Here is a 114,772-nt window from a genome sequence, read left to right as displayed (position 1 = left end):
CACAATCTGACTGCCCCGAGCGTGCCCGATTCCAAGTTGTATAGAGAGTTAGCGGACCCAGTGAAAGCACACTTCCAGCCAGAGCCGTCCGTGATAATGCAGTGCTTTAAATTCAAGAGTTTGTGCCCCCGGGAGAGTCCATCGCAATCTATCAGTTAATGGAATACTGCAACTTTGGGGATGCACTAAATGATAGGCTGCAGGACCGACTGGGGTGTGGAGTCAAGGACAGTGCCAGACAGCGCTGCTTGCTTGCCAAAATCGATATCAATTTGAAGCGTACCTTAGAAATCTCCCTCGCCTTGGAAAGTGCTGTGAGAGACTCGCAGGCTTTGCGCCACATGGATAATGGCGCCGTACTTCATGTGGGGCGGGAACCTGCCGCCGAGCATGGCGTGAAAACCAGGCCTGCAGAATTAAAGCACAATTCAATGTCTACTGTGAGAAGCATTAAGAAGCCTAACAGAAATGCTTCATCAATGACTTCAAGACCAAAATTGCTATAGATGTGGAGGGGACCACAGAACAGATACCTGTATATTCAGAGAGGCAGAATGTCATTACTGTCATAAGAAGGGACACATAGTTAGGCAATGCTGGACAAAGATGAGGCAGTCTGCAAAACAGCAAATAAACATGATAGAATTAACATGTTCAACAATGGCTGAAGCTGCTGATACTGATGTGTACTCCCTGTATAATGGAACTGTTGTGAAGACTGAGCCTATTGCTGTGACAGTACAAGTGAATGAGAAGCCAAAGTGTGTGGAAGTGGATACTGGTGCCTCAGCAACAGTGATTGGAGAGCACATTTTCAGGTACATTAACGAAGGAAGACAACCAATAAACGTGGAGCGGAGATCCGCTAAGTTAGGAACTTACACGGGAGAATCTATTCAAGTCAAGGGCGTGGCCACTATCCCAGACTGCGACAAGCAACAGGATAATCATAAAAGGGAAGGGACCCAGTCTTTTAGGTCGAGATTGGCTACAGAAGATAAAACTCAGCTGGTCTGAGATATTTCACTTCAAATCAGATGGAATTCCAGAATTCTAAAGAAACACAACATGGTTTCCCTGGGATGAATTCAGAAAGTTGAAAGGCATGCATACCAAGATGCACGCTGATCCCCAAGCAACACCACATTTCTTCAAGGGCAGACCCATGCCTTATACACTGCAGAGCTGTGCAGTTTGGAAAGCTTGGGAATAATTCAGCCTGCCCAATTCTCTGGGTGGGCCTCAACCATAGCTCCAATGGTCAAGCTCGACCAGACCATACGTGTATGCGGAGACTACAAATTGACAGTAAACCAAGCAACGAAACTAGACAAGTACCTCATTCCAAGGATAGATTACTTATATGCCAAGCTGGCAGGGAACATGTCATACACAAAATTAGATATGAGCCACGCCGATCAACAATTAGAATTGGATAGCACGTCGAGAAAATCTGTGACTTAACACACAAGGGTCTCTATCAATACACCCGTCTACCCTTTGGAGTCTCGTCAGCATGTGTTATTTTCCAGGAACAATGGAGACTCTCTTGCAAGGACTCCCACGAGTGGTAGTATATTTGGGTGATGTTCTCATCACTGCATCAACTGAGACCGAACACTTGGTCAACATGGAGGAGGTGCTAAGAAGGCTCATGGAAGCCAGCGTACAGTTAAAGAGGGAAAAGTGCACATTTCAGGCATCAGACGTGACACTTGTAGGTCACAGGGCGGGCACCAGGGGTTTGCATCCTGTGGAAGATAAAGTTCAGGAAATAAAAGATGCACCATTACCATCCAATGTAACAGCACTCAAGTCCTTCCTGGGTATGGTCAACTACTGTAGCCGCTTCTTAACCAACCTGTCAACTATTTCGGCTCCATTACACTTGCTGCTTAAAAAAAGAACCACCATTGGTCATGGGGGTCACAACAGGAGGAAACAAGAAATTGCTGCATTTGTTGTGTTTATTGGCACACTACAACCCATCAAAAGAGCTGGTATTAACATGTGATACCACTCCTTATGGTGTAGGAGTTGTGTTAAAATGGAAAGTGGATCAGAAAGGCCCATTGGCTGTGTCTCAAGAACCCTTTCCCGAGACAAAAAGGGCTATTCTCAATTAGAAAAAGGATTACCAGTCATATTCAGTGTAAAAAAGCTTCACCAGGACCTGCATGGATGACATTTTGCCATTGTGTCTGACCATAAATCATTAACGGGATTATTCAGTGAGGACAAGGCCATTCTACCAATAGGATCAGCAAGAAAGGCTCTGACATTATCTGTGGACAAGTATACTTTTATATACTGCCCTGGCCTAAACATTGCAAATGCAGATACATTCAGTCACATCCTGTTACCAGATAGTATTGTAAATACTCTTGTTCCACAAGATTTAGTGTTATTATTGAATTTCTTAGATTCTTTGCCTGTGTGTGTGAAATAAATTAGAAATTGGATGAACAGTGATCCAATATTCTTGAAAGTCAGAGATTTTATTTTGCAAGGACAGCCAAACTCACCCGTATCCGAAGAATTGAGACCTTTCCACGTCAGGAACATGGAATTAAGCTGTCAAGAGGGAATCGTGTTGTGGAGTTCAAGAGCTGTAGTCCCATCACTAGATGGAGAGCCACTCTTGACAGAGCTTCACAGTGCACATCCAGGCATATCAAAGATGAAAATGCTTGCATGAAACTATGACTAGGGGCCAGCATTGACAGTGACATTGAAAGCACGTGTCAAGCACTGTCTCCAGTGTCAGCAACAACAGAAGTTGCCTGTTTCAGCTCCCCTGTGTCTGTGGGAGTGGCCTGGTCAATCCTGGGTTTGACCATATATTGATTATGTAGGACCATTCTTAAGTCCATGTTCTTGATAATTGTAGATGCACATTTAAAATGGATGGATGTGTACAAAGTCAAATCGCCAACATCGAACACAACTAGCAAGAAACTACGTCACTGTTTCAGCATACATGGCCTACCTGAAATTGTCATTTCTGGTAGTGGTATAGCCTTTACCAGCACTGAGTTTCAGAAATTTATGGTTTTGAATTGAATCTGTCATACAAAAACAGCCCCTTGGTATTCCCCATCGAATGGTGCAGCCGAGAGGGCTGTACAAACTTTTAAGTCTGGTATGAAAAGGTAATCGGAAGGCACTCTGGAATCTCGGCTTTCCCGGTTTCTGTTAACATACAGCACCACATTCGACTACAGGTTCAACACCGTTGAAACGCCATCTTTGTACACATTTACACCTGGTGTTTTCAAATTTAGAGGGGAACTTGGCGCGTAAGGAGAATAATCAGAATTTTAACCATGACATACACAGTAAAGCTCATACATTCAGTATAGATGGCATGGCATACGTGCAAAATGTTGGCAGTGGACCCTGCTGGGCTCCAGGAGCCATTGTTTCAAAGACTGGCCCATTATCTTTCCAAGTACAAGTGGGAGATAGAATCATCCGTGAGCACGCAGATCACATTCATGCCAGAGAGACATTCCAACAATTAACTGATCAACTTGTGATTAACGTTGAACTGTCAACTTCTGAGGTATGTGATCGACCTAGAACAGACATTCCAGATGTTTGAGAAGAGTTGCTAAATCCCGAACTGCCCAGTTCTGATGATGTGTCTCATTAATGCAGTGCCAGATCCTGTCGATCCTATTCAGAAACCTCCAGTGGTAGAGCTATGCCACTCTAGCTGTATACGAAGAGCACCTCAGAGGCTTGATTTATAATCACTGGAAATTGTATGTATATGTTTGTTGGATGTTCAAATGTCTTTTTCAAAGAGGAATTGTAAAAAAAAAACTAAAGGGGTAGGAAATGTGGTAACTGCATGGATTGTTCCTTCCTCCTGTCAATCACTGCAACATGTGATGCACTGTGGGGGCTTTGACCAGTGAGCTCTTAGTACGGGCAGTCCAGGGGGTGCAGTTCTCCAACAAGAGATTGGGGCTAGCATGCAGGCCATAATACATCTCCATCTCCATATCTCTGTAAGCAAGTTTTACGTTTCTTTATGAACCTGTCTGCTCCATCGAGTCATCATCACACTTTGCCTCAGTGTTTCTTTTTGTGACCATACACCACACCCTCCCCCCGCAGTCTTCGGGACTGATATAAACAGAAAGGAGTTGTGTGTGCAGGTCAGAGGCATTTATGATCTAACCAGCCTGTAAGCCTAGGACTGTGTTGGCAAAGGAAACAAATTGCAAGGAACCTCATTTTGAATTTGTAAGGTCAAATGCACTTTGCCTGGTGTCTGTTTAAAGTCTACGGGTTATTGTTGCCTTGGTGAAGATTTACCTGGGAGTGATTAAATTGAGGATTTGTTTAAAAGTTATTATGGTAGCAATTTGGAGGCATGTGTATGTGTTTAATCTGTTGTTAAATTAATAAACGTTTAATTTAGTTTTACACAAAAAAACCTTTCAAGGCTCGATGGTCTTATTCCTGAATTCGGAGCTGCATCTCAGACATACCAATTGAAAATATAGGTTATGACAGTTGTTCAAGTTTCGCTTTGGGATTTAAACAGCTCAGCCTTTACCCACTGCTGTGTCATAAGACCTGCACGCGCCACCCTTCCCCCAACCCCTGACTCTCCCCCGCTCAAAGTGGCTCTTATTTTATTTCATACGAGTTAGTCACCCTGAAGAGAAAGCAGCATCATAGTGTTTGCAGAAGATACAAAACCTGGTTAGTAGTGATGAGGAAAGTTGCTGATTTCAGGATGACAGCAGCCAGGACAGTGAAATGGGCTGAAGCTCAGTTGGATGGCATTTAAAATGAAGTTAAAAATTCTGTCCAGGCCAATCAGCTGAAGCCTGTGCCTCAGTGGTTGCTTTATTGCTTCCCTGTGTGTTTGCAGTTCATCACGTGGTGTCCAATAAACCCTTATTGTATCCGCTGGAGTTTAGAAGAGTAAGAGGTGACTTGATCGAAACCTTTAAGATCCTGAGGAGTCTTGAAAGGGCGGATGTGGAGAGGAAGTTACCTCTTGTGGGAGAATCTAGAACTAGGGGGTCACTGTTTAAAAATTAGGGGTCGCTCATTTAAGACAGAGATGAGGAGAATTTTTTTCTCTCGGGGGTTGTGAATCTTTGGGACTCTCTTCCTCAAAAGGTGGTGGAAGCAGAGTCTTTGAATATTTTTAAGGCAAAGCTAGATAGATTCTTGATTAACAAGGGGGTGAAAGGTTATCGGGGGTAGGCAGGAATGTGTGGCTGAGGTTACAGTCAGATCAGCCATGATCTTACTGAATAGAGGAGCAGGTTTGATGGGCTGAGTGGCCTACGGTCTACTCCAGCTCCTAATTTATAAGTTCGTAGCAAGCCTATAATGTGGTTAAAAAAGGATTTGGGTTTATCTTGGATATATGAATAGGATAAGAGCATATAAAAGCAGAGGGAACATTCTAGAAATTTATAAATCACTAGTTAGGCCTCAGCTGGAGGATTGTAGACAATTCTGGGCAACATGCTTCAGGAAAGATATAAAGGCCTTGGAAAGGGGATGGGGAAGTTCATCAGGATGTTACCAGGGATCAGGGACCTCAACTATGGGCTGAGGTTGGAAAAGTTCAGATTGTTCTCCATGGAACAGAGAAGATTAGGAGGTGACCTAGTAGAGGACTGAAAGATGATGAGTGGTTTCAATAGAGAACAACTAGTCCCTCTGGTGAGTACCTGAGGTGATAGATTTGAAATCTACAGGGAAGACCAGAGAATATTTTTCAGACCGAGAATTGTTGGGATCTGGAATTCTTATTCGGTCATGGGGTTTGAGTATCGCTGGCTAGACCAGCATTTATTGCCCATCCCTAATTGCCCCTTCAGAAGGTGGTGGTGAGCTGCCTTCTTGAACCGCTGTAGTCCATATGGTGTAGGTACACCCACAGTTAGGGAGGGAGATCCAGGATTTTGACCCAGCAACAGTGAAGGAACAGTAATATATTTCCAAGTCAGGATGGTGAGTGACTTGGATGGGAACTTCCAGGTGATGGTGTTCCCATCTATCTGCTGCCCATGTCCTTCTAGATGGTAGTGGTTGTGGGTTTGGAAGGTGCTGTCGAAGGAGCCTTGGTGAATTCCTGCAGTGCATCTTGTAGACGATACACACTGCTGCTACTGTGTGTCGGTGGTGGAGGGAGTGAATGTTTGTGGATGGGGTGCCAATCAAGTGGGCTGCTTTGTCCTGGATGGTGGCGAGCTTCTTGAGTGTTATGGGAACTGCACTCATCCATGCACATGGGGAGTATTCCATCACACTCCTGACTTGTGCCTTGTAGATGATGGACAGGCTTTGGGGAGTCAGGAGGTGAGTTACTCGTCGCACGATTCCTAGTCTCTGACCTGCTCTTGTAGCCACAGTGTTTATATGGCTGGTCCAGTTCAGTTTCTGGTCCCCCAGGGATGTCGAGATTGCTCTGAAAAGGTATTGGAAGCTGATTTCAGAAATAATTTTTAAAGGGACTTGGCCAGGTATTTGAGTATGAGGAACTTAGAAGGTTACGGAGAAAAGTCAGGGGGCCGTGGGACTAAACATGTCTAGGATAGGCACACCATCCATGCTGCAAGTTTTCACAATCCTACGAGCTATGGACTGCTGGCTGGTTTGGAGGGGAGGTGGCAGCTCAACCCTGGACCCTAGTCTTACAGCAGCAGACCCCTCACCAGCTGTCTTACTCGGCCCCCTCACCCGGCTGCACGCATCCACGCAGGGTCGCAATGCTGGGATCCAAGTGGCAGCTTCCCTTGCTCCAAATGCAGACAGCAGCAAGAGTCAGCCGGGCTCAGGCCCTCGGCCTATCGGAGCTCCATTCCTCCACCACACAGTTGGTAGACAGTGCAGGGAGTAGCGGGGGGTGGGTGGGTGGGTGAAGATGAGGGTGGCGAGGGAGGCAGTAAGTAGCAGAGCTGGTTTGGGGAAGGGTGGAAGTGTGTGAATGAGGTGCCCTGAGAGAGAGATGGAGAACTTACTTCCTCTCACTCCCATCCTCCTCCTCATCACCCTTTGGGTCAGTTAGCAAAGGCCCATTTGCATTTTCACTTAATTTTTTTTGCACTTATCCCACCCCTTTTAGTCTTTGAACATTTGTTGAAGGTTTACTTCAGCGCTTTTTAAAGTTGAATCCCTTTTCAACATTGTTCCACTTCTCCACCTCCAACTCTGAATAAATCTTCCCATTCTTGTTTGTAAAACTTTTATTACTGTAGCTTGCAGCGGTAGCATGTGGGAATAAGCGACAAACGGAGCGATACGAGCAAACTGTAAAATCTCCACGCTGCTCAAGATTCACAGTTAACAACCGAAGATTGTAAATGCGTTTTCTTTGATTTTTTTTTTATTTGGGAATGATTTTTGTTCGGGGTTTTCCCGGCTGGAGGGAGGGCAATCTTGGATTGGAGCTGGAGATCCGGCCTAGGAAGGCTTCAATTGACAGCCTGGCACTGTCACGCGGCTGCCTCCCCTGCACACCCGCAACAGGCCTCAGCTTCGGCCTCCTGCTTTATCTTGGAGCACAACGGCTCAGGGCACACAGCACGTGAGGATGATCCTGGCCGCTTTCTCTCTCTCACACACACATACACGGGGGAATACGCAGTGGACCCTCAGACCTGTCCAGCCACCTGAAGCAGATCCTGCAGCAGGTCGACAGCTTTTACAGCCCCCCCAACACTCCCCCCCCCCACGCCCTGACCCTGGAGTCGGTGGGCCTCTTTGTGAATCCTGCCTCCAGCCCGGGTGCGCGGCGCCACAAAGTTATAAGACCCTCAATCATCGTTTCCAAATGCCTCCGTGACCTCGTGCCCCCCCCTCCCTTTACCTCATGGCCTCCCCATGTAACCCTCCCAGATATCTGCGTCCTCCAACTCTGGCCTCTCACGCGTTGCCCTATTCCAATCGTACCCCCCACCCCCTACTTGGTGGCCGTGCCTTCAGCTGCAGAGGCCCTAATTCTGGAATTCGCTCCCTAAACCTCTCTGCCTCTCTTTAAGAGACACTCCTGTAAAATCCTACCTCTGTGACTATGTCTTTTGGGCCTTCATGTCAGATTTTCGGTGAAGCACCTTGAGGTACTTTGCTATGGTAAAGGTGCTATATCATTTTATTAAAAAATTCTTTCATGGGATGTGGGTGTCACTGGCAAGGCCAGCATTTGCTGCCCATCCCTAATTGCCCTTGAGCTGAGCGACTTGCTAGGCCAGAGGGCCGTTAAGAGTCAATCACATTGCAGTGGGTCTGGAGTCACACGTAGGTCAGACCAGGTAAGGATGACAGATTTCCTTCCCTAAAGGGACATTAGTGAACCAGATAGGTTTTTACAAAGGTAGGGAGGTCATATTGGAGTTGTATAGAACCTTGGTGAGGCCACAGCTGGAGTACTGTGTGCAGTTCTGGTCGCCACATTATAGGAAGGATGTGATTGCACTGGAAGAGGTGCAGAGGAGGTTCACCAGGATGTTGCCTGGGATGAAACACTTAAGTTATGAAGAGAGGTTGGATAGACTTGGGTTGTTTTCGTTGGAGCAGAGAAGACTGAGGGGCGACTTGATCGAGGTGTAAAAGATTATGAGGGGCATGGACAGGGTAGATAAGGAGCAGCTGTTCCCCTTAGTTGAAGGGTCAGTCACGAGGGGACATAAGTTCAAGGTGAGGGGCAGGAGGTTTAGGGGGGATGTGAGGAAAAACTTTTTTACCCAGAAGGTGGTGACGGTCTGGAATGCGCTGCCTGGGAGGGTGGTGGAGGCGGGTTCCTCACATCCTTTAAAAAGTATCTGGTTGAGCACTTGGCACATCATAACATTCAAGGCTATGGGCCAAGTGCTGGTAAATGGGATTAGGTAGGTAGGTCAGGCGTTTCTCATGTGTCGGTGCAGACTCAATGGGCTGAAGGGCCTCTTCTGTACTGAGATTCTTTGAATCGATGATAGTTTCATGCTCACCATGACTGAGACCAGCTTTATAATTCCAAATTTTTTAATTGAATTTATATTCCTCCAGCTGTTGTGGTGGGATTTGAACACACATCCCCAGGGCATTACCCTGGGCCCCTGGATTGCTAGTCCAGTGATATTACACTACACTATGTAGTGGTAGTGTCACTGGGTTAGTAATCTTGTGTGCAGTTTTGGTCTGCTTATTTAAGGAAGGATGTAAATGCATTGGAGGTGGTTCAGAGGAGGTTTACTAGATTGATACCTGGAATGAGTGGGTAGTCTTATGAGGAAAGGTTGGACAGACTGGGCTTGTTTCCACTGGAGTTTAAAAGAGTGAGGGGTGATTTGATTGAGTGAATAAGATCCTCAAGGGTCTTGATAAGGTGAACATGGAAAGGGTGATTCCTCTTGTGGGTGAGACCAGAACTAGGTGGCACTATTTTAAAATTAGGGGTCGCCCTTTTAGGATGGAGATGAGGAGAAATGTTTTCTCTCAGAGTGTTGTGCGACTTTGGAACTCTCTGCCTCAGAAGGCATTGGAAGGGAGGAGTTGCTGAATACTTTTAAGGTGGAGGTTGTTAGGCAACAGAATCAAAGGTTACCGGGGGTAGGTGGGAATATAGAACTCGAAACCATGATCTTATTAAATGGCTCAGCATGCTTGAGGGGCCGAATGGCCCACTTCTGCTCCTATTTCACATGTTCGTGCATGCATAAGCCCAGGCTAATGCTCTGGGGACCTGGGTACAAATCCCACCATGGCAGCTTTTGAAACTTAAATTCAGTTAATAAACCTGGAATATAAAGCTGGTCTCAGTCATGGTGACCGTGGAGCTATCATCAACTGTTGTAAAAACCCATCTGGTTCACCAATGCCCTTTAGGGAAGGAAATCTACATGTGACTCCAGACCTACAGCGATGTGGTTGACTCTTAACTGCCCCTGTGAAACGGTATGGTAAGTCAGTCAGTTCAAGAGGCATTTAGGGATGGGCAACAAATGCTGGCCTTGCCAGCGACACCCACGTAGAGGGAAACAAAATGAATGCGGGACATTGTTGTTGAAATGGTGTCATCAGCCTTTCCTGAATGTGCGAACTCGGCCGGAGCTCCTTGTAGTAAAAGCGTCATGAGCTGATGCAGCCTGTGCGGGGTCGCACTACTTGGACATTAGGGCCGGTGGAACCCCTTCCTGTTTGTGCTGCTCCGTCAGTCTTCCCGGCTGAGCTTCCGCACCACGTCGGGTGGCAGCATTCCCTCCAAGCCCCTTGGGGTAGCCAGCCACACGCTAAAAACCCAGCGACTTCCCACCCCTGCTTCACAATCGTAAGAAAGTCATCCGCTCTTCACAACAGGGCGGCTTGCCACCTGGAGGACTCTGTTGGCCTTCCCTGTCCCTTGACTGATTGGGCGCAGGTTCACCCTCCCCAACCCCCTTCTCCCCCCCCCCATCCCCAGCCCCATTCAGGCCTGGAAATCTAAAGCCGTTGTGAGCTTCACCTCCACAGAGATGGCCAGGTCCTTCCACAGTAAATCCCGGAGCTGCAGGCTCGGTGGAGGAAATGACAGGCAGTGACCCAAAGCTGGGCCTGAGTGCAGTAGCGGCAAGCAGGATGAACACTCTACTTGTGTAATCTCTCCTGCAGTGCTCTTGAGTCTGGGGGCTTCCCATCTCCTGGGTGCGCGCTCTCTCTCACTCTCTCTCTCTCTCCCCCTCCTGTTTTCCTTCCCCTCTTCCACTCCTCGGTGTCCAGCAAGGACTCAATGGGCTGAATGGCCTCCTTCTGTGCCATGACGACTCTATAACTCCTCAATGTAGGGGCGGGAACAGCAAGACAGTGCGCCATTTTAAATGTGTTATGATGGGCAAAAAGAGGGGACACCTAGATAGTTAAAATAGATTCCTCTTGATGGTGCTGTAGAAGGAATAGTGAGACAGGGTGCCACTTTAAATTCAATTATGGTTGATCTCCTGGCATTGTGGTAAGATTAGAATGCAGATAATCTCTTTCACTGTTTCTCTCACGCACGGAGCTCAATTAAACTAACGCGTTAGCTGAAAGCTGGTAAGCTGCTGAAGCGATCGCTGCTCACCCCCCCAGGAATCAAATGGCCACGGGCGCTGGCGCAGTTTGGGCACCCCTCCTCCAACGGGCACAGTGAACAGAAGCTCGCCACCCTCGTTGCTTTAATCCCGGGGCGGGGCCGAGCGTCGTGGATCCTTAAAGCTGCGCTGGAGGTCGGCGAGGCTCGGGTTGAAAGGCAGCTCCGAGCCTCAGCGAGCTCCGAGCACCAGTCGCTCATGCCCGGCTTTCTGCCATCTTTCTGGGCGGGCTCGGTCCGCTCTGGGAAGAAGCGAGGAAACTTTCGGCCGGTAAGCTTATCAATCGGGGTCGAATTCAACGGCAGGGCGGACATACAAGAAGAAACCCAGCCTAGTGAGGGTAATAGGACCAGCACGACCATGATAAGCCAGCGACGCCCAGCGTGACGGCGGACAGCTCAGCGTCACCCACCCAGGCGCACCACATGCCACTGTAGCCCAGCAAGCCAGCCATGATCCAACAGCTCCTCAGGCGACCCACCACGGACAGGCAGAGCCCCAAGAGGCCCAGCGCAATCCAGCACAGGCCAGCGAGCTGGTGAAGGCTCACCAGCAGAATGCACAATCCGACATAGCCCTTTATGCTCCCGCACCACCAGCAGGCCTTGGCCACGTTGTAGTGCCCCAACAAATACAGGCAGAGGCCTGTGTGTGCCAGCAAGCCGCAGCAGACCCACCACACCCACACCTCGTAATCCGACAGCCACACCAGCCCGACGAGGGCTGCCAGACTGGGCATGACCCAGAAGGGCCAGGCGTAACCTTTGGAGGCAAGAAGCAGACCGACCAAGCTCAGCACCAGCAAGCAAGCTCCTAGATGTCTAGCGTATGCCAGCAGCAGGCAGCACAATCCAGCATAGCCCAGGAGGCCGCTGGACACCCAGGTGACCTCTGCAAGGCTCCCCTTGTCCAGCAGGGCCCAGCACAAGCCGGCGAACCCCAGCATGCTGCAGCACACCAGGTACGTCTCAGCAAAATCGGCCCGGCCTGGGGAGGACACCCCCAGGGCGACCAGGAATCCGAAGCAGAGCCAGGCCCGCTTCCAAGTGCTCCAGTCCCAGTGGGAGCTCCTGGCGTACCCGGAGGGACTGGAGATGGTCGCACCCTCCCTCCCGCAATCCGAGCACGGACTGATTCCCTCCTCCTCCTCCTCCTCCTCCGCCTCCTTGTTGGAGCTCGAGGTGGCCGAGGGAGGCAGCTGAAGAGGCTCCGCATTCCCGCCCCTGTGGTTCAGTCCGGGGCTGAAGAAAGGGTAGAGTTTCTCGGTGAAGCTGCCTCTGAAAGTGTGAAGGTGGGTCATGCCATCGGCGTTGTAAAAGGACACTTGCCCTCCCTCATAGTCCAGGTAGACGCCAATCGCCCTGGGCTTCACATCCAAGTGGAGGTCCCTCAATGTTAAGGTAAAGGCCTTGTACCTATTCCCATTCCTCAGTCCCAGGACCCAATATCCATTGGGAGGCGACAGGAGGACGTCCCCTTTCCTGCTGACTGACTCCCTGGCCACACCCACGGTCCAGCTGCTCTTGTTGCCCACCTTCACTTCCCAGTAGTGCCTCCCCGACGTGAATCCGACCGAGCCGAGGACGCAGGGGCAGGGGTCAAACCTCTGGGGGTCGTCGGACAGCCGCTGTTTCTGAGCGCTGTGTGTCGCGCTGGTCAGGTCTTCGGACAGAATGAGCCAGGGGCTTGCCGTGGCAGGGTTCAGAGTCAGCGAGGTTGGCCCTATAACAGAAAACAGATCGAGGAGCTATTAAAGGCAAGTCCGTCAAGGATCGGCCGATACGTTGGGACCGATGACCACTGAACACCAGAAATAGGAGCAGGAGTAGACCATATGGCCTATCGAGTCTGCTCCAGGCATTCAACACAATCACGGCTGACCATGGGCTTCAACTCCATTTTCCTGCGCGCTCCCCATATCCCTTCACTCCCTGAGAGACCAAAGATCTGTCTATCCCAGCCTCAGATGTGTTCAACAATGGAGCATCTACAAACACCTGGGGCAGAGAATTCCAAGAATTCACACCAGAATCACAGAATCACACGGTGCAGAAGAGGCCATTTGGCCCATCGATACTGCACCGACACGTGAGGAACACCTGGCCTACCTACCTGATCCCATTTACTAGCACTTGGCCCATAGCCTTGAATGTTATGACGTGCCAAGTGCTCATCAAGGTACTTTTTAAAGGATGTGAGGCAACCCACCTCCACCACCCTCCCAGGCAATGAATTCCAGACTGTCACCACCATCTGGGTAAAAAAGTTTTTCCTCACATCCCCTCTAACCTCCTGCCCCTCACCTTGAACTTATGTCCCCTTGTGACTGACCCTTCAACTAAGGGGAACAGCTGCTCCTTATCTACCCTGTCCATGCCCCTCATAATCTTGTACACCTCGATCAGGTCGCCCCTCAGTCTTCTCTGCTCCAACGAAAACAACCCAAGTCTATCCAACCTCTCTTCATAACTTAAATGTTTCATCCCAGGCAACATCCTGGTGAATCTCCTCTGCACCCCCTCCAGTGCTATCACATCCTTCCTATAATGTGGCAACCAGAACTGCACACAGTACTCCAGCTGTGGCCCAAGATGCTCAACCTCACTGTTAACCACCCGGCCAATCTTTGTGTCATCCACAACCTTTTGGAACTTAGGACTTGAGAGCAGGAGGAGGCCACTTCGAGCCCGCTCTGCCACTCGATAATGTCTTGGCTGACCCGACTGCAATCTCAGCTCCCCTTTCCTGCCCACCCCACTATAACCCTCGACTCCCTTGTCTATCAAAAAGCTGTCTAACTCCGCCTTGAGTATATTCAATGGCACAGCCTTCACTGCTTACGGGGGAAGAGAATTCCACGGTCTGGCAGGCCGGGATTTTCTAGCCCAGTCGTGGGTGGAACCTACCGCAAGAGAGGTGGCGCCCCAGCCAGAAGCCCATTGGCCGGAAGATTCCGGAGGTGGGCGGGTGCGGAAAATCCCACCCATGACCTCCTGAGAGAAAAACGTTCTCCTCAGCCCAGTCTTAAAACGGAGACCTCTTATTCTTAAACTGTGTCCCCTGGTTCTGGTTCCCCCACTCTCCCCCACACAAGAAGAAACATTCTCCCGGTATCCACCCTATCGTGTCCCCTCGGGATCTTACATGTTTCAATAAGATCACCTCTCGTTCTTCTAAACTCCAGGGGGTGTGGGCCCCAACCTGCTCAACCTTTCTTCAGAGGGTAAGCCCTTCGAGTAAAGAAGTGTCTCCACGCCTCAGCCCTAAATGACCGGCCCCTTATCCTGCGTCCCCGTGTTTTAGACTCCCCGACCAGTTGAAACAATCTCAGCGTTCGCCCTGTCAAACCCCTCCAGACTCTCGGATGTTTCAATGAGATCGCCTCTCGGCCTCCTAAACTCCATCGAGTTCAGGCCCTTTTCACTCAGCCTCTCATCCCTCACGCTCCAGCTCGCAAAGCACTTCCATCTCCTAACTCTCAGATTTCAGAGGCAGATGAATAATCTAATAGGAGTGTTGGGGGAGGGTGGGGGTGGTCGGCAGCCGGGGTCTGGGGGGGAAGCAGGAGGGTTTCACCATCTTTCGGCTTCGGAGCTTCCTCCCCAAACCCCGTGTTAAAAAATGTCTGCAACCTCCATGGCAACACAATGCAAGTGTGTTATTTGAGCTACTTCAATTGAATAACAATTAGTCATACAATTAAACATTTCTACCCATTATTTCTGATTTAGTCAGTTAAGTCGACTCCAAGATTGATTTTGTGATGCCTGGTGTAGCACTGAGGGAGTGGCTGCATCGAGGGAGGTTGGGAACTAGAATTAGGAAGTGAGTGACAAGCTTTGGTTTCTTAATAACAACATGAAGCAGGTCTTAAGCGCGCATTCCCCAATGTGCACCTTTGAGCTCGCCAGTGTTAGAGAATTATGAGATGTTCCTGTTACAGATAATAGTCGTTTGATATTACAGAACTTGAGTATTGCTGAAAAAAAGAGACATACTGTCGAAGCTTTTCATCTTGCACTCTTCAGGACAGGGTCGCAAGAGCACCAGTAGTAAAGGGAACAACAATTTATACTGTGTGAGAAGAGAGTGCTGTTTGGTTGGCAAGTGGACTCTGACTGGTAGAGGTGTTGCCATGGAGAATGCAGCAGGGAATAGTTAACTGCCAAGCTTTTAATCAAGTTCAAACCAGGCAGGGCGACTCTGATTGGTCAAGGCCTTGTCATTGGGGAATGAACCAGGGGATGGCTGACCCCCAAGTTTTTGTTTAGCTGAAAAACGCATAATGTGGGGACATGCCCATTGTGTGTGTGAACATGTGTGGCTGCTAGCATGCATAAGTGAACTACGCTGAACACAGTTTGGTGGATTTCAATGCTTTGCGGCTTAGGGCCTGATTAACATAAGGGAGCAGGAATTCATGGGGAAAACTATCTTGGAATAATGCACCAGCGTTGGGGCATTCAACAAATTATTTCACGAATGTGTAAAGAATCCCACCATTTTGAGTTACATTTCTCAATGAGCCTTCGATCTGCGTACAGCCATGAAATCTATTCAACAGAGATGATTTAAAAACAAAAAACTGCGGATGCTGGAAATCCAAAACAAAAAAAGAAATACCTGGAAAAACTCAGCAGGTCTGGCAGCATCGGCAGAGAAGAACAAAGTTGTCGTTTCGAGTTCTGTTGAAGGGTCATGAGGACTCGAAACGTCAACTTTGGTCTTCTCCGCCGATGCTGCCAGACCTGCTGAGTTTTTCCTGGTATTTCTCTTTTTGTGTTAGAGATGATTTAAAACCCAGTCATATATTAAACCCACTCCCATTAATCGATAACTGGTAATTAGATGCAATTTTATTTTTCCAGTACCATCAAGTCAGACATACGCTGGATACAAAGGATATGGCCTGAGCTAGGCCCTAAACACCAGCATTACCAGAATAAGTGGGTGTAAAGTGGAAGCTCTCTCTCAGTGTCTCTATTCTTAGCACTGCTTCTGCACTATTCACCAGCCACTGCTCTTTACCGAATGAATTGGGGAAAGCTGCTATCTTTTTTGATGCTACTGCAAGGTGATAACCTCAGTGAACTTCCTGCTGTACCACTTGTGCTGTCTCTGTCTCTTCCTGTACTGGATCGCTCTGCCCCACCATCACTGAAGCACACAACAATGTCCTCCCCACCAACACATCCCGCCAACAACCCCCCACCACAGCCCCCCCACCCGACTACGTCCCCAACCCCTGAACCGACCCAACCTGCAATCACTGCGCTGATTGTCTTCCCATCGCCCTTTCAAGTGCCAAATAAACCAAGCAACCAGATTGGCCAGAAGTGCAAGTTAGGCCGAGGTTATTGGGCAGGAGGGAAGCGGATTCAAACGACAGGTGAAACGGAGTTTCCACTGGTCATTTTGGTCAGACCCCCCTGAAACCACCCTGTGGACCCACACAGGGTCACAGGGTCCCACTTGAGAAGCCCTGACATGGAATATTGGTGGGAGTACCACAAGGAGATGAGGAGTTTCTTTTTGGAAAATGGCCAGTATGTGATGCCCACACCTAGTTGCCCTTGAGAAGGTGGTGGTGAACTGCCTTCTTAAACCACTGCAGGCCATGTGGTGTCGGTGCACCCACAGTGCTGTTAGGGAGGGAGTTCCAGGATTTTGACCCAGCGACAGTGAAGGAACGGCGACGTATTTCCAGGTCAGGATGGTGAGTGACTTGTAGGGGGCCCTTCCAGGTGGTGGTGTTCCCATCTATCTGCTGCCCTAGTCCTTCTAGATGGTGGTGGTCGTGAGTTTGGAAGGTGCTGTCTAAGGAGCCTTGGTGAATTCCTGCAGTGCATCTTCTAGATGGTACACACTGCTGCCACTGTGCGTCGGTGATGGACAGAGTGAATGTCGAAGGTGGTGGATGGGGTGCCAATCAAGTGGGCTGCTTAGTCCTGGGTGGTGTCAAGCTTCTTGAGTTTCACTGGTAATGTTATTTTCTTTAAGCAGAAGGCTAGAACCAAAAGCAAAGCTTTGCTTCAGTTATATAAAGCCCTGGTTAGACCACATGTTGAATATTGTGTGGGAGTTCTGAGCACTGCACCTTAGGTAGTGTATATTGGCCTTAGAGGGCGTGCAGTGCAGATTCACCCAGAATGTTACCAAGGGTTAGAATGCTGCAGTACAGAGGGATCTGGGTGTCCTTGTACATGAGTCACAAAAAGTTAGCATGCAGGTACAGCAAGTAACTAGGAAGGCAAATGGAACATTGGCCTTTATTGCAAGGGGATGGAATAAAAAAGTAGGGAGGTCTTGGTTCATCTGTACAGTGCATTGGTGAGACCAAACCTGGAGTACTGTGTACAGTTTTGGTCTCCTTCAGGAGGGATATACTTGCATTGGAAGCAGTTCAGAGAAGGTTCGCTAGGCTGATTCCTGGGATGAAGGGTTTGTCTCATGAGGAAAGGTTGAGCAGGTTGGGCCTATACTTACTGGAGTTTAGAAGAATTGAGAGATGATCTTATTGAAATGCATAAGATTCCAAGGGGGCTCGACAGAGTGGATGCTGAGAGGATATTTCCTCTTGAGCAGGAATCTAAAACTACAGGTCACAGATCAAAAATAAGAGGTCTCCATTTAAGATGGAGATGAGTAGAAATTTCTTCTCTCAGAGGGTGGTTAGTATTCTAAATACTGTTTTACCCAACAGAGAAGCGGAAAGGCTGGGGTCATTGAATATATTCAAGGCTGATTTTTGATTGACAAGAGAGGATTACAGGGGAGTTGGTGTGGGGTGGGGTGGGGGGAGGGGGTTTGTCCGACAGGAAAGAGAAGTTGAGGCCATGATCAAATCAGCTATGATCTTATTGAAACAGGCTCAAGGGGCCGAATGGCCTCCTGATGCTCCTATTTCTTACATTCTCCAGATACTTGAGTGCGAAGTCCAGATTGATATTCCAGAGTAGTGCCGTGGGAATGCTGCACTGTCAGAGGTGCAGCGGATGAGCTGTTAAAGCCAGTCAGCCCCCCTAGTGCGGGAGGTAGAAATGATCACATGGCACTATTTTGCAGAAGAGCAGGGGAGTTCTGCCCGGTGAGTCCTGGCCAATATTCATCCCTCAGCCAACATCGCTGAAGTAGATTACCCGGTTATTATCATCCCGCTTTTTTCTGGGACTTTTCTGTGAGCATATTGAGTGTCGCGCTCCCTACAGAACAATGGTAGCTATGCTTCTAAAGCACTTTGGGATGTCCTGAGGTCATTAGGGGTGCAGTATAAGTGTCAGTATTTCGAAGAGTTCACCTGGTCTGATGACATCCCTCAATTCCTTCCACACACTGTACTGTAAAGGGCCTTTCAACACTTCCAACGAGAGATCCTCAGAGATATCTTCCAGCGTCTTAAAGTCTTCCAGAGGCCTGCACACGTGAAAACATGTCAACATCCCTGCAGTGAAAAATCTATCCCAATAATTAATCTCTTTGGGTGTTTTTTTCCATGACTAAAGCACATACCTCTGCTTGAGAAGACTCAATCCCTTCAAAACAAAAAAGAAAAAAATTATTTTAACCCCACCTTAAGTTACTATTTTTTTGTCCTGTCTAGACACATCAGACAGTTCCCTTGCTAGATTGCTAAATGGGATGTAGGTGGATCAAATTATACGTTGGCAAGCAATTAATCTGAGTTTTAACCAAATACTTGACACATACGCACACATCCAGTCTGCAAAGTTGACACATGCACACACAGGCACACACCCTTGGGTGGAATCTTGCCAGCAGTGTGAAGCTTGGTGGCCGGGTGGGGGTTGGGGGGGACTTAATTTGGCTTGAGGCCAAAGATGACTTTCCTGATGGCGAGACGTATTTTAGGAATTATGTTCTCGGGCATTGAAGGCGGGTTAAAAGCCAATTGAGCTTCCTGACAGACAATGTCAGGAAGCCCTTCTTCATGCATTGGCATGCTGTGCATGCTCGTTTAAAAGGCCACCTTCCTGGAATTAAACTCCCCTCCAAATTAAGCTCCCCCGCCAGCGAGAAATCAGTTCGTTCACATTTACAACTGCGCAGAAGCGACACGCGCCTGGCAAGGCAGACTTCTTCCAAGGTTACCGGTGAGTTGCCGCTGCATTGTCCTCATTGGGGGGTGTCTGCCGACGCTGGCCTATGCTTGAGACTGGACGGTGGCAGTGCAGGGTGGGCGGAGGATGACCGAGGAAGGGAGGAAGGGTTAGCGGGGAATGGCGGAGCAGTGGGCGGGCAAAGGTGGAAGGGGTCGCGCAGGCTGGCTGGGTGCCTTTTAAATAAAGCACCTCGACCTTCGTCCCCGTGACGTGAAGCTATCCCCTGCCGTGAGAATCAGCAAGCTCCTTGTGGGTGCATATTTAATCAGCTGACCAAAGCAAGGCCGCATGTGGTCAGCCAGTGGGAATCACTCCCGCTTCTGCTCCTGCCACTGCACTTAGGCCAGGATATTACAGATGGAGGGCTCGGCGACTCTGCTCGAATGAGCATCAATTGGCTGGAGCTGGGATTTCCGGCCCCTCACTGGGGAGGACGTCCCACCTTAGAAATAGATTGACAGGTCTCTGGTCCCTGCAGTGGACAGAAGGGGAAGTGCATGAAGATGATTGGGCCCAAGTCCCAGGACTGAACGGATAGGTTAATTTTTGAAGTCCTGGGTTGGGGAGGGTAAGAGAGGGCTAGGGGCGAGGGAGGTGCATAGTGGGCTATTGACGTGTCAGGGGAGAAGCCAGAGGGAGGGGGTGTTCCAGTGGCCACTCGGGAGAGATGCCAGAAGTTAGAAGGGAGCTTCTGATGGAACCAACCCCCCATCACCCACCGCCCCCACCCCTCTTCCCACCTGAGGCCTAAACCTGTCCTTTTCTGGGCTTCCCCTACACCTGGGAAATCCTCCTGCCAACCTAAAAATTGAGGCTGGGAAGGAAGGTGGTCAATAATTGGTCACTCGAAGGCCTCCACTAGGATAAGGGTGGGCTGCCCATTCAAGGCCTTGTCCAGCCCAGTGTGAAATCGTTGAGAGGTCGGGGTGGGTGGGAACCCAGCAGCAGGAAGCCCATTTGTCCTCCCTCACCCTCCTCCCACCTGGAAACCTGTCGGCAGGGGAGTGTGATATTCAGGCCTTAGGCTCCAGCCACTGAGTTCCATTCTCACCACCTCTACTGCTACAGGAATACAAAGTTGTGTCTGGAGAAAGTCTACAGACTGAATCCCATTCCCTCCGCCCTTTACCATCAGGAATCTTAAGTCGTCTTGGTCCTCTATCTGTTCTTTTCTCTTCATGATTTCCACCCCAGCAGATGTCAGGCCCTCCTGGATGTCCCCCAGCCTCGCTTCCATCCTTTTCAAAATGGTCTCCACCCTTTCCTCCAGTTTTTCCACCAAACTTTGCTCTTTTTTCTGGATGAACCGGCCCATTTCAGCGAAGCACTGCTTGACGTGGTTCAACTCAGTCACAAAAGCCTCCTGCAAAGGGGAGAGAAGGCCCAGTGTTTACAACAGATGGCACGGAGACAAGTCGCCCGGTGACAAGCGAGAGAAAATGTCTGCTGGACTTACTCCCACTGCTGAGATGTTGCGTTTTTCTTTCAGTCGGAGTTCGGCGAGCGTTTTCTCCTCCTCCTTCAGCTTGTCCAAGGATTCCTTCAGTGCGCCCTGCAATCAAACAGGACACGATCAGATAAAAACCACGTGGTGGATTCGGACGGAGAAGGGGAGCAACCTAACTGACCACCCCCAGAGCACCAACATCACTTATGGCCAACTCCATACCCCAGGGCTGTACAACGTCCCCTCCTGGCCTCACACTCCCCAGTTCTCCATTCTGCTGACTCCAACCTCTGGTGCAATCCCTTCCTTCTATTGACCTTTGTTGCAAGGGGGATTGGAGTACAAGAATAAAGAAGCCTTGCTCAGATTGTACAGGGTTTCACTGAGACCACATCTGGAAAACTGCGTGCAGTTTTGGTCTCCATATTCAAGGAAGGGTACACTTGCATTGGAGGCAGTACAGCGCAGGTTCACTAGGTTGGTCCCTAGAGTGAGGGTTTGTCCTATGATGAGAGACTGGGTGAATTGGGCCTCTATTCTCTGGAGTTTAGAAGAATGGTGAGCTGCCTTCTTGAGCCACTGCAGTCCATGTGGTGTAGGTACACCCACTGTGCTGTTAGGGAGGGAGTTGCAGGATTTTGACCCAGCGACAGTGAAGGAACGGTGATATATTTCTAAGTCAGATTGGTGAGTGGCTTGGAGGGAAGCTTCCAAGTGATATTGTTCCCATGCATCTGCAGGGAACAAGGGATATGGAGAGCAGGTGGGCAAGTGGAGTTGAGGCAGGTATTAAATGGTGGAGCAGGCTCAAATGGCTGTATTTTCTACCCCTGCTCTTATATCTTACGTTCTTAGATCAGATACCGATCCACTCAGCACTACCCCCTCCCCCCAACTCCCCAGCCTCCTATATGTGCAGAACAGATATTGTACCACAAGTAACCAGACACCATATTATTTCCCCCAATCAAAAAACAGGATGCTGCAGATGTTGGAAATCTGAAATATAGACAGAAAATGCTGGAAATACTCAGCAGATTTTTTTTTTAATGGGATGTGGACATCGCTGGCTAGGCCAGCATTTATTGCCCATCCTTAAGAAGGTGGTGGTGAGCTGCCTTCTTGAACCACTGCAGTCCATGTGATGTAGGTACATTCGCAATACTGTTAGGGAGGGAGTTCCAGGATTTTGACCCAGCGACAGTGAAGGAATGGGTATATATTTCCAAGTCAGGATGGTGCGTGGCTTGGAGGGGAACTTCCAAGTGATGTTGTTCCCATGTATCTGCTGCTCTTGTCCTTCTATGTGGTAGTGGTCATGGGTTTGGAAGGTGCTGTATAAGGAGCCTTGGTGAGTTCCTGCAGTGCATCTTGAAGGTAGTACACACTGCTGCTACTGTACGTTGGTGGTGGGTTAGGCAACATGTGTGGAGGCAGAGTTCTGAATACTCATATCTGACTCAAATGTCAACTTTGTTTCTCCACAGATGCTGCCTGTCCTATTTCCGCTTTTTATTTCTGTATTCCCCATTGTAAATACAAAACATAAATAGTGTACAGTATCACACATTCCCATTTATACTTAGAGCAGATATTGCATACACCCTCTGAATATATACAGAACAGATACTGTTTCACACAGTCTCATATATACACAAAACAGATACTCTATTGCCCCTCTGAATATACACAGAACAAATACTGTATCACACAGCCCCATATATACACAAAAAATATACTGTATTCCCCCTCTGAATATACACAGAAGAGATACTGTATCGCACAGTCCCATATATACATAGAACAGGTACTGTATCGCATGTCTCATATATGCATAGAACAGATGCTGTATCCCCCCTCTGAATATACACAGAACAAATACTGTATTGCACAGCCCAATATATACACAGAACAGATACTGTAATCCCCCTCTAAATAGACACAGAACAGATACTCTATTGCACAGTCCCATATATACAGAGAACAGATACAGTATTGCACAGTCCCATATATACACATAACAGATACTGTTTTCCCCCTCTAAATAGACACAGAACAGCTACTGTATCACACAGTCCCATATATACACAGAACAGTTATTTTATTCTCCCTCTGAATATCACACAGTCCTGTGTATATATACAAAACACATACTGTATTACCCGAATATACACAGAATGCATGCTGTATCACACACACATATGTACAGAATAAACAGATACTGAATCAAACACACAGATATGTATAGAACACACAGATATTGTACACTGTATCATGCACAGAGATATGCACAGAATAGACACAGATACTGAATCACTCACACATATATGTACAGAATACATAAGACATAAGAAATAGGAACTGGAATGGGCCATTCAGCCCTTCAAGCCTGTTCCCTCCACCATTCAATGCGATCATGGCTGACCTTTTACTTCAACCCAATTTTCCTGCACGATCCCTGTATCCCTTGATGTTTTTAATATGTAGAAATCCATCGATCTCAGTCCTGAACATACTCAATGACTGAGCCTCCACATCCCTCTGGGGCAGAGAATTCCAAATATTCACTGCCTTCCGAGTGAAGAAATTCCTCCTCATCTCAGTCCTAAATGGCCTGCTGCTTATTCTGAGACTTTGTCCCCTGGTTCTAGACCACCCAATAAGGGTAACTTTCCTTCCTGCATCTACCCTGCCAAGCCCTGTAAGAATTTTATATGTTTGAATGAGATCACCTCTCATTTTTCCAAACTCCAGAGAATAAAGATCCAGTCTATTCAATCGTTCCTCAAAGGATAATCCCTCCATCCCAGGAATTAGTTTGGTGAACCTTCATTGCACCATCTCTATGGCAAGTATATATTTCCTTAGGTAAGGAGACCAAAACTGCACACGGCACTCCAGATGTGGTCTTACCAAGGCTCTATCTAATTGCAGTAAGACATCTTTACTCCTATACTCAAATCCTGTAATAATGGCCAACATGCCATTTGTCAATTTAATTGCTTGCTGTGCCTGCATGTTAGCTTTCAGAGACTCATGAACAAGGACACCCAAGTCCTTTTGAAGTTCAACACTTCCCAGCCTCTCACCATTTAAGGAATACTCTGTATTTCTGTTTTTTCTTCCAAAGTGGATAACCTCACATTTCTCCACATTGTATTTCGTCTGCCGAATTTTTGCCCCCTCGCTTAGCCTCTCCAAATGCTCTGGAAGTGTCTTTGCATCCTCCTCACAACTCACACTTCCACCTAGTTTTGTATCATCTGCAAACTTGGTAATATTACATTTAATCCCCACATCCAAATCATTACACAGTACACAATACACAGATACACTGTACCAAATACAGAGATATGTACAGAATATACACAGATACTGAATGACACACAGATATGTGCAGAGAGATACTGAATCACATACACAGATATGTACAGAATACACAGATACTGTACACTGTACCAAACACAGATATATGTACAGAATATACACAGATACTGAATGTCACACAGATATGTGCAGAATACACAGATACTGAATCACACACACAGATATATACAGAATATACAGATACTGTACACTGTATCATACACACAGATATGTACTTAATATACATAGATACTGAATCACATGCGTTTGGATACTGTACACTGTATCATACACACAGATATGTACTTAATATACATAGATACTGAATCACATGTATATGGATACTGTACACTGTATCATACACAGAGATATGTACTTAATATACATAGATACTGAATCACATGTATATGGATACTGTACACTGTATCATACACAGAGATATGTACTTAATATACATAGATACTGAATCACATGTATATGGATACTGTACACTGTATCATACACAGAGATATGTACTTAATATACATAGATACTGAATCACATGTATATGGATACTGTACACTGTATCACACACAGAGATATATACAGAATACTATCATACACAGAAGTATGCTCAGAATATACACATACTGTATCACACACACAACGTGCATAATAAATAAATACAATATTACATACACGGATAGGTACAGAACAAATACAGGTACCGTGTCACACGCACAGAACACACATCTAGTGAATGTGAGCACCTTCACATAACTAACTGCAACACAGACTCCAACTGTACACACTTTAAACGCAGTTCACCAAGTGTTTCCTACGTTGCAACAGTGACTATGTTACAATAGCGACTACACTTCAGAGGTACTTCATTGATTGTACAAGCACTTTTGGACCATTTGGACATCATGAAAGGTGCCAGACAAGAAAAAAAAATCACACCCCCGTGTTGTAATGTAACCCTCACCTTGTGAAGAGCAACAGAGTCTGCGATGGGCTTGAGTACGTGTTGTTGGTGAGCGGCCCCCTGCTGGCACTGGGCACAGAGCAGTTTCTGCTCAGTCTCGCACATGTGGCTGAACGGGTCGCCGTGCTGGGGGCACCGCTCCGGCTCCCCCCTCGGAGCCTGGACCTGCCGCACTTGGTCCGCCGCGTTCCTCAGAGCGTGGACCACCTTCGTCCTCCTGTCCGGGAACTCGGCCCGGCACTCGGGGCACGAGACGTGAGACTGCCGGCTGTCCCAGAACTGGGTGATGCAGGGCTGGCAGTAGCTGTGCCCGCAGTCCAGGGTGATAGCATCGGCGAGGAGCTCGATGCAGATGGGGCACAGTAAGTTCTCGCTGAAATTCACAGCCGGCTCGCTGCCTGCCATCTCTCTGCTGCAATATTCACTTTCACTTTCACACTCATGGAGACATTTATCTCCCCCATCCCACCCCTTCTCCATATAAATAATATATCTGTACTTAACCCGGGGCGGTTACCAAGACACTTCGACAAACGGAAGACAACAAATCAGAAGTTTTTGGGAACCAGCAAGCGTGCAGCCCCAGACACATTCAATCTTAAGACGCTCCACTCCCCACAACCCTTTTGCCCCGCCTCAATATATAATATATTTTGTCTATGACATCTTTGGCAGTCTCTTCTTGGCCTCCACCTATCACTGGCCCTCTATCCAGCTCTACCTGTCCCACCCCCCTCTACCAGCCTATATTTCATCTCATTTCTATGTTTCCTTAGTTCTGATGAAGAGTCGTACGGACTCAAAAAGTCAACAGATGCTGTCAGACTTGCTGAGTTTTTCCAGGTATTTTTGTTTTTGTTCTAGAGTTCCAGCATCCGCAGTATTTTGCTTTTATCAATATATAAGGGTTTGGGTGAACGGTTTAGTCACAACGCCACCCCAGTGCCACATAAATCTCCTTCCTGCCTGGCAACTGGATAATGATCAGCTCAGAGGTGGTTTATTTAAACAAAAAAATCACATTTATCCGTTCTGTGGGGTGTGGGCATCACTGGCAAGGCCAGCGTTTGTTGCCCATCCCCTGTTGCCCAATTTAAGAAGGTGGTGGTGTTGGTGGTGGTGGTGGTGGTGAGCCGCCTTCTTGAACCGCTGTGGTCCATGTATTGTTCTATTCTACAGAGGTTTGATATGACTGAGTGGCTTACCAAGCCACATCGGAGAGCACTTAAGAGTCAACCACGTTGCTGTGGGGCCTGGAGCCACACGTAGGCCAGACCAGGTAAGGACGGCAGATTCCCTTCCCCAGATGGACCAGTAGGATTGCCAACTGTGATTATAGGAACACAGGAGCAGGAATAGGCTATTCAGCCTTTCGAGCCTGCTCCACCATTCAGTAAGACCATGGCTGATTGATTGTGGTCTCAGCTCCACTTTCCTGTCTGTCCCCCATAACCCTTGACCCCCTCACCCAACAAAAATCAGTCTAACTCAGCCTTGAGTATATTCAATGACCCAGCCTCTATTGTTTCCTGGGGAAGAGAATCCCATACACCAACAGCCCCTTGAGAGAAAAAGTTTCTCCTCACCTGTGTCTTAAAAGGGAGACCCCTTCTTATTAAACTATGTCCCCTAGTTTTAGTCTCCCCCACAAGAGGGAACATTATACCCTCTCAAGCCCCGCAGGATCTTCAATGTTTCGATGAGATCACCACTCATTCTTCTAAACTCCAATGGGTACAGGCCCAACCTGTCCAACCTTTCCTCCTAAGAAAAGCCTTCATCCCAGCAATGAGCCCAGTGAACCTTCTCTGAACTGCTTCTAAGACGATTATATCCTTTCCTAACTATATTCCTGGAGGTTTCATCGCATGACTTGCCCCCATGCTCCAGTCCTTATTCGGCCAACACATCCATGCTTGTGACTGCCTCCTTAAGCCAATTGGAAAGCAAAAAGATGCATGGCCCAATTCATTGGTGCTTGACTGTCAGCCAAACAGACTTTTTCCAATTTTCAATATTTTTTTATCTCTGGTAAAGGGAAATGTTCAAAAAAAATGTAAAGAAAAAACAACTCTTTTTAAAGTCCCACTGATCTTTTTCTAAGGTTGCACACAGCAGTGTCTTGGAGATTGACCTTCAATTCCTGGAGACTCCAGGGCCAATCCTGAACAATTAGCCACCCTAAAGGGCTGAAGAACCAGAGGGGGGTTTTTTAACAAAATTTTAATGGCAATTTCAAATTCATTATTGGTGAGGCTAGCATTTTATTCCAAATGTATTAATCAAATTCAAATTCCCCCCGATAGGATTTGAGCTTACATATACAAAGCATCAGTTCAGGTCTAAGGATTACTAGTCTAATAATGTTACCCCTATTCTACCACCCCAAACTAATATTGCAAGTGTGACTATGCCTTAAATACTGGTGTCAAAGTTCAGTTGGTAATAAGTCTGGACAGGAAAGTTAAAACTGTTTACAATGACAGAAGGATGGCAAACCAAGGACGCAGATTTAAGGCGATTGGTAAAGGGACTAGAGGCAACATTGAGGGAACTTTGTTTTTAACATGTGACTTGTTGTGATCTGGAATGCATTGCCAGAAAGGGCCATGGAGTGAGATTCAGCTGTAACTCACAAAAGAGATTTGGATTGATACTTGAAGAAGGGGAATCACAAGGCTACAGGGAAAGAGACAAGCATGATGGATGGAAGGGCCTCCCTCTGAGCTCCATGACTCAATGCTGAGAATAGCAGTCCGAGCGCAGCCAACATCAGACGTTAATATTTGCAAAGATCCATCACAGTTACATCACATCTAGACATTATTCCAACCAGAGCAACATTCAGAGTAACAGGCACCTCACATCTCAGGTGACATAGTGTTTACAGTACAGAAACAGGCCATTTGGCCCAAAAGTTCCTGATGGTGTTCCTGCTCCACAAAAGCTTCCTCCCACCTCTACTTCATCTCAGCATGTCCTATTGCTTTCACCCTCATGTACTTACCCAACTCTCTGTTAAAGGCATCTATGCTATTTGCCTCTACTAGTACCGGTCCCTCAAACTGTAACTGAGTGACACTCATCCATGCCTTTGTTACCTCTGGTCTTGACAATACTGATGAAATAAAATGTCCCAAGGTGCTTCATAGGAATATTATAAAACAAAATTTGACACTGAGCCACATAAGGAAATATTTGGTTAGATGACCAAAAGCTTAGTGGCAGGTTTTGGTTGAGGAGGGGGCAGCTTAAGGGAGGAAAGTGGGGTAGAAGAGATGGAGAGGTTTTAGGGAGGGAATTCCAAAGCTTAGGCCCCAGGCAGCTGAAGGCAATGGTGAAACAATTAAAATCAGGGATGCTCAAGAAGTCAGAATTAGAGGACTTCAGGGATCTCAGAGGGTTGTGGGGCTGGAAGAGATAACCGATAGCTAGAGATGAGGCAATGGAGGGATTTGAAAACAAGGATGAGAATTTTAAAATCAAGACGTTCCTGGTCGAGGAGCCAATGTAGGTCAGTGAGCACAGGGGAGTGGGACATGGTGCGCATTAAGCTACAGGTAGCAGAGTTTTGGATAACCTCAAGTTAACAGAAAGTAGAATGTGATAGACCAGCCAGGAGTGCGTTGGAATAGTTGAGTCTCAAGGCAATGAAGGCATGAATGAGGGTTTCAGTACAAATGAGCTGAGGGAGGGGCAAAATTGGGTGATGTTTCAGGGGTGGAAATGGGAGGCCTTAATGACAAGAGTGTGAAAATGAGGTCGGAAACTCATTTCGGGGCCAAATATGACAGCAAGGTTGCGAACAGACTGGTTTAATCTCAGACTCTTGCCAGGGATTGGGATGGAGTCGGTATCTATGGAATAGAGTTTGGAGTGGGGACCGAAAATTATGGCTTCAATCTTCCCAATATTCAGGGAAGAGATTGTTTCTGAATTTTCGGGAGCTTAAGGATCTGGTAGTTCCCCAATGTTTCCAGAAAGGCCAATGAGAGTCAACTTGCCAAACAATCCCAGCATCTTTTTCTCCTATAGTCTAAGTTATTGTGATTGCTTGAAATTTGGGATTCTTGCATTTGTCCTGATGAGTACAAGATGAAAATCTTCGACAATGTGTCTCTCTTTTCAACAAAATCCTAGTCCTATATTACCAAATGACAGTTTGAGGAGACTTTCTGCTCATCCAGTCCTGGATGTCAGGCAAGCAGTCTGACAATACTGGAGGAGTTGAGAGAGGTAGTGCTGAGGTAGATTTGATTTGCAGAGGTGTTAAAATTGGAAGGAGAAGGCTAGACCATACTCAAAATGCTGATTTTTGGTTAAAACCCATTTTCTGTTGCATTTATAAAACTGCACAAGTTACTTAAATATATCAAGGAGCACTTTTTAATTAAAAAAAAAACATTCGATATACAGGTACCAGAAGCTTGGGACCAGATGTGTGCCGGATTTGGAGATTTTTACGTATTTTGGGTCTGAGGCCTAGCCTGTTCTTATAATACAGAAAATAAAGTATGAAAGGTAAAGAATAAAAGGGCTTTATTCAAGTTGCTCCCCAGGGCGTCAGCTTTGAATGTAGCTGGTTTTCGGGTCCTACCTGATTTTGGGACGTCGAATAAGAGGCCCAGTGCCTGCCTCAATTGCATTTTATTAGGCTGCCCCCAGTGCACTGGCTCATGGCTGATTTTACTTGATGTCAGAATGAACTGTAACCTAACCAGCACAATTTCAAGAGTGTTGTGGGCCCAATTTCTCCCAATTGTGCCCAAAGTAAGTCTTCGCGCGCTACCAACTCATGTCTTACTATATGGTCAGTTCAAGTAAGCAGGAAGACAGCCCAGTGAGGAATGCCACATCTCTAGCTTCCCAAAAGGAGGAAGAAAAAAAACTTTTAGAAATTGTCAAATCCCAATTTTTTAAAAAAACAGTAATACTGGAGTTCCATTTTGAAGTGCATAAGTTCATACTTTTTTTTGAAAAATATACTTTATTCATAAAATATCTGGAAGAACATTCCAAACCATTTCAAAAATCACCATCACATAAGTACAATCAGATTCAACTTTTACACATGTATCACAAGGTGTATCAATACAATCAATGAATATTACAATCATTTCAATATGGTCAATGCAGACAATCAGACAAAGGTATTGGAGTTATCAACTTCAGACATGTGTTACTGCTGCCCTTCATTGACAAGTTCCAGTGTTTCCCCCTCCCCCAGTTCTGATGAAAAGAGGCCGAACGTTAACTTTCTTTCTCTCTCCATACAGATGTTTTTTTTCTCTCTCTCCAGAATTCTCTGTTTGGATATCAATGCTGGATGCACTTGTGACCCTGAAGGAAAGACAGAGAGATTTGAAAAGCCATTTGGAGTGGCTGAAAGATCCAGAGCAACACATGCACAGATAAAGTCGTCCATAATTCTTACTCCCTAATAATTGGTTACGCGTTGGGGTGTTTTATTGTGATTGGTTTGGAAGGAGTTAGGGGGTGGGGTTTGTACAGATCAGGAAGTTTGTGAAGTTTGAAAAGTTCTTAGTTCCCGGAAATGTTGTTCACTATGACCGCTGTGGGATTCGTCACTCCACCCTCGGGTAAGTGTAAAAACAGAAACTGCTGAAAAAGCGCAGCAGGTCTGACAGTGTCTGTGGAGAGAGAAACAGAGCTAAAGTTTCGAGTCCGTATGACTCTCCTTCAGAATGCACCGGGGGTTTGCCTTCAATCCCAACGTGTTCTTTTTTGTTTTTTGGAAGGGTGGGGTGGTGATTTGGAACGTATTCCCTGCTGTTATAATAAAACAATTAACAGCCCGCATGGAGCAACAGTGAGAGGCAGAGAGATTGAAGAACAGATAAGCTCCAGCCAGCCTGGACCATTTTATCAATGACAGGAAACTAGCCAAGGCACGGTACAACCCGGGATGAGTGCAAGTAAATAGCAATAGCCCGGGACGAGTGCAAATAACTAGCGCGGTACAAACCGGGATGAGGCAGATAACTATCATGGTACAACCTGGGATAAATGCAACTAACTGCAAGGTGCAACTGGGGACGAGTAAATAACTGCATACTGTTTCAGCCAATATTTACTGCGTTGGGAGTATGGACACTTCTTTAATACTTGCTGGGATAACAGGATTTTCTTAAAGTTTTTTTAAAAAATAAAGTATTTTCAGATGCAGTTTAGTTTTTGTAAAGAGGTCTGATCTGTTAAGAATACACGAATTAGGTGGGGGTAGACCATTTAGCCCGTAGAGCCTGTTCCGCCATTCAATAAATTCATGGCTGATCTGTTTGTGGCCTCAACTCCACTTTCCTGCCTGACCCCACCCTCTCCTGATGACCCCTGCCTCCCTTATCAATCAAAAATCTGCCCAACTTGGCCTTGAATATGTTCGATGACAGCCTCCACTGCTCTCTGCGGAAGAGAATTCCAAAGACAAACAACCCTGAGAGAAGAAATTCCTCTTCATCTCAGTCTTAAATGGGAAGCCCCTTATTTTTAAGCTCTGCCCCCTAGTTCTAGATTCCTCCACAAAGGGAAACATCCTCTCAGCCTCTACTCTGTCAAGCCCCCTTGGAATCTCACATGTTTCAATAAGATCGCCTCTCGTTCTTCCAAACTCCAATGAGTATAGGCTCAACCTGCTCAATCTTTCCTCATAAGACAAGCCCTTCATCCCAGGAATCAGCCTAGTGAACCTTCTATGAACTGCTTTCAAAAGTATAACCTTCTTTAAATAAGAAGACCAAAATTGTACACAGTATTCCAGGTGTAGTCTCACCAATGCCCTGTACAGTTGTAACAAGACTTCCCTTTTATACTCCATCCCCCTTGCAATAAAGGCCAACAATATATTCACCTTTCTAATCACTTGCTGTACTGCATGCTTTTTGTAACTCCTTTACAAGGACACCCAGATCCCTCTGCACCACAGCATTCTGCAGTCTCCATTTAAATAATATTCTGCCTTTTACTTTTCCTGCCAAAGTGGACAGCCTCACTGTTATAATCCCCAGAGAGAACGATAGCTTTTAAGAAAGATAAGAATTCCTGTGACCAACTTAAACAATCGCATGTCAAGATTTTATGGTTTAAGACTTTTACTGTAACATACACGTTAAAATCAGCATAGACTAAACAGTAACAAAAACAGAAAATACTGGAAAAACTCAGATCTAGCAGAATCTGTGGAGAGAGAAACAGAGTTAACATTTCGAGTCCGTATGAAGAGTCGGTTAGATTTGAACTCAAAACCATCTGGTGAAGTGGCTCAAAGGGCCCTTGGCAATCTGAGACCACAGAAGGTTAAACGTATATATTTTCCTTGTTCTTTCATGGGTTGTGGGTGTCACTGGCAAGACCAGCATTTGTTGCCCATCCCTAATTGCCCTTGAACTGAGTGGCTTGCTCGGCCATTTCCGAGGGTAGTTACGAGTCAACCACATTGCTGTGGGTCTGGAGTCACATGTAGGCCAGACTGGGTAAAGACGGCAGATTTCCTTCCCTCGTGGGGCATTAGTGAACCAGGTTGTCTTTTACAGCAATTGATGATGGTTTTCATGGTCACCGTCACTGAGACTAGCTAGCTTTATATTCCAGATTTTATTAATTGAGTTTAAATTCCACCTGTGACCCCAGAGAATTAGCCTGGAGCTTTGAATAACTAGTCCAGTATTCTCAGTATTTTGTGTATGCGAGCTCTGATTCTGTGTGTCACGTAGCAGCTATTATCAGTTGGATAGTGTCAGCCCCCTGTCGATCTCAATGTTTTACAGGGCGATTATATCCCTCCGGAATCTCGGGTTGGTCCAGCCACGTGTGGGAAGCCTTGGCCGTGGGGATAATAGCTGTCAGCGTGACCTCTTGGATAGCTTATCGGAAAGGTAAGTACAGAAGCCAGGACAGGCGGCATTAAAGGGGGAAGTGTAGAGAATTGCATCGAGAGTTAAAATTGACCTGTATTCCCACTCCCGTAGCTGGGTGGGTACGCTGGAAAAAGAGGAAAGACTCACATTTATACAGCACTTTCCTCAACACCTCCCAAAGCATGCCACAGTCAATGAGGCATATTTGAGGCACTGTTGTAACATAGGAGACACAGCAACCCATTTGCGCACAGCAAGCTCCCACGAGCAGCAAGTCATTGTCTGATTCTGTCTCCTTCTCACCCCTGGTTTGGGGGGGTATGGGTGGGGGGAGGGAAATGAGGCCAAGTGTCATGGTCCGGTGGGTAGCAGCCACTTATGGGCTCAAGTCCCACTCCCAGTGGCTTGAGCACCTAGTCTAAGCTGACATTGCCAGTGCAGTACTGAGGGAATGCTGCACTGTTTGTTGGTGCTGGCACACAGATGGCATGTTAAACCCTCTTAAAGTAAAAGTTCCTGCAGCCGCTATTTGAGGAAGAGCAGGGGAGTTCTCTTTGATAACCTGGCCAACGTTCATCCCTCAGCCAACAGCTAAAACGGATGTGGTGACTTGTGTCATTACTGTTTATGGAAGCTTGCTGTGCACAAATTGGCAACTGTGTTTCCTACATTCGAATGGTGATCACACTTCAAAAGTACTTTCGTGAAAGGCTGGAGGATGTTCTGAAGGGTGTTTTGGAAATACAAGCCCATCTTTAACTGTAGGACTCACACTCTCTTTCTCCACAAGCTCTCCCGCCTCAAGATTTCCTTGAGGGAAGGTCACCTGGTCTGGCCTACGTGTGACTCCAAGCCCCACAACAACATGGTTGACTATTAACTGCCCTCTGAAATGGCCGAGTAGCCACTCAGTTCAAGGGATGGGAACAAATGCTGGTCTCGCCAGCGACTCCCACACTTCACGTGAGGACAAATTGAGCTGTTGAGGCTGGGGGTGGGGAGGGAATCAACTGCGAATTTGAAAACTTGAGATTGATAGATTATTTTAAAGCAATTGGTATTAAGGGTTACAGAACCAAGGCAGGTGGGTGGAGTTAAAATACAGGTCAGCCAAGCAGATCTCATTTAGCGGTGGGATAGGCTCGAGGGGCTGAATGGCCTCCTCCTGTTCCTGTGTTCCATCCCAAAAGTGATCACCAACTCAGCAAAGACAGGCAATCAAACTTCATTTAAAAAAAATAAATAAAATCTAAAACGTGGGTGACACCAGTAAAGCAGTGTCTACCGTCCACTTCCTCAGTGCCAGCTCTCAGACTGGTCTCATGTGTAGGTCAGGCTAGACAGAGATGGTAGGTTCACTTTCCATGAATCAGACAGATTCTTGGCAATGCTCCAGCAGACCTCAATCCTCTCCTGGTGTCAGATTTTTCATGAATGCTGTTTCCCAACCTGTCATGGAAGGGATTTGAACTCCCAACCCCTGGGGTGATAGCCCAGTGCAGTTGTCACTAAGCTACTGTGGCCCAATACTAGCTGCAGCAGCATGCCAAACTGCATTCAGTCAGTGACTTCAGCAGAGGGAGTGTCTCCAATGTCTAAGTCTTTGTTTGCCTTTGATGAGCTGCACTGACTCACTGTTTCCTGCTCTTTTGCTGAACAAGCATCACCATACCTGGAGTGCTGTGTGCAGTTTTGGCCTCCTTACTGAAGGAAAGATATACTTGCCATAGAGGGAGTGCAACCAAGATTCACCAAACCAATTCCTGGGATGGAGGGATTGTCGTATGAAGAACGATTGAATAGACTGGGCCTTTATTCTCTGGGGTTTAGAAGAATGAGAGGTGATCTCATTCAAACATACAAAATTCTTACAGGGTTCGACAGGGTAGATGCAGGAAGGATGTTTCCCCCTGGCTGGGGGAGGTTGTCGAGAACCAGGGGACACAGTCTCAGAATAAGGGGCAGGTCATTTAAGACTGAGATGAGGAGGAATTTCTTCACTCAGAAGGTGGTGAATCTTTGGAATTCTCTGCCCCAAAGGGCTGCAGAGGCTCAGTCGTTCAGTATGTTTGAGGCTGAGATTGATGGATTCCTACACAGTTAAAAACATCAAGGGACATGGGAATAGTGCGGGAAAATGGGGTTGAAATGGAAAGTCAGCCATGATCTCACTGAATGGTGGAGAGAATGGGCTTGAAGGTCTGAATGGCCTATGCCTCCTATTCCTTATGTCCATCCAGTGGATTTACGCCCCAAAAAAAAGCAGTTTTACAAAAGTAAAATATTGTGGGTGCTGGGATAGTGATACTGTCACTGGACTAATATTCCAGAGACCCAGGGTTTGAATCCCATCATGGTGACATTTGAATTCAATAAAAATCTAGAATTAAAAGTGCAATGATGACCATGAAGACATTGTCGATTGTCATAAAAACCCATCTGGTTCACTAATGTCCTTTAGGGAAGGAAATCTGTTTCCTTACCCGGTCTGGCCTACACGTGACTCCAGACCCACAGCAATGTGATTGATTCTTAAAATGCCCTCTGAATGAGGGCAGTTAAGGGATGAGCAATAAATACTGGCCTAGCCAGCAAGGCCCACGTTCCATGAACGAATATATAAAAGAAAACTGATGTACCAGGTAGATGATCTTTCCTCAAAACTGGGAAAATTTGAGACGTAATTGGTTTTAAGGAAGTCAGGTGGGAGGGAGGGTGGAAAAAGGACAAAAGGGAAGAGAGGGGGGAAGAGGGGAGACATTGAACGACAAAAGAGTTGGCGGGGCAGAGCCAAAGGGGACAAGTAAAGGAACAAAAGACGAATGAATGGCAGGATAAAGGACAGCTGTCACCCTGAAGCAAAAAAAAACAAGCGGAAATTGTGAGTGGAACCGAAACCCCTGAAAAGAGAAGAGTGACAAAATGGCGGGGTGGGGTGGGCAGAGTTTATGGCCTGAAGTTGTTGAACTCAGTACTGAGTCTGGCAAGGCTGTAATCGAACGATGAGGTGCAGTTCCTCAAGCTGACCTTGAGCTTCATTGGAACGCTGCAGGAGGCCAAGGATAGAGGGCAGAGAGCGAGGGCGACTTAGAGAACTTGAACAGCAACAAGCCATCGGAAATGCCAGGCCCCGTTTGCATACTGAACCGAGGTGGGACCGAATCTGGAGTTTGGGGTTTACATGACGAGGCAGGTTGCTTAGGCATGTATAGCATTCTCTTAAATTTAGAAGGGCGTGGGGTGATCTGATAGAGAAGCTTAAAAATGCTAAGGCCCGTAGAGAGGAACTATTTCCCCTAGTGGGGGGGATTCCAGAACGTGGTGTGGAAACCTAGAACAATCTCCCCAAATGATGTCGGCGTCAATTGAAACTTTCCGACTAGGGATTGATAAGGTTGTTGTTGGGTTGGGATGTTGAGGGATTTGGTGCAAATGGAGTTCAGATACAGACCAGCCACGATCTAATTGATCGGCAGAACAGGTTCGAAGGGCTGAATGTCCCACCCCTGTTCCTGCATGTACAGATTCACCAGTGATTGAACAGTAAGGGCGGGGTTTTCCGGCCCCAACACTGGCAGGCGTCGCCCCGGGAAAATTTGGAGAGCCCTTAAAAATCGACGGCCCTCCAAATGTTTTCGTCCCACCCTCGACGATGCCTGCCGGTGTCGGGGCCGAGAAATCCCGCCCTAGGTGTCCAGAATCGAGCTCGCCTCTGGTTTGCTCATCTCTTGACTGCTGATGGATTCGGCCTGTCCTCTGAAGCAGGGACCCCCATGGTGGAGAAGTGGGCAGCTCGTGCCCTTTCTACTATGAAGCAGAGGGTGAGGAGGGCAGCAGATCCAAGAGAAGCTCTGCCACCACCTGTTCAGGGGCAACTAGAGTTGGGCAACAAATGCCTCCTCTCCAGCGGTGTCCATTTAATGAGAACAACTTTAAAAAAAAAAAGAGATAAACAATTTTCAGTAAATGTCAAAAACTGGGGCAGGAAAAGGAAGAGCATGGAGGTCAATTTCATTAAGCAGATGGGCTGAATGGCCTCCTGTCCACCCTAATGACTCTCTGGCTTGATGACAGGCCACTGAGGATGATTACTATGGACGTTCAGAGCAAGATTGATTCTTTACTGGGCAGGAAGAGGCTACTGACATTGCCCAGTGAGGCGGCCATGTTAAGGAGGGTTCTGGGGAGAGATTGACTCCAGGGTGGGGTTGTCACTAGGGAAAGTTCAACTGCAAGACGGTTAGAGTCAGCACGCGAGAGGAGGTGGAGAGGCAAAAAAATCGAGCCCTGAAGGAGTAACACAGCATTGCTGCTATTTTGTATCTTTTGCAGGGAGGTTTGATGGCCCTAGGTCAGATCGCAGAGGCAGCCTGCCAGTGGAAGTGTTGCTGCAGGTGGTCATTCTTGCAGGAGCCGTGTTTGCCTCGTATTTGAATGGCTCCCAACGAGGTGAGACTGATGCAAGTCATTTGCTGTGAGGCAGGAATCCACAGGTTGAGACCTCCCTGATCAAGAGTAGAGAATGAACCCAGTGTGCGTTTAAAGTTCTCATCCCAATTAACCCATTGACACAGGCCCTTGGGGAAACCACCCCCCCACCACCCAATCTAAAATCACTTAACACCACCCACCCCAATGGAACACACTCCACACTCTTCCGCACCCTGCCAGCTGACGACAGCCCCAACTCTCGATGGCACACCTCCTGGTTGACTGCAAACGTCACCAGCCACAATCTGGTGAACTGACCTGAGTGGATCCGTTTTCAAAGCCCCAGGTTTCAACCTTCCATGGAAAATCTGGACAACTCCAAACCCATTCGAGGACGGGCAGGGGGAGGTATGGCCACTCGCTCCACAGGTGGGACCTGAGGAACAGCTCAAATTGTGACCGAGGCCATCCACACACTGAACTCCTGTCCCGAGAGATCCATTCCTGGTGGCATCACAGCCATTCACACTGCACCAGCTGAAGGCATTGAACGGATTTTTGACCTCGACATTGACCGATAACTGCTTCTCCAGCCATATGAATAAAGAAAAATCTGTTTTCAGATAACTCCACACCCTCGCCCTTCCCTTGCCCTGTGCTCTGCTCCAGCCCTACAACCCTCCGAGACCTTTGTGCTCTTTCACTTCTGGCATCCAGCCTGTTTTCCAATTTTAATCGTCCCAACATTGGAGATTGCCATCCTGTCAGCTTCCTGGGCCTGAATCTCTTGACTTCCCTCATCAAACTTCTCTGTCTCTCTCTCTCTACCCCTCTTGCTTTTTTTAAGTCGTTTCCTTTTTTACATTCACTCTTGGGATGTGGGCATCGCTGGCTAGGCCAGCATTCATTGCCCATCATATATTACCCTTGAGAAGGTGGTGGTGAGCCGCCTTCTTGAACCGCTGAAGTCCATGTGCAGTAGGTACACCCACAGTGCTGTTAGGGAGGGAGTTACAGGATTTTGACCCAGCGACAGTGAAGGAACAGCGATATATTTCCAAGTCAGATGGTGAGTGACTTGGAGGGGAACTTCCAGATGGTGGTGTTCCCATCTATCTGCTGCCCTTATCCTTCTAGTTAGTAGAGGTTGTGGGTTTGGAAGGTGCTGTCTCAGAAGCCTTGATGAGTTCCAGCAGTGCATCTTGTAGATGGTACACAAGGCTGCCACTGTGTGTCGATGATGGAGGGAGTGGGTGTTTAAGTTGGTGAATGAGGTGCCAATCAAGCAGGCTTCTTTGTCCTGGAAGGTGTTGAGCTTCTTGAGTGTTGTGGGAGCTGCACCCATCCGGGCAAGTGGGGAGTATTCCATCACACTTCTGACTTGTGCCTGTCGATGGTGGACAACCTTTGGAGAGTCAGGAGGGAGTTACTCGCCACGGGATTTCCAGCCTCTGACCAGCTCTTGTAGCTGCAGTATTTATATGTCTTATCCAGTTCAGTTTTTGGTCAGTGGTAACTCCCAGGATGTTAATAGTGGGGGATTTAGCAATGTAAATGCCATTGAACATCAAGGGGTGATGGTTAGATTTTCTCTTGTTGGATATGGTCACTGCCTGACATTTGTTGGCGTGAATGTTACTTGTCACTTATCAGCCCAAGGTTTTGCTGCATATGGACACAGATCGATTCAGTATCTGAGGAGTTGTGAATGGTGCTGAACATTGTGCAATCATCAGTGAACATCCCCATTTCTGACCTTATAATGGAAGGAAGGTCATTGATAAAGCAGCTGAAGGTGGTTGGGCAATGTCCCAGGACTGAGATGATTGACCACCAACAACCACAAGCATCACCCCGTATCAGGTATGACTCCAATCAGTCAAGGGTTTCGTCCTGATTCCCATTGACTCCAGTTTTGCTAGGGCTCCTTGATGCCACACTCGGTCAAATGCAGCCTTGATGTCAAGGGCAGTCACTCTCACCTCACTTCAGTTCTTTTGTCCATGTTTGAGCTGAGGCTGTAATGAGGTCAGGAGCTGAGTGATCCTGGCGGAACTGAGCGTCAGTGAGCAGGTTATTGCTGTGTCAGTGTTGCTTGATAGGACTGTCGACAACAGCTTCCATCACTTTGCTGATGCTTGAGAGTACATTAATGGGGTGGATTTGTCCTGCATTTTGGTATACAGGACATACCTGAGCGATTTTCCACATTGCCGGGTAGATGCCAGTGTAGTAGCTGTACTGGAACAGCTTGGCTAGGGGCACAGCTTGTTGTGGAACACAAGTCTTCAGTACTACAGCCTTGGTGTAGTATTCAAGTCATAGAGTTATACAGCACAAAAACAGGCCCTTCGGCCCAACGTTGTCTGTGCTGGCTATCAAGCACCTATCTATTCTAATCCCATTTTCCAGCATTTGGCCTGTAGCCCTGTGTGCCATGGTGTTTCAAGTGCTCATCTAAATACTACATAAATGTTGAGAGGGTTCCTGCCTCTACCACCCCCTCAAGTAGTGTGTTCCAACCACCCTCTGGGTGAAAAACGTTTTCTTCAAATCCTCTCTAAACCTCCTGCCCCTTACCTTAAATTTATGCTCCTTGGTTATTGACACCTCCGCTAAGGCGAAAAGTTTCTTCCTATCTACCCTACCTATGCCCCTTATAATTTTGTATACCTCTATCAGGTCCCTCCTCAGCCTTCTCTGCTGTAAGGAAAACAACCCTAGCCTATCCAGTCTCTTTTCATAGCTGAAATGCTCCAGCCCAGGCAACATCCTGGTGAATCTCCTCTGCATCCTCTCCAGTATAATCACATCCCTCCTATAGTGTGGTGACCAGAACTGCAGCTGTGGCCTAACTAGCGTTTTATCCAGCTCTGACATAGCCTCCCTGCTCTTATATTCTGTGCCTCAGCTAATAAAGGCAAGTATCCCATGTGCCGCCTTAATCATCTTATCTACCTGTGCTGTTTCCTTCAGGGACCTATGGACATGTACACCAAGATCCCCCTGATCCTCTGTATTCCTAGGATCCTACCATTCATTGTGTATCCCCTTGCCATGTTAGTCCTCCCAAAATGCATCACCTCACACTTCTCAGGATTAAATTCCATTTGCCACTGCTCTGCACATCTTACCAGCTCATGTATATCATCCTGTTATCTAAGGCTTTCCTCCTCACTATTTACGACACTACCAATTTTCGTGTCATCTGCAAATTTACTGATCATACCTCGTATATTCTAAATTTTTAATGTACACTACAAACAGCAAAGGTCCCAGCACTGATCCGTGTGGTACACCACTCGTCACAGGCTTCCAATCGCAAAAGCAGCCTTTGATCATCACCCTCTGCCTCCTGCCACTAAGCCAATTTGCCAAATTGCCCTGGATCCCATGGGCTCTTACCTTCTTGGCGATTCTCCCATGGGGGAACCTTGTCAAAAGCCTGACTGAAGCCCATGTAGACGACATCAACTGCTTTACCCTCATCTACACAACTAGTCACCTCCTCGAAAAATTCAATCAAATTTGTTAGACAAGATCTCTCCCTGACAAAGCCATGCTGACTATCCCTGTTAACCCCTGCCTCTCCAAGTGGAGATTAATCCTGTCCCTCAGAATTTTGCCCAATAGTTACCACCGATGTTAGACTCATTGGCCTGTAATTACCTGGATTATCCCTACTACCCTTCTTGAATAATGGTACCACATTCACCATCTTCCAGTCCTCTGACACCTCTCCTGTGGCCAAAGAGGATTTGGAAATTAGTGTCAGAGCCCCTGCAATGTCCTCTCTTGCCTCACATAGTAGCCTGGGATACATCTCATCTGGGCCTGAGAATTTATCCACTTTTAAGCCTGTTAAAACTGCTAACACCTCCTCCCTTTCAATTCCTGACCCTGAGATGATGATCTGATGACATATCCGTGCCATCACTAAGCCTCTGTGACATTGCCTGGCTCAACTCATCTGCTGTTCAAACCCTCATCCATGTCTTCAGCACTTCTAGACTCGACTATCCCAACACTCGCCTGTCTAGTCTCCCACATTCTACCCTCTGTAAACTGGAGGCCATCTAAAACTCTGCTGCCTATGTCCTTTCTCACACCAAGTCTTGTTTCCCTATCCCTGTGCTCCCTGACCTACGTTGGCTTCCACTTAAGCAACATCTTGAGTTTAAAATTCTGGGCTTTGTTTTCTAATCCCTCCATTGCCTCACCCCCTCCCTATCTCTGTGATCTTCTTTAGCCCCATGACCCTCTGAGATATCTGTGCTCCTCCAGTTCAGGCCCCTTCGCCAGCCCTGATTTTGATCCACCTTCAGCTGCTAAAGCCCTAAACCCTGAAAATCCCTCCCTGAACCTCTTTGCCTCTCTTCCTCTCATTTCTTCTTTACCATGCTCTTTAAACCTGCCTCTTTGACCAAACCTTTGGTCCTCCTGCCCTATTATCTCCTTATGTGGCTCAGTGTCAAATTGTGATTTGATGACTTCCCTGTGAAGTGTCTTGGGACATCTCACTGTGTTAAAGTGCGGCATAAATACAAGGTGTTCTGAAAAAGAACCAGCATATTGTCAGGGCCCATAGCTTTCCAATGTCCCGTGCACTTGGCCGTTTCCTGATACCATATGGAGTGAACGGAGATGACTGGAAATTGGCTTTTGTGATGTTGGGAACCTCTGGGGGAAGTTGACCTGGATCATCCACTTGGCACTTGTGGCTGAAGATGATTGCCAGTGCTTCAGCCTTGTCTTTTGCACCGATATGCTGGGCTCCCCCATTGCTGAGGATAAGGGTATTTGTGAAGCCTCCTCCTCCTCCAGATAGCTGTTTAATGGTTCACTAATCGTGACTGGATGTGGCAGGACTGCCGAGTTTAGATCTGGTCCACAGGTGGTAGGATCGCATAGGTCTGTCTATCGCTTGCTGCTTCCACTGTTTGGCACCACAAGTAGTCCTGTGTTGTAGCTTCACCAGGTGGGCACCTTGTTTTCATGCCCTCCTACACTCTTCATTAAATCAGGGTTGATCCCCCGGTTTGGTGGTAACGGTAGAGTGGGGTATTTGCCTGGCCATAAGGTTGCAGATTATGGCCCAAATCGCCATCAATATTATGTGGTTCTGTGTCATATTTGTTTGGTGACACTCAAGTGAAACACCTTGCAATGTTTTACTGTGTTAAAGGTGCTATATAAATGAAAGTGGTAGTTACTGAGTCATAAGGGATCAGCAGGGGACCAAGGGCAAGGGCTTAGGTAAATTCTACATAAGAATATAATTGGATTTAACAAGTTTCGATCTCTGCGAGGCTCCTGGTTTCGTGATTATAATACCTTTACAATGAGGTGTGAGATTGCACAAGGATGAAGCGGGATCTCTTATGTTCCTGTTGGAAGCTTCCATGACAGATGGCCAATTCTGTGGGTCATATGACCTGTAGCAGCCATCTTTTGGTTCAGCAAAAGTTCATTTCAAAAATACCAAAGGAAGTATAAAGCTTGATGTACACTGTTTTGATTTCTTTCACGTCTTATTGACATGTCAGATATATATCGCCATCCGGGTGGCAGGTTTCTGGAACTTTCCACCTAGCAGCACTGTGAGAGCACCTTCACCATACAGATTGGAGCAACCCCTAGAGGCAACTCAATGCCACCTTCACAAGGGCAAACAGGGATGGGGCAATACATTGCCAGCAGCTTGGCTCTCGCATTTCCTGCATCACAGCAGTGACTCTGCTTCAAAAAGGAAAGTGTTTCTTTGAGTGTAAAGTGCACTGGGAGCCCTGAGGTGGTAAAAGACACGGTATAAATGTAAATGTTTTATTTTCTTGCCATTCCAGGCCTGTTTACTGTGAAAGGGCCAGATTACCCCGCTGTGGCCCATGTAGGTGACGACGTGGTACTCAACTGTTTGGTGGTACCCTTCAGACAGGATGAGAAGCTGCAAATAGAATGGAGGAATCTGGACTCTGGAGCTACAGTCCTGAAATGTCTGGATGATCAGAAAGGGCCATGTCCATCCCACAGGGATGGATCCCACCTCTTTGAAGACCAGCTGGCGGCTGGAAACGTGTCGATCAAACTGCTGGAGGTGAAGGGGTCTGACGCTGGGAGGTATCGGTGCACTGTCAGCTCCAACAGCCATTCCAGCCACGTGGAAATGGGGCTCAGCATTATTGGTAAGAAGGGCCCATGCACGACTTAACTGCGGCGTGACCCCCCCCCTCCCCCCACACACACAGCTGGTAATCCAGAAGCCCAGGTTGATACTCTGGGGGGACAGGGGTTTAAATCCCACCCATGCAGCTGGTGGAACTTAAATTCAACTAATTAATAAAACTCAATCAATTAATAATTCTGGAATGGAATCATGACCATGAAAGTATCATTAATTGTTGTAAAAACCCATCTGCTTCACTAATGCCCCTTTAAGGAAGGAAATCTGCCCTCCCTCCCTGGTCTGGCCTATATGTGACTCCTGGCCCACAGCAATGTGGTTGACTCTTAACTGCCCCTCTGAAATGTCCTAGCAAGCCACTCAGTTCAAGGGCAATTAGGGATGGGCAATGAATACCAGCCTTGCTAGGGACGCCCACATCCCATGAAAGAATTTTTAAAGACTTGAGTGCATGATCCAGGCTAACACTCCCAGTGCCATAGTGAGGGAGTGCTGCGCTGTTGGAGGTGCTGTGTCGCGGGTGGGTGGTTAAACTGAGGCCCCATCTTGGACGGACGTGGAAGGTCTCATGGCCCCTCCTCTGAGGAATAGCAAAGGGATTCTCTCCGGGGGGTGTCTTGGCCAATATTTATCCCTTGACCACCATCAACCTCAACCACAAAAAATGTTTTTAAATTTATTCCTTCATGGGATGTGGGCGTCACTGGCAAGGCCAGCGTTTGCTGTCCATCCCCAATTGCCCTTGAACTGAGTGGCCATTGCTGAGGGACAAATTTGAACCTAGCAATTGTCTGCAGGCACAGACGGGGATTGAACCCAAGATTTTTGGCTTATGAGACCAATGTCTTCCTGCTTGGCTACCGAGCCTCATCATCTGCTTAGGTTATCCGCTCAGTTATCACAGGATTGTGGGAGCTTGCTGTGCGCAAATTGGCTGCTGCATTATAATGACTTCACTGGCCACAAAGCACTTTGGAATGCCCTGAAATCGTGAAGGAATGCAGGGGAACCTCAGACTTGATCCAGCGACAGTTTGCGTATGTGTTTGGTACAAAAGCAAAACACTGAGGTTGCTGGAGATCTGAAAGAGAGACAGAAAATGCTGGAAACGCTCAGCGGGTCTGGCACCAGCCGCAGAGAGTGAAAAACAAGAGTTAACATTTCAGGTCAACACCTTTCACTGGGAAAAGGATAGAGAGACGGAAGAGGTTTTAAGGAAGTGAAAGAGGGGAGGGTGGAACAAGAACCAAACAAAAGGGAAGGTCAGTGATACCATGGAAGACAGGGGAGACGAGATGATGAAAAGGCTGGTGGTGGAAGGTCAGGAGGAGTGGGAATGGGACGAGTAAAGAAACAAGAGATGTGTTTAGAGCAGGTATGAAAAGCAGACTGATGAACAACTGTTGCCTGAAGAAAAAGACATGTAAAGGAAACAAAATGGAAGCATTGGCTATGACCTGATATTGTTGAATTCAATCCGTGAGAGTCCAGAAGGCTGGAGGGTGCCGAGTTGAAAGCTGAAGCGCTGTTCCTCGAGATTGTTTTGAACCTCAGCGCAACACTGCAGCAGGCCGAGGATAGGGAGGTCAGGCTGAGAGCTGAGGTGGAGAATTAAAATGACGGGTGGCCGGAAGATCGGGGTCAGGTTTGCGGACTGGACAGAGGTGTTCTGCAAAGCGGTCACTCAGTCCCCGGTCTGTGTTTCGTCTCCAGGTATAGGGTAGCCTGTGCCACGGGCAGCGGATGCGGCACACTAAATCGAAAGGAAACGGGGGGGAAATGCACGTCTTTTCTCTTGACTGAGCAAGTCGTTCTGTTCTTTTCCAGCCTTTGGGATGAAGCCGACTTTGTCGATAATGGAGTTCAACGAGAGCAGTGTCCTTTACGTTTGCCAGTCCAAGGGCTGGTACCCCGAACCCGACGTTACCTGGAAAGACAGCTCAGGGAACAGCCTGGTGCCACTGTCGACAGTAACCAAAACAAGAGATGAGCAGGGACTGTATAACGTGGATATCCAATATCAGGCAACAGATGGCATTTCACCCTCTGTGACCTGCATCATCAGCAACAGACTGCAAAATGTAAAGAAGGTGACGACTGCACGAGTAGTAGGTCAGTCGTTGCAACTTTAAAACTTAACAGTGTTTTTTGTTTAATGATTCTTGCATGTAAATTGCCTGCTCATTAAGTGAGGGGATGTTGCTGCTCTCAATGGTGTCTTTTCCCATTTCAAGTACCCAGCGTCAGCAATGAGCATAAACAGATCGAATACAGTTAGATGCACTGTCCCCATCAAACACTCCCAGGACAGGTACAGCACGGGGTTAGATACAGAGTAAAGCTCCCTCTACACTGTCCCATCAAACACTCCCAGGACAGGTACAGCACGGGGTTAGAGAGTAAAGCTCCCTCTACACTGTCCCCATCAAACACTCGCAGGACAGGTACAACACGGGGTTAGATGCAGAGCAAAGCTCCCTCTGCACTGTCCCATCAAGCACTCCCAGGACAGGTACAGCACGGGGTTAGATACAGAGTAAATCTCCCACTACACTGTCCCATCAAACACTCCCAGGACAGGTACAGCACAGGTTAGATACAGAGTAAAGCTTCCTCTACACTGTCCCATCAAACACTCCCAGGACAGGTACAGCACAGGGTTAGATACAGAGTAAAGCTCCCTCTACACTGTCCCATCAAACACTCCCAGGGCTGGTACAGCACAGGGTTAGATACAGAGTAAAGCTCCCTCTACACTGTCCCATCAAACACTCCCAGGGCTGGTACAGCACAGGGTTAGATACAGAGTAAAGCTCCCTCTACACTGTCCCATCAAACACTCCCAGGACAGGTACAGCACAGGTTAGATACAGAGTAAAACTCCCTCTACACTGTCCCCATCAAACACTCCCAGGACAGGTACAGCACGGGGTTAGATACAGAGTAAAGCTCCCTCTACACTGTCCCATCAAACACTCCCAGGACAGGTACAGCACAGGGTTAGATACAGAGTAAAGCTCCCTCTACACTGTCCCATCAAACACTCCCAGGACAGGTACAGCACGGGGTTAGATACAGAGTAAAGCTCCCACTACACTGTCCCCATCAAACACTCCCAGGGCAGGTACAGCACATGTTAGATACACAGTAAAGGTCCCTCTACACTGTCCCATCAAATATTCCCAGGACAGGTACAGCACGGGTTAGAGAGTAATCCTTCCTCTATGCGGTCTCCAACAAACTCTCCATGAACAGGTACAACACGGGATTAGAGTCAGAGTAAAGCTCCCTCTACACTGTCCCCATCAAACACTGCCACAGCAGCAGTGGTCGCTCTTGCTGTTCATTGCGCTTTTAGCTGTCCACAGACCTTTCTGGGGCTTTTGTGCAGCACCTCACATTTCTAAGGGATTCTTTGCACACTGGTATCCCCTGTAAGGGATCTAGAGGTTGTTGTGTGAGAAGTGCAAGCAACAGTGTCCCTTCAGTCACACAGACAGCCAAATGCTCACTGGGACATGCATAGGGTTTAAACCAGGAGGTTTAAATTATAATATCTAATTAATTAGCAAATCACATACAGGGAGTAAAATAGAGGCAAAGAAAGAAAGGATTGAAAGAGAGAAATAAGAGGCAGAAAGCAAAAGGAAAAAGAAATTACAAGTTTATTTAAACTTTCCAACAATAGTGAGCCATGATGGAATGAGCCTCCACACTTGACAAATTAATTTTTCAGGACCAGATTGGTTACTTAGCAGTAGTTTTCATGGAAAACACTATCAAAAACACACTTAGTCGTGAATGTACCGAACCTACCTGCTTCTGCTATGTTTATGGCTGCCTGGTGGGTAAGTACTTTGACAGCAAGTCCTTCCGTAGATTTCTTTGCTGAGTCTATTTCATTTATACTTTCATGGAATGTGGGTGTCGCTTGGTTGGGCCAAAATTTATTGCCCATCCTTATTTACCCTTGAGAAGGCGGTGATGAGCTGCCTTCTTGAACCGCTGCAATCCATGTGGTGTAGGTACACCCACAGTGCTGTTTGGGAGGGAGTTCCAGGATTTTGACCCAGTGACAGCGAAGGACCGGCGACATAGTTCCAAGTCGGGATGGTGTGTGGCCTGGAGGGGAATTTGCAGCCGGTGATGTCCCCATGCATTTGCTGCTCTTGTCCTTCTTGGTGTTAGAGGTCGTGGGTTTGGAAGGTGTTGTCGAAGGAGCCTTGGTGAGTTGCTGCAGTGCATCTTGTAGGTGGTACACACTGCTGCCGCTGTGAGGAGGGGAGGCAGTGGCATGGTGATAAAGTCACTGGGCTAGTAATGCAGAGTCTTAGGCTAATCTCTGGGGACATGGGTTCAAATCCCACCACAACAGCTGTGGGAATTTAAATTCAATTAATAAATCTGGAACTAAATCTGGCCTCACAAAACTGATGTCAATTGTGGTTTAAAACCCATCTGGCTCACCAATGACTCTTAACTGCCCTCTGAAATGGCCGAGCAAGACACTCAGTTGAATCAAGCTCTACGAAGCCTATTAGGCATGTACCAATGGATCAAAGCTTGTGGAGGAACAGGCAAATTGGACAGCAAATTCCAGATTTCCACATTTAACTGTCCATTTGCCATTAACGGGCATTCGCTCTCTGATTCACTCCTCATCAACAGTGTGCACTGGTCTTCCCACCTTCCTTCATGATGCAAAAGTCCACACCATTCAATTCAATGGGTGGCTAGTAGGTGCTGCAGCACCACTGGTGGTGACTGTAAGAATAGCAGTTGCTTTGGTCCCCAGGGGCTTCAACATATGAACGTCATCGGGAGCTTTCTAAATGAGCTCATTAATTCTTTTTCTCTTTAAACGTTTGCAGATTTTCTTCCGCACTCTCAGTTCCGTGTGAGTGAAGCCGGTAAGATTTTTCACCTTATGATAAAAGTCACCATTCAACTCTCGATTCATTTTGACCAGCCTCAATTGACCCAGGACTATCTCAAATATTTTGTTTTGCAGAATGGAGCAGGATTCACAGTTGCTCAGGTGAGTGAAACATGCTGGAAAGGAGCAAGGTGCAGGGAAGGGTCCTGGTCTGGGTTCACACACCGCCCGTCTAAGATGTTACTGAAATGAGTAATCAAAACTGGTCAGACCTCAAAAGAGAGACACCGTTCTGCACCCGCTTCTCCTTCCCCACTAACACCCCCGCCACCCCCCATTCCGGCCTGGCCATCCCACGAGCCTCAGGGGATTGGTAGTACAATGGTAACGTTACTGGATTAGTATTCCAGAGGCCTGGACTAATAATCTGGAGAGACAAGTTCTAATCCCACCACAGTGGCTGGGTACTGGGGAGGTTGGGGGGGGTGGGGGGGGGGTGTAATTTAAGTTCAATTAATAAATCAGGAATTATAAAGCTAGTCTCAGTAATAGTGACCATGATAACCATCATCGATTGTTGTAAAAAGCCATCTGGTTCACTTTAGGGAAAGAAATCTGCTGTCCTTACCTGGTCTGGCCTACTCATGACTCCAGACCCACAGCAATGTGGTTGACCCTTAACTACCCCCTGATATAGCCTGATAAGACATTGGGCTCAAGTTCAGTTCTGGGCACTGCACCTTAGAAAGGATATATTGATGCAGATTCACCAGAATGACACCGGGACTAAAAGGGTTGAATTATGAGGACAGGCTGCAGGAACTTGGCTTGTATTCCCTTGAGTGTAGAAGGTTGAGGTGTAACCTGAACAAGGCATTGAAAATGTTAAAAGGACTAGAGATAGTTTGAAATGATTTCCTCTGGTGTGCGAGTCAAGAATAAGAGGGTCATAATTTTAAAAATTGATTTGGGGTGTTCAGGAGGGAAATCAGGAAGTGCACCAGCACACAAAAGGAGAGTAGAAATCTAGAACTCTTTCCCCCAAAAGGCTGTGGGTGCTGGGGGTAGGGTGGGGGGAATAGTTGAAGCTTTAAAGACTTGAGATCGATAAGTTAGTTAAGGGGTATCAAGGGATATGGAGCAAAGGTGGGGAAAAGGATTTGAGGTGCGAATCAGCCATGATCTCATTGAAGGGTGGAGTAGACTTAATGGCCTGAATGGCCTCCTCCTGTTCCTAATAAAAGGGCAATTATGGATGGGCAATAAATGCTGGCCTAGCCTGCGACACCCATATCCCATAAATGAATGAAAAAAAAAATCTGGGAATCTATTGACAGGGACCAGGTTGGTTCGCTGGTGAAAGGGGCCCTCCCACTCCTGCTTATCTGCCCTACAGATCCACTCATTGTGCTCGCTTCTTTAATTCCTTCAGGGCACCTGGGGTTAGGCTGCAAATACAGCCTTGCGACCCACATTCCAATAAAATAATATCGTTCTTTTTAAATTAAACATATTTTTGTTAGGTTGGCTTTAGCTACAGTGCGGAAGGGCAGCCAGGTTTCCTGCCCTGATTGCTGCTCCGTAAACCCTTTTCGTTTGCTCAGACCTCCACAAGAGGGTCAAATGGACTTCGACGCAGGTAAATGTGCGGCAGTGCACTTTGGTAGGATGAATAAGGAGACCCCATCCTCCTTAGAAAGTACGGTCGAGGAATAGAGGAATCTAGGGATACAGTTGCACCAAGTAGCAGTGCAGGTCAATAAGGCCACATGGAAAACAAACCAAATGCTGAGGTTCCTTTCTGGAGGGATAGAATTTAAAGCAATGAAATTAGGTTAAACCTGTATCAAACCATGCTTGGAGGGCAGTTCAGATCTTCAGCTCATAAAAAGGATCTGGAAACACTTGGGAGAATGAAGAATTAAGAGAATGATACAGAACGAATATCCTTTATCCGAAACCCTCAGATGTCAGATCATTTGGGTTTTTGGATACCGTGTATAAACGCACATTGCAATAGTTTCAGCCTAGGCTAGCCATAGTGTAAAATAAATAATTTTTAAAAATTCATTGGATGTGGGCATCGCTGGCCAGGCCAGCGTGTATTGCCCATCCCTAATTGCCCTTGAGAAGGTGGTGGTGAGCTGCCTTCTTGAACCGTTGCAGCCTGTATGGCGTAGATTCTTGACATTTAAGAGTCAACCACATTGCTGTGTATCTGGAGTCACATGTAGGCCAGACCGGGTAAGGATGGCAGATTTCCTTCTCTAAAAGGACATTAGTGAACCAGATGGGTTTTTACAACAATCGACAATGGTTCCATAGTCAGCGTTGGTCTTAAAATTCCAGATTTTTATTGAATTCAAATTCCACCATCTGCTGTGGCGGGATTCGAACCCCAGTCCTCAGAGCGTTACCCTGGGTCTCTGCATTGCTAGTCCAGTGACAATACCACTAGGCCACTGCCTGGGAAAGTAAGATGCATCACTGAATAATAGTAAATACATGGGTATTTTTTTGACATTTTCACCACAGAGATCGCAAGGTAAACAGTGCAGACAAACAACTAGATTTACCATGCTAAAGGTCAATGAGGTTCAGAAAAAGTGCGGCTTTGGATATTTTCGGTTTTCAGATTTACAGATAAAGGATACTTGACGTGCACCAGAACGAAGAGGGTGCACTTATCAGGAAAGACTGGACAGGCTGAAGCTCTTTTATCTAGGAAAGATAAGACTGAGGGGTGACTATCCTGATAGACACCTTTCAGATGTTGAGGGGGGGTGCGGTTTGATAGGTTAGGATCATTGGGGAGTCTGAAACCGGAGCTCGTAAATAAAAGATAATCATGAGTAAATGCATTGTGGAATTGCAGAGATACTTCTCTACTCGAAGAGCGGTGAGAAAGTGGAACTCGCCACCCCAGGGAATGGCTGAGGCGAATTTCACAGATATATTTAAGAGGAAGCTGGATAAACACACGAGGGAGAAAGGGATAGAAGGATAGGCTGATGGAGAGGGGGTGGGAGGAGGCTCGTGTGCAGCATGATTGTTGACATGGACGTGTTTGTGCTGGGTGGCGTGTTTCAGCGCTGTAGGCCGGAATTTTCAGCCCCGCTGTAGGGGAACCCGCCACAGCAGGAGGGGGGCCGGGGGAGCCATTCAAGTGTCCATTGACTGGAAGATCCTGCCGGCCGGAAAATTCCGGCCATAGGGTCTGTAATTTGGGTGTGGGGGGAGGTATTTGGGAGTGTGTCAGGGGTTGGGAAAGAGGTTCGGGCCTGCCAACCTGTACTATCGCCGTGAAAAGAGAAACGATTAATGGATTGTTCCCCTTAGAACTGGGAAGGTTAAGGCCGGGTTTACTTGAGGTACTCAAAATCATGAGCACCTTTTGACAGAGTAGAAACTGTTTGCAGTGGCAGAGGGGGTCGCTAATCAGAGGGCACAGACTGAGGACAATCGGCAAAGGAAGCAAAGGGGCAGATGCAGAAACGTGTTTTTAAGCAGCCAGGTTGTTATGATCTGGCATGCGCTGCCTGATAGGATGGCGGAAGCAGGTTCAACAATGAGTTTCAAAAAGGGAACTGGATAAACACTCAAATGAACAATTTGCGGGGAAAGAGCAGGCGGGTGGAACTAATCGGAGAGCTCTTTCAAAGAGCCAGCAAAGGCAAAAATGGGCTGAATGGCCTTCTGTGCTGTAGGATTCTGTGATAAATCTCCCATACACACATCATAGGAAATGGCAAAACTACTAAATTCGACAGACCGGACGTCAGTACTGGGATCTTCTTTGTTCTGAGTAGCTCAATCTCTATAATGGATCCTGTGCTCAGCATACCGAGATGTGCAATGTGCCCAATTCACAGAATCACAGAATCACACGGTGCAGAAGAGGCCCTTTGGCCCATCGAGTCTGCACCGACACGTGAGAAACACTTGACCTACCTACCTAATCCCATTTACCAGCACTTGGCCCATAGCCTTGAATGTTATGACATGCCAAGTGTTCATCCAGGTACTTTTTAAAGGGTGTGAGGCAACCTGTCTCCACCACCCTCCCAGGCAGTGCATTCCAGACCGTCACCACCCTCTGGGTAAAAAGTTTTTCCTCACATTCCCCCCTAAACCTCCTGCCCCTCACCTTGAACTTATGCCCCCTTGTGACTGACCCTGCAACTAAGGGGAACAGCTGCTCCCTATCCACCCTGTCTATGCCCCTCATAATCTTGTACACCTCGATCAGGTCGCCCCTCAGTCTTCTCTGCTCCAACGAAAACAACCCAAGTCTATCCAATTGATGGATTTTCTGGGTTTTGAGGTGACTTTGATGTGTAAAATTAATTGTTTGTTTTTCCTCTCTCTCTCCCTCTCTATCTCTCCCCATCTCAGTTTCTTTGACACTGGATCCAGACACAGCGAATCCCTGGCTCGTCCTGTCAGAGGGGGGGGCTAGCGTGTCAGACAGTAACACCCGGCAGCAGCTCCCCGAAAACTCCAAGAGGTTCCTGGTCAGCCACTGCGTCCTGGCCTCACAGGGCTTCACCTCTGGCAAGGGCTACTGGGAGGTGGAGGTGGGCCAGAAGGACACCTGGGACCTGGGCCTGGTCAGCGAGACGGTCAACAGGAAGGGCAAGGTCAAAGGGGTGCCCGGGGCCGGGCACTGGAGCCTGAGCCACCTCGGCGAGACGGAATACCAGGCGGTGGACTCACCGCCCAGGTCCCTGGCACTGCGCCGGAACCCGACTGTGGTGGGGGTGTACCTCAACTACGAGCAGGGGCAGGTGTCCTTCTTCGATGCGGGGAGCCGGCTGCACTTGTACACCTTCACCGTCAGCTTCAGCGGGAGGCTGCACCCCTTCTTCTGCCCGGGGTTACACGACTGGCAGAAGAACTCCGAACCCCTTCGCCTGCGCAATCCCAAGGCATCGAGCTCGGAGCCAGGGTGGAGAGACTGGGATCGAGACACGCGAGGTTGAGGGTCGGTGGGGTGGGGGTGGGGTGATGGGATGATGGGGTTTGCGAGGATGGATACATTTCTCAGCTCTTGCGAAAGGCGAATGCGGCACTGAGCTAGGCAAAGTGAAGAGGCCAGAGGCCCATGATCCCAACCCCAATCTTTATTTTATTCCTTCGTGAGATGTGAGCGTCGCTGGCAAGGCCAGCATTTGTCCCTCATCCCTAATGGCCCTTGAACGGAGTATCTTGCTCGGCCATTTCAGAGGGCAGTTAAGAGTCAACCACGTTGCTGTGGGGTTTGTGGAGTCACACCTAGGCCAGACCGGATAAGGACGGCAGATTTCCTTCCCCTAAAGGACATTAACAAACCCTTTTAGTGGATTTTTACAACATCTGATGATAGTCGTCATGGGGAATGTCACTAACTAGCTTTCAATTCTGGGTTTTACTCATTGAATTTAAATTCCACCAGCTGCCATGCTGGGATTTGAACCCGTGTCACCCACAGCGTTAGCCTGGGCTCCTGGAGGGTCTCTTGTCTCCCTCCATTCATCTGTGCAGGACAGGGAGGTCCCAGGTCCCGGTCCCTTCCACAACTTCATATGCAGTAAGCTACTACAACAACCTGCATTTACATAGCCTCTTTAGTGCAATGAAACATCCCAAGATGCTTCACTGAAGGGTGATCCAATAGCATCTGATCCTGAGCTACTTCTGGACATATGAGGTCAAGTGACCCAAAGCTTGGTCAGGGATAAGTTCTAAGCAGCATCTCAGCCAAGCTGCACCCAAGTATCTCATCCTTGTTTGCAAACTACCTCCCCCCACCACCCCGGCCTCGCTCTGTCACCCTCTGAGATCTCCGCACTCCTCCAATGCCTTGATTTCAATCGCGCCATCATTGGCGGCCGTGCTTTCAGCTGCTTGGATCCTAAGCTCTGGAATTCTCTCCCTAAACTTCCCCGCCTCTCTTTCCCTCCTTTAAGCCCTACCCGAAACCTACCCCTCCGACCAGTCTTTTGAAATCACCTGCCCTGATATCTCCTCACATCACCCCGTGTCAGCTAGCTGCCCGGTTTATACTGTCATGAAGTGCTTCGAGGTATTCTAACTGTGGTAAAGGTATGGCTGAAATTCAAGTTGTTCACTAATGCTGCAGGTATTGTGAAATATGTATTTTGTTTGTGATGAGAGGTCTTGTGGCACAATGGGCAGCCTCCCTACCTCTGAGCCAGAAGCTTCAGGTTCGAGTCCCGCTTGATGGCTGAACAGATTAATTATCAGCCTGTGAATCCTTCCAATACGCCTGATGGCCAGCGGTAAGGGCGGGAGAGTTTCCTGGTCGGCCATACTACAGGAAGTAATGGCCAATGGAAAGTCAATGGTCGCCATTCCCCTCGGGTGGTACCTGGGGGAGGATAGTTTGTGACAGGCTCTTGGCTGATACTTTCACCCCAGCAATGCTGATGCATGATGGGAATCCACATCAGATGTTTCTCCCACATTGCCTGCCTGCTAAATTTAATGCTGGAAGACGGTGGGTCAGGAGGAGAGTTCCTGGCCTGCTCCTGGAGTGTTGGTGCAAACCCCTGGCCTGGGTCTGGGAAGTGGAGCACAGCTGGACCTGTGTCGTTCTGTAACAGGCTGAGAGAGAGAGAGAGAGAGCGAGCCAGTGATTCGAAGCCAGTCATGAGGTTTCACACAATGGACACACGTTCATTCTTGGTGCCCTTCCTAATCCAACTTAGGTGGAAGGCTTCAGAGGCCTACTGAAAACAAGCCCCCACCACCAACACCCACCCCACCCCTCCAACCCCCACTAACAAAAGGAGGATAGAACTGAAGGCATGACCACAGTTTTCTCGATCAAAGATTTCACTCTACACATTTAACCTGAGTGCGTTCTCTGTAAATATTAGCCAATTCAGAACAGGGGCCATTCAGCCCATTATGTTTGTGCTTGCTCCTCCCATTCAAGCTCTCTCTCTGATCCCATTTCCTAATAACCACCAACGCCTCCTTTTCAAGTACTGCTACAGTCCGCAACTAGTGAAGAAGTTGATGGTAATGGTCACTTGTGTTAGCAGAATTAATAGCCTAATGACCCTTTCCAGGCAAGATTCTCTTCAGGACTCCCCCTAGCCACCTGCCACCACCCCCCCAACTCCCCCCCACCCCCCCCCCCACCACCGAGTTTTAAATATGGAGGGTTTCTGCCCCAGCTAAAGGCAGTGCGAAATAATCCTACCTGATTTACCCTCTTCAGCCCTTCTGCAATCTGGAAAACCTCAATTAGACACCAGAATACCCATTACACATCTCCTTCGGTTGACCAGAGTTTATTTAATTGTTTGAAAATGTTCTCAGGAATAAGCTCCTTAAACAGTTCTCCAAAATTACCAGGTTTCCCTCTTTGTTAAAGGGCTCAAACTTCCCTTGTTGGGTTGCGCTGGCTAAAGGAGAGTTTGTTTGTACAGTTTCAGCCTTGTTTTCTGACAGGTGCTGTTTCACATTGGCATGAGCTCAGTGACCTCTTGTAAATAAACAGCCGCTGTGCATAGTTGGCGAGTGAATTTGTTTTTTCTCCTCTTAATGTTCTTCCCTCTTCTCAGAGCACTCACTCTGGCCAGTAACCAACAACTCTACCCCACCTCAAATGGCCACAGTTCATGATTCTTTGAGAGGCAGGTTATTCAACTGCAGCAGGAAGCACAGCAGATATCGTGGACCAGAGAAAGACACACAAACAGGCATCTCAATTAATGTCTTAGTGACCAGAACAGGACAGTGTTCAATGACAGATACCATTACGTGATGGACAATGTAAAGACAAACCACCTCCTCCCAGACCCAAGGAAGCACCAAGCATGGAGTCCAAAACCCCACTCTCATTAAAATCTTTACCATTGACCAAAACCTCAACTGCATCAATTACCTCAACACTATGGCTACAAGAGTGGGTTGAAAGCTGGGAATTCTGACCAGTGGCTCCCCCACACCACACAACCAGCTGCAAGGTACAAGCCAGCGTGTGAGAGGTTGCAGTTACAACACTTGGAGCTCATCGCCAGAGGACAGTGCACACTGCGTGACTATCAGTCTCCACACCGCTCCCCCCTTCCCCCCTCCCAGTACGTATTACCTACCAGAACTGCAGCAACTCCTCAAGGTGACTTCAACTGCTGTCTCCCTCCTGAGACCCGGCCCTCACTGCTCATTGTCACAAAGGTAGCAACAGAACAACTCTCATCCGCTAAGTGTGGTTAAGAGAATGCAATGGACTAACCATGTGACAGTACTGACCACTGTACAGCGCAGGCTACTGGCTAACTGTTAAGTCTGGAGGTGGTTGTGGGAGCACACAAGGATTTAGTGTTCTGCTTTCTGTTGCAATAAATAATCAGTTCTTATATCAGTCTCTCTATTATTGATAGTGAGCATCAATTAACAAGTGTACATGAAGGCGTGCAATTCAAGTTTACTTGACTAGTGAACTCAGACTCAAGACATAAAACTGGCGACGAGGATGAATATAGCAAAGTTGTAACACCCCTAAGTGGTAATCCACAAGGTGGGTGAGCAAAACATTAGGAGAAGCTATTTAAGTTGTAAAATAGGAATCAGAGCAGGAAGTAGCGCTGCAGTTTTAAATTTGAAAATAAAGAAAAAACCCTGCAGAATTACAATCATGGGCATCCTGTCAAAACTTGAAAAGAGCACGAAACACAGAAAAGCCAACAGCTACAGAACCAGAGTTTTAAAAAAGGTGTCTGCTCTTAAGGCAGCAATATATTTAAAGAGGTACATGCAAAAAAAAAATGGCAATGGACAAAAAATTATAAGAGACCCCAGAGAGGGCAACTCCTCAAAATGCAAAACACGAATCGATTGACGGCAGTCAAGAAAGCTGTGGTAAGCAAAATGCCTGAACTTGTCATTAACAGGGAAGCCATTGGAAGCACAGTCCCCTTGCAATCGTCCACAATGCCGCAGTTTGGGCGTGTCGATCCATTCAACCCCATTTCAGATGGCTGGTCTCAGTATGTCAAACACCTGGCATTCCTTTTTTTAACTGCTAATGACATCGCGGGGGAGGAAAAGAAGAGGGTGATTCTCTTACGACAAAAAAAACCAAAATGCTGGAAAAACTCAGCATGTCTGAAAGTATCTATGGATGGAGAAACAGTTGATGTTTGGAGTCCGTATGACTCTTCTTCAGAGCTGATCCTTTTGCCCACATGCAGGAGCAAAATGTACGGACCAGTCCGCAGCCACACGTCACCTAACACCCCCCAGAATCGAAGACTTTTGGCGAGTTAATAAAAATTGCACAAAACTACCTGACAGCAAAGCCCTCAGTTACTATGCAGCGCTTCAAGTTCAATTCAAGTAATAGACTCCCAGGGGAGACAATAGCCAGCTAAGTTGCTGTTTTAAAGGCATTGACTGCACATTGCAAATTCGAAATGTCCAATAATGACATGTTGAGATCCCGACTGATATGCGGGATTGGAGATGATACTATTCAAAGGCACGTGCTAGCCGAAACTAACCTAGATTTCAGAAAAGCATTAGACTTGGCCATGGAGAGTGCTGTTAGAAATTCAGAAGCTATGAGAGATACACAACATGGCGCTGTCCATTCCATAGGGCGGAAAAACATCGGACCCCACAAAGGCGGGAACCCCCCCTCCCATGTACAGATCAGTAAAAAAACAGTGCCACAGTGAAAACCCACAAAATGAATGAGAGAAATGCATCCAGGCATCCAGTGAGCGATCGTCAATTCAAACAAGACAAATGCTTTCTCTGCCACCGCTATGGTCATATAAGGCGGCACTGCAGAGATCGGCTGAGACAGCATTTTAAAGACAAAGGGAGAAATCATGAAATATATCTCATGAAGAACCAGAAGAAATAGAATCAGACATCCATCATTATATAATCTGAAAGTGGGTAGAACCAAGCCAATCCAAGTAGTCATTGTAGTCAATGGACAACTCATTAAGATGGAAGTTGATACTGGAGCGTCGATGTCCATCATTGAAGAATATACATTCAGATACTAGAATAAAGGAATCCATCCTTTAAGATTGGAAGTTTCAGACACTAAACTGAGAACATACATGGGTGAAGAAATAAGACTGAAAGGGTTATGTCAAGTCTTGGTGATGTATGGAGATCAATCTGAAAGGTTGCCCCTGTTAGTGGTTGCTGGAGATGGCCCAGCTTACTGGACCACAACTGGCTCAAAAAGATTAAATTGAAATGGGCTGAAAATTTTTCAAATTACAACAAAGAGCTGACAGGGATTGTTGCTAAAGTGTGCTTCCATTTTCAACCGCGAGTTAGGAAGGATTCGAGGGCTACAGGCCAGAATCCATGTAGACCCAAACGCAACCCCCAGATTTAGAACAGCCAGGCCTGTTCCTTATGCTCTACAGGACAAGGTTGACACTGAACTTGGCAGCCTGGAAAAATTGGGCATCCTCCAACCAGTGCAATTTTGAGTGGGCGGACCAAAGTTTGCATCTATGCAGTGACTATGAGCCAACTGTCAAAAAGGTGGCCAAACTTGATAGACACCCGATACCCAAGATTGAGGAATTGTATTCGAAGTTGGCAGGGGGCACCACATACTCAAAATTAGACATGAGCTATGCCTACCAGCAGGTAGAATTGGAAAAGGACTCTAGGAATTTGTCACCATTAATACACTGAGGATTGTATCAATACATTCGTCTACCCTTTGGGGTCTCCTCGGTGTGTGCTATTTTCCAAAGAATGATGGAAATCCTGCTCCAAGGGTTGCCCCATGTTATCGTTTACTTGGCGTATTGGTCACAGGACTGACTGACAGTGAGCACTTTGCAAATCTAGAAGAGGTGCTCAAGCACTTCGCACAAGCAGGGACATGTTTAAAACGAGAGAGGTGTCTGTTCCAAGCTAAGGAGGTAGTTTACTTGGGCCACAAGGTTGATGCGCAGGGCCTGCATCCTGTGGAAGAAAATGTCCAGGCCATTCGCCAGGCACCTGCCCCGAGAAATACCACAGAGCTTATCAGGCCTGGTAAAGTACTACAGCTGATTCCTCCCAAATCTCTCGACTGTGCTGGCCCCATTGTACGGCCTGCTTAAGAAGAATCAGAAAGGAAGTTGGCAAGCCCCACACCAGGATGCCTTCCTGAAAGTGAAACGATTGTTAAAATCATTGCCCTTGTGATCCACTTTGACACCAAAGAGAAATTATGAATATGTGACATGTCCCCTTACGGAATAGGGGCTGTCCTTCGGTGGATGGCTCCAAACGGTCCGTTGGTTATATATCTGTGTCACAGAGCAACGATATTCCCAAATTGAAAAAGGGGCCTATCATGTTCGGTGTCCAGAAGTTTAATCAATATCTCCATGGTCATCATTTCCATATTATAACCGACCACAAGCCTCTACTGGGATCATTTGGAGAAGATAAAGCGATACCCTCTAGCGCTGCCAGAGCTGGGCACTAACATTAGCCAACTACGAAAATACTTGCTCACTGTTCAGGTAGCCAAATCGCACATGCCAACAGCTAAGCTGCCTTCCTCTGCCAGCTAATAACAGGGAGGCTCCAATTGCCCAGGAACTGGGCTTAGTGCTAAATTTTCTAGATTCTTCCCCTGCTCAGACCAGACAAATCAGGGTTTGGACAAGCCAGGACCCACTATTGTCTAAAGTCTGGGAGCAGGTCTTGAATGGTTGGTCAGGTAGATCTAAATCAGAGGAGATAAAGCCCTATTCTGATTGCAAATATGAGCTCTCCTGCCAAGATGGCATATTACTCTTGAAGGGGGTGGGGTTTGGTATGGTGAAGGCTGTTATTAGCCAAACTACATAATGCTTACTCAGGTATTAGAATGAAGATGCTCGCACACAGTTATCTGTGGTGTTCAGGCATGGAATTGGATATCAAAACCCTGGTCAAAAACTGTCCTCAATGCCAATGGGTGCAAAAGCTCAGCAACCCCCCACCCACCCCTGCCCTTAGCTCCATTGCACCCATGGGAATGGCTGGGGCAGCCCTGGGCATGCCTCCACAGATTACATGAGACCCTTCTTGGGCACGATGTTCCTTTTATTGATGGATGGATGTCTCTGAAGTCCAGTCGCCCACATTGGCTGCCACCATAGACTGTTTGCGGTGGAGTTTTGCAGGGCATGGGTTGCCGCAGGTCCTCGTGTCTGATAACAGGACCCTTTTTACCAGCAGGGAGTTCCACTGGTTCATGACCCTTAACGGCATTACCCATTTCAAAACCTCACCCTACCACCCAGCATCAGATGGCATGGCTGAACGACCAGTCCAAACCTTTAAACCTGGGATGACAAAGAAGGAAGGGAATTCCATTGGCACATGATTGTCCCAGTTCTTGTTTGTTACTGGATCACACCACACAATGACCAGCACTGCCCCTGCAGAGCTACTAAAGGAGGGACCACACCCACCTGACACTTATCCAGCCAAATTTAGATGGGAGGGTGGAGAAAAGCCAGGAGGCGCAAGAGATCAGGCATGATGGTCATGGTCACGAAAGAACTTTCACAATGGGGGATGTGGTTCTTCGAAGAACCTTGGAGATGGGCCCAATTGGCTATTAGGCAAGGGGAGTGCAGTAACTGGACCCCTGTCCTGTAATGTATCGGTCAACGACCGAATAATTAGATGACATGGATCATCTCATCAAAAGAACACCAGTCCCATAAGAAGAAATGCAGTCTTCATCTACACTGAAGTCTGTGCCACATGTAGAGGACAGGCCACACGATTTGGAAGCATCAGTGGGGCCTGTGGGACCTGAGGGAGTTGGGGAGCCAATTTCCACTAAGGGATCTAGTGGACAAGTGACCCTTGAAGAGCTGGTATTGGAAAAACCAGCTGAGGTGGTTGAACTGCAACGCTCAATGCATCTGAGAAAGCCTCCTGACAGACTTGATTTGTAAATAGTGTAAGAAGTTCACATGTCAAGTTTGTCAACTATATTTTGGTTTTTTTTTAAGGGGGGAGGGATGTGGTAAAGGGGAGCACCATGCACCTTTAAGAGAATGCAAGTGGACTAACCATGTGATAGCACTGACCAATGATTGTATAGAGCAGGCTACAGGTTAGATAAATCCTTGCGTGCTCCCACAACTACCTCCAGCTCTAGACTTAGTGCTCTGCCTTCTGTTGCAATAAAAAAAACAGTTAGCTCTTATGTCTGTCTCCGCTACTGATAGCGAGCATCAACTAAGTGTCTATGAAGGCGTGCAATCGAAGTTTACTTGACTAGTGAACTCAGACTCAAGACAACATGGCTAAGTCCAGAATCAGGCCCACTAGCACACATCATTCTCTCATCAACACTGGGTCGAGCCTGGAGGGCTAAATTTGCAGGGGGTCATGAGAGGCCCAAGGAGAGGTGTTTTGGGGGTGGGGGGGGCGCAAACAGAGGGCTAGGCCCAAGTAGGGGCAAGAAGGGTGAGAAGACCGAGGGGAGGGGAGGGGGAAGCGAGGCCAGAGGGGAGGGGAATAGGGGGGGGGGAGAGACGAGGCCAGAGGGGAGCGGGATGGGGGGTGCTGAGACGAGGCCAGAGGGGAGGGGGATGGGGAGGGAGCAGAGGCTGGAAGGGAGGGGGATGGGGGGTAGGCAAGAGAGGAGGGGGGAGATAGTGGAGTGGGGGGGAGGGTGGGGGCGAGGCCAAAGGGGAGGGGAGTGGGGGAAGAGTGAGGCCCAAGGAGGGGGTATCAGAGGGGGCGTTGTGGGGAGGAGGGCAAGGCCCAAGGAGGGCAGTAGGGACAGAGCAGGTTGCAAGACCTGTGGATGTGCAAGAGGGGGTTGTGGTGGAGCAGGGCTGCGGGGAGAGCTGTGTTTCCTTGAACAGGTTAGGTGCGAGTTAACATCAACAGCAGTATCACAGTCACAGTGCTGCGCTCAGCCTCGAATAACCCTGAACAACAAGCTCTGATCACAACGTGTAGAAGCCATGATACATTTAATAATGACACAATGTGGTCCATTACAATGGAGACTTTCAACAAGGCCACAGGTGAGGAGCAGCAGTGAGAGTGAAGGAGGCTAAACAAGCTCATGGGGGAGGGGATAGTGCCCAGCAGGCTTCAGGGGCCTGGAGGGGATATGTCTGGAGGGAGGTTACAGCTTCAGGCTGCACAGCGTTAGGCCGTCAGCATTGCCTGGGCAGCTGGTTAGGTATGGACTGAAATACGGGAAGACTCGCTCGGTGAACGTGTCCTTGAAGGTGTAGAGATGGGACATATCGTCAGCATTATAGAAGGACACTTGACCTCCCTCGAAATCCAGGTAGACTCCCACCTTCCTGGGCTTGGCGCTCAGGGTGAGGGGGACGGCAGGCCAGTCGAGAGCCTTGTACTTGTCCCCGTTCCGCAACCAAATCGTCCAGTAGCCATCCACAGGTGAAAGGGTGATTCGGCCCTTCCTCTGGACGGACTCCCTGGCCAGCCCCAAGTCCCAGGCCGTCTTGCTCCCCACCTCGACCTCCCAGTAGTGTCTGCCGGACGTGAAGCCCTGAGCTGCCAGGATGTTGACGCAGGGGTTGAACCTCTCGGCTGTGTGAAGCTGATGCTGATTGGTGTCGGTCAGCCTCACGTGGGTCAGGTCCTCCGACACCAGGAGCCTCTGGTGCGCTGAACTCGGGTCGAGCGTCAGACGGGCGGGGACTAGAAGAGATAAATTAAGGTTAGACACCAGAACACAGCAATCGGCAACCCTCTTCAGGCAAGGAGGTGACCCTTTTGACACCAGCTCATTCAATGTGACAGCAGAGGTGACCATTCAGCCCATCATGCCTGTGGCAGCTCTGAAAGTGTTATCCAGTTAATCCCCATCTCCCTGCTCTTTTCCGGCAGCGATGGGGGAATTGGGGGGGTGGGGGGGCGGTGTTAGTGACAGGATGGGGGGAGGGGTGTCTTCCTGCCATCCCAGAGCCAAAATACATCCCACAACCCGACATCTGTAAAAGCAGATGATCTGATCATGATCATATTTGTGGGATCTTGCTGTGTTTAAATTGGCTGCTGGGTTTCCTGCATCACAACAGTGACTGCACTTCAACAGTTTACTTTTAGTTGTAGAGGGCTTTGGGAAATCAAGGTTGTGACAGGTGCTATATAAATGCAAGTTCTTTCCTTTTGGGCTGACCGTGACCATGACCATAAAAAGCTATTGGACTGTCGTAGAAGCCCAGGTGACTCAAACATCTCACCTTTTAGAGAGCAGGATCTGCCCAGAGAGTAAGCCTCCTGTGCCTATTTGAATGTAGCTTTGATCCAATCCAAGTTGAATGGATCAACGAAATGTCTAAATTATAACTAAGAAATTTGATTGGACATTTGTTTATCCAATATCAATATCATCCTGCGAGTTGTCATTGACCAGAAACTGAACTGGACTAGCCATATAAATACAAGAGCGGGTTAGAGGCTGGGAATCCTGCAGTGAGTAACTCACCCCCTGACTCCCCAAAACCTGTCCACCGTCTACAAGGCACAAGTCAGGAGTGTGATGGAATATTCTCCACTTGCCTGGATGAGTGCAGCTCCCACATAAGAAGCTCAACCCCATTCAGGACATAGCAGCCGTTTTGATTGACACCCCATCCACAAACATTCACTCTCTGCAGCACAAACTCACTGTAGCAGTGTCTTCTATCCACAAAATACACTGCAACTCACCAAGCCTCCTTTGACAACTCCTTCCAAACCCACAACTGCTACCATCTAGAAGGACAAGGGCAGCAGACACATGGGAACACCACCACTTGGAAGATCCCTCCAAGCCAATCACCATCCTGACTTGGAAATATATTGCTTCATGTCGCTGGGTCAAAATCCTGGAACTCCCTCCCTAACAGCACTGTAGGTGTACCTACATCACATGAACTGCAGCGGTTCAAGAAGGTAGCTCACCATCACCTTCTCAAGGGCAACTTGGGATGGGCATTCGACACTGGTCAAGACAATGACGCCCGCATCCCATGAACAGAAAAAATAGAGAATTCAGGGAAGCCTTCTTCACCCAGAGAGTGGTTAAGAGTCCAGAACTTTCTCCCACAGAGTAGCCCATTTATTTAAAGGGAAGTTTGATAAACACCCCAGAGAGAAAAAGAACAGAAGAATGTTGTTGTTGTTGTTAGGAGAGATGAAGGGTGTGGTTGGGAGGGGAGGGGGTGGGGGGGAGAATTTCATATTAGAGGTCTGTTTCTGATGTAAACCCCTTATAATTTCATGTAAAGTGTTTGAAGATATTAAGCAGATAAATTATATTATAAATGTGTGACAGTCACAAAGACCTTTACAGAAAACCTGTCCAATAAAACATTAAACAATATCTTGCGGAATACAAACATATGAATTAGGAGCAGGGGTAGACCACTCAGCCCCTCAAGTTTGCTCTGCCATTCAGTGAGGTCATGGAGCAGGAAACTGACCTTTCACCTCTGGAATCTGGGGTCAAATATGTTCCAGGTACAAAGGGTTGGATCTTCTGGTCCCACTGAAGTCAATGGGCTTCTGGCTGGCTTGTTGTCTCCCCCACAGCTGGGGTGGGGGGGAGAAAATCCCAGCCCAACTCTTCACTCCCAGACATCTTGCAGTATGGAGTCTCTAAATGGGCATTCTCATTAAGAACAGAAAACCTGGGTGGATCCCGAGTGTGATTAAATTTACCTGAATTTTGTTTTTAAATTTCTTTCACTGGTGTAGGCACTGGCAAGGTCAGCATTTGTTTCCCATCCCTAATTGCCCTTGAACTGAATGGGCTTGCTCAGCCATTTCAAAGGGCAGTTAACCACATTGCTGTGGGGCTGAAATCACCTGTAGGCCAGACTGGGTGAGAACAGCAGATTTCCTTAGTGAACCAGATGGATTTTTACAACAATGATAGTTGTCATGGGCAACATCACTGAGACTAGCTTTATAATTCCAGATTTATTAATTGAATTTAAATTCCACCAGCTGCCATGATGGGACTTGAACCCATGTCCCCAGATCATCAGACTGGGCCTGTGGATTACTAGTCCAGTGACATTATCACTACGCCATCTTTTATTGAAACCCAAATTCCCAGGGTTAAAATTCAATGAGGGATTACACAAACTAATATTGTATTGGCTTGGCATTGAGAAAGATAGGCAGAAATGTGATCAAATTTTGAGATAGGGCATAGATAGAATGCCAGTATTAGTTGGGAACTCTGACTATGGTGCAAAATCTGAAAATTGGAGCCAGGCCATTCAGCAGGGAAATTAGAAAATAATGCTACACAACATGTAGTAACAGTTTGAAACCATCTTCCACAAACTGCAATGGACACTGGCTTACCTGTTAAATTTAATTTGGAGATTGATGGTGTTCGATATCCAGAGGTAAGAAAGGATAGGGGCCAAAAATGGAGTGAGGCAACAGATCAGCCATGATCTCACTGAATAGTGGACAGACTCGAGGGGCTGAATGGCCTCCTTCTTGATTGAGGGGTGGCTCAGGCATTCAAGAGAGACTGCTGTCCCAAGGCACAGGCTCAGGGATATCATTGGCACAATGGAGTTGCAGTTTTACTCTATCTATCTAACCCCATATTGTACCAGCCCTGGGAGTGTTAGATGGGACAGTGTAGAGGGAGATTTACTCTGTACCTAACCCGTGCTGTACCTGCCCTGGGAGTGTTTGATGGGACAGTGTAGAGGGAGCTTTACTCTGTACCTAACCCATGCTGTACCTGCCCTGGGAGTGTTTGATCAGACGATGTAGAGGGAGCTTTACTCTGTATCTAACCCCGTGTTGTACCTGTCCTGGGGGTGTTTGATGGGACAGTGTAGAGGGAGCTTTACTCTGTATCTAACCCCATGCTGTCCCTGCCCTGGGAGTGTTTGATGGGACAATGTAGAGGGAGCTTTACTTCGTATTTAACCCTATGCTGTACCTGCCCTGGGAGTGTTTGATGGAATTACATACAAGTAATTTTACTTGTACTGAACGCAGTCACTGGTGCCTGAAATGAAGAATTCTTCCACTTGCAGCAATACAAACTTGGGCTGTGAAGAGAGACAACATAACATGAAGGGTCACTGTAAGGCTTAATAATGGGAAGCTTGTTAACTAGAGGGCAATAAGGGGGACCAACCTTTGCCTGTGGAAGCAAGATTGAGATAGTAAGTTCTATTGTTTAAACTCTAAAGAGAACAAGACAAAGATTGCACAGCTCGTCCTAATGTAGGAAGCTTCACCCAAGTTGCAGGCTCTCCGGGTGTTTTGGCCTTGTTCTAAATTACAACTCCACACCAAGATCCCTGTACCTGGGCTGATGAAGTCCTTCATCTCTTTCCACACCTTGTACTGCAGAGGTCCCTTGAATAAGCCCAGAGGCAGGTCAGTGGATACTTCACTGGGCAGTTGGATGTCATCAGGCCTGTTGATATGGTCATTGTTGGTCAAGTCTGAGGGCAACTGGAACAAGAACCTGCATCCTAGATCACTGAGAGATGGCCAACAAGATTGGAAACCTACCTTTGCTTGCTTACTTCCTGGAAGTACAAGACAGAGAGAGAGATACACATTACTTTGGCTGTTAATGTTGCATCCAAGCCACCCAATTTGCACCTAGTCAACCCTTTCACCTATACACAGACAAAACAAGTCGACTTACTATGTGGACAAAATATGCAACGGCATCTTTAAGTCCAACCCATCACTTTTGATGCACTAATATGGAGAAATTATATCCAGTGAGAGACGTGTCAGGCTAATGGCTAATGAACCAAAGTTTGGGAAGAATTTTGATGCAGCCAAGTTATGAACCGGAATGCACCACCTGTAAGGGCAGTGGAAGCAGATTGAACAGTGAAGTTTAGAAGGGAATTGGAGACCTACTTGAAGGAAAATCATTTCACACGGCCATGGGAAGGAGCAGGACTGGTCAGATCACACTTTCAAAAAACTGGCACAAGCACGCTGGGCTGAATGGTCTCCTTCTGTGCTGTAACATTCTATTTTGGAGTCAGAGAGCTGCTCAGCACAAAAGACCAATCGGCCCATCACATCCACATCAGCCAAGAAAAGCTATCCAGACTAATGCCATTTTCCAGCTCTTGGGTCTGTAGCCTCAGGGGTTATGGCACTTGAAGGGCACATCTACGTACTTAATTGCAACAAAGGTTTCTGCCTCTACCAGCTTTTCAGGCAGTGAGTTCCAGACCCCCACCACCCTTTGGGGGAAAACATTTCTCAACACCCCTCTCATCCTTTTACCAATTTCTTTAAATCTGTGCCCCTGGTTGTTCCCTCTCTGCCAAGGCAAATAGATTCTCCTTGCCCAGTCGATCAAGGCCACTCAATTTTAGAGACCTCCGTTAAATCTCCCCTCTCCTCCCTCTGTTCCCAATCCAATCTTTCCTGATTATGAAAATCCTCCAGTCCCAGCAGCAATCTCCTCTGTACCCTATCTAGTGTGACCAGGCCCTGTCTGTACTGTGGTGGCTAGATCGGTGTGCAGTATTACACAAGAAATAGGAGTAGGCCATTCAGCCCCTTGAGCCTGCTCTGCTATTCAACATGATTACGGCTGATCTTAGATTTCAACTCCATTTTCCTGCCCAGTCCCCATATCCCTTAATTCCCTGAGTGAGTGACCAAATATCTCTCTCCCAGCCTTAAGTGTATTAAACGATAGAGCATCCACAACCCTGTGGGGTAGAGAATCCCAAAGATTCACAACCCTTTGAGTGAAGTAATTTCTCCTCCTCCTCAGTCCTAAATGATCAGCCCCTTATCTCAAGACTATGTCCCCATGTCTTAGGTTCCCCAACCAATATAAGCCCAATTTACTCAGCCTCTCATCATAGGACCATGCCCTCATTAGCTGACCAATTATTTTTTTTCTAGCATTACCTCCCTGACCTTAATTCTGTACTGCGGCTAAAAAAGACACTTCCTGTGGGCCGTCGTAGCCACTTCAGTATAGTCAGTATAACAGAAGAAATCTTACCAGAGAAATGATCAGGGCTAAGCAAAGACAGATCCCCATGGACACAACCTGCATCCTAGGGGTTTTAAAGGAAGTGGCTGCAGAGCTAGCGGATGCATCACTTTTGATATTCCAGAAATTCCTTAGATTCTAGAACAGTTCCCAAAGCTTGGAAGGCAGCAAACAAAATCCTGCTATTGAAGAATGGAGAAAGGATTTGGGGATCTGTAGGCCAGTTAGCCTAACACCAGTAGTGGGCTATGATCTATGGAATCATGGTACTTAAACCATAATACAATTAAGCAGATTTAACAGATTAATGAAAGGGAAACTGACAAATCTATTAAAGACTTCTTTTCATTCTTTGATGAGACATGGGCTTCGCTGGCAAGGCCAGCATTTGTTGCCCATCCCTTCTTGCTCTTGAACTGAGTGGCTTGTCCAACTGCATTGCTGTAGGTCTGGAGTCAGATGTGGACCAGACCAGGTAAGGACGGCAGATTTCCTTCCCTACAAGGGCCAGATGGGTTTTTACAACAATCGATGATAGTTTCATGATCACCATGACTGAGACTAGCTTTATAATTACAAATTTATGAATTAAATTTAAATTCCGCTCGTTGCCATGGTGGGATTTGAACCCATGTCCCCAGAGCATTAGTCTGGGTCTCTGGATTACTAATTCAATATACCACTGATTCCACTAATTTTGATGGATAAATGGGGGAGAAAAAGGATAGTGATTATGCATTTTCAAAAGGCTTTGGGGCCTATGGAATTGTGGATAATATGTTAGCATGGATTGAGGATTGGTTAATGGACAAAGAAGAGAGACTAGGACATTTTGGAGATGGTGAGATTTGATCAAGGTGTTCAAAAAAAAAGAGTAAAGCTCCCTCCACAGTCTCCCATCAAACACTCCCAGAGCAGATACAGCACAGGGTTAGATACAGAGTAAAGCTCCCTCTACACTGTCCCCATCAAACACTCCCAGGACAGGTACAGCACAGGGTAAGATACAGAGTAAAGCTCCCTCTACACTGTCCCGTCAAACAATCCCAGGGCAGGTACACTATACGTTAGATTCAGAGGGATTGCTGGAGAACCACTGACTGGCATCCTACTTGGTCAAATTATAGCCAATGTTGGGCTGTAGGTTTGTACCCAATTAATAAGTAGGAACTTACAGTCAGAGAGAGCTCATGCAGCTGGATCTCAGTTTCCAACCTTCTACAGCAAGGGCTAAAAGCTTTAAATTATGAGGATATGTTGCATAGACTAAGTGTATATCCCCTGGCACATTGAAGATTAAGGGGGTTCTAATTGGGGTGTTTAACATGTATGGAGAATCAACAGAATGGGGCTTGTGGTTCAGTCTAGAACAATGAGGGAGAACCTTAACATTGGAGTTTTGCCATTCAAGGGGACGTCCAGCAGTTCTTGTCCACACAATGCCTCAGAAATCTGGAACTCAATCCCTAAAATGCATTTGAAGCAGGGGGGTCAATTGAAAGTTTCAGAATGGAGTTAAGGAAGGTGTATGAAACCAAAGCAGGGAAATGGAGCTGAGACACAGATCAGCCATGATATAACAAATGGTGGGTCAGGTTTGAGGGGCTGAATGGTCTTCGCTGTTGCCAATGGTTCTTTTATTGTTCCTACCACAAGGCTTTAGCTCCAACCCAAATTTGGGACAAGAAGTCTTGAACAAATTCATGGCCATTTAAAGGCTGTGGAAGTACAGTAAATGGGCACGTTTCCACTTTGACCCATATGAAATTGGTTAAAACACAACTTTTCTTTTAAAAATGTGGGCACATGGGGTTCACTTGTTGCACATCCATAATTGTCCTTAATTGCAGTTAAGAATCAACCACATTGCTGTGGGTCCAAAGTTGAACATAGGCTAGACCTGTCAAGTACAGTGGATTGTCTTCCCAAAGGGGCATTACCAGATGTGTTTTTATCACAATCGATGTTAGCTGTAGCTTTATAATTCAATTAATAAACCTGAAATTAAAATTCCACCTGCTGCCCTGATGGGATTTGAACCTCTATCCACAAAGTGTAACAGTTCTTGGCTTTGCTAGTCCAGTGATAGCCACTATACCAACACTACATCTCCAATTTTAATCAATCATTCAGAATCAAGCTGAATAGTATTTAAATGGAGAGCTACTGCGTTACAGAGGGATCTGGGTGTCCTTGTACATGAATCTCAAGAAGTGAGCATGCAGGTACAGCAAGTAATTAGGAAGACAAATGAAACGTTAGCCTTTATTGCAAAGGGGGTGGAATATAAAAGTAAGGAGGTCATGCTACAACTGTACAGGGCATTAGTGAGACCACACTTAGAAGACTACACAGAGTTTTGGTCCCCTCATTCAAGGAAGGACATACTCGTCTTTGAGGCTGGACAGAGAAGGCTCACTAGGCTGATTCCTGAGACGAAGGGGCTGTCTTACAAGGAAAGGTTGAGCAGGTTGGGCCTATACTCATTGGAGTTAAGAACGAGAGGTGATCTTATTGAAATATATATGGGGGGGTTTCACAGGGCACCCTGTGAAGATGATGTTTCCTCCCATGGGGGAATCTAGAATGAGGGAACAGGGTTTGAAAATAAGGGGTAGCCCAGTTAAGACAGAGATGAGGTGAAATTTCTTCTGAGAGGGTCATTAGGATTTGGAATTCTCTTCCCCAGAGAGCAGTGGAGGCTGGGTCATTGTGTAGATTTGAGGCTGAGGTAGGCAGATTTTTGATCTACAAGAGAGTCAGGGGTTGAGAGGGGGCAGGTAAGGACAGACAGGAAAGTGGAATTAAGGCCACAATCCGATCAGCCTTGATCTTGTTGAATGGGCATGGAAATAGGCATGAGGGGCCGAAAGGTCTACTCTCGCACCCATTTCTCACACTCATGTCTTATCCCACTATTGATAGATGTGCCTTCAACCACTAAGGCCCCAAGTTCTGGAATTCACTCCGAACCTTTCCACCTCTACCCCCTCATTCCTCCGTTAAGGCACTCCTTGAAAAAAACCTCTGTTGACCAAGCCTTTGATTGCTTGCCCCAATATCTCCTATGCTGCTCGATGTCTAATTTTGTTGATAATTTGCCTGTAAAAGCAGCCAACGGGACATTTTGTGACAGTATGAAGGTGTTTATCAATGCACGGTGCTGTCCCATCCAGTGCGCGCTCACTCCGTTCTCAGGAGCGCCTCACTCTTCCGTAATCCTCCCCGTACTCTACCTTCAGAAACTCAATGTCATCACCCTGAGATTGTTGCGCGCTCAGCTCGGTCAGCCGAGCCTCCAGGGAAAGCCGCCCGTCCTCAGCTTTCTGCAGGTTCTCTCGGATCAGTCCCAGGACGGATTCCTCGTCTTTAGCCAACTCCTGAGTCAAAGCGTTCTCTCTTTCACACAGAAAGCTGTGCATTTCAGCAAACTGCTCCTTCACGTGCGACAGCAGCACCTCAGAACTTTTCTACCAAAGGAAATGAAAAGCATCGTTTTACCAGATAGAATTGTCACGGCATCGGCTCAGCGCAGGGGAAGCCATTCAGCCCATTGTGTCTGCACTGGCTCTCTGAACGAGCAATTCACCAAGTGCCACCCCGCAGCCTTCTCGCCGTAATCTAGAACATTCTTCCTTCTCAGGTGACAAGTGTAATTCTCGTCTGAACGCCTCGATTGAACCGGCCTCCACCACACTACGGCAGAGCATTCCAAACCCTGACCACTCGCTGGGTGAAAAATGTTCCTCCTCTGTCACTTTTGCTTCTTTTACTAATTACTTTAAATCAGTGGCCTCTCATTCTCCAGCCTTTCACAAATGGGAACAGTTTCTCCCTATCTCTCTATCCAGACACCACGATTTTGAATGCATCTGTCAAATCTCTCTTCAGGAAAGCTGGCCTAATTACCCACAAACATAGGAGTAGGCCACTCGGCCCCTCAAGCCTGCTCCTGCATGCAAAAAAATCATGGCTGATCTGATGTAACCTCAACTCCACATTCCTAGCCTGCCCCTGATAACTTTTCACCCCCTTGTTAATCAAGAATCTATCTAGCTCAGCCTTAAAAATATTCAAAGGCTCTGCTTCCACTTCTCCAATCTATCTTTATAAATGAAGTGCTTCATCCCTGGAACCATTCTCGTGAATGTTTTCTGAACTTTAATGCCTTCACATCTTTCCGAAAGTGCAGCACCCAGAATGGGACAATAGTCCAGCTGAGTTCTAACTAGTCTCTTATACAAGTTCAACATGACTTCCTTGTTCTCACTCTCTGCCCCTTTTAATAAAACCCAAGACAGACAGACGCACGCAGAGACGCATTCCCAGGAGGAAAAAAACAATAAAAACATCGAAATAAGAGTACTGGTCTGAACTGGTCTTGTATACTTAAAATGGAACACCAGTGAAAATTGCGGAATAAGAGTACTGGTCTGAACTGGTCTTGTATACCTTAAAATGGAATACCAGTAAACACTGGGAAATAAGTACTGGCCCAAACTGTTTCTTCCTTCTGGGTTGTGTGATATATAAAAATGGCACTTCTGACAGTGCAGCACTAGAGTGTCAGCATAATTTTTCTGCTCAAACCCTTGTGGGACTTAAACCCAGAACCTTACAATTTAGAGGTGAGTGTGAGACCCACTGAACTACGGCTGATGCCAATAATAACATTTATCTTATTAATTTGGTTGTTTATGCTGCTGAAAGTGATTAAAAGTGGCCACATTCATTAAAGCTGCAATTTTCCAAATTGCAATTCATTTCTCCCAAATTAAAATCTCCAGAACTTCTCCCTCCACCCACCAACCCAGCCACCGATGATCAGCTGTGGAGAAAAAAAAAAGATTTTTTCTTCTAAAATGTTCCCAAGCTCACCTTGACTGCTGAAACTTTGTCCTGTTCGGTGCTGAGGAAGCCAGTGAAAGCTGTCAACTGATCGCAGACTGAAGCTATCTCCACCTGCACCTGTTCCTGGAGGTTCACAGGAGAATTGGGAGACTTGGTGAGAGATGGTGCCTCACACACACACAGACACAGCTGGAGATCAGCCTTGTTCAGCAAAAGACAGGATGCACACCCTGTGGAAGGGAGGAAAGTAGGGGATGTGGGGGAGAAGAGGAAGAGACTGGAAGACAGCAAGGAAATCAGGGAGAAAGGGAAAAGTGGGCTGCAGAGAGAAGGAGTGAGCCAAGAGTTGTGGGGCGGTGGTGGTGGTGGTGGAAAAGAGGGTAGGCTGGGGTGGAACAGGATGCACAGGAGGGAAAGGAATGAAAAGTGGAGCAAGGGGGAAGAGGGTTGAAAAGAAAGGGGTGGGGCGGGGAAAGAAGGGAGTGGGTGGGGTGAAAAAAGGGTCTGGGGCGAGGTGAAGGAAGGAAGGGGGGGTGCAGGGTTGGACTGGGGGCATAGATCAGGTAGGGGAAGGAGGGAGTTGAGGGCCAGATTGAGGGGTGGGGTGGGGAGGAAAGAGTTGGAGGTGGGCCGAGAGAAGAGGATGCTCAGGGTAATGTAACTGACAGGTTATTGGAAGTTTAGATGTGGGCTGGCCTGGGGATAACTCCCCTGTCCCTCTTCCAATAGGATCACCATCCATCACAGGCCCCTGAAGGAGGGAGACAGGGGCCTCATTTTCAGGTCATGAGAAACATTGTCCCTCTGCCAGGGCAGCTCCCCCTGGGTACTGCCCCACCCCCCCCACCAGGGCACTCCCCCTGGGTACTGCATTGGAGGCATAAGCCTGAATTATGGCCTCAAAGTTCCCTCAAGTGGGACTCTAACCACAGCCTTCACCACAGGTGACACAAAGAACTGCCCCACCTAGCTGCAACAAATGGCGGTGCAGGGATCGGGAGGACGGGGTCTTCAACAGGCCCAGTGGCTGTCTCCCCCCAACGCGCACAGTGAGCCGGACGGCCCAGCTCCGCGAGGGGAAGGCCCTGGTACCTTGTAGAATTGGGTAGCTTCCCGGACAGGGCTGGCCAGGTGCTGGCAGTGGGCTGGGCTGTCTCGGCAGCTCACGCAGATCAGCTGGAGGTCTGTGTCGCAGAAGAGCTTGAAGCGGAGGCCGTGCTCCTGGCAGTACAGGCCGGCCAGCGAGCGGGCCTCCTCGCTCATGGCCTGCGCCACCCGGTTGGAGCGGAGGGGCCCTGGGCCAGCTACCTCCCGGCACTCCGGGCAGCAGAGGCCCGGGGCTTGCCGCTGCCAGTACTCCTGCACGCACCGGCGGCAGAAGTTGTGGCCGCAGCTGAGGATCACCGGATCGGCAAACACCTCCAGGCAGATGGGGCAGAGCAGCTCCTCGGTGAAGCTGACGTGGGCCCAGGCTAGAGCCATCGTGCCCTTTGCCCCTCCTCTCGCCCAACCCCCCTCCAAGAGCAACGAGGCTAAACAGAAGCAGCACGAAATGGGAGTCTCTAAAAGTCATGGGGGGAGGGGGGGGTCAGTGGTGACTATGTTGATTGGCTCCTAATTTAACCTCTCAGCCAATCCCTGTGTTCGTTCATTAATGACCACCTCCAGGCCCATGTGAGAATTTACTGGCAGTCTGAAGACAGGGGTGGGTCCATCAATTTGGATTGGTCCAGTCGAGGTGACACAGCATTGCCACGGTGACGCTCGTTTACTCCTTTCTCATTCTCAGATCCCTTTCTCCTCCCTCCCCACAACCCCACCCACCACCCCGCCCCCCAAACAAGTATTAAACCCCCCCCCCACCCCCCGCCCCCCAGCCCAGAACTGAAAGGCAAGATCAAAAGGCCCTGGTGATCGTGGCATAGAATCCAGGCTGGTACTCCAGTGGCCACCTTGTCAGAGGTGTTGTCTTCCTGATGAGACGTCATGACCCAAGGCCCTAAGCTGCCCTCTCAGGCGCCACCCACTGCCCCCAGAATAAGATCTGCGGGGTTTTCCCTTCAGAGTCCCGGACCGTACTGATCTCTCGACCAATATCGTGAGAGAAAACAAAACCGCTTACCCAGTCGTTGTCACTTGGCTGTTTGCGGGATCTTGCTGTGCGCAAAATGGGCTGCCACAGTTCTGACGTTACGATGGCGCTGGCGCTTACAGCAGCTGCAAAGCGCTTTGGGATGCCTGAGGTAGTGAAAGTCGGCAGAGCAATGCAAGTCTTCTTTAGACAGAATTTACAGCCTGGAAAACAGGCCCCTAGGCCCAACTGATCCATGTGTTTTTTTTTTATGCGTTCGCAGCAGGTGGGCATGGCTGGCCGGGCCAGCATTTATTGCCCATCCTTAATTGCCCTTGAGAAGGTGGTGGTGAGCTGCCTTCTTGGACCTCTGCAATCCCTGTGGTGTAGGTACACCCCCAGTGCTGTTAGGGAGGGAGTTCCAGGATATTGACCCAGTGACAGTGAAGGAACAGTGATATATTTCCAAGTCAGGGTGGTGTATGACTTGGAGGGGAACTTCCAGGTGGTGGTGTTCCCATGTATCTGCAGCCCTTGTCTTTCTAGGTGATGAAAGTCGTATATTTGGAGGGTGCCTTGGTGGGTTTCTGCAGTGCACCTTGCTGCTACTGTGCGTCAGTGGTGGAGGGAGTGAATGCTTGTGGATGGGGTGCCAATCAAATGGCCTGCTTTGTCCTGGATGGCGTTGAGCTTCTTGAGTGTTGTGGGAGCTGCGCTCATTTGTCCCCCCTCCCCTCACCCCCTCTCTGTTTCTCTTTCTCTACGTCCAAAGCCCATTTTGCTATCATCTCAGAAGTTTGACACATTCTGAGACATAAATCAGCAGGAGATGGATTTTGGATGTCTGATGGGATGTAGCCGGCTGGGGGTGAGGGGTGGGGTGTGAGAGGGGAGGGGTGAGGGGTGGGGGGGACAATTTCCATTGTCTTCACAGAAACAGTGATTTAAGGACCCAGCCTCTTGCATTTTCTGTGCCTTCCTTTTCAAATGTCTCTGTTTGAAGTGGACCTTGACATCTCTTCATGTGCGAAATTCCATCCTCTCTCCGGACAGGTCTGTCAGTATAATCCACGTAGAAATTTTTCAGAAGGGGTCCCTTTACAGTATCAGCCACCTTTTGATCAGTGTCTTTTCTTGTATTTCTTGAAAAAAAGTTTCCTTTAAACAGTTCAACACACTCGTCGTTAGTTGCAGATTGTGGGCGGCCCTCACTCCGACATTGTGTCGGCTGCCATGATAGTGTGGAACTAAAGTGGGTGGAAGGAGTTGAGAGAGAGATCAGCCATTTAATGGTGGGACAAGCTCGAGGGGCTGAACGGCCTCCTGCTGTTCCCACGTCCCATTGGGCCGGTGAATTTTGTCTTTGTGCAGAGGGGATTGTTGCGTGGATGTGTGATTGAACTTGTATCTGTAGGGGAATGTGCATAAAATATTATGGGGGTGAACACTTGGGGGCAAGACATAAAGGGTTAACTTTAATAAAAGCTACTGAGCATGTGCAAAAGGAGTTATGTCACAGTACTGTCAGGGGAGGCAGTGGCCTAGTGGTGATGTCACTGGACTGGTAATGCAGAGGCCCACACTAATGCTCTGGGAATGTGGGTTCAAATCCCACCACAGCAGCTGGTGGAATTTAAATTCAATTAATACAATCTGGAATATAAAGCTGGTCTCACTAATGGTGACCATGAAGCTATCATCAATTGTTGTATAAAGCTCACCTGGTTCACTCATGCCCCTTTAGGGAAGGAAATCTGCCATCCTCACCTGGTTGGGCCTACATATCCCTCCAGGTGCACAGCAGTGTGGCTGACTCTTAACTGCCCTCTGCAATGGCCTAGCAAGACATTTGGTTCAATGGGCAATTAGGATGGACCACAAATGCAGGCCTTGCCAGTAACACCCACATCCTGTAGCTGAGAGGTGATATCTAAGTAGCATCTCAAACCGCAATAACAGAGTAACTGCAATGTGACTGCCTGTTCCAGCCAGGATTATATACACCGTATGTTCATGGCCTACGTGAAAGTGCAAAAAATTAAACAGCGCTGACTAATTCTTCCTTATTACCTCTAGACTTGATTAGCTGATGCTTTTCTGGTCAGCCTCCCATCTTCCAGCCTACATAAGGCTGTGCTGATGTAAGACTCTGCTGCCTGCATCCTAACTCACACCGAGTCCAATTCACCAACACCCCAATGCTCGCTGATTGACTCCCCATTAAGGAACACCTTGATCTTACGATTCTCATCCTTGTTTTCAGGTCCCCCCCTGCCCCCGTGGCCTCACACCACCCCCCTCCCCATCTCTGTAATCTCCTCCAGCCCCCAGAGTCCCTCCGAGATCTCTGCATTTCTAATTTCGGCCGCTTAAGCATCCCCGATTTTAATTGTTCCGCTATTGGAGGCCGTGCCTTCATCTTCCTGGGGCCCAAGGCCTCCCTAAACCTCTTTGCCTCTCACTTTGCACCTTTAAGACTCTCCCTAAAACACAACTTAAGGTCGCCCGCTGGTATATCTCCTTACGTGGCTCACTGTCAAAAATGCTCCTGTGAGCTTGTAAGGATTCGCAACTTTAAAGGCGCCATATAAATAAAACTTCTTATTCCTTCATATCCTCCTCCCGGATTCTCGGCCCCTCATCTCCCACAGATCCCCGACTCACTGCTGATGCATGTTTGACGCGATTCGGTGACTGTCAGCGGGGTATTCAACTGTGGAAAGCCTCACACCTCATGTCGCTAGCCCAACACCCAAGGTGCTTTCCAGTGACGAAGGTTATTGCATAGTGATCGGGAGTGAGGGAAGCTGGCCCATTTGTAGCTTCCCACCTGCCCCTCCCATGCCTTCAACTACCCCCTCTCCCCCCCACGCCCCCCAACCCGCACCCCACCCCCCAGCCCAGTCCAACTGGCCAAACACAGCCTTGTCTCTATGCAAAGCCAGACTGCGACCAACTGGCTCGGCGCAGGCCAAGCAGCAGAACCCGGGGCTTGTCCTGACCCCTTAAGGCATGTGTGACACAAGGGGCCGCATTTCCCACTGAACCATGAGCAGGGGGTTGGGGGGGGGGGGGCGGGTGGGGGATGGGGGGGATGGAATGCAGAGCAGGAGGGATTGGGAGGGCGAAGGTACTCTAGGTGATATCTCTGTTCATCATCGCCCTGGGGGTGTTAATTTTGTCCAGTGCAAAGGTGGGATTTAAGGATTCTCCAACTGTGTTGCAATCCGGCCATTTTAGAGTAAAAACAGATTGCATGTCGAGTACAAAAACATGGATGAAGCACTGGTTAGGCCTCAGCTGGAGTCTTGTGTCCAGTTCTGGGCACCGCACATTAGGAAGGTTGGCAGGGCCTTGGAGAGGGCGCAGAGATTTGCCAGAATTTAAAAAAATGTATTCTTTCATGAGATGTAGGCATTACTGGCTACACCAGCATTTATTGCCCATCCCTAGTTGCCCTTGAGAAGGTGGTGGTGAGTTGCCTTCTTGAACCGCTCCAGTCCATGCGGTGTAGATACACCCAGAGTGCAGTTAGGGAGGGAGTTCCAGGATTTTGACCCAGTGACAGTGAAGGAAAGGTGATATATTTCCAAGTCAGGATGGTGAGTGACTTGGAGGGGAACTTCCAGGTGGTGGTGTTCCAATCTATCTGCTGCTCTTGTCCTTCTCAGTGGTTGAGGGTTTGGAAGGTGCTGTCTAAGGAGCCTTGGTGAGTTCCTGCAGTGCATCTTGTAGATGGTACACACTGCTGCCACTGTGCGCCGGTGGTGGACAGAGTGATTATTTATGGATGGGGTGCCATCCAAGTGGGTTGCTTTGTCCTGGATGGTGTCGAGCTTCTTGAGTGCTGTGGGAGCTGCACTCATACAGGCAAGTGGGGAGTATTCCATCACACTTGACTTGACTTGTGCCTTGTCGATGGTGGACAGGCTTTGGGGAATCAGGAGGTGAGTTATTCACAGCAGGGTTCCCAGCCTCTGACCAGCTCTTGTAACCACAGTGTTTATACGGCTAGCCCAGTTCAGTTTCTGGTCAATGGTAACCCCTAGGGTGTTAATAGTGGGGAATTCAGTGGTGGTAACGCCATTGAACATCAAGGGGTGACGGTTAGATTCTCTCTTTGGAGAATGGTTACATGGATAAGGAACTTCAGTTACTGTGGAGAGACTGCAGGAGCCGGGATTGTTCTTCTTAACGAGGAGGAGGTTAGGAGGAGATTTAACAGAGGAGTTCAAAATGATGAACAATTTTGAGAAAGTAAATATGGAGAAGCTGTTTCCAGTGGCAGGAGGGTTGGTAACCACAGGACACATATTGAAGATAATCGGAAACAGAGACAGAGGGGAAGATGGGGAGAGTTTTTTTTAACGCAGCGTGTTGTTGTGATCTGGAATGTGCTGCCCGAAAGGGCGATGGAAGCAGATTCACTTTCAAAAGGAAACTGGATAAATACTCAAAGTGGAAAAACATGGAGGACTGTGGGGAAAGAGCAGTGGAGTGGGATTAATTGGCTAGCTCGACAGAGGAGCAAACAGGCATAATGGGCTGAGTGGCCTCCTCTTTTGCAGGCTCGGGGACCCAAAGCCTACTCTCGCTCCTAATTCGTATGTTGGTATGTGCTATATCATCTAGGATAGCATGAGTACGGCCATTTACCTGAGTGATGTAAGTGGGAGCTTGCTGTGCACAAAATAGCTGCCACGATTCCGACATTACGACGGGGAAAACAATTCAGCGAATTCTCCATTGGCTGCGAGGGGCCATGGGGCATCTGGAAGTTGTGAAAGGTGCTATGTAAATGCAAATTCTTTCTATCCTTAACTTCATCCAAGGTCAAAGCCAGACACCACAACTCAACAACATTCTCATTTAATTATCAAATTGCCAAAGAAATCACAAACAAAGCAGCAGTGAAACGCAGAGTACAAAATTTCTCAGATATATTGTACAGAACGGATCCGAGCGAGGTACTGTGTGTGAATATCTAAGCTAGATGTGTGACATTTCCTTGTTTACTGCTTAATATAATGGGTAATCCAGCAATGATCATATTGAACAGCAGATCAGACGAGAGGGGCTAAATGGCCTATTCCTACTCCGACATTAATCGATTGAGGTTAAATGGATTAAAGCTTAATGAAAGTGGGTTGAGGATTGTCCCAGGAACGTGTTAAGTGTTGGTCTACAGAAAGTACCAATGCCTTTAATGGGAGGTTGAGAGAAAGGAATAGAGGAATAAGGAGAGGGGAGGGGGGTGAGATGTAGGTGCAAAAAGAGGTTACTAATGATCATGTGGGATATATATACACCAGAAAAGACCAATTGGGCCAGTAGACCAGTTGCTGTATCTAACCCATATTGTACCAACCCTGGGAGTGTTTGTTGGGGACAGTGTAGAGGGAGCTTTACTCTGTATCTAACCTGTGCTGCACCTGTCCTGGGAGCGTGTAACATCCTACCCCATCTATCCTTGTAAATAAATTCTCCAGTTACGGCAACATGCTCTGTGAATCTCCCCTGTACCCATTATATAATGCAATCACATCTTTCCTGTAATACGGGTGACCAGGACTGCAGGGAGTACTATAGTTGTGGTTTAAGTAATGTTTTTTAAAGGTCGCGCTGCTCTCATGTTCTATGTTTTAGATATTCGAGGAAAGTCACCCACATTCCTTCTTAACCAGTAAAATAAAAGCAAAGTACTGCAGATGCTGGCAATCTGGAATAAAAACAGAAAATGCTGGAAAAACTCAGCAGGTCTGGCAGCATCTGTGGAGAGAGTAAAACTGAGTTAGCGTTTCGAGTCCATATGACTCTTCATCAGAGAGCCATATTGGATTTGAAACTTTAACTCTGCTTCTCTCTCCACAGATGCCAGGCCTTTTTCTGTTCTTATTCCTTCTTAAGCATCTTATCTGGCTGTCTAGACCCCTTCAGGGATCTATGGACACGCACTCCATGGTCCCACTGTTCCTCTGCACTTCTCTGTATCCTACCAGCTGTGGTGACTTGTTTGTTTTGGGTAGTGAGAATCCAGGTCAACTGGGCCTAGGTGTCTCCCCGCTGAATCCCCCTGCCCCTCCCTATCCCCAGGCCGATCGATAGATCTGGTCGGAAACACGGGGATCCACTATAACTGCAAATGTGGGAGTCATGTCATGTGTCAGCTGTGGCTCAGTGAGCAGCACTCTCACCTCTGAGGCAGAAGGTTGTGGGTGCAAGTTGGGTTCCAGGCACAAAAGTCAATGCTGACACTCTCAGTGAGGTACTGAGGAAGTGCTACACAGTCATAGGTGCTGTTATCTCAGGTGAGGTGTTGAAATGAGGTCCCATCTCTCAGACGGGCACAAAAAGCACCATGAGCTATTTTGAAGAAGAACAGGGAAGTCCTCTCTGGTGCCCTGGTCAATAGTGTCCCTCAATCAGCATCACAAAAAAAAAGCAGATATCTGGTCATTACTGTGCTGCTGCTCATGGGCTCTTACTGTGCGCAAATTGAAAGTTGGGTTGACGACCTTGCAACAGTGACTACACTTTAAGGGAGGACTTCATTGGCTGTGAAAACACTTTTGACTATCGCAAAAGGCTCTGTATCAATGTCGTTGTTTAATCAACATCACTAAAGCTGAAACAGATGCTCACCATGCTGTTTGTGCGATCTTCCTGTGCACAAATTGGTTGCCCTATTTCCTACTTTGCAACGGTGACACCATTTAAAAAAATTCATTCACAGGATGTGGGCTCACTGGCTGGGCCAGCATTTATTGCTCATCCCTAATTGCCCTTGAGAAGGTGGTGGTGAGCTGCCTTCCTGAACCACTGCAGTCCTTGTGGTGTAGGTACACCCACAGTGCTATTAGAGAGGGAATTCCAGGATTTTGACCCAGCGACAGTGAAGGAACGACGATATATTTCCAGGATGATGAATTAGTTGGGGGCGAACTTCCAGGTGGTGGTGTTCCCATCTATCTGCTGTCCTTGTCCTTCTAGGTTGTAGTGGTCATGGGTTTGGAAGGTGCTGTCTAAGGAGCCTTGGTGAATTCCTGCAGTGCATCTTGTAGATGGTACATACTGCTGCTACTGTGCGTCAGTGGTGGAGGGAGTGAATGTTTGTGGATGGAGTGCCAATCAAGTGGGCTGCTTTGTCCTGGATGGCGTCAAGCTTATTGAGAGTTGTGGGAGCTGCATTCATCCAGGCAAGTGGAGAGTATTCAATCACACTCCTGACTTGTGCATTGTCATTGGTGGACAGGCTTTGGTAAGTCAGGAGGTAAGTTATTCTCCGCACGATCCCTAGCCTTTGACCTGCTCTTGTAGCCATAGTATCTATATGGCTGGTTCAGTTCAGTTTCTGGTAACATCCAGGATGTTCATAGTGGGGGATTCAGCGATGTTAATGCTTTTGAATGTCAAGATGCGATGGTTGGATTCTCTGTTGTTGGGGATGGTCATTGCCTGGCACTTGTGTGGCACGAATGTTACTTGCCACTTGTCAGCCCAAGCCTGGATATTGTCTTGATCTTGCTGCATTTGGACATAGATTGCTTCAGTATCTGAGGAGTCGCAAATGGTGTTGAACATTGTGCAATCATCAGAAAAGATCCCTACTTCTGACCTTATACTGAAAGGAAGGTCATTTATGAAGCAGCTGAAGATGGTTGGGCCGAGGACACTACCCTGAGGAACTCCTGCAGTGATGTCCTGGAGCTGAGATGATTGACCTCCAACAACCACAACCATCTTCCTTTGTGCAATGGAGAGTTTTCCCCCTCATTCCCATTGACTCCAGTTTTGCTAGGGCTCCTTGGTGCCACACTCGGTCAAATGTGGCCATGAGGTCAAGGGCAGTCCCTCTCGCTTCACATTACATTGGCACTTTGGGATGTCTGGAGGTGTTAGAAGATGTGTAAACACAAATCCCTTTCCTTCCCATGGTAGACACCTCAGCAACCCATCATGACCAAACACGCGCCCAGGCCAGCCCTGGCCTATAGCTTGAGCTGATAGACTGTGACTGGGGCCGAATTCCTCCGTCCATCCCTCAGTCCCGGGCTGAAGAATGGATAAAGTTTCTCGGTGAACATGGCAGAGAACGTGTAGAGGTGGGACATCCGGTCGGCGTCGTAGAAAGACACCTGCCCTCCCTCGTAGTCCAGGTAAACTCCGACCTTGCCGGGGTCGGAGGTCGGGGCCAGCCGGGTGGGGGGCGAGGTCAGGGCCCGGTAGTTGCTGCCGTTCCTCAGCCACACAGCCCAGTAGCCATCCTGCGGGGACAGGGTGATGTCCCCCTTCCGCTCGGCCGACTCCCTCGCCACCCCCACCACCCACTCCGTCTTACCCCGCACTTCCACCTCCCAGTAGTGCCTCCCCGCCCTGAATCCCCCAGAGGCCAGGACGCAGGGTGAGGAGTCGAACCTCCGCGGATCATCGGTGACCTCCTGCCATGTCTCGTTGACCCCGGCGCTGGTCATGTCCTGCAGCAGGACAAGCCAGGGGTTGGCGGTGTCTGGGTCAAGGGTCAGCGGTGCTGGGACTGTGACAAAGAAGAGGAAGCCTGTTAGTCAATTGGAAATCATGGTCTTCTGGAGTCAGAGCCTCTCGGAGAACAGGAGCAGGACAGGCCATTCAGCCCTTCGAACCTGCTCCGTTATTCTGTACTTTAGCTCCATATACCTGCCTTGACTTTGTAATCCTCATACCCTAATGTAACAGAATTATCAATTGCCGCTAGACCGGTAACCCAGGGACCCAGGGTTTGAATCCCACCACGGCAGATGGTGAAATTTGAATTCAATAAAAATCTGGAATTAAAAGTCTAATGATGACAATGAAACCATTGGCGACTGTTGTAAAAGCCCATCTGGTTACCCAAAGCCCTTTAGGGAAGGAAATCTGCTGTCCTTACCTGGTCTGGCCCACATGTGACTCTAGACCCACAGCAATGCAGGTGACTCTTAAAATGCCCTCTGAGCAAGGGCAATTAGGGAGGGGCAATAAATGCTGGCTTAGCCGGTGACACCCAAAAAACTGACTTTAGACTTTTTCTATTCACTCCCCAGCTTTTTGAGAGCAACAGTTCCAGACGGATTTATTCTGTCGTATGTTTGTAGACTTAAGTTCTTCCTGCCGTGACCCCTGAATGACACAGCTCTAATTTCTGCCTATGAATAGTAACCAGTCAGAAAAATTTAACTCCCAGAAATTGCCTGGCTGGGAGGGCGGACAGAAAAGTTTCAGACGCGACGAGTCTGGAGTTAAAGGCATAGTGTGGGCAGAATGAATCAGTCCGGTCGGACTTTTATCTCAGGTTGCCAGCGGCTGCAGCATTTTTTTGTTTTTCTCTCTCTCTCTCTCTATCTCTCCCTCTGCCAGTTGAATTGTTTACCTGGACTGATGCTGTTCCTCATCTCCTTCCACACTCGGTACTGGAGGGGCCCTTTAAATAGCCCCAGGCTCAGCTTTGCAGAGACCACGGAGGGGTGTTGAAATTCCTCGTGGGGCCTGTGCACAGTAAGGGTACAGAAGGTGAGTCAGTAACTTGGTGGGGGAGGTGGATTAGAATCAGCAGCGACAGAGCGAGGGGTTGCGAGACCTTTCTCATTCACGTTAAGGCGCGCAGTGATCTATTAGCGACAGGAGAGGAGCGGGGGAGTGGAATCTGTTAAACTAGGGCAGGTGATGGTTCGCCCTTTGAGCGAGTCAGCAGAGGCTCGATGGGCTGATGGGCCTCCTCCTGCGCAGCAATGAACAGATCGCGTACAGGTTGCATACCTCTCTCTCAGCCAATTGATTTCCTGAAAAAAAAAGAGAACAAGAAGTTAGATGTTTATGGAAGTTAAATCATCACTACTCGAGCTTCCCAAACTGTGGGTCGTGACCTGAGATTTTGGGGTCGTGGCCTCTGAGACAGCAATGGCTGCCATGGAGCTTGGAATTAAGCTTGGAGCTTAACAGTGCGAGGTCACTTTTAAACCCTCTTTTTTCTCTATAGGTGGGCGTGGCCTGAAGGACAGATCTTTGAGGGCCAATTGCTGCTGCTAAAAAAAAGCCCATGAAGAGGTAGACGTTTACTTTTTTTCCCCCAAAAGGAGCCCCCTGCAGTTTAAACAATTCCCACCACGGTAAACCCAGCACCCCCATTGGGCCCCTCCCTCCCCCACACAGGAGCTAAAACACAAAAACCCCAGCCCCGGAGCCACATGAGGTCCGAGGCATTAAAATGGGGGTCACGCTGGGAGAAGGTTTGGGAGACTCTGCATCATTAGCTAATGGGCGACGAAAACAGGCAGAACACCATCGCCATGAGGCTCTTTGATTGCAAATCAACTCCTCAAAGTCTCTCAGGCCGAAAAATAAATATGGCAAAGTAAAGCAAAGCTTCATCTGTGATAAGACCTGTGAGGTTTAGCCCTGTCACATTAATATATCCTTTCCCGCTCCTCTTCTTCTTTCTCTCAATGGCATTCACAGCATTGCTTTTTATTGCCCATCCCTAATTGCCCCTTGGGAAGGTGGTAGTGAGCTGCCTCCTTGAACATGTATACATGGGCAGAAAGCTTGAAGACAGCACCAACAGAGCTGTCTGTGCTGTGCTCTGCGCAAAAGCAAAAGTGAAACCAAAACTGGATTGCATGGCGCGTTCCCCTCTTTGTGATGTCATGCTCCTATCCCTTAAAGGCATATTGCAACAGCGGGGATTATAGAGATGGGTGGTGGGGGGGGGTCGAGGCCATGGAGGGATTTGAACACAAGAATGGGGAGTTTTAAACTTCAGTTATTATTTAAACAGGAGCCAATGCGCATCAATAAACACACAGAGTGTTGGGTGAGCAGAACTTAGAGCATGTTTAAGACATGGGTGGCAGACTTTTGGATGGCCTTGAGTTTACAGAGGGTAGAACGGGGTAGGGTATGTTGGAACAGTCGAGTCTAGAGGTAGCAAACGCAAATGATGAAGGTTTCATCAGTAGATGAGTTGAGGCTTCCGTTCTGCCTCCAGCCAGGATCCCCTCTGTGACACTGCCCACAGCCCACTGACACTACCACTGGGATCTTTGGAGGCCTTGATAGGAGTCTTTTCTGGTGCCTGCTCTTAAGGGAGACTAAGTAAGGCTGGTAGACTGGGGTCTGTCATACCGGCGCTCACCTGGGTCGGTGAGGTGGGCCGCGGCATGGAGGCGAAACCCTGGATTAACAAAGCAAAACCTGGCTCAAAGTACGGCTGGCGCAAACACGACCGGCTGAATGGCCTCTTTCTGCACCGTAACTTTTCCATAGCTCTATGGCAAATGGTAGACGACTCGGGCTGCTGCCGAGGCAATGGAAACCAGGTGACAGGGAGGTCAACTTGCTACCATCATACCGGGACGCCAGCCAAGCAGAGGATGATGGGAACTCGAGCGAAAGGCCTCGGGCCCAAGTTTGGGGAATGGCAGATCTTGTGGTGACTGCAAAGTGCCTCGAGAAAGACGGTGCACTTTCATGGAGAATACCGACTGCCAATAATAAGAGATTGAAAACGGGGCTAAAGATGAGGCAGCTTCTCCAGTGGGGATTTAGGAGAAAGCACCAGCTGTTCTAAGCAGAAGGGAATGTGGCAAATGAGATATAAATAGACAGGCGTAGCATGGTACTGAGTAGACAGTGTGTGAGAGAGAGAGAGAGGCTGACAAGGACCCACTCTTCCTGATACAAAGCTAATAGGATCAGGTTGGTTACCCATTTTATACAAGGCCCCTTTGACTATCGATCTCAATCTGTGTCCTATTGAAATTTTATGGGTTGTGTGGCAAATGGGTAAACAATCTGACCGAGTCAAATTCTCACCGGGCAAGTCAGGTTAACAGTGGTCCCAGAGACAGATAAACAGTAGGGCGGCCGGGGTAAGTGGGCGAGGGGTTTTGGGAGAGAACAGAGAGAAGGATAGCAAGGAGGGAGGAAGAGACAGAGAGGAAAACGGGAAAAGAGGGAGTGAGGAGTGAGAGAAGACTCACCGATATTTTTTATTCATTCATGGGATTTGGACCTCGCTAGCTCGGCCAGCATTTATTGCCCATCCCTAATTGCCCTTGAGAAGGTGGTGGTGAGCTGCCTTCTTGAACTGCTGCAGTCCCTGTGGTGTAGTTGCACCCACAGCTCTGGTACTCCCTCCCTAAACCTTTCCGCCTCTCCACCTCACTCCAAGATGTTCCTTACAGCCTGCAGCTACCTCTTTGACCAAGCTTTTGGTGAACTGCCCTAATATCAGTTGCATGGCTCTGTGTTGAATTTTGATTCCTGGGAGGTTCCTTGGGACATTTTACTATATGCTAAAGGCGATAAATTAATGCTGGCTAATTGTTGTTGTAACGAAAAGAGCCTCCCAGCTCCTACAGGACCCCTTTCCCTGTCTCTTCCCTGTTATAGAGATAGCCTGGGATTTTTTAAAAATTTATTTACGGGATGTGGCCGTTGCTGGCTTGGCCAACATTTATTGCCCATTCCTAATTGCCCTTGAGAAGGTGGTGGTGAGCTGCCTTCTTGAGCTGCTGCAGTCCATGTGGTGTAGGTACACCCACTGTGCTGTTAGGGAGGGAGTTCCAGGATTTTGACCCAGCGACAGTGAAGGAACGGTGATATATTTCCAAGTCAGGATGGTGAGTGATTTGGAGGGGAACTTCCAGCTGGTGGTGTTCCCATCTATCTGCTGCCCTTGTCCTTCTAGATGGTGGTGGTCGTGGGTTTGGAAGGTGCTGTCGAAGGAGCCTTGGTGAGTTTCTGCAGTGCATCTTGTAGATGGTACACACTGTGGCTACTGTGCGTCAGTGGTGGAGGGAGTGAATGTTTGTTGATGCGGTGTCAACCAAGTGGGCTGCTTTCCCAGGACGGGGTCCAGCTTCTTAAGTGTTGTGGGAGCTGCGCTCATCCAGGCAAGTGCTGCACGTTAATTTCCATGGATTAATGAGTTCATCTACAGGGGCAAGTTTTCCCCGTGGGGTTCATGACCCCGACCTCAGGCTCAAATGGGGGCTGAGCCGCTCCGCAGTGTGCGCTTGGGGAATGATCACTCACGTGGCCAGAGGATGGGCTCACTATCCAGCCCAGGGTGATGGGCTGGCTCGCAAAGCTGGAGGGCCGTTAGGAGGTCAGCCGCCACTGAAGAAGCAGATGTCAGCCTCTCAAGTTAGGGGAAAGAGTGGGTATCCCAAGATGGAGGTGATCTCTCTCTCCCTCTGTCTCTGTCTCTCTCGCTCTCTCCACCCAACTAATTTTAAAACTTAAGAAAACCCTTAGCACCATTTTGGAAGAGTATCTGCCAGAAAGGCTATGATCTCAGATACCTCTGGGGACCTCAAAGCCAAATGGAGCTTTTCATTCAGCCTCTGTCAGTAGGGCCTCAAAATGAGGCAGGAGCCTAAAAATTCAGCCCCAGGACACTTCTGCAAGCAGCCCAAGTGAGAAAATAATCAAAAGAGTATCAAAAAAAATCGTGTGTATATCGCTCATTTTTGTTTATTGTTCGAAAAGTATTGAGGAACAATCTTCCCCTCACAACCCCAACCTAAGAAAAGCCTGAGTGGGGCTGGGGTAGTTGTTGGTGGTGGGATCCCCTTTAATGAAAGCTCAAGGAAGATGCCTGGCCAGTGTTAGCGCCCCCCGCCCGCCCCCCCAGCCCCCTCCCCCCAACCCAACACCCCCCCCCGCCCCACCCCGCTACCTGTAGGAACTGCAGGCTGTCGCGTTGATTAGCAGTGGCCTGGCAGTATATGATATCCTTCTGGATGGAGATCAGCGCCCGCTGGATACCTCGCAAGTTTTCTTCCAAGGGCTGCAGCAAACCACTTGTGTACTCGGCCAGCTCCTTCTTCAGGCCTTTCTCCCTCTCGTCCAGGAACCGGCGCATTCTCGCAAACTCCTCCGAGACATGGCGTGTCAGACCCTCGATCGTCCCCTTTGGAAGCAAAAGCATGAACTCAGCAACGGAGAGGGTGTGGGAAGCTGGGAGGGGTGGAGTGGCAAGGGATGGCCACAGGTTAAGATGGGCGCGAACATTTCACACCTGGGATTGGGTGGTGTCAAGGGTCAGACACCGATCTTTCACCTCGGGACTGGGTGGCGTCATAGGCCAGACACTGACTTTTCACCTCTGGGACCGGGTGGTGTCTGGATCAGACACTGACCTTTCACATTCTGGTCATAGTTTCAATTGCAAAGCAGACTGGGACAGATGTCTTTTCACGCCTATCCTATTTGAAATAAGCCAGGCAGTCAACCCAGTTCCTAACTAGCTCAGCGTACAAAATTCCTCCACTTCGGGGTTAAGTTGTCAGCCTTGGTCAGAAGGACGAAAAGAGTAGCAGGTGAATTAGTCATGCTAGCGGAAGAAGATGCCTCCTTCTGAGATAGGGGATGGGACAGAGTAGAGAATTGTTGGCCTATGTGAGGGTCAAGCCTGCAGGTTGGAGACAATCTGCTCAAAAACTCCTTCCCGCCTCAGCACCACAGCTACGCTCAGAGTGTTTGCTTGGACAGTGTAGAGGGAGCTTTACTCTGTATCTAACCTGTGCTGTACCTGTCCTGGGAGTGTTTGATGGGGACAGTGTAGAGGGAGCTTTACTCTGTATCTGACCCCGTGCTGTACCTATCCTGAGAGTGTTTGATGGGGACAGTGTAGAAGGAGCTTTACTCTGTATCTAACCCTGTGCTGTACCTGTCCTGAGAGTGTTTGATGGGGACAGTGTAGAAGGAGCTTTACTCTGTATCTAACCCTGTGCTGTACCTATCCTGAGAGTGTTTGATGGGGACAGTGTAGAAGGAGCTTTACTCTGTATCTAACCCCGTGCTGTACCTGTCCTGGGAGTGTTTGATGGGGACAGTGCAGAGGGAGCTTTACTCTGTATCTAACCCATGCTGTACCTGTTGAGAGTGTTTGATAGTTACCTTCCGTGCCCAGCACTAACATCCTTTATTTTGATTAACTCAAAACCCATGTCAACATAATTGGGGGAAACGGTATTAGAAACTCACCTTGAGAGCTGAGATCCTGTGTTCTTGTTTGTACATAATCCCAGTGAACATTGCCTTTCTCTCCTTCAGTGCGTTTAGGGAGGATCTCAGTTCATTCTGGAAACACAGATAAATCTTGTTTTTAACCATGAATGAGGTGTGAGTGATGCTGGCTGGGCCGGCATTTATTGTCCATCCCTAAATGCCCTTGAGAAGGTGGTGGTGAACTGCCTTCTTGAGCCGCTGCAGTCCATGTCGTGTAGGTACACTTGCAATACTGTTAGGGAGGGAGTTCCAGGATTTTGACCCAGCAACAGTGAAGGAACGGTGATATATTTCCAAGTCAGGAAGGTGAAATAAAAGTTTCCTCCAGCTCCCTTGTGTCCCTGACTCTCCCTCAGGTACAGTTCGAACACACGAACAACCAATTAGGAGCAGGAGTAGGCCACTTGGCCCCTCGAGCCTGCTCTGCCATTCAATAAGATTATGGCTGACCTGATTGTAACCCTGACCCCACATTCACACTTACCCCCAATAACCTTTCACTCCCTTACATATCAAGAATCTATCTAGCTCTGCCTTAAAGATATTCAAAGACTGCCTCAACTACCTCTTGAGGAAGAGAGTTCCAAAGTCTCATAACCCTCTGAGAGAAAATCTTTCCTCATCCCTGTCTTAAATGGGCGACCCCCTATTTTTTACAGTGACCCCTTGGTTCTAGATTCTCCCACAAGAGGAAATATCCTCTCCACCCTGTCCAGACCCCTCAGGGTCTTTAGATATTTCAATCAATGGTGTCACTCACCCTCTGGTATCTTGGTCATGTGCCCTCCATGAGCCTTGAGAGTGAACTGTTGCCAAGCTGTTTGACCATGGTTGGCATCACAGATCACAGAGTTGCCCGACCATACCCTGACCTGGGAACTGCCCTGATCATGGGTGCGCTAAAGAGTAAGGGTTACTGGGCAGAGCTGGAGTTAAGATTCCTGACCATTGCATACTTGGCCATTAAGCCACAGATAGGGAAATTCAGCCAATTCAAATTGTGTCTCGAGGGATGGTCAATGGGATTGTGGATCGAGGGATGGTCAATGGGATTGTGGATTGAGGGATGGTCAATGGGATTGTGTATCGAGGGACGGTCAATGGGATTGTGTATCGAGGGACGGTCAATGGGATTGTGTATCGAGGGATGGTCAATGGGACCATTTATTGTGGGAATTCAAGCCCTCTGACTTTTTTACAAAACAAAACTTTCCTGTTCTGTAAAACTGTCAGAGCAAAATAATTTGTGCAGTTCTGGTCACTGCACTCGTAGAATGACTTGATTGCACTAGAGAGGGTACAAGAGGAGGGTTACCCAGGATGTTATGAGCCAAGATTGGATAGGCTGGGTTGTTTTCTTCTGGGATAAAGGAGGCTGAGAGGAGAATTAATTGAAGTTTATAAAATTATGAGAGGTCTAGGTAGCGTGGGAGGGAAGGACCTGTTCCCTTTGTTTGAGTGGTCATTGACCAGGTGACATAGAGTTAACGTGCGAGAGAGGAGGTTCAGAGGGGTGATTAATTCACTGATGGGGCGGTGAGGATCTGGAACTCCTTTCCTGAATGCGGGGGGGAGAGGCAGAAACCCTCATAATATCTAAAACACCCATGGATATGGACTTGAACTGCTAAATCCTAGAGCTGGGAAGCTGGATTAGGCTAGGTGGCTGCTTGTCAGTTAGCAAGGACACAATGGGCTGAATGGCCTCCTTCTGTGCTGTAAATTCCCCCCAGTTGATTCTGTAAAGGCAAGACCAGTGCCTACCTTGTAGATTCGAACGGCCTCACTGATGGGATTAAAGTTGTGATCCCTGTGGGTCTCCGTGTCGATGCAAAGCAGGCACATGGGTGTCTGGTCCACTGTGCAGTACATCTTGAGCGTCTCGCCATGCTCCTCGCAGTAAACCTTCCTCTTCCCTTCCTCCCCCTGCGGGTGCACAGCCTCCATGTCCTTGTCCGACAGGGCAGGTTCTGGCTGTGGCATTCTGAGCGTGGTGGCGTTGGGGTGAGGAGGTTGTGGGGGCTGGGGTGGGGGTGGGGCAGAAAACTCGAAAACCCTTCCCCTATCACCGACACTTCTCTGCTGCTGAGCACTAACCCCGCTTCCCCCACTCCCCACCCACTGGGTGCTTGGCGAGGAAGGGTTTAATGCTGCCCGGAGGCCCTTGGATCCAGACAGACGCAGCAACTAAGTGCTCGGTTCTGCGGAGGTCATGCTGTCTGCAGTGAGCTGAGGTTGGGCACAAGTATTTATAAGCTGGTGACCCGATAGCCTTGTGGCAGCTATCGTCGTCTGTTTGTTGTTACAGTAACCCGACACACTGAGCCACTCGCTTGAGGCCCTCGACTAACATTCAGCACCTTCCTGTTCTCGCTCGGAATGACACCACTGCCTTGGATTTCACCGCCATGGCCAATCTTTTGCAGATTTCCAATTTTTGACACTTCAGCTCTGCTAAGGGACTCTCTGTGAGCTCTGGATTCCTCTTGCTTCCTTGCCTCAGATGCTGAAAAGTGGATTCACAGATGTGTTTTATGAGTGTATTTGACATCCGGGAATACAGTCAACAGCAACCGCCCGTACTTATGTAGTAAAATGAAAGCAAAATACCGCAGTTGCTGGAAATCTGAAACACAGATGAGGCCACAGCTGGAGTACTGTGTGCAGTTCTTGTCACCACATTATAGGAAGGATGTGATTGTACTGGAGGGGTTGCAGAGGAGATTCACCAAGATGTTGCCTGGGATGAAACATTTAAGTTATGAAAAGAGGTTGGATAGACTTGGGTTGTTTTTGTTGGAGCAGAGAAGACTGAGGAGCGACCTGATCGAGGTGTACAAGATTATGAGGGGCATGGACAGGGTGGATAGGGAGTAGCTGTTCCCCTTAGTTGAAGGGTCAGTCACAAGGGAGCACAAGTTCAAGGTGAGGGGAAGGAGGTTTAGTGGGGATGTGAGGAAAAACCTTCTTACCCAGAGGTTGGTGACGGCCTGGAATGCGCTGCCTGGGAGGGTGGTGGAGGTGGGTTGCCTCATATCCTTTAAAAAGTACCTGTATGAACACTTGGCATGTCATAACGTTCAAGGCTATGGGCCAAGTGCTGGTAAATGGGGTTAGGTAAGTAGGTCAGGTGTTTCTCAAGTGTCAGTGCAGACTCGATGGGCTGAAGGGCCTCTTCTGCACTGTGTGATTCTGTGAAAAACAGCAAGTGCTGGGAAAACTCAGCAGGTCTGGCAGCCTCCGTGGAGAGAGGGAAGCAGGAGTTAAAGTTTTGAGCCCGTGAGACTCTTCAGAGTAGAGAAGAAGTTCTGAAGAAGAGTCGAAATGTTAACTGTTTCTCTCTCTCTCTCCGTCTCTAAGCATGCTGCCAGGCCTGCTGAGTTTTTCTGGAATTTTCTGTTTTTTATATTGTATTTACGTAGCACCTTTGACATAATCAGTCATCTCAAAAGCATTTTATAAGCCTCCTCAAACAAAATTTGACGCTGAGCCAGGTAAGGATCTGTTAGGCCCGATGAGAGAAAGCTTGGTCAAAGAGGCAGGTTTTAAAGAGTGTCTCAAAGGAGGGAAAAAGAGGTGGAGATGTGCAGGGCGGGAATTCCAGAGGTAAATTCCCGGGCAACTGAAGGCACGGCCACCAATGATTAAAATCGGGAATGCTCGAGGGACCAGGATTGGAGGAGCATAGGATTTTTGGAGGTTTGTGGGGCTGGAGGAGATTACAGAGATAGGGAGGAGCGAGGTCACTGAAGGCTTTGAAAATGAGGATGGGAATTTTCAAATGAAGGCATTGCTTGACCCGAGGGTGATGGTGGGGGTTGGGAGGGGGTGGGGGTGGGGGTGGGGTGGGGGGGGGGAGGGGGTGTGGGGGGCTGGGGGTGGATTGGTTGGGGTGTAGTGGCGGGTGGGTCAACATAGGTCAGCGAGTGCAGGGGTGATGGGTGAATGGGACTCGAGTTAAGACAGAGGCAGCAAAGTCTTGGATGAGGTCATGTTGGAGTTATATAGAACCTTGGTGAGGCCACAGCTGGAGTACTGTGTGCAGTTCTGGTCGCCACATTATAGGAATGATGTGATTGCACTGGAGGGAGTGCAGAGGAGATTCAGCAGGATGTTGCCTGGTATGAAACATTTGAGTTATGATGAGAGGTTGGATAGTCTTGGGTTGTTTTCGTTGGAGCAGAGAAGATTGAGGGGCGACCTGATCGAGGTGTACAAGATTATGAGGGCATGGACAGTGTGGATAGGGAGCAGTTGTTCCCCTTAGTTGAAGGGTCAGTCATGAGGGGGCATAAGTTCAAGGTGAGGGGCAGGAGGTTAGAGGGGATGTGAGGAAAAACTTTTTTTATCCAGATGGTGGTGACAGTCTGGAATGCACTGCCTGGGCGGGTGGTGGAGGTGGGTTGCCTCACATCCTTTAAAAAGTACCTGGTTGAGCACTTGGCATGTCATAACATTCAAGGCTATGGGCCAAGTGCTGGTAAATGGGATTAGGAGGTAGGTCAGGTATTTCTCACATGTCGGTGCAGACTCGATGGGCCAAAGGGCCTCTTCTGCACTGTGTGGTTCTGTGATGAGCTCAGTTTTGCGGAGGGTAGAAATGGGAACTGGCTCGGAGTAGCTTTGGAATAGCTGAGTCTCAAGGTAACAAAGGCATGGATGAGGGTTTCTGCAACAGATGAGCTGAGACAGGAGTGGATTCGGAGGATGTTACAGAAGTGGGAATAAGCGATGGTGGGGATTTGTGGCTGGAAGTCCATCTTGGTGTCAAATATGTCACCAATATTCTGAACAGTCTGGTTCAACGTCAGACAGTTGTCAGGGAGAGGGATGGAGTTGGTAGCTAGGGAACAGAGTTTGGAACAGGAACCAAAATTAATAATTTCAGTCTTCCCACGTATTTAATTGGAGGAAACATCTGCTCATCCGGTACTGGGTGCCAGATAAGCAGCCTGACAGTTACAGGCAATGGAGGGCTCGAGAGAGCTGGGCGTCATCAGCGTACATATGAAAACTAACGTGGCTGTGGCTTTGGATGATGTCTCTGAGGGGCAGCATGCAGATGAGAAACAGGAAGGGGCCAAGGATCGATCCGGGGGGGGGTGGGGGGAGGGGACATCAGAGGTCGCGGTGCAGGGGCAGGGAGAGAAACCATTGCCAGTGATTCTCTGGCTCCGATCAGACAGACAAGAATGGAGCCAGGCGAGAGCAGCCCCACCCAGCTGAGCGACAGTAGAGGGGTGTGGGAGGAAGATGGGGTGGTCGGCCATGTCAAAGGCCACAGGCAGCTGGAGAAGGACGAGAACGGGAAGCTTATCTTTGTCACAGTCACAGGGGGTGTGACTCTGAAAAGAGCCGTTTTGGATTGTGGCAGGGCTGGGAACCTGATTGGAGGGATTCAGGCATGGAGTTCCGGGGAATGGTGGACAAGAATTTGGGAGGCAGCATCACATTTAAGTGCTTTGTGGAGTAAAGGGAAGTGGGAGTTGAGACTGCAACTTGCAAGGATGGAGGGGTCAAGGGTTTTTTAGGGTAGGTGTGATGATGGTAGGTTCAAAGGAGAGGAGGTCAGAACCCAAAGAGAGAGAATAGTTTACAATATCAACAAACATGGGGAATTTGGGTGGATAGCAGTTTAGCGGAAGTAGAATTGAGAGAGCAGGAGATGGGTCCCATGGGCAAAATGAGCCCGGAGAGGGATTGAGTGGGTATAGGAGAGAAACTAGGGAAAGAGGTGAGCTTAGGGCTAGGGCAGCGGTGAGCTTAAGAGTAAGTATGGCCATGTGAGCTTGGGAAAGGGAAGGAAGTAGCAAAGGCAGCCGGTCGGATGGTCTCAATGGAAACCCCCCTACCAACACCCTGGGGGTTACCATTGACCAGAAACTGAACTGGACTAGCCATAAAAATACTGTGGCTACAACAGCAGGTCAGAGGCTAGGAATCCTGCGATGAGTAACTCATCTCCTGGCTCCCTAAAGACTGTCCACCATCTACAAGGTACAAGTCAAGAGTGTGATGGAATACTCCCCACTTGCCTGGATGAGTGCAGCTCTAACAATACTCAAGAAGTTTGACACTGTCCAGGACAAAGCAGTCCGCTTGATTGGCACCCATCCATAAACATTCACTCCCTCCACCACTGATACACATTAGCAGCAGTGTGTACCATCTACAAGATGCACTGCAGGATCTCACCAAGGCTCCTTTGACAGCACCTTCCAAACCCACGACCTCCACAATCTAGAAGGACAAGGGCAGCAGACACATGGGAACACCACCGCCTGGAAGTTCCCCTCCAAGTCACTCACCATCCTGACATGGAAATATATCACTGTTCCTTCACTGTCGCTGGGTCAAAATCCTGGAACTTCCTCTATAACAGCACTGTGGGTGTACCAACACCACATGGACTGCAGTGGTTCAAGAAGGCAGCTCACTATCACCTTCTCAAGGGCAATTAGGGGTGGGCAATAAATGCTGGCCTAGCCAGTGATGGCCACATCCCATGAATGCATTAAAAAAAAACTCTGTAACCAAAGGAGGCGATGGGCCAAATGGCCTCATAATGTGCTGTATTTTTTCCAAGTTTGTGATAACTGAATATTCACGTTTTTAACATGTCTGTCCCATGGGGCTAGCAGATGCACAGGTAGGTGTACGGTCAAACATTTATGTCGAATAAAGTTGTGACCTCTGTAGATGTACATTCACATGTACTCTGCCCCGCATGTATTAGATGCAAGCAGTACAGTGACAGCTGTACATAGTGGATGCTGGACTCCCGAGTGCCTAACTTTTTTAAGAAGTGAGAATGTCAACTCCTTAATCCAGTTAAGTGGCGGGGACTGTGTTGCATGATATTAAATTATTTTGACAGATGATCTGTATTTCGGGGAACAGCTGATCCTAGAGGCCCGAAATGCCCTTCAGCTCTTCCCACTGGTTTAACAACCGAACGAGTCGGAGACTTCCAGTTCCTGAGGTGTTTGAAGTCAGGTAAAAGGCATTCAGTAGAGGCAGTCAGTTCCTCAGGCAGACAGCACTTTACTGAGGTGTGAAAAGCTTAATGAGCTGCCCAAAATAGCCACCTCGCTACCCTCACCCACTCCCCCCCTGGCCAATATGTATTGTGTAGCCCTTTTGTAACTGAACATCACAGTCACGTCAAATGGTTCGTATCATAAACATATACGTGCAGCTGTCTAGGATCAGCATGGTCACTCAAAGCAGTGGATACTGCTCTTCAAAATGTACTTCATAGGCATAAAATGCCCTCTGACCAAGTGAACCACCCAAAATCCTTTCCTTTTCTTAAGTCCTCTGGGATGCCCAGAAGCAGTGCCCGAGTAGAGTGGGGTCGGGGGGTCACGCTGCCATTGTGTTTTGAGAGCTGCAGGTATTCAAGGTGTATTTGTGGTCTCTGGCTCACCCAGAGGCAACGGTGATAACCAGATTGGAATGGCATTCCCGTGGGCACTGCCCCTCCCCATTACCCAGTGTGGGTACTGCACCCTCATTACCCATGTGGGCATTAGCCCTCATTACCCACTGTGGGCACTGCCCCTTCATTACCCAGTTGTGGCACTGGAACTCCTCATTACCCAGTGTGGGTACTGCCCCACCTCATTACCCACTGTGGGCACTGCCCCTCCTCATTACCCAGTGTCGACACTGCCCCTACTCATTACCCAGAGTGGGCATTGCCCCTTCGCATCACTTGGGCAGAAAGGGCATGTATTCTGAGAATTCTAGTTGGACATATTCCGGCAGGTTTTACCACATCGTCTCCATATGGCCAATCTCCACTCTCCCTCCTCCCATTCATCAGCTGACTCTTCCCCAGACTAATAATGAACCGACAAAGCTATTCAGCAAAACCTGATGCCCCTATGAATTTGAATCCTGGGTTGTCTGAAAACGGAGATTAATCCTTAATCCCGGGAGACTCCAGGACAGTTCTTGGGGAATCTGTCTTCGGTGCATGAGCCACATGGTTAAGGTTGGCACCACTGGTAGGTGGGTGTAAATGCAATGGCAGCTTCCGTTGTGAATGTGGACATAGCAACCTTTCAACATTCCTTTAGTCAAAGAAACTGGGAAAAATATAACAAAGGCATTGGAATTTAAACCATGTAATAGACAAGGGACAAGAGGATAGGACCAGAGAGCTGGAGTACAGCTAATATCAATTCTATATTGATAAAAGGGAGGTGGAACAAATCCATTGATCGATAGATCAGTTTGTGCAACGTTGAATGTTCACTAAATTAGTCCCAGGGCTGAGGAGGGATGAGAGGCTGAACAAACCAGGTCCATTTTCTCTGGAGTTGAGAAGAATGAGAGGCAATCTCATTGAAATGTGTAAGATTCTGAAGGGGTTTGACAGGGTGGCCACTGAGTGATTGTTTTCACTGGTCGGGGAATCAAAAACATGGGGACACAGCCTCAGGAGAAGAGGCCGATCATTTAGGACTGAGATGAGGAGGGATTACTTCACGCAAAGGGTTGTGAATCTCTACCCCAGAGGGTTGTGGATGCTCCATCGCTGAATATATTCAAGACTTGGGTAGACAGATTTTTCAGGGAATTAAGGAGCGGGCAAGAAAATGGAGTTGAAGCCCAAGGTCAGCCATGATCATATTGAATGGTGGAGCAGGCTCGATAGGCCAGATAGTCTACTCCTGCTCCTAATTCATGTGTTCGTGATAGATAAGATATTGGAACCTTTACTAAACCAGGCTCAGAATTTATGACTAAGAGGAGTCAGCACAGAATTCAAAAGGGAAGGTCAAACTTGATCAACTTTATTGAATTCTTTGATTACCAGAAAGATTAGTTAAGCGTGCACTAGGAAGGAAGCTCTGAAGTGGTATGTTTTTTTAACTTGTTCACGAGGTTCAGGAGTCACTGGCTGGCCCAGCATTTATTGTCCTTGAGAAGGTGGTGATGAGCTGCATTCTTGAACCGCTGCAGTCCCTGTGGTGTAGGTACACCCACAGTGCTGTTACGGAGGGAGTTCCAGGAATTTGACCCAGTGACAGTGAATATTTCCAAGTCAGGATGGTGAGTGGCTTGGAGGGGAACTTCCAGATGGTGGTGTTCCCATGTGTCTGCTGCCTTGTCCTTCTAGATGGTAGAGGCCATGGGTTTGGAAGGTGCTGTCAAAGGAGCCATGCTAAGTTCCTGCAGAGCATCTTGTAGATGGTACACACTGCTGCTGCTGTGCATTGGTGGTGGAGGGAGTGAATGTTGAAGGTGATGGATAGGATGCCAGTCAAGTGGGCTGCTTTGTCCTGGATGGTGTCAAGCTGCTTGAGTGTTGTTAGAGCTGCACTCATCCAGGCAGGTGGAGAGTATTCCATCACAGTCCTGACTTGTTGATAGTGGGGAATTCAGCGATGGTAATGCCATTGAATGTCCAGGGGTGATGTTAGATTCTCTCTTGTTGGAGATGGTCATTGCCTGGCACTTGTGTGGCATGAATGTTACTTGCCACTTGTCAGTTCAAACCCGAGTATTGTCCAGGTCTTGCTGCATTTGGACATGGACTGCTTCAGTATCTGGGGAGCTGCAAATGGTGCTGAACATTGTGCAATCATCAGCGAACATCCCCACTTCTGACCTTATGATGGAGCGAAGGTCATTGATGAAGATGGTTGGGCCGAGGACACTATCCTGGGGAACTCCTGCAGTGATGTCCTGGAGCTGAGATGACTGACCTCCAATAACCACAACCACCTTCCTTTCTGCTAGGTATGACCCCAACCAGCGGAGAGTTTTGTCCCCGATTCCCATTGAGTTCAATTTTGCTCGGGCTCCTTGATGCCACACTCAGTCAAAGGCTGCCTTCATGTCAAGGGCAATAAATGAATGCTGGCCTAGCCAGTGATGCCTGCATCACAAGAATGAATTAAAAAAAAAAGACCTCAGCACAGGAATTCAGCTCTTTTGTCCATGTTTGGACCAAGTCTATAATGAGGTCAGGAGCTGAGTGAGTCTGGCAGAACCCAGTCTGAGCATCGGTGAGTTAAGTGCCTCTTGATAGCACTGTTGACGACCCCTTCCATCACTTTGCTGATGATCGAGAGTAGCCTGATGGGACAGTAATTGGCCGAATTGGAATTCCCCTGCTTTTTGTGTACAGGACATACCTGGGCAATTTTCAACTTGGCTGGGAAGATGCTAGTGTTGTAGCTGTGCTGGAACAGCCTGGCTAGGGACTTGTTGATAGGTTAAGCGAAGAGGAATGAGAGGCAGCTCGAACTGATCATAACGGCCAACATCGACCTGTTGGGTCGAGTGGCCTGTTTGTGTGTCTGCACTGTAAATGTGACGTGAGGAGGGGCCAAACACAAGCCCCTGACACAGTGCTTGCTTTTGCATGTCACTCAGAAGTGGACGACTAGAGGAATGGGGCAGTGGGGGGTGGGAGGGAGCGTGGATATGAGCCCACTCACGGATGCCACTGACACCCGACACCCATAACATTTGTAAAGGGGGTTGGCAGCTCCCAGCCTTGTTAGTCATCGCGGGCCTGGGAACAACTGCTGGGGGCTGAGGGCTGGGAGCTGGGGGCCAGGCTCTGACCCCTCACTGTTTATGCTCTATTTGGTTTCTGTTCCCTAGGAACAGCTGCTCCAGTCCGAGCACCTGTTTGTCTCGTGGAGTTGCTAATTCTTGGGCAGCGGGCTTGGGATGGCTGCTGACAATGTTCACACTCCGACCATTTTTCTTTCCTTTACTCTCCTCCACTGGATGTGGACGTCACTGGCCGGGCTGGTGGTTGGGCCCCATCCCTAAATGCCCTTGAAGGGGTAAAGCGGCTTTGCCCGGCCATCTCGGAGCTGACCGCATTGCTGCGGGATCTGCAGTCACACGCGGGCCACACCAGGTAAGGATGGCAAATTTCCTTCCAAAAGGGGCATTAGTGAACCAGATGGGGCTTTTTACAATAATCAATGATCGTTGCCATGGTCACTGTTATTGAGACCATCTTTCAATTCCAGATTTTATTAGTTGACCTGCTGCGGTGGGCTTGAACCCATATCACTAGGGTATTAGCCTGGGTCACTAGTCTAGTGACAATACCGTTATGCTATCATCTCCCCATTGTTGCACGTTGTCTTTATGACCCTTGTCTTAGTGCAGGCGTTATCCCTTGTACCCTAGGTGGGGTTAGCGTCATTGTGGGACTGGGACAAAAGGGTCTCCTCAGCCCTTTATCCACTGCCACCCCCTTTGCTGATGTCTAGCCATCGATGGGACACACCTCAGTGCCCTCCTCAATGAGCTGCCAGCAGCCCCATTACTGGCAAAGGGGCCATGGATGGGAGGGAGGGAATCATAGAATGGTTAAGCCACAGGCAGAGGCCATTCGGCCTATCATCTCGGCTCTCTGCACGTGCAACTCACCTGGCCTCCCACCCGTCCAACACCCCCCCACCTTCTCCCCGAAGCCCGGCGATTCTTTTTTCACTTTGGATAATGATCCAATTCCCTTTTGAAAGCCTCGATTGATCCTGCCTCCTCCACACCCTCAGACAGCCCATTCCAGATCCGGACCCCGCCCTCTGCTTTAAAAAAAAACGCTTTTCCTCATGTCGCCATAGGCGCCCTCTGGTTCTAGATCCTCCCGCCAACAGGAACCCTTGCTCCCCGCCCACTCTTTGGGATGCGAAGGTCCTTGAGAGAGGGCAGAGATTTGCCAGAATGGCTCCAGGGATGAGAGGGGTTTAGTCGGAAGGTTAGGTTGGAGAGGCTGGGGCTGTTCTCTTTGGAGCGAAGGAGGGGTGAGGGGAGATTGGATGGAGGTCTACAAGATTATGACAGGTTTAGTTCAGGGTGACAAAGAAAAACTGTTCCCCTCAACTGTTGGACTAAGGGGGGAGGGGTGCACAGATTTAAGATTTGGGGCGAGAGATGCAGAGGAGGGATGTGAGGAAGGATGTCTTTATACAGCGAATGGTAATGACCTGGAACTCTCTGCCCATGAAGCTAGTGGAAGCAGAGACGAGAAATAATCTCATGGGGAAACTGGATGGGCACTGGGAGGAAATAAAAGTTGAAGAGCTATGGAGATAGATCTGGCGAGTGGGACTGACTGGTTTGCTCTAAAAAGAGCTAGCATGGACTGGGTGAGCAGAATGGCCTCCCTCTGCACCGCAATGACTCTATAACTTCTGAGTCAGTGGGCTGCCCTGGTCCAGAGAGTTGGGCACAAATTCTAGGCTGACCCTCCCGGTGCCCAATACCAGCTCTTATCTTTTGTACAGGGCCCATGTGCCCTCTCTGGTGGATGGTAAAGACCCCACGGCATAATGCGAAGAAAAGCAGCAAGAGATGCCGCACCCCCCAACTTCCCACCGCCTTTCCCCCAGTGTTTGTGGCCAATATTTAACCCTCCTCCTACCCCCACCACCCCCCGCCCAACAAACATCACGTAATCTGACCATTGTCATGTAGTCTTTAACCCTGAAGAAGGGTCATACGGACTCAAAACGTTAACTCTGTTTCTCTCTCCAACAATGCCAGGCCTGCTGAAATTTTCAGTTTTTTACTGTCACGTAAGTTGTTTGCTGTGTGCAAAATGGCTGCTGCACTTAGATGGAAGGCATGCCCTTTGAGCTGATTGGAGAACCAGGGCAATGCCAACCTTTCATTGACCCGCTCTCTTTCTCGCCGCCTGGGAATGGTTGGGTTTCCTGTGCCAGCTGCCGGGGTTTGGTTTCACCTAGGCTGCATTCTGAAAGGTCTCCGTGTTGGCTCTAACTGGGGCTAATTCAGTTGTTCCTGAGGGTGTTGGTGGAGGCAGCCACAGCTGTCTCTCGATCCGAACAGGCTGGCCTCGTCTCTGTAAATAAACAAAACCACAAGTGTCTCTGTTTGTGCCGTTCCCATGCCGACCTTCAATTAGGCCCAGAAAGAAAAGCAACCCATTTTCCAACGTCAGCATGGACGAGGACGTGGCGAATTTTTATAATTCTCGTTCTTCTTTATAGACCCCTCCGTGCCCTCCCTACCTCTGTAACCCCCTACAGTCCCACAACTCCTCAAGTTAACCATATTCCTCCAATTCTGGCCTTTTGCCGAGGATCCCCGATTTTGATCGCTCCACCATTGATGGCCTTGTCTTCCAATGCCTGGGTCCTAAACTCTGGAATTCCCTTCTAAACCTCTCTATCTCTCTACCTCGCTCACTCCTCCCTTAAAACGCTCATTAAAGCCTGCCTAGTTTTATCGGCAATATCACCTGATGCGTCTCGCTGCCATATTTTGTCCGATAATGCTCCTGTAGAGCACCTTGGAATAATTTATCACACTAAAGATGCTAAATAGATGTAAGTTGTTGTTGAGCAGAGATAGAGGTACAACTGATCTTCCTCCTGGGTTAGGGAGTGGGAGAATCATCCAGTTTGTGATGCCTATTGAAAGGTGTGTCTGTGTGTCTGTGTTTGTGTATCTATGCCTGTATGTCTGTGTATCTATGCCTATGTCTGTGTGTCTGTGCCTGTGTGTCTGTGTGCACACATATACAGCTGAGGTTGTGAAGTCCAATTCTGAAGAAGAGTCACATTGAACTCAATTTGTTAACTCGGTTTCTTTCTCCACGGATGCTGCCAGACCTGCTGAGTTTTTCCAGCACCTTCAATTTTTATTTCAGTTGCAGTTGTGAGAGGGTGTGCGTGTTGTGCATGTGCATTTATGTGTGTATGTATCTGTGTGTGCATGTGTGTGTGTGTGTGTGTGTGTGTGTAGAGGTGCAGTTGTGAGTGTCTGGGTGTGTGCTGTTTGTGTTTGTCTATGTGTGTGTGTGCGCATTCATGTACAGGTATGTGTATGTGTGTGTAGTGTGTGTATATGCAAGTGTGTGCAGTGTCTGTGTGTGTGTTTAGTATGTGTGTGTGTTTAGTGTGTGTGTTTAGTGTATATGTGTGTGTGTTTAGTGTCTGTGTGTGTGTTTAGTGTCCATCTGTGTGTTTAGTGTGTGTGTGTTTAGTGTCCACATATGTGCGTGTATTGCATGTGTTGCATGTGCTGTGTGTGTGTGTGTGTGTGAGTGTGTGTATTACAGGATTACAGTGTGTGTGCTGAGGTGTCTGTTACGCTCAGGAAAGGGAGTAATTGATTGGGCAGAACTGATACATGCTAATGTAAAACTGCGATTGATTTGCCTTCATATTGTGGTGATGTTAGCTTTCAGCCTCTGTTTATTAGGCAGTACAGTATGATTCTTAAAACTATATGATCATAAATTAGATCCAAGCGTGCCACAGCTCTGAGCTGGAAGGAACTCCACAGCAGCTCTAGGTTCGAATACACAACAACAACCTGCTGAATGAGAGAAGTTAATTGAAAATGTGCCATTGGCTCCTATGTTTGTAATCACTGATTTACAACGGGAAGGTTTGCCAAAGGAATATATTTGTTAAACCGTTATCTTCCTAAGTAAGATTTGAGCTGGAGCTGTATAGTCCAGAATTGAAGACACTGGAAACCTGAAGTATCTGAAGTACCTGAACACATCCATCTCCAGCCCCGGATTAACATCCCACCTGGGCGCTGGCACCGCAGACAGTGCGGCACTCTCCCAGGACTGCACTGGGCCTGTAAGCCCACCTGCTCAACCATCCAGAGCGGGACTTTGAACCCATAACCAACTGAAGTCCCCCATATAATTACAGTGACAAAATGAGAGTGCTTGTGCTCCCGGGGCCTTTTATCCTGCCCTTGGATGACAAATCGATAAAAATGTAATGCCCCCCACCCCCACCCCTAACCTGCCCGTTTTGCCCACACCACGATCACAAAATCGCACGGGTGGTGTTAAATCGCCATCTATTGGGTTTGTAATTGATTTTTAATTGTCGGCGGGTGGGATTTCGACTCTCTCCCCCGCCCCCGGGCCGTTCCATCGAACGCATGCGCGATTACGCCAGGACGCGCATGCCCGGCATCTTCTCGCGCCGGTTTATGCGCGTTCGGTTCAGGCGCGCGCCCGCTTTCAACATGTCAAATGCAGGCTGTAGACAGAAAATGCTGGAAGCACTCAACAGGTCGGGCAGCATCTGCGGAGGGAGAAACACGGGTTCACGTTTCAGATCAACGTCCTTTACGTCAGAGCTGGGGAATGTAATAGGCGACCTTGCTCCGGAGTGGATTCTACACCACTTCCCGTCGACTTCCCATACAGGCCAAGCCTGAAATTTAGGCCAACATTTCAGATTTCCAGCATCTGCTGTATTTTGCTCTTGTACCTTTTTTAATGAACTCTTTCTTTTCCATTGGGTTAATGAAAAGTGGGGTGGGTGGAAAAAGAACAGAAGGGGGGGTGGGGTGTACAAATAGTCATTTGGCAGTGCACCACTTGAGTCTTGCTGAAGAAAGACAATTTGTCGAAGCTTTTTGTCTTGCACTCATCAGGACCATCGCAAGAATACCAATGCCAGGGGAAGCAACAGTTTCGTACTATATGAGAAGATAATGCTGATTGGTTGGCAAGTGGATTCTGATTGGCAGAGATGTTGCCATGGAGAATGCACCAGTTAATGGTGACTGACAGTTAACTGCCGAGCATTTTTTTTTGTTGAAATTTTAAACCGGGCAGCTTGACTCTGAAACTGAAAGAAGCAAAGGAAATAAATAAAATTGGACCAGAGACCACAATCTGAAATCTTTCAATTCAGCCTTGACTCCAGGAGGCCGTAAAGTGTCTAATCGCAAGATGAGAGGCTGTTCCTCAAATGTTGATGATTTACGAACTGAAGTTACTGATGTGCTTTACATCCAATTGCATTTTGGTCGCATTGACTTGTCCTCAAATTTTGATTTTCCTGCCTTGTATAGAAAAGTGCAAATCGCCATGTAGCAGAAGTTAAGAGGAAAGTTCTAGGGACAGCAAATTAAATGAATAAGCGATTCCAAGTGCTCATTCCACTTAAATACTGAACTCAGTATTTGAGTACCCTCCTCATGGCGTGATTATTTTATATTTTAAATTCATTCTAAAGTACTATAATGCTGAATTAAAAAAAAACTTCACATTTGACCTCAGTGTTTCAAGAATCTCATTGTTTCTTTGGAAACAGATGGAACGCATTCTTGTAGCTAAGAGGCTTGCCAGCACTCAGCATCATAGCTCACTCTCATGGACACTTGCCCACAACCCGGGAGGGTGAACAGTGATCTTGGGACTATGTCCCAAGCCTGGATTCGGTGTTTACAGGAGAGAGAAATTGTTACATGGCACATATGGTGCATCAATGGGCCACTCAGCCCAGCCTGCCCATGCCCACATTTGTGCCCCAGTCGGGGACTTTCTACTCAGCTGACTCTATCAACGTAACCCTCTCTTCCTTCCTCCTTAAACACTTGTTTGGCCTCCACGCTAGTCCATCTAACCCGTCTGCTTCAGCCATTGCCTGTGGCAGCGGCCGGGATCTTCCAGTCCCAATTGGCTTTCCAAACTACCCCACCCCCACCACAACCGCAACCCCCCCCCCCCCCCCCCCCCCCCCCAACCCACCTGGATGCCCTCCTCTGGCTGGGCCGGAAGATCCCACCAAGCGAGCAGGTTTCGCATTCTCGCCTCTCTCTCCGGGTGAGGAAGTTTCGTCTGAAACCCCCTGTTGGATTTCTTGGCGCCTGCCTTACATTGATGGCCTCCAGTTTAGAGGCTCCCCACAAGCGGAGACATTCTGTTTCATTGTTTTGAAGGCCTCTGTTAGATCACCCCACAGCACCCTCTTTCCAAGGGAAAACGGACCCAGCCTCTTCATCCTCTCCTGGTTACATACACGGTTCCAATCATGGGATCATGTGGCAAACCCACATTTCACCCTCTCCAGTGTCTCTATATCCTTTTAACAATATGGCCATCAAAACTGTGCACAGTTATCTGAGGCTGAATACAAGTTTGGTTTTACTTTTCAATCCTAGCCCCTCTCGGAATAAACCCCAGTGCTTGGTTTGCTCTTTTGGTTCACCCTCCTTGTTCGCTGGCCTTGGCCACCTTTAGTGATTTGTATTTCCAGATTCCTTCCCGTGTAGTGAGAAGGAAATGAGATGTTGGCTGACAGAGGGCGATGAGATATTGGGCTGCGCTTTCCGTGCTCCCCGCTGGGCGTGTTTCTGGCAGCGGGAGTGGACGCGTCAAATAGGGTGGGTGTTGCCCACTCCAGCATTTCCCACCCATCCCCGAGCTCACCCCCCACCCCCCCCACCCCCCCCGTAATACAGGGTGAGGGATGGGGGCGGGGTGGTAGGAGGGGGGGTGAGCGGATGCTGAAATTGGCAGCCCCCCCACCCCCCCGCCATATCTAAATGAATTATTGACAGTCAGTTAGGCTTGGCCCTGATAATACCGCTGCTTGCACCTTAAAACGTTTGGCATGGACAGTCGGGCCGGAGTGGGCAGCCCGACTGTTGAAATAAATTCTTCAAAGGGTTGGGGGCGGGAGGTGGCGTTCTGTCTTCAGGGGCTTCCATTCGCTGATTGGGGTGAGGGGGGTAGGGGAACAGCCTCCCCAAGATGGAGCCCCCTTACCTACCCACCCGCAGCCTTAACCTCACCACGTCGCACCCACTCCCCCAACCCCCAACCCCACCCCCCCCCCACCCCCCGCACACCTCCCTGACCTGTCCAAACCCTCGCTGCCCAAGACCCCGGACCGACCTGGCTCCGGTGGTGGTGGTGGGGTCGGTGGGGGGGGGGGGGGGGGGGGGGGGGGGGGGTTCCATGGATATTCTTCCTCCTCCCTCTTGCAGTCCCGGCAGTGACCACTAACAGGGTCTTGGCGCTGTTGGAGCTGCCAGCCAATCGGATTGCGCGGTTGGGGAGGGGGGCCGGAACTGGCTGCCCAGAGGGGAGGGTTAGGGTGAGAAATGAGCCATCTGGCAACCCCCTCACTCACCACCCCCCCACCCCCCATAATATTTAACCCATTTTCTAGGGTGGGTTTCTATCACACCTGGGGAAGGGTGAAATCCCTCCTGGTTGATAGTTTGTGGCGAAGGTGGGACTGGCAGCCAGGGATACAAGGAAGGGAATCAAATGCTGGAGGTTTGGGCTGAATATCTACCTCTTTGGTAAGATTGACAATTATACCGATGGGAGGGGGGTGCCGGGAGTGAGATGAGTGTCGGTCGCTCTGCAGTCAATTGACATTCAGCTGCCATCAGCAGTGAGGCCTCTCCAACACCCCAATCCAACTGCCAGTCTGGGGTGAAAGGGGGGAGGGGGCAATGCCAGCACCAGCCTCCTCTGATACACCACCGCAGAAGGATAGGGCTGCAGTTGTGTTCCTGCCCTTCCCCCCACCACCACCCACCGCCCCCCCCTCCCCACCACGGCTTTCATCCCCGTCACACTCTGCCAGGAATCCCATGCTCCAAACCCCAGCGTCACCCAAAAAAACATTGGCGCAGGAGGGTCACCCAACCAGACCGCGGGTGGGGGAGGTGGGGGGGGGGGGTTTATCCGGCCCCTGCCCACCGCCGGCAGTCGGTGGAATTTCGGCTGGGCCACCGCATCTCCCACCACAAGCCAGAAAACCCCGGCCTACCTGAGATAACCAGCGCTGAGGCAGACCACTTAGCCCAAAGTGGCAACACCGGTGTTTACCCTTCACTCGACCCTCCTCCCCCGCTTTCCTCGTTAAATTTACCATTGTAACCCCCTCCCCCTTGTTTCCTTCTACCCCCCCCCCACCCCCAACCAGTATGCTCACCCTAGCCCTCCCCTCTGGGCAGCCAGTTCCACATTCTCACAACTCTCCGGGCAAAAGGGGGTTCAGGGGAATCTTCCCTCCGGGTTGCTCGGTGACTCTGTTAACTTTTTGGAGTCAAACAATTAAACTAAATTAACAAAACGAGGGACAAAGCAAACACAGCCCCTAAGTCAGCTGTAAAACCAAAGACAAAGTTTAAAGAAAACTTACAAACATCAAACCAAAATGTGATTAAGAGGGTCGATAAAGCACCCCAGCCCCCACCAGTTGCCAGTTACGCTCCACCCCACAAGCGGAGGTACTCTCTCTGTGTCCACCCTGTCAAAACATCCGGCACTTTTGGAGACCACTATTCGCACGACCCCCTCCTCAGCTCCCTACCTTTCAAGAGGTAAGAGATGGCAGCGCTGTCAACCCTTTCCTGATATGTCACCCACACATTCCTGGTGTCAATCATTATGAATCCGCTCTGCAATCTCTCCAGTGCCCCTACATCCTTTTTATGAGCTTGGCCTAAATAGCCAAGTGGTTATGGTACTGGGTTTGTAACCCCAAGATCAAGAGTTCAAATCTCACAATGGCAAACTATGAAACAATGTAACTTCATCTGAAACAGATGGAAACAGGTTTACTCAAAAAGAGTATCAAGAGTTCAATGGTTTTACAGCTGACCTGAATTAGGGGCTGTGCCTGATTTATCCCAATTTTGTTGATTTGGTTTTCATTTAAAAGATTATCAAGAGTTCAAATCTCACAATGGCAAACTATGAAACAATGTAACTTCATCTGAAACAGATGGAAACGGGCTTGTACTCGAAAGAGTTACATCCTTTTTACAGTGTGGCGACCAGAAAGGGACTGAGTGTGGTCCAACCGAGCTTCCATCCTGGTGTTGGACAACTTCCCTAACTTTTCAATTCTATCCCTCTGGGAATAAAACCTGCTGCTTGGTTTTACTTTGTTTTTCCCTGAATGGTCACGTTATCACATGTGGCGCAATAATAAAGAATGAAGAAAATCCGGAGGCAATCCGTGACACTGCTTTTATTTTAAAACGGAGGCATTTATTGGAGTTACTGCCGGCGTTAAGCAATATACAACATGTGGACTGAAAACATCTAACCACAAATTTAAACAACAGCAACAACCACAAAAGCCACATCACTTTGCACCGGAGCGAATTTATTTCCAGAGATATCGCTGGGGCTGAATCTGTACGTGGGGTTAATGGGACTCCCAACGATAACAGCAACAACAAAAAAATCCTTGTTCCGTTTTTGTGCTGGTCCCGGGCTTTTGGTTATCCTCCCTTTAAAGTTATCCCTTGGATCCATCGTCCAAAATGCAACAATGAACAAGGGATAAACAAACTTAAACATGGGGGTCTGTTGTTGTGGGGAGAAATAACGTAGGTCACCATTTCAGGCAGATTTCCCCTGGTCAGAGTCCAAAGAGTCACTTTTGAGAAAGGGTCCCTGCTCTGCCACCACCACCCCCCCCCCGCCACCTCATTTAGGGGGACCTGTTGCAGGCATTTTCCGCTTTGACTGTAAGGGGGATTTATTTATTTATTATTGTCCCTGCTGTGCAATCTCGCCTCCACTCGATGGCGCCATTGTGCTTCCCTGCAGCAAGTCAGGAGCGCAAAACCGGTGCCTTTTCGCAGGCCCATCCACTCCACGCTGGGCTGCTCCAAGACAACGCTTGCCAAAGACCAGCAGTTCCCAGATGGCAAGTGTGTGAGGGGGGAACAGGGTAGAGGGAGCTTTATTCTGTATCTAATCCAGGGAAGTGCAATATCCTTGGCTGATGGTCAGTGTGTTAGATAAAACCCTTGGGGTCTCCTTGGGGAATGGCAAGAAAGGTAAATGAAAGATCACAAAGTTCCGGATTAGTTCATTTTTATCTTTTTTTTTCAAATAGTTTGGTTTGGGATAGTGTAATATTAGGTTGCTATTTCAATAGGAGTTCATGCTGGAGCTTAGGAACTCTATTAATTTTGGGAGGCCACTGTCATATTTCCCAGTGTGCATGGGGTTATATACAGAGTAAATCTCCCTCTACACTGTCCAATCAAACACTCCCAGGACAGGTACAGCACAGGTTAGATACAGAGTAAAACTCCCTCTACACTCTCCCCATCAAACACTCCCAGGACAGGTACAGCACAGGTTAGATACAGAGTAAAGCTCCCTCTACACTGTCCCCATCAAACACTCCCATGACAGGTTCAGCACGGGTCAGATACAGAGTAAAACTCCCTCTTCACTGTCCCATCAAACACTCCCAGGACAGGTACAGCACAGGTTAGATACAGAGTAAAGCTCCCTCTACACTGTCCCCATCAAACACTCCCATGACAGGTTCAGCACGGGTCAGATACAGAGTAAAACTCCCTCTTCACTGTCCCATCAAACACTCCCAGGACAGGGTCAGCACGGGGTTAGATACAGAGTAAAGCTCCCTCTACACTGTCCCATCAAACACTCCCAGGTCAGGTACAGCACAGGGTTAGATACAGAGTAAAGCTCCCTCTACACTGTCCCCATCAAACACTCCCAGGACAGGTACAGCACGGGGTTAGATACAGAGTAAAGCTCCCTCTACACTGCCCCCATCAAACACTCCCAGGGCAGGTACAGCACAGGTTAGATACAGAGTAAAACTCCCTCTACACTCTCCCCATCAAACACTCCCAGGACAGGTACAGCACAGGTTAGATACAGAGTAAAACTTGCTCTACACTGTCCCCATCAAACACTCCCATGACAGGTTCAGCACGGGTCAGATACAGAGTAAAACTCCCTCTTCACTGTCCCATCAAACACTCCCAGGACAGGGTCAGCACGGGGTTAGATACAGAGTAAAGCTCCCTCTACACTGTCCCATCAAACACTCCCAGGTCAGGTACAGCACGGGGTTAGATACAGAGTAAAGCTCCCTCTACACTGTCCCATCAAACACTCCCAGGACAGGTACAGCATGGGGTTAGATACAGAGTAAAGCTCTCTCTACACTGTCCCATCAAACACTCCCAGGACAGGTACAGCACAGGATTAGATACAGAGTAAAGCTCCCTCTACACTGTCCCATCAAACACTCCCAGGACAGGTACAGCACAGGTTAGATAGAGAGTAAAGCTCCCTCTTCACTGTCCCATCAAACACTCCCAGGACAGGTACAGCACAGGATTAGATACAGAGTAAAGCTCCCTCTACACTGTCCCCATCAAACACTCCCAGGACAGGTACAGAACAGGGTTAGATACAGAGTAAAACTCCCTCTATTCTCTCTCGTCAAGCATTAGGTCAAGTCAGTATCTGTGACTCCCCCGAACTTCAGCCAGGTCACAAGTCCTCACATTCTGTTGCCAATTTAGCAGCAAATTAGGGATAGAAATCCATCAAGAACCAGGTTCCTGTGATATCCTGATCACTAGCAGAGTGCAGAAGAAGGATAGATGGAGAAAGAGCAATGAAACTTTCACCCCATCAGTCACAGCTGAATTAGAAATTAGTTCCTGGGCTGAACAGACACAGGAGGCCATTTAGCCCCTCAAACTGCTCTGTCATTCAATTTGACCACGATTGATATATATCATCTCCCTGCCTTGGCTCTGTAACCCTTAATAATACCCTTATCAAATTAAAATCTACCAATCAGGTTGGAATTTTCATTTGATTCTCAATTTCAACAGTGTTTCTCAGGGGGGAGACAGTTCAAGGTTTCTCACTTCTTGACATCAATGGCTTCCTGTCATTTCAAGCTAACGCCCCCTTGTTCTGGGCTCCTGCCACCAGACGAGGTAGTCTCTCTCCCCCTCTAATTTATCCCATCTTTAACCATCTTCTGCACCTCCATTAGATCATTCCTTAATCTCCCACATTCCACGGAATACAAACCTAATCTATGCAACTTGTTCTGGAATCATAGAATGGTTAGAGGGCAGACTGGAGGTCATTCAGGCCATCATGTCTGAGCAACTCATCGCGTCCTACTCTCCCGCCCTTAACCCGTAAGTTTATTTCTCTCCACAATTAAATCTCCATCCACCACACTATTAGGAAGTGCATTCCAGATCCTAACCACTCACTGTGTTACAAAAAAAGATTTATCTTTATTGGTTGGTTCCTCTTTGCCAATCATCTTAAATCCACTCTGTCCAGTTCCCTCATGATATAGGATTCATTTATCAAATCGCCTGTCAACCCTCTTTTCCCTTGGGTTAAAAAGCCCAGTTTCTCCAATCTATCCACTACCCACAATTCTTTTTTATTCATTCATGGGATGTGGGCATCTCTGGCTGGGCCAGCATTTATTGCCCATCCCTAATTGCTCTTGATAAGGTGTTGGGTGAGCCACCTTCTTGAACCACTGCAGTCCATGTGGTGTAGGTGCACCCACAGTGTTGTTATAGAAGAAGTTCCAGGATTTTGACCCAGCGACAGTGAAGGAACGATGATATATTTCCAAGTCAGGCTGGTGAGTTGCTTGTAGGGGAACTTGCAGGTGTTGGTGTTCCCTGCATCTGCTGTCCTTGTCCTTCTAGATGCCAGAGGTCGCAGGTTTGGAAGGTGCTGTTGAAGGAGTGTTGGTGAGTTCCTGCAGTGCATCTTGTAGATGGTACACACAACAGCCACTGTGCAATGGTGGTGCAGAGAGTGGATGTTGAAGGCGGTGGATGGGGTGCCAATCAAGTGGGCTGCTTTGTCCTGGACAGTTTTGAGCTAGTGTGTTGTGGGAGCTGCACTCATCCAGGCAAATGGAGAGTATTCCATCCCATTCCTGACTTGTGCCTTGTAGTTGGTGGACAGGCTTTGGGGAGTCAGGAGGTGAGTTACTCACCCCAGGATTCCTAGCCTCTGACCTGCTCTTGTAGCCACAGTATTTATATGGCTCGTCCAGTTCAGTTTCTTGTCAATGGTAACCCCCAGGATGTTGATGGTGGGGGATTCACCGATGATAATGTCATTGAAGTCAAGGGGAGATGGTTAAATTCTCTCCTGTTGGAGAAGGTCAATTTAAACCATATGTTCCCAGTATCCTCATAGTGAATTGGCACAGCATTGTGTTCAAGATCAATACACCCTTACCCTGTGGTGTCCAGAACGAACATAACACTAAACAGGGTCTAACCAGAGCTTGGAACAGCTGTAGCTTCACTCCCACTCCTTTGTATCCCAGCCCCTGGGGATAAAGGTCACCTTCGATGAGCTCTTTTTGAATCTGCACACTTGAGTTGAGTGATTTCTGTACGTGGGTCCCCAGGTCTCACTGCTCCTCCAGGGTTCCCACCTATCGCCACTTCAAAAGCACGCTGACCTATCGCTCTCAGGCCCACTCACTCTTGCCCCAGATCGAGCTTTCAACTTACTCCTCCCACCAGAACTTACTGCGCTGTCTAACTTATTGTGCTGCCAACAGATGTAGACACATAGCCCTCCATTCCTTCAGCCATGTCATTTCGAATTATCCTGAAAAGCTGAGGTGGATCCCAGGAGGACATCACTGGGTCACATCCTGTCAATTTGAGTACACATCTGTTACCCCTCCTCTCTGTCCCCTGCCTCTCGACCAGTGTCCCATCAATTCCCTGTGCTTGCATTTTTGTTGACAATGCTGAGATCAGCCATGATCTCACTGAATGACAGAGGGGGCTCGAAGGGCTGAATGGCCTACTCCTGCTCCTATTATGTTCTTTTATGGAACCTTGTCAAATGCCTTATGGAAGTGCCTAAAGATGATATCCATCGAAGATCCCTCATCTACTCCTCAAAAAA

General features: G+C 48.2%; 4 protein-coding genes across 6 annotated transcripts; 1 reads left to right on the top strand and 3 right to left on the bottom strand.

The window, feature by feature from the left end:
• Positions 1–11,385: 11,385 nt before the first annotated feature.
• On the bottom strand, positions 11,386–25,606 carry LOC121291502 (nuclear factor 7, brain-like). The gene is made up of 6 exons (XM_041212788.1): positions 24,967–25,606; positions 20,643–20,738; positions 20,316–20,549; positions 18,576–18,598; positions 18,364–18,479; positions 11,386–12,788 (listed from the first exon to the last, which is right to left on the bottom strand). Exons 1-6 carry the CDS (start codon positions 25,444–25,446, stop codon positions 11,398–11,400), a joined length of 2,340 nt encoding a protein of 779 aa, XP_041068722.1. The 5' UTR covers positions 25,447–25,606; the 3' UTR covers positions 11,386–11,397.
• LOC121291503 (butyrophilin subfamily 1 member A1-like) lies at positions 25,190–55,863 on the top strand. Its single transcript, XM_041212789.1, has 9 exons — positions 25,190–25,328; positions 30,266–30,566; positions 32,751–32,858; positions 37,173–37,289; positions 43,115–43,453; positions 45,280–45,564; positions 48,324–48,362; positions 48,464–48,490; positions 52,724–55,863. The coding sequence occupies exons 2-9, from the start codon at positions 30,521–30,523 to the stop codon at positions 53,308–53,310; spliced, it is 1,548 nt and encodes a 515-aa protein (XP_041068723.1). The 5' UTR covers positions 25,190–25,328; positions 30,266–30,520; the 3' UTR covers positions 53,311–55,863.
• Positions 55,864–66,664: 10,801 nt separating this feature from the next.
• On the bottom strand, positions 66,665–79,989 carry LOC121291505 (nuclear factor 7, brain-like). Of its 2 annotated transcripts, XM_041212791.1 has the most exons (4): positions 79,894–79,989; positions 73,194–73,289; positions 71,552–71,785; positions 66,665–66,864 (listed from the first exon to the last, which is right to left on the bottom strand). In XM_041212791.1, the coding sequence occupies exons 1-4, from the start codon at positions 79,948–79,950 to the stop codon at positions 66,844–66,846; spliced, it is 408 nt and encodes a 135-aa protein (XP_041068725.1). In that variant the 5' UTR covers positions 79,951–79,989; the 3' UTR covers positions 66,665–66,843. The 2 variants fall into 2 exon arrangements, with proteins under 2 accessions (XP_041068725.1, XP_041068724.1); XM_041212790.1 differs by lacking the exon at positions 66,665–66,864 and having other exon boundaries at positions 71,450–71,785.
• Positions 79,990–82,946: 2,957 nt separating this feature from the next.
• LOC121291654 (zinc-binding protein A33-like) lies at positions 82,947–92,838 on the bottom strand. Of its 2 annotated transcripts, XM_041213135.1 has the most exons (6): positions 92,032–92,838; positions 90,244–90,339; positions 88,934–89,167; positions 85,009–85,031; positions 84,623–84,738; positions 82,947–83,770 (listed from the first exon to the last, which is right to left on the bottom strand). In XM_041213135.1, the coding sequence occupies exons 1-6, from the start codon at positions 92,248–92,250 to the stop codon at positions 83,226–83,228; spliced, it is 1,233 nt and encodes a 410-aa protein (XP_041069069.1). In that variant the 5' UTR covers positions 92,251–92,838; the 3' UTR covers positions 82,947–83,225. The 2 variants fall into 2 exon arrangements, with proteins under 2 accessions (XP_041069069.1, XP_041069070.1); XM_041213136.1 differs by lacking the exon at positions 90,244–90,339.
• Between the last annotated feature and the right edge of the window lie 21,934 nt (positions 92,839–114,772).

This window comes from Carcharodon carcharias, chromosome 19 (assembly GCF_017639515.1).
Source record: "Carcharodon carcharias isolate sCarCar2 chromosome 19, sCarCar2.pri, whole genome shotgun sequence".
NCBI lineage: Eukaryota > Metazoa > Chordata > Chondrichthyes > Lamniformes > Lamnidae > Carcharodon > Carcharodon carcharias.
Note: the sequence above shows the minus strand (reverse complement) of the source record. Positions and strands in the feature narration are given on the sequence as shown.

Coding starts and splice junctions, on each gene's coding strand:
- LOC121291654 (XM_041213135.1), bottom strand. CDS start 92,250: ATGCCACAGCCAGAACCTGCCCTGTCGGACAAGGACATGGAGGCTGTG. Junction 90,340..92,031: donor AGGCCGTTCGAATCTACAAG/GTAGGCACTGGT, acceptor CTGTGTTTCCAG/AATGAACTGAGATCCTCCCT. Junction 84,739..85,008: donor ATCAATTGGCTGAGAGAGAG/GTATGCAACCTG, acceptor TACTGTGCACAG/GCCCCACGAGGAATTTCAAC.
- LOC121291502 (XM_041212788.1), bottom strand. CDS start 25,446: ATGGAGAAGGGGTGGGATGGGGGAGATAAATGTCTCCATGAGTGTGAA. Junction 20,550..20,642: donor GCAACATCTCAGCAGTGGGA/GTAAGTCCAGCA, acceptor TCCCCTTTGCAG/GAGGCTTTTGTGACTGAGTT. Junction 18,480..18,575: donor TTGAGTCTTCTCAAGCAGAG/GTATGTGCTTTA, acceptor TCACGTGTGCAG/GCCTCTGGAAGACTTTAAGA.
- LOC121291505 (XM_041212790.1), bottom strand. CDS start 79,950: ATGTCGGAATCGTGGCAGCTATTTTGTGCACAGCAAGCTCCCACTTAC. Junction 73,290..79,893: donor CTCCCACTTACATCACTCAG/GTAAATGGCCGT, acceptor GTGAACCTCCAG/GAACAGGTGCAGGTGGAGAT. Junction 71,786..73,193: donor ACAAAGTTTCAGCAGTCAAG/GTGAGCTTGGGA, acceptor TTCCTTTGGTAG/AAAAGTTCTGAGGTGCTGCT.
- LOC121291503 (XM_041212789.1), top strand. CDS start 30,521: ATGTTGTTCACTATGACCGCTGTGGGATTCGTCACTCCACCCTCGG. Junction 32,859..37,172: donor TTGGATAGCTTATCGGAAAG/GTAAGTACAGAA, acceptor TATCTTTTGCAG/GGAGGTTTGATGGCCCTAGG. Junction 37,290..43,114: donor TTTGAATGGCTCCCAACGAG/GTGAGACTGATG, acceptor TTGCCATTCCAG/GCCTGTTTACTGTGAAAGGG.